Here is a 144,179-nt window from a genome sequence, read left to right on the forward strand (position 1 = left end):
CGAATTTTCAGCAGTCGACTCCAGACATGTGGCATCTTTATCCATATCGAAATTGTCTTGACCACCTTTCAATTCCTGCATTGTAACATCATCAAGGGTTTCGACACCCAGAATAGCAATATTACTAAGGGTCTTAGTGCCTTGCATTTTTACCTTATTAGGGGTTTAAGTACCTTGCTCCTTAGAGGTATTAAGGGCTTCAGTGCGTTGCTCATCTATCTCACCAGGGGTTTTAGTACCCTGTTCTTCAAAACCATTAAGGGTTTCAACACCCTACTCATTCATCATGTCAAGGGTTTCAGTACCCTGCTCTTCAAAACCATCGAAGGTTTCATCACCCTGATCATTCATCTGACCCTCTGTCAAGTCCTTACTTGTACTCAACATCACATTTCTTTTCTTCATTCTGCCAAGGAGAACCGACAATGGTTTGTTGTCTTCCTTCACATAGTCACCATCAAGCACTATGTGAGTTGCTGCCTCAGCAAGAACCAAAAGATTATCTTTACCTAGTGAAGTAGGTGGCGAGTCATCCAACGATATCAGAGAGGTCGATTGAATGTGACCCACCCTTGAGGAAGCAGTTCTTCGTTTGGCCGATCTCCTGGACCTAGTAGGATGCGGGGTCATCATTTCTGATTTCTCATTTTTTTCTTGCACTCCTCTTTTGAGCCGAATTCAGTTTTTCTGCACTCCTCTTCGGGGTTGACTTTCCTGCACTTTTCTTTTGAGTCGACTTCTCTACGCTCCAGCCCTGAAACTCCTCCAAGAATTCCTCCCAAGTCATACTTCTAGCTTCTAGTTCCCTCTTAACTAAGATTGTAATCAGCCCATGGTGATATAGTCTGCATGCAGCCTGATTGGATTTTCCTTTCTGAACCCCCTTCGCCATCTTTTATAAACTTCTAAGAAAATAATATGGGAAGTTGATGAGCTTATCGGACTCAAAGTGTAAGATTAGGCATATGTGGTAGAGGAAAGTTAGTGAATAGCGGCCTTTGCAAGTAAGGAACTTCTGCAACACATACATGAGATCCTTCCACTTCCCTATCATGGTGTCCCATTGGAGGCTGTTCTTCCAATCTGCCTTCTGCTTTGGGTTGACCACGAACCGGTGCCACAGTTTCTTTTCCATCTTTTCCTTCTTGAACCATTTCTCCCCTACTACTGGAAACCTTGTATCCCGAGACATAGATCCTTCTGTTACTGCAAACTCCAGCGAACCAACCTTAGCTTGGCTCCCATCGAAGGTACGGGAAAATGTTATTGCTATAGCTGAGTCAAACCCATCAAACTTTTGTAGGAACGGGAGGAACCTAGATTCCTACAACAGTTCAAGACTAATCCTATACTCAACTTTCTGTTCCATCTCTATGGATCGTAGCTCAATCCTTACAGGTGCCATGTTTTTTCAAATTCACCCACTCTCCGTTTCAAAAAATATCACAGCAAAAAACTCAAATGGTGATTGAGCTACACACCTGCTGTTAAATCAACCATTTCCCAAAGGGTCATGCTTCATCATTAAAATCACATGGATGCGAATGTGAATTGGTGTCAGTACAGGTAGACTATAATGATTGGAAGAGATGGCGGTTTAGACAATAATTTAACATAACGGTCATGCAAGGTCGGACACGGGGTTAGGCTATTATTATCAGGTGATAATTTTTTCAAGGGAAGGTAAGTATCAAATTCCTGGAGAATCATACCGCTCCGCATTTACTCCATGATTTCACATAAAGAGTACTTTAGTACTTATTAAAAAGATAATATTTTATAGCCTAAAATATCCTTACACTTAAATTATTTCTCCCTAATCTAGTAAATGATGAAACAAAGCATTAATCATAATATCAACTGAATGTCATGGTCTTTAGATGGAATAGTTGTTCTGCTTGTACAAAGGTTCATGAAACAAAAGATAAGCTTCACTACACATTTTTTTCTACACCAGGTGTTCCTACACCGAACATGTGTGTTGAGTTGGGCGCACTCAACAGTGAGGATTCCTTCATTGAATCGTGCATATACTTGAATGTACCTGCACCAATCATGCCCGCGTCGAGCATGTTTGCACCTTAGACATGCTTGCACTACCCATGCCTGCATCGAATCTGATTTCACTTTGAACATACATTCCTAAGCTAGGGATATTTGTAGCGTAATAGGAGCCAAAAGAGAATTATGATAGGATACAATTCATAGACTAGATTAAAAAGATTTTCTGAATATACAAAGGAAATTTTATTCGCCATTCCTTGGTGTTAACATATGCCTTTCGATCTGATTTGTAGGTTCACATCAGATCCTGCAATCAATCCATGAGGGAAAAAGGAAGTGGGAAAAGGGTACATTTTTATAATAGGAAGGAAATTATGACATGGAATTCAAGAGTGAAACCACGAATAGGGGTAAATCGAAAAGGGATTTTGGGGAAAATAATTTCAAGGGAAAAGAGGGAAGTACAAAATCAGATAGGGAATTTTTTTTTTTTTTTTAAGACAGGGATGGTGAACTTTTGGGATATTAAAAGAAGAAAATAAGGGGATTTTTTTCAAAAATGGGAATATAAGAAAGGCAGAATTTCACCTGATATTTGCCTGCATAGTGCTGATCCTTAAAATAAATGTAGCGGGAATTGAGTGTTGCTTGAAAATAATAATTTTCGTGCCAGCTATCCCAAACTTGGATAAGGGCTCGATTCCTGTACTTGAACTTGCTTCTTCTTGGTGACAGTTAACACATCTAAAGATAAAACAACATTCCCATTTTATTAGAACTGATCTCCTTGCCAATAAGCTAGTTTTTAGGTTGATCCTTCTGCAATTATGTCAGTAGAACTGATTTTCACAATCACAGGAAAATTTCTTTTTCTTTTTCTTTTTAAACTTTTTTTCTTTTTAATTACTTATATAATTTTTTGGATTTTCCTTAAATTTCATGTCATGAGAGAATAAATCAGATCACAATAGGTTGGCATAGCCACCTACCAACTGAAGTTCAGACTCCTGCTGCACTTGCTGCATGAAGTCTTCCTTTGTGACGGGCTGAAAATATACTTTAAGCCTATGGCCATTCACAAGGAAAATTGAATCTCACCCATCGATGGTTTTGACTTCTACAGCCCCATTATCTAAGACTTAATTACCTCATATGGTACCATCCAACAAGTATGGAACTTCCCTTTTAAATGTTTAAATATAGAATCATAGAGAAGTACCTAATTACGTGGTTGGAACTACTTTTCCTGATAAACTTGTCACGCCATTTCTTGCATTGTTGCTGCACCAAAATATTCTGTTGAACAACATCCCTTCAAAATTCATCCAATTCATTTAGCTACAATAGATGTTGTTGTTGTGCTTCTGAGGATCTAGACCCAACTGAAATGCAGTCCTAAAAGTCTTTACCTGAAATTCAATTGACAAAAGGACTTGTTTTTCATACACCATCTCATATTGTGTATGCCCCGTGTTGTTCCTTCATGTGGTTCAATAAGCCCATAAGGATTCAGGCAACTGACTAGCCCAATCCTTCCTGTTAATGTTTATTGTTTTCGTGAGGATGGATTCGCTCACCTTATTTGTGGATTCCACTTGGCCATCTGCTTGCAGGTGTTACGGTGTAGATTTCATGTGCTGAATCTTATATTGATTCATGACTTCCTGTACCAAGTTAGAAACAAACTACAGTCCATTTTAAGAAACAATTTCTCTAGGAACACCAAATCTAGTAAAAATTTCATAAAAAAAAATCAACAACAACTCTTTCAGTGGCAAAAGAAACAGCTTTAGCCTCTACCCATTTAGTAACAAAATCAATACAAACCAAGATATGCTTTTTATTTAAAGATGTGGGATTTATGGGTCCTACAAAATCAATAACCCATTTTTCAAAGGGCTCAATAATGACTTAAGGACATAAAGGCATTTCATTGTCTTGAACATGATGACCCATTCGTTGACAACTATCACAACGCTTAACATATTGTTTGGCATCCTTAAATAAAGAAGGCCAAAAATATCCAGTGCGTAAAATTTTATATGCACTTCATTTGTCAGCAAAGTGGCCACCACAAGGTTCATCATGGGTAGATTTTAAAATATCAAACATTTCTTCCTCTCTTACACATCTACGAATAACAAAATCTGGTCCGGTGTAAAAGAGGTCTCCCTGTATCCAAGAATATGAAGAACTTTTCTGAATAATATTCCGCTTTTCACTGGCGGATAAGTGAGGTGGTGTCTTCTTGGTGACTAAATAATTGGCTATGTCAGCAAACCATGGAGATTTTTCCGAGATAGCAAAAAGATATTTGTCAGGGAAATCATCATCAACAGGAATTGCTTCACCAGGATTGTTTAATCTGGAAAGATAATTAGCTACAACGTTAGAATTTCATGGCCTATCAAAAATTGTAACATTGAATTCTTGTAATAAAAGTAACCACTTAGTCACTCTACCACTAGTTAAAGGTTTATTCATTAAATATCTTATAGCAGAATGAACAGTATGCACATAAACTTCATATCCTGTAATATAATGTTTGAATTTATTAATAGAAAAAAGAGCGACTAAAAATTCTTTCTCAGTCACTGTATAGTTAAATTAGGCAAGTGAAAACTTTTTATTGATGTAGTAAATAGCATAGGACTGTTTATTCTCTTCTTGTCCTAAGGTTGCGCCAATAGTAGTGTCTGAAGCATCAGAGGAAATATGAAATGGCAAGGACCAGCTTGGTCCTCTAAAAAATGGTGCCTGTACTAATTTTTCCTTCAATGTTTCGAACAACTGTTGGCAAGCTGTGGACCAAGTGAATTCACTATCCTTAGCTAGTAATCGAAAAAGGGGGGTAGCAATCTTGGAAAAAAATTTAATGAATCTCCGGTAATAACCAGCATGTCCTAGGAAACCTCTCACTTCCCTTTGAGTTTTGGGTGCAGGAAGACGAATGATAACTTCAATTTTAGCGGGGTCTACCTAAATACCTTTGTTAGAAATCAAATGACCAAGAACCACTCCTACTTTACACATTAATCTACATTTTCTTATCACTCAAAGAAAGATGGGCCTCTTGGCAACGCAAAAGCACTTTTTATAAATTTTTAAGAGCTTCATCAAATGAGTTACCAAACACAGAAAAGTCATCCATATAAATCTCAACACATTCAAGATCAGCAAAAATAGACATCACATCCCTTTGAAAAGTAGTGGGTGCATTACACAACCTAAAATGAAGCACTTGGTAGGAAAATGTACCCCAAGGGCATGTAAAGGTGGTTTTGTCTTGATCTGAAGGTGTGATCTGGATTTGGTTATAGCCACTGAAGCCATATAAAAATGAAAAGTACTTTTTACCAGCAAGGGTATCTAGCCCCTGATCAATGAAAGGGAGGGGAAAGTAATCCTTGAGAGGATTTGTTTAATTCTCGATAGTGAATGAAAATACGCCATCTCCCATCTTTTTTAGGGACTATCACTAATGGAGAGACCCATTGGCTGTTAGAAATGGGGTAGATGAAATTAGCATCTAGGAGTTTTTGTAATTCTTCCTTAACAATATCTCTTAGTTTGGATTCATTCATCTCTAGGGTTGTCGAAAAAGTTAGGCTCCCTCCTAGATATAGATATGATGAGTACAAGTCTCAAGAGGAATGCCTTTCATGTCTTCATAACTTCAAGTGAATGCATCCAAATGATCTCACAACAAGGTAACAAGCTACTCTTGCTAAGATGAATCCAGGTCTAAACTAATGTGTAAGGATTTTCTTGGACTGATTTCAACAAGAGTAGTCTCGGGCTCAAGAGTACTGGAAGATGATGCCACAGTATGGGATAAGGAAGGTTGGGAATCAAAGTTCTCTTGAAAATCTAGACTAAAGATCTGATGAAGTGTATCAAAACCAGGCATAGTGTCTAGATTGTTCAAGAAATATCGCAATTAACCATCTTGAGCAGAATCAGTATGATGATGAATTGAAGAAATATGTTGGGTCTCCTCATCATGACTATCATAATCCAACCATAAGGTATCCTTAAGTTCCCGAATAGATCTAGCAGGTGGGTATAAGGTGACTTTTTTCCTAGAGTCACCATGTGAAATGTACATGTCACCAGAGCGACATCCATTATAGGCATCATCCATGGCAAGCCATGGTCGCACCAGAATCAAAGGATGTCCTCCCACGGGATTCTTTGGCTGAAGCACAATGAAATCCACGTGGTATTCCCATGAATCTATAGAGACAACCATGTCGTCCAATACTCCATTGGGCTTGATTTTAGATCTGTCTGCAAGTTCAAGCACAGTGGGTGTAGGACGAATGTGGCTCAACCCAAGTTGTTCCATGGTTTGCCTGGTCATCACATTGATGGCCACCCCCAGGTCTATTAATACATTAGAGACAAGGATATCACCTATCTGGATAGAAACAACTGGGTTTCCAGGATCTGTATATTTCTCCATCAATACACATCCTATCATCAACTTAGTTGCTCTACCAACAAACTGAATGGTTTGAGGTTTTACTCTCTTCCTCCCTGGCTTTTTAAGACATAATTCCTGGATGATCTTGGTATAGATGGGAATTTATCAGATAGCCTAAAGTAAAAGAACCTTTATACAAAGATTCCTTAATTTAGAATCTAGGGTAGAATCGAGGTCACTCTTCTCCATGGCCAACCGCTCTAGATAGGGGGGCTAGTTTGAAGAAGATGGTGAATTTGAAGGTACAGGAATGGGATGGAGAGTGATATTATTTTTCGAATGATCAGGAGTTACCTCCTCATTTTTATCCTCAATAATCACTGTGGACTATTTTTGTTTTTATGGTTTAACTACCCTTCCTGATATGAATTGAAGCTCATTAATCCCAACCGACAAGGTTTGATAGGTAGGGAAAGGGGCGATCCAACTGAATGAATCAATTTTACCATTATTAGGATTCAATACTAGTTGAGCAGGTAGTTGAGGTAGTCTGAATGGTGTTGGAAAAGGCAATGGTGGCAATGATTGACTTTGTTGAGGTAGAGAGGGAAAATATGGTTGTGACATATGGTGTGGTGCATAAGAAGGAGGATATGATGGCATCTGAGTAGGATAGGAATGATATGAATGGTTTGGCCCTCTCCATCCTTGTTTCCAAGGTTGAGAGGACTGTCCATGATGGAAATGGTTCCCATGCTGCCAATGTTGAGAGTGATTATTATTATTATAATAGGAATATGGAGATGCATTATAGCCATAAAAATGTGGTTCAGGAGCCATACCTGCACTTACCTGAGGCCAATTCCTTCGCGCTCCCATGGAATGTAAAGACTCAGGTTCGAAATGCTCTCCTTCGAGTACAAATTTTAATCCTAGTATGGAGGGGAAATCCTTGATGGCATGGTTCTCTGCACAAATCACACATTTATTAGCACTTTTCATATCAGTAGGACATTCTCTTAAAGGATGCTTCTTTCTACACTTTGGACAAAAAATAGACAATGACTCTTGTTCTTTTTCTAGTTTTTGCTGAAATTTCAAAGAGTCTATTTGTTTGCTAACAATATTCATTATTTCAATTTTCATATTGTTCATTTTATTCTCCAAGCCAATGATCATAGCATATGTAGATCCCAGTTTGTTAGTTTTGCATTGACCTCCTCTAGTGGATCTAGATTGGTTTCTGGAGAACTTCCTGTACAAGTCACAAATTTGTTCAAAATTTTTCTGAGGAATGTCTCTTTGTCCTAACAAATACAGATTATGTTTAGAGTCCTTAGTAAGTCCTTGTAGGAACAAGGTTCAAATATTACTTAAATCAAATTTATGTTTGGACCTTTGGAGTATATACAAAAATATCTCTAAGTAATCCTCCAAGGTCTCATCATCACCTTGTACAATGGTGAAGATCTCGTCCTGCATTTCTCTAGTTTTGCAATATTCCTAATATTTATTCAAAAATACTCTCTTCATTTGGTCCCAAGAACTTACAGTGTTTCCTCCTAGTCCCATGAATGAGTGCAAGGTTGAATCCTTGAGAGTTGCAGGAAACAACTTTAATTTCTAGGCATCAGAAGAATAATCATAACTCCGACACAATATATCAAATTCAAAAAGAAATGAATCTGGGTCTTCGTGCACCTTACCATGAAAGTGTGGAAGAGTTGAAGGTGAAATATTATTCATTTGTACATTCTCTCTCCGAGTTCACTATTGGAAATCCAAAAGTGGACTGTTCGTCATTTACCTGGTTCTCGCCAGCCCCCTCTGCATGGTCTTCATGATCAACCATTGTTGTGCCTCCAATCAGACTACTTCTAGAAGGTGAAGGTTGAATAATGTTGAATTGAACTTTCCAATCGCCTCTAGCCTCCTCCTTCCCCTTTTCGGGTTGTGTCACACCTGAATCACTATGTCCAGAATCCAGGTGGACTGTTCCGGCGTGATGAGTTTGCGTTAACTTGGACTTCATACTTGTAAAATAAGGTCCAATATGAGAAGAGTTTTCAGATATTTCAGTATTTTGTCAGCCCTTATTGGGATTTGGACCCCTACCTTTCTTAGGCATTCATTTTAAAGAAATCAAATCCAAAAAAAAAATTTAGATGCTTATAAAAGAAAAAGAATCTGTTAATTGCTGCAAATGGAAAAGAAAATCAGCACTCGTAAACTTAGAGATGAAGCATAGGAAATGCCAGAAATGATATGAACTTTTCTAAACTCTATTCCTACTTCCTTAATTGCAATCTTGTAGAATAAAAAAGAAAATAGCACCCAACAATTTACACCAAAGGTATTCTAGTGTTGGAATATGAAAGAAAGTACTTTTAGAGGAAAACAAATGAAAGGAATTCTCAAAATCTCTTGCAAAAATCTTTGAAAATGTAAATCTATGTTTATCTTCAATATAATTGTGTTCCAGATTAACAATTGGACCCTTGAAGATATCTGGATCCTTTTAGATCTTCCTCCCTATACTAAGTTATTATTTCTGTACTTCTTCAATGTGCTTGCACTAGTACCAGAACAAAGTGTAAGTGTTGGGAGTATACTTTACACCTGTATTGAAGATTTATGTCTATATGTAAGAACTCTAAGCCTCAAGGTTAGAGCACTTTGTTCCTGTATTAGGTGATTGATTCCTGTACTGGGACAGAGGTTCTTGCACCAAGATTTCCAATCCTTCTTTCGAGAAAATAAAGAATGTGTTAACTAAGAAAAATAACTTTCAAAGGCGAACATAAATTTTAAAGTAAATTCCTCAAACCGAAAGATGCTTCAACTAATATTTTAATGTTTAAAACAAGAATTAATTCCAAAGTCAAAGCACACTTTTAACTAAGGAAATTTTGCATGTAATCTAAGATATCATTTAGATGTGACAACAGGCTTCAATCCTGTGATAGCTATCCACACTACTGATTTGCATGCATAGCCTTTTAAACACAGAAAGATTTCCTATAAGAATTATTAAGCATGAATCAAGGCTTTCCTAAATAATATAAAGTGTAGACACAGACCAATGTGTGTCGCAACAACGTTTTGTTTCAAAAGTGTATTTAATTCTAAATATCAAAAGAACTTCAAAATGGAAATCACGCTTTTAGAATCACATTAAGACTTAACAAAAATCACACTCTTCAAGATCGCATTAAGATTTATCAAATAAAAACAAAAGACCATTACTATAATGAACTAAAAGAATCAATATGTGAAACTGTAAATGCACTAGTGTAGGAATGCATGCTTGCACAATCTAGGCATAAAACAAGTTTAAACTTCAAAGAAGAAAATCATAGGATTACACTTCAATCTAGCTCGCACACCACGGATCCGTCACACTGTAATGAAATCAAATTTAAACCTTGCAGAAAGATAAAAGAAAAATATTCTTACTTCACACTTTGCATTCGAAATAATTAACACACCTTAACCGAAAACGAGAAGAACATAAGGGAGAACGAGCTGGGTTGGCTGGGCCCTAGCCAACCAGCTCGTTTCCCTATTTAGGAAACGTAAAAACTCGTCTCTTTAATCAACACATCAACATAGAGTTACGGTGCAAGATTGAGAAAACATGGCATAGTTCCTTTCTATTAATGATCAACAAATATACGTCATGAATTCAAATCCATCCCAGAACGAGGGCGATATAAGGAAAATTACAAAAGGATAGAATCACAGTATCCTTTTTATATCTATCGCTCACTACCATTTTCTATCTGAGTCCTACATTTTATACATTCATACAGGCCTGCCGTCGTAACCATATTACAACAAGCTTTCCAATCTGAGCCTTTCAGCTATAACAAAAATAACAACAATAGCTTGTGTTGATCCTTTCAACTATAACAAAAGACTATTCTAGGTATTCGGCCATCAACCTAATCTCCACCATATCCCTGATTTTCCTCCATGCTCTGAGCCCAACTTGAGTTAATCGTTCTAGAACACGGGGTCTGCATGGAGTGGTGAGCTGTTACGGTAGTTGAAGATTTTCCAGCAGTACATGAATCCTACCTGCACTCGACCATGCTAACAAAATAATTAATTCATTTCCCATCAAATAATTTCTAGGAAGATAATTATTAGTTACAAAGATTTGAAGGCATATAATCTACGAATATGATTAATTAAGCAGATTCGTAACTCTTAAATATGAAACATGAATCTAGTGCAAGAAGGGATACAATTCTTGGACTAGTGCAAGAATGAGGGAGTTTGCAAGGTTAAAACAGAGGTATAAGGTCATAGTTTTGAAGGGAAAAAGGGTTGAAAAATGGAACAATTTGGCATACCAATAGAAGGGACTCTCACATATGAAGGAGAAAGGAACCAAACTCACCACGAATCCTCCCACACGTGCGAGAATTTAGGGCTACAGTGCTTCCACTACAGGTCTACAATCCTACACAAAGAAGAAGCTCGATTGGTGAAGAGAAGAAGATCATCATCTTATGTGAATAGGTGCACTTAGGATCAAGAAGAAACGTATCTTCTAGAACTAGTATAATAGAGCCTATCACCAAGGAGTAGGAGAAGGAAGTGCTGGAAGTAGGAGAACGAAGTGTCGGAAGAAGGAGGGCAAAGTGCTGGGAAACGAAGTGCCAGATTGTAAGGTACAAAAAGGAGGGAAGGCTTGACTTGTGCTTGGAGGATCCTCTTGTCAGGGTTCTAGGGTTTGGTGTTGATCAATAGAAGCTTCAATAAGAGAAATTCACTAAAGGGTTTTCCTCTCAAGAGAAGAGAGGTTTTGGCCCTGGCAGAGAGCCAACATTTTGTGTTCTTGTTCTTATGTTTTGGTAGCAGTTTGATCAAGTACACACACATGCATTGATAATAATAAGAAGAAGATTAAGCTAACAAGAAAAGAAAAAAGACTCCACAAATTGTTATCAAGTAATGAAGAATAAAAATATACTACTTTGCCCTAGATTCTTCAACATGGTATCAGACCATAGGTGACACATCAAGGAAAGGGAAACTCAAGAACACTCAACAAGGGGAAGCGTCTACAAAGTTGAAGTATCAAATCTAGAAGTCTTAATCACTTCAAGAACAAGAAGGGTCTACAATCCATCATTCATCAAGGAGGTCTACAAAGCTAGAAGAAGAGCCTTACATAAAGGCACATACAAAGAAGAGTAGATTGGAGCAAGACCTACATCAAGCTACAAGTCTTCAAGAAAATCTCATCATCAAGCAAGTCCACTTGGAGAAGGAAACTTGAAGAACATTAAGATCCATGGAAGACAAGCCACCAAGCCTTCAAGGAGGAAGCAAATCCATTACATCTCAAAATATATCAAGTAAGTACATGTCCCCTTTTGAATATACATCAATGTCTTTTTGCAAGGAAAGAAATAAATTGGTAGGTACTGTTAGCCCCTGAGGTGCAGTGTTGCTATTTTTTTTAGCGGAAATGTCCCTTGTTTCAGCTCTGACAGCCACATCTCCTCTTTCTCCGCTTTTTCCATAAGCTAGACTTCAAAATATTACTCTTGCATCTATAATTGCATTAGGTCCTGATCCAAATGGGTCCAAATATGCTCTTTAAGTCTTCAAAAGCTAGTAAAATCGTGCCAAAAATCAAAACGAGTGTAGGAGAAGAACCCTTTGAGCAGCAAAAAAGAACTATCGGGAGGTAAAAACACATAAAAACAATGAAAAACCAAGTATCGAAGGCATAAACAGTGAAATGCACAGTAGCCATCAGATTTGGCTGATCAACGGTCCAGATCTGATCGGCGGGTCGCAATTGGCGGAGGTAATCGGTGGATTGGGGGCGGACCGTATGGAACTTGCGATGGTGTCGGTGATGCAACGTGTACCGTCGATCAAGTGCACAGATCGACAACCCACATCACATCGCAGGATCGCTATCAGAAAATACAAGGAGCGATTATTAGCCCGGGGCATGAGCAATATGCGATTGCGACTAGTCGCATTGTGATATCGCATCGGAGTTTCACAGAGGCATGATTAACCGGACCCAACGGTTATATACATGATATTGCATAAGATTTAAAATTTGCCGAAAGGAATTTTCCTATGTATTTTGCATATTTTCGTTATTTAACGAAATACAAAGGGGCAACACCGATGCGATAAAACCCGGACCCGAAGGGGTTCAGGAATGAAAATATGTAATATTTCAGGTCTGCCAAAGCCATTTTTTCATGATTTTCAGTGTTTTTAACGTATTTCAAAATACAAAGGCAAGATTGGGAACAGACCATTTGCGACTTGCGATAACAATTAAGGGCAGACCCGATAGAGGAATATGCCATATTTGGGGACTTTTGAAGTCCAAAATAAATAGAGCTTGGTGAGATTTCACAGTGTTGCAGTGTTTTTCTATGTAAAATAGAGAAATTGTCATTATTAGCATCTAAAGGATTACAAAGGCCCGAAGACCCATTCCATCACATAACAAAGGTCGGAAGGGGAAAGGCAATGACACGATGCAGCCAAAACCGATAGAAGTGATCATGGAGCATCGCTGGCACGAGTGAGCTCCCTGACATTGCAGCAAACTACAAGAATGTAGTTACTTTGATGTTAGAAGAAGAAACCTCCGAGCTCATGCGTGCCTAGTCATGGCATCAAATAGTTAAAAGGACAGAGGGGATAGATTAAGACCTCTCGAGCCTCAGAAGGCTCAGGATCATTGCAAAAGGCCTATAAATATTTGAAAGTTCATAGTAACAAAGGTTCAACTTTTGGAGACTGTGGAGACTCTACTCCTATAAGCATCTCATCTTCATTCCAACAATATAAGCTTCTTTTGCTGTTACATGTTCAATTCTCATTTTCTCCTCTGTTCTAAGCTTACACTTGAATAGGTTATTCACATTTTCTTATGTATCTAATGCCAGATAACTATCATCTTATCTCTGCATTGATAAATTAGATTTTGCAAGCTTCTTTTACTTCATGCAGCTAGCCATTCATATGTGTTTATGTATGCATTTGCTGGTACAGTCAGTATTCTCCATCTATCCATTGAATCTATAAACTATTGAGCATTAGTGGTGTAAAGCCTTGTAAAGATGAGGGTGTTCATGCATGTCTTAAGTGAAAACAGAGTTGAAACAGTCATCTGACTTGATCCAAACCATCATCCATTCCAATAGTTCAGAGAACAATATTGAAGATTTATATGTTACCAGGCATCTTCAAGCTACAACCTAGGAGAGTTTCCTGGAGTGATAACATAATTGGCACCGCTGTCGGGGAGAGGAGACTAAAGCTCAGCTTCCCTGGGAGACGACACAGATCTAGCTTTGATGATAGACAAAGTCTGGGCACTTTTTCAGTTGTAATCGGCGACTCTATTGGAGGACGAACCTCTTGGCGACTCCACTTCATAGTTCTAGCTCAGTTTGTGAGGCATACTCAGAGAAATCCTCAGAAGCCACAAGCTAACCCAGTATCTGACCCTGAAAAAATCATCAAAGAAAGAAAGTCATTGCAGAAAGGATCATCAGGTTCAAGTAGTTCTAAACAATATTCTATATCTCTTCAAGAAAATCCGGTAATAGAACAAATACATGTTGAGAGTATAACATCTAATAGTAGTAGTGAAGAGAAAATCTCAGAGATTCATAAAGCTCCTTATTCTTTAGGTTCTCCTTTTGTTGTAAGCCCAAAGGAAACCTCACCTCCTATCCATCATACTCCTTTAGTCCTATCAATCACTCCTAAAACCTCTGTCATTTAGATTTCTAGTACCCTTATAGCCACCACAGCTATGGCTGGACCATAAGCACCTACCAAAATGGAAATAATCATAGCTGCTAGGTATGGGCCTCTAGTACTACCCACTCCTTTAAATGCCATGCCTACTAGATAATATTAGAAGTATAGGCCTAAGTTCACTGGGACTGAAGGTGTTACAGCTGAAGAAAATCTTGAATCATTCTATAGCTATGCTGATAAACTGGACATTAGTGAAGATGATGTGTGGATGAGAGTCTTTGTCCAAAGCCTAGATGGAAAGGCTAGAAAATGGTTCAAAGAAATGACCCCAAGATCTATAGCAGATATTGAGGCTTTAGATCATGCATTCCTAAAGCATTGGGGGGATAACAAGGATCTAATCTACTATCACACCAAGTTTGGGAACTTAAAGAGGGAAAATGGTGAGTTGTTGTCTGATTTCAACAAGAGATTTAACGACATGTACAACAAAATACCAGCTGAAGTAAAACCCACCACTACCTCTGCTAAACTGACCTATGCTAGTGCTTTTGATTCTAACCTCTGTCTACTGTTGAGGGAGAGGCGATGTGCTACTTTGGCTGATATGTAGGATGCAGCCTTGGAAGTAGAATCAAACATCATGACTGCAGAGAAGCTCAAGGGAAATGTTGATAGAAGGAGACTGAGAGGCGAATATTCATCATCTTCAGATACCAAGATAGATAAAATGACCAAGATGATAGAGTCATGAGCCTCTGAAATCTCCAAATTAAAGGTTGAGCATCACCTTGGGAAAGGAAGAGTTCCTAATACCTTTTCTCCTAGAAATCCAAATCCATATAGAAGAGCTAATGAGCAGTTGCAGATTCGACAAAGAACCAAAGATGCCAATGAAGACCAAAGGGTAAAGACCCCTTTCCAAAATGTAGTCATGGAAGAAGAGCAGTTTGAAGAAGATGACGAGATCCATTTTCTGGAAGACAAAGGCAATGCCTCCTTTTTGACCTCAGCTGCCTATGAAAAGTCATTATTCAATGACTAGATCAACCAAGAATGGGATGGTGAAGCTGTTCTGCACGCTGAAGATCAGCAAAGATATAATCTGAGGTCAAAGATGAATAATGCCAAGGAAACTCCTGTTCAAAGAGTTGCTGTCCATTCAGTACAACAAGCAAATAAGCAGAAGTGACTGACAATTGATTCCATCATCCTCAAAGGTCCAGCTCACGAGGTAAGAGGCCTTGACAAGTCTCCTTCTCCTTTCAGTTTTCAATCAGAAATTCAAAAGCTAAGAATACCTATACCTCTGATTGAACTAGTGAAGAATGAGTCCTTCAAAAGATCCATCCTCGAGGCCCTTGAGCCTAAAGCCATCCAAGCCTCCACTGAATATGTAAATCTACAAGATGAAAAACCAGTTGTTATTCTCAGCCCAATGATTGAAAATTTGAAGACAACTCCCCATCATTCTATGTCTCTTTGACTATTCATGAAAAAATCCTCCACAACTGCCTTTTGGACATAGGAGCTAGCCATAATATAATGCCAAAGGCTGTCATGGATGAGTTGGGTCTTGACATTACCAAGCCTTATCATGACCTATTTTATTTTGACTCTAGAAAAGTGAAATGTCTGGGATTAATCAAAGACCTAGCCATTACCTTGTCTCAGCTGCCCATGAAGAGCATGACGATGGATATTGTGGTAGCAGATGTACCCCCCATGTTTTCCGTGTTGCTTTCCCAAGGCTGGATCAAGAGATTAGGTGGAACATTGCAAAATGATCTGTCCCATGCTACTGTCCTAGTTTTTGGAGGTGAAAGTAGGAGACTATACAGAGAGGCTCAATTGGCTTATATCATCAGTGATGAGAAGAATCCTACTAATCATCCCATCTATGCTATCGACACTGATTTTGGAGCTTGTATTCTTTAGATTGAAGAATCCCAGTTGACCTCCACATAGCTTAAGAAACCAATTTGCCAGATCGCAGAGGAAGAAGGCCCACAAATTTGGGACATGTTCTTTGATGGATCTTGCTCTAAGGAAGTTGCAGGGGTAGGTGTAGTCCTTGTGTCCCCCACACAGGAATGCATTCATTTATCTTTCAAATTAACTTTTCAAGTCACAAATAACATAGCAAAGTACAAAGCCTTGATATTGGGCTTAATTTCTGCTAAAGAAATGGGAACCAAAGGTCTGAAAGTGTTTGGAGACGCTGACATTATCATTTAGCAGGTCAACAAAACTTTCCAAGCAAAGCATCCAAGGCTGAAAGCATACAGAGATGAGGTATGGAAGCTTAAGGAATCTTCTAATATTTTCAGCATTTCTTACATCCCAAGAATGAAGAACCAACTCGATGATTCCCTTGCTGTATCTGATAGCACGTTTATTCCTCCTTTTCCTCCTAAATTAACTTATGAAGTTCAGGTGAAATATAGACCATCTCTTCCTGACAATGTCAAATACTAGAAAGTTTTTGAAGATGATGATGAGATTAATAAGTTTTTACAAATCGTTGATGAATTTTCTAAAATGCACATCGACCAAGAAAACGAAACCATGGAAGAATGCAACCAATCCAAGATAAAGGACGAGATTGGCCACAAAAGCATTGTCCAACTGCCTAGTAAGTATATACCCAAAGGATTGGTGCCCTTAGAGAGGCTATTTGATCATAATGATGTACCCTATAAGCTTGCCAAAAAGGAAAATGAGTCTGTTGTTCATAAACATAATGTAGGGAGTCTAGCCCATCCAAAATACATAAATCTGTCCACTCACTTGTCTTCTGCCCAGAGTTCCGAGTATTGCACCCTGATGAAACAATTTGCTGATATTTTTTCTTGGGAATACAATTATCTTAAGACCTATGACACCAACATCATTCAACATAAGATTTCGCTAGAGAAGAACACCATCCCTTTTAAGAAGAAGTTAAGTATCAACCCTCTCCTATTGCCTTTGATTGAAAAGGAAATCAAGAAGTTGTTGGATGCCAAGATCATAGTTCCCCTAAGGTATTCAAAGTGGATAGCTAACCTTGTGGTAGTTAGAAAGAAGAATGGAGAAATCAGGCTTTGTGTGGACTTCAGGAATCTAAACAAATGCTCTAAAAATGACAACTACCCCTGCCTAAGATGGAACACTTGCTGCAAAAAGTTTCAAGGGCTAGAGTCATGTTTTTCTTAGATGGATTTTCAGGTTACAATCATATTGCTGTACATCCAGAAGATCAGGAAAATACTACCTTCACTACTCCTTGTGGCACTTTCATGTACTCCAAGATGTCTTTTGGACTAATGAACGTTGAGGCTACTTTTCAGAGGGGCATGGACATAGCCTTTGTGGGCGAGAAGGACAAATTTGTCCTTATTTACCTTGATGACATAACAGTCTTTTCCAGCACTCACAAGGACCATTTGCAGCATTTGAAGAAGGTGTTTCTAAAGTGCAGACAGTTTGGAATTTCTGTGAACCCAAAGAAGTCACAGTTTGCTCTAGAAGAAGGCAAACTTCTGGGACATATTGTTTTTGCTGAAGATGTGAAGATTGATCCAACGAGAATTCAAGAAATTCAGACATTGTCCATCCCAAGGTCAAAAAGGGACATTCAATCCTTCCTGGGTAAGATTAACTTTGTAAGGAGGTTCATTCCAAACTTTGCAGAGCTAGTGAAACACATCACTTCCATGTTGAAGAAAGGATCAGAAATAAAATGGACAGATGCTGCAAGAAGCTCTTTTGAAGCCATCAAACAAGCTATCATGGAAGCTCCCACTCTAATCAGCCCAGATTACACCAAGGAGTTTTATATCTTCTCTTTTGCCTCTTATGATACACTTGCAGCAATTCTGTTGCAGAAAAATGATGAAGGCGTAGAGCACCCCGTGGCCTTTTTCAGCAAAACTCTGAGGGATGCTGAACTAAGGTATGAACTTATTGAAAAACAAGCTTATGCTCTCATAAAATCTTTAAAGGCATTCAGAAATTATATTCTGCATTCCAAAGTGGTTGCATTTATACCTTCAGCCTTAGTAAAAGATGTCTTAACTCAACTAGATATTGATGGAAAGAGAGATAAATGGATTGCAAAATTCATAGAGTTTAACATAGAGGTGAAGCCCACTAAGCTTGTCAAAGGCCAGGGCTTGACTAAACTTATGGCTGAGGAAAATTGCAGTTTGTTAAACATCAATTGCATGGGTTCAAATTTAGGTGATGAGCAAACAGAGGAAGTAGCAGAAGAGCAAGAGCAGAATCAGCCTTTGGCTAAAAATCTAGCCACCTGTGAATGGTATTCTAGTATAGTTCATTTTTTTGCAGAAGCTAGAAGTCCCCCCAGGGCTTAGCTTGAGTAAAGCCCGGGCCATTAAGCTCAGATCAGCCAAATTCTGCATTAATAAAAACCTGTTGTATTGGAGAGACCCATCAAGAATCCTCTTGAGATGCCTAGATAAAGGACAATCTGTGGAAGTCATGCACCAGTTCCATTCTAGCATATGTGGAGGGCATCATTGTTGGAAAACCACAGCCCACAAGATCCTAAGAGCTGGGTATTATTGGCCTACCCTGTAATGTGTGTTCTTTTGTGAGGTCTTGTGACAAATGTCAGAGGTTTGTAGGAAGACAACAACTGAAATCTCTGCCCTTGAAGCCAGCACACGCCAATGGTCCCTTCCAGCAGTGGGGCTTGGACTTTATAGGTGAGATCAACCCACATTCCAGTGGCCAACACAAATGGATCTTGGTAGCCATTGATTATTTCACCAAGTGGATTGAGGCTATACCCACTAAGAATTTTAATCATCAAGTTGTCATAAAGTTCTTGAATGAGAACATTTTCACTAGATTTGGGTGCCCAACCAAACTAGTCACTAATAATGCAGCAACTTTCAAGGCAAAGGAATTGGTGGACATGATTGAATCCATGGGCATTCAATTGGTACATTCTATCTCATATTATCCTCAAGGCAATGGCCTTGCAGAATCATCTAACAAGAGTCTTGTAAGGATAATAAAAAAAATATTGGAGGACAAAAAAAAGTGTTGGGATTCCAAGTTGAAGTTTGCACTGTGGGCTGACAGAGTTACCAACAAGAAGTCCATAGGAAATTCTCCATTTAAGCTAGTTTATGGCGCTGATGCTGTTTTCCTATCCAGATGACTCTCCCTGTGGCCAAATTCTTTCAAGAAGAACATGATAAAAAAAATGACATGGTAAGGAGAATGAATAACCTGGTTGAATTACAGTAGATCAGAGAGCAGCTAGTTGAGAAGTCAAAGGTTCATCAAAAGAGGATCAAAGAAACCTTTGACAAGAAGGCAAAAGTGGACAATTTCCAAGTTGGTGACTGGGTTCTCAAATGGGATGCATTGAAGGAAAAGAAAGGTAATCATGGTAAGTTTGACTCCTTATGGATGGTCTGTTTGTCATCGCTCCAATTCAACAGAACAATACCTTTATTCTACACAGTTTGGAAGGAGAAGATTTTTTTGGTGGCCCAGTCAATGGGCAGTTCTTGAAACTTTATTTCCTTTAAGGCTTTAAAGCCTTGATATTGTAAATATGTTTTCTAGTTTTTATTTTCTATGAAAAATAAACTCCATTCCCAATGGTACACTAGGAGATAAATTTGATTGTGGTTTTACAGGAAAGGCATCGGTCTGTGGTGCTTTAAACCTCACAGGGAGGCTTTCATCCCCAGAAGGAGCCAGTGTTATCCCCTGAGGTGCAATGCTACTATTCTTTTTAGCGGAAATGTCCCCTATTTCAGCTCTAACAGCCACATCTCCTCTTGCTCCTCTTTGACCATAAGCTAGACTTCAAAATATTACTCTTGCATCTATAATTGCATCGGGTCCTGATCCAAATGGGTCCAAATATGCTCTTTAAGTCTTCAAAAGCCAGTAAAATCATGCCAAAGATCAAAACCAACGCAGGAGAAGAACCCTTAGAGCAACAGAAAAGCACTATCGGGAGGCAAAAACACATAAAAACAGTGAAAAACCAAGTGTCGGAGGCATAAACAATGAAATGCACAACAGCCGTTAGATCTTGCCGATAAATGGTCCAGATCTGATTGGCGGGTCACAATCAGTAGAGGCAATTGGTGGATTGGGGGTGGGCTGTATGGAACTTGCAATGGAAATTGGTGATGCAACGTGGACCGTCGATCAACTGCACAGATTGACGGTCCACATCGCATCGCAGGATCACTATCGAAAAATACAAGGGGTGCTTATTGGCTTGGGGCATGAGTGATATGTGATTGCGACTAGTCGCATCACGATATCGCATTGGAGTTTCACAGAGGCGTGATTAATCAGACCCGACAATTATATACATGATACTGCATAAGATTTGAAATCCGCCAAATGGGCATTTTCCTATGTATTTTGCATATTTTCGTTATTTAACGAAACACAAAGGGGTAGCACTGATGCGATAAAACCCGGACCCGAAGGGGTTCGGGAATGAAAATATATAAGATTTCAGGTCTGCCAAAGCCATTTTTTCATGATTTTCAGTGTTTTTAACGTATTTCAAAATACAAAGGAAAGACTGGGAACAGACCATTTGCGACTTGCGATAGCGATTGAGGGCAGACCCGCTAGAGGAATATGCCATATTTGAGGACTTTTGAAGTCCACAATAAACAGAGCTTGGCGAGATTTCACAGTGTTGCAGCGTTTTTCTGTGTAAAACAGAAAAACAGTCATTATTAGCATTTAAAAGGATTACAAAGGCTTGAAGACCCATTCCATCAAATAACAAAGGCCGGAAGGGGAAAGGCAACGACACAATGTAGCCAAAACCAATAGAAGTGATCATGGAGCATCGCTGGCACGAGCGAGCTCCTTGACAGCACAACAAACTACCAGAATGCAGTTACTTTTCTTTTAGAAGAAGAAACCTCTGAGCTCATGCGTGCCTAGTCATGGCATCAAACAATTAAAAAGACAGAGGGGATAGATTAAGACCTATCGAGCCTCAGAAGGCTTGAGAGCATTGTAAAAGGCCTATAAATATTTTAAAGTTTAGAGTAACAAAGGTTCAACTTTTGGAGGCTGTGGAGACTCTACTCCTCTAAGCATCTCATCTTCATTCCAACAATACAAGCTTCTTTTACTGTTACATGTTCAATTCTCATTTTCTCCTCTGTTCTAAGCTTACACTTGAATAGATTATTCACGTTTTCTTCTGTATCTAATGCCAGATAACTGTCATCTTATCTCTGTGTTGATAAATTATATTTTGCAAGCTTTTTTTACTTCCTGTAGCTAGCCATTCATATGTGTTTATGTATGCATCTGCTGGCACAGTCAGTATTCTCCATCTATCCATTGAATCTATAAACTATTGAGCGTTAGTGGTCTAAAGACTTGTAAAGCTAAGGGTGTTCATGCATGTCTTTAGTGAAAACAGAGTTGAAACAGTCATCTGACTTGATCCAAACCATCATCCTTCCAATAGTTCAAAGAACAATATTGAAGATTTATATGTTACCAGGAATCTCCAAGCTACAACCTCGGAGAGTTTCCTGGGGTGATAACAGGTACCAATAAATTTCTTGCATGGAAGAAGAGGACTGGTCTACTTCTCAAGGAGAATGAACTCCTAGAACATATCAAAGGGAATATCACTATCCTTGCTAAGGAACGGAATCAAGCCTTAGCCAAGTACAATAAGGATGAGACAAGAGCTCAAAGGATTTTGATAGAATCAATCAAAGACTCTCTCCTTCCCTATGTCTCCAAATTCGAGACATTGAATTTTTTTATGACAATCTAGTAGGGCTATTCTCGACATCCACAACCAGAATTGTACAAGATGAAGATAAAAAAGGAAGGAATAGCTCCCTAAGTCATGAAAATATGTGAAATGAGAGATCAAATTCAAGAACTTGGGGAAGTCATGTTTGACAAAGAGATGACAACTATAGTACTCAATTCTCTACCTAAGGAGTAGGGAAACTTCACATCAAGCATATATGCCAAGAAGGAAGCAACCACTCTTAGTGAAATGTGGTCTCTATGCAGAACAGAGGAAACTATACTTATGGCAAAGGAAGATGTGGGATCAAAGGAGAAAGCATTTGCTACCATGGCCAAGAAAAAGGGTAAATTTGGAAAATTTGGTCCACGAAGAACAAACAACAAAGACATGTCCAAAATCCAATGTTTTGGATGCCAAGAATATGGACACTACAAAAGAAATTGTCCTAAGCTTAAGAAGGACAACAAAAACAAAATAAAAATGGAAGAAGCTCACATAACTGAAGAGGTGAAATAAGAAGGAAAGAAGAAAAATAAGGAAGATAATCCAGATCTCTACTATGACTAGGTCAAACTCCTTACTTCTAGACTTCTTTCAAAGTTTTGAGTAGTATACGAGCATGTAGGAATAGAATAAAATTGAATGGATAGAAACATCGTGTAGAATATAGAAGCATGATGTACATAGAAGTTCTAGATACTCATGAAGATGTAGCATTTATGATAAGAACAAAAATACATAGAAATGTCTTCTAGAATATAGGAACATGGAATATATAACTCAAGATATTCATGTAGAAGAATCATACATAGTATAGTACCTCATCCACGATGAAAGAAATTTTTTTTGATCATGATTAAGAATCTTAGAAGACCTACATCATCAAAAGAAGGAAACATTTGCAAGGCAAAGATCTTTAAGATCCTATGATGAAATCTTCAAAATAAGGTTCATGCACCAAAGAAGATGTCTCATTGGGAATCCCATTCATGGGATTCTAGAAAAAGATGATATGTAGGCAAGATAAGATGAAGCAAGAAGGGTCACACCAAAGGATGATCAAAGGAGAATCAAGATGAGGTATGTATACATCACATGTTTAGTATTTCATCAAGGACATGCTCGAAGTCATGTACTACAATGCTATGAAGGTCAAAAAAATAATATTCTCACATAAGGAGCATAAGATTGTTGACTGAGAAGCAAGAAGAAATGTTGAGAAGTCTAGGAAGCAAGCAATGAAGGAATGCTCTCACAAGAATGTTACACAACATTTTGTCACTGTCCCTATACTCCCCATTCCACAATCCCGGAGGACCTCTATAGTGACCATCATGTGTTTTCCCATCATGAAGAAACTCCCATTATGTCCCTCTTCATGAGAAGAACATTTCCCTTTTGCATCATTTCCCAAGAATCTTCCATTTACCATAGTTTACAAGACTGGCACTAATGACCAGTTCGTCCCCTGCACTGATTTGTAGAGTTTAACAATGGGACTAGCATCGATCAATGCTACTGAGCCTTGTCTCAGTCACGCTGATCCTATTTTGGCAATTTTTTAAATATGGATTCGAAGCTTCCAAGTCTAGAAGCTTCGTAATAGAAGTCTGGTAGATGGTTGACCAAGGATGATTGCCAACACATTTGGCTTCAATCTCAACCTTACTATATCATTGGAGATACTTTATACCGCATCGGTGTCGATTCAATTCTTCATCCCTATCTCACTCTCGAGGAGGCTGAAAGAGTCTTGAATGACTGGCATTCTGGTGCATGTGGCAGTCACCTTTCTGGATATGCTACTACTCAAAAAATCCTTCGCGCTAGTTATTTTTGGCCCTCTATATTCAAGGATTGCATCCTTGCTATTCGCAAGTGCCATGAGTACCAAATTTATTAGCATAAAATGCGTGCCCCACCCACTCACCTACACCCTGTTATTACCATTGGTCCTTTTTCCAAATGGGGCATCGACTATATCACTTGTAACCCTTGTTCGACCAGGGGGCATGGGTATATTATCATTGATGTGGATTATTTCACCAAATGGGCTGAAGCGATGCCTACATATTCTACGGATGGTAAAACAACGACTCAATTTCTATTCAATCACATTATTTCCAGGTTTGGAGTGCCTCAGGCCATTGTCACTGACCATGGATCCCATTTTCAAGATTACATGATGGATGAGCTGACTTCTACATTGGGTCTGCACCACGATGGCTCAACCCCGTATTACCCTCAAGCCAATGACTAAGTTGAAGTGGTGAACAAAGTCTTAATTACAATGCTTCAACGCACCATTGGGATGCACAAGTCAAATTGGCATCTCATGCTCATTTTAGCTCTTTGGGCTTACCGAACCTCGACCAAGGACCCAACTAGATTCACACCGTTCCAGCTAGTATATGGTCTGGAAGAAACTTTACCGATTGAGTGCGAAATTCCATCCCTCAAGATGGCTGTCAAACTTCTCCTTGAGACCTCACCTCAGGAAGAGCACCTCTTGTATTTAGAACGAATGGATGAGACTCGCCATCTTGTTGCTTTGGTCATCGAAGCACAAAAAAAGCGGGTCAAGTTCCATTTTGATTAGTCTGTCTCTCCTCAAGCTTTTTTCAAGGGTGATTTGGTTCCTCTATATGATCAGGCTAATGACAAGCTGGGGGTAGGCAAGTTCGAACCCATGTGGCATGGGCCCTACATTGTTAAACATGTGTTACAGAAAGCGGCCTATGTGCTTATTGACTATGAGGGCAATCCCTTAGACAAGCCCCAGAATGGGCTTTATCTCAAAAAGTACTATGCTTAGGTCATCTTGCATGGCTACTTTTGTACAATAGTGTGCTATTCATTTTTGTATAGTATGGTTTGGTGTGTTATTTTGCAAGTATATTTCCTGCTTATTATGTTTCTACCTTCTTTGTAGATGTCGGTGTCTCCGCACATCGGTTTTGCTGATGGTGCTTGTCATAGTATCCAGAATTTATCATTTTTTGCATGGGCCATTTATGACCCCAATGGTGAGTTGATTGGTCTTCAAGGTATTTGTCTAGGTCGAACAACTAATAACATCACTAAGTATAGCGCAGTTATCGAATTGTTGCCAGAAGCTATCGCTCTTGGCATTTGAGAATTGGTTATCAACCTTGATTCATAGCTTGTTGTTCTCCAACTCAACATGAAATATGCCATCAGAAACCTTCACATATTGAGAATGTATCTACATATTCATCTACTGGAGAGAAATTTTGATTTCATTACATATCATCATATTCCTAGACACGTGAATACATTAACAGATGCATTAACTAATTATGTGTTGGATAGACATTTTTGAAACATGTAAAAACTCAAAACACAAAACATTTGTACCATAGTAAGCAAGGAAGTATATCATGCTTATATATATATACATATGTTGATAATGTTTTTCATACATCAAAACCCCCCAAAAAAAAATATGTGTGTTCAAATACATCAGTGGCTCGCAGGCATAAAAAATTTGGAATGTTGGACCTATGCACTAAACAACATGATGCTCATGGTAGCATGTAACTGCTCGCACTACACGAGTCAGCAGTTAGCAGATCCGATCTGATACCCCCACCGTATGCCTCTGATACTGGCATGGGACATCACCCATCTGGGCATACTCTGGGATACCGTGGGTCAATTGCTCAAGGTTATGCGCGATCTCCTCCTCATTGTCTCTTCCTTCCTAATAAGGACTAACATCAAATTACCAAGAAATGCGCCTGGAAATCGGGAACATCCCGACAAGGTGATCTGGTCCAACATCTGCATTCATAAAATAAAAATGTCATGAACACATATATCTCAAAAACAATAAAAAATTAAAAATTAAAATTGTTTGTTTTTTACGTCCATCATCATAATCCTCCCCCTCTGGGAGCGGTAAATCTGGATCACTGCGGAAGTCGGTACCATTGTAAGGCCAATCCTCCACTACAATCAGCTATCATCATAGCCATGAGAAGAAGGCGGGCTTATAGGACATCTGTTGGCCCCCGGTAATCCTCAGCATCAGTGCACTCCAACAGACCATCTGTGGGTCTCGTGGCAATGGCGGTTCCACCTCAGCTAGCTGGTAGTGAAAGATCAGAACCTACTCTAGGAAGAAGGTCACTAGAACAGACCCATAGCAGAACTACTTCAGGTTTCCAACTTAGCTTTTGATAGGTGGCGCTTCATGTTGACCTTCATAGCTTCCACCTAGTTGAAGATAGTGGGTGCCATACAGTCGATCGCATATTGAAACTTTGACTTGTTGGTCTCATGCTACACTTGAGCCCTAACCAATCTGTTTATGGTGAACAGTAACACTCTCAGCACAAGATCCCAAATAGTCATGATCTTGATCTTGCCACCTTTTGATTTGAGTGCTTCTAGGCAGTGTTCTGCAAGTAGCATGGTCACACTTGCCCCAATAGGCCTTGATCCATATAGATTGACTAGTTCCCCTCTTCAGGACAGTCCTGTGATGAAATAAATGTCTGAAGTTTCCAACTCCAGTTCTTGGTCACGGATCATGAAAACTTCCCGATTCATGTCCCAGAGACTGATCAGATACTGTAGCAATTCGGGTTGAGCCCGTAGACCTGGTGTAAGGAAGAATTTGAGGAGCCCATGGTTCCTCAGAGCATTCAAGAAATTTGGGTCTACCATTACTTGAGTATCAATGTCCTCATGCTCATGTTCCTTCCAATCCACCATTTTTCACGATTTTTTTCCCTGCAAAAACCATATAATCAAGTCAATAAACATCTTTGGCCAGAGAATTTTGGATTCAATCGAATAAAATGGGAAAAAAATTTGTTCATGGCACCGCATGATTGTTTTAAAAACAGTAGCGCCAACGATGCACTTGACAATTTCAATAACCCCTAATCGGCGCAATTCCATGCTTGGAAATCACACCAATCGAGGGCGGATTTTTTTGTCAAAATCTCAAAAAATACAAAAAATGGTTAAAATTAGGTAAACTAACCATGAAAATGGAGCTAAGATCTTGGCTCTTACCTACAACTGATGTCTTGACGAATGGCCTCCCAGATCTCCCATAATATGCTCATGAAAAACTAGGGCACAAGTGGGTAAAAAGCTCTTCACACAAAGGTAAAATGGTAAATGGTAAATTTTATTCATTTTTCATGAAATATTAGGGTTTTTAAAGTATTTTTTAACCTATTTTTCCTCATAACTTGGATAATGCATTTCCCTTTTGTGCACTGACAGGTGACAGGTTATCGATGATGGTACTAGAGTCACATTTAAGCTCTTTTCTCGAATCATAAAACTCAAATGAAAATATCGTCGAGTATTTTTCCCTTTTTGACTCGTAAAAGAGAATAAAAATGGGGGGCCCGCTATTAAGCTCTTTTCCGACTCTTAAAACACAAAAAGTTTGTCAAGCTCTTGTCATTTTGAACTTATTAAAGGCTGCGAAACCTCGTTTACCCAAAATACGTTTACCCCTTTTTTAGGCTGGGATAAACTATTTATGAAAAAGGTACTCCTTGAATGAAATGATCAAGTGGTTCTCTCAAGTATCATTTTCTACCTTTTCAGGCTCGAGAGACACAAAAGTATAAAAAGGGACCCTTTAGAGTTTTCTTTTCTATGTCTTTTTCAAACTCTATAAACATGAAAAAGATACTGAGTGATCCCTTTGTCGGACTCGTTAAAACATTCAACGAAATTGGATTCGTCACCATGATGAACATGAGCTTCTTCTTACTAGGGCTCATTAAACTTACTAGGTTGGATTTGTTCGAAGGATGAACTTACAGTGGAAGCACATGCTATCCCCTTCAAGCTTGCGATAAAAAAGAATTGGGGTACCTACATGAAATGGTGGGGGAAAATGGGAAATTCTATCAGTTGTGTCAGTAGCTTGCTCTTAAACATGACACTTCTGCTTCATGTAGGGTTGGGATATCCTCCTTTTCATCATTGAACTTCCTGGGTTGGGCCGCTCATTTTTACCTTCCATTTGATCTCTGCCACGTCATCATGACCACCGATCCTATGGATCTAAAAGCTGGCACACTCCAGAGTCGTGTCACCAATATGTTCAAGAGTTAGTCCTTCTACAGTTACGCTTACTTTTGATTCTCTGTATAATATGAAATCATTTGCATCCCTTTGTCTCGTGTCAATGATGTGGGATACATCATGGCCCTCCTTCAACATGGTCACTTCTTGTCAACTTCCACTCATTATCCAAGAAGCTGGCCGAGAGATTCCCTTCTAGTACCTTAGATATTGCATGCCCTAATGGCAAGTTCTTCGCACTCGATGACAAGCTCACATCATTGGCTTTCGATCGGGTGATTTCACGGGTGTTCGACATTAGTTCCTTTATTCGCATTCCGTGTACTATGCTGCTAGTACCTTGAGAGCATTGTCATTAATGGTGGTTTCTCTCACGCTTGTTAACGGTTCACATCATTGATCGGTAATCAAGAGACTTTCAAGCATGTTTGACTTCAACACATTCATTCACATGTTAGGATTTGTATTTGATTGGGTCGTTTGGAGCGCAAGACCCTGGGCTCATATTACATCGGTCCAGGTTGCGAGGCGATGTGACATGATCATGTTGATACATGCCTCTTTTAGATGTATGGCTGCGACCATAGCATGAGTTGTTATATGTGATCCTTCTCATTATTGGATGGTTACGACCATACCTCAGTTTCGTTATGATCCTTTCTATTGGATGGCTACGTCCATACCACAATTCATGTATCATTTCTCAGAGTTTTCAGTGATGTATATGTGTTTGTGCTTTCTTGCAGGTTTTTCGATGATGGACTTTGGTTCCCCGCATCCACTTGTAAAGCATTTCACCCCTCACTCTAGTTTGGCCTTCATGCTTTAGGGGGCATCTGTTACACAACATTTTATCACTGTCCCTATACTCCCGGTTCCATGATCCCGAAGGACCTCTATAGTGACCCTCATTTGTTTTCCCATCATGAAGAAACTCCCATTATGTCCCTCTTCATGAGTAGAACATTTCCCTTTTGCATCATTTCCTAAGAATCTTCCTTTTACCCCAGTTTACAAGATTGATGCTACTGACCAGTTCATCCCTCGCACTGATCTGTAGAGTTTAACACTAGGACTAGTGTCGATCAACATTAATGAGCCTTGTCTCAGTCGTGCTGATCCTCTTTTGGCAAGTTTTTTAAATATGGAGTCAAAGCTTCCAAGTCTAGAAGCTTCGTAACGGAAGTCTGGTAGATGGTTGGGTTGGATGGGGTCGAAGAAGTCAGTTTGGGCTCTTTTCCCCTATTAGGATGGAACGAACTCAAGAGATAAGACCTTCTCCCATGATGAGAGGAACCATCTCCCATCCATCCAATCTATAAACCTCTCTTTTCCCAAGCTAAACTAGTTTTGGAGTGAGTTTGAATGATCAGCAAGACATCTATAGATTGTAGCTTTCTAGTGTATGTTTGAGGAAGAATAGCGTGTTTTGGTTTAGTTTGAGACTAGAGGGAATAAGACTTAAAAATTCCATTATTGGGGCTATCCATGAGATGCTAGCAGAAGTGTGGGAACTCGGATACATTGGGGGAGACCAACAACGTCAAGGCATTGGTTGTAATCTATTTCTGATTTATATGAATACAACTATTGATTGATTTGCTATATGAAGTATTATTTTACATCTTTATGGCTTAATGTTCCTTGACTTATTCAGTAGGTTGAATACAATATTGTATGCTATCACATTTGTTGTTGTTGTTTGCTTGCTTGCTTCAGGTATTCGAAGGAAGGAAACAAAAGATAGATGGAGTGAGGAAGCAGGATCATCACCAAGCAAAATAACATTCTAAGAGGTAGGCCCTCTTAATTGATTCTAGATTAAGGAGATTTTCCATAGCTTGTTTGTTTGTGGCTATACCCGCTCTCTCAGGCTAGAGGAATTATTTGTGTCCACGTAGAGAATTTACTTGCACCACAAGGAAGCATTAGATGGTTGACTTGTCTATTTAATAAGAAGCAAATGAAGAAAGAGATCAAGCATGTGGAAGAACACCATGATCACCGAATATCATTGTCTGACAAGATACTTTGAAGATATCTCCTGAAAGAAGGCATGACAACTCTGATAAAGGAAGAAAGGACCCTTGACACCTATGAAGGCCTTGGAGATAAAAAAGGTGCAGATAACTGATTCTACTCTACATATATGTCATGACAAAAAATCCATCCAAAAAAATATAAATAAATGTTGAAGTAATATTAGGATGAAGTCATGATGGGCTACTAGGTAAAAGCATGTAAAAATGCTATTACAACGAAGCATCCATGAGAAGAATATTCCGAAGCATGGACAAGATGACAAAAGAGTACCCAAGATGACAAGAAAACCTGATGAATGACAATATAGCCACTTTCCACGAAGGAAGCATGACATGAAAAACCAAGAAGGAAAGTGATCAATGGATGGTACCCTACCTAGAAAAAGTCTGAACAAAGACTTCATGACATCAAGAAAGGAAGAGGATCAAGAAACTAAAGGACACCCGAAGAAGAAGTTGCTGATGAATGAAAGAGTCCCTAGTTAAGAGGGAGCTTTGACAGGTCCATGATCAAGAGGGAATTTTGGATCACCCCTGATTACAAAGGAGTGACAATTGTGTTTTCCATTTCATGGGTCATGCAATAGACTAATACTAACAGTCGTAAGTCTAGATGAAGGCCATGAATGGAAATGTAGACACAAGATAGACACAACATTGTTGTCTTCACTTGGGAAGAAAGAATGGGAGGATTAGGTAATCATCTGGCATCCGATACTCTTTAAGGATGTGTAGGGAATATAATACAAGAGTAGGCAAGAGGACTGATATTCTATGAGGGTTGGGAACCCAAGATAAGAATAGTCCTAGAAAGTCATACTCGGAGAACATCTAGGTGGGTATGTACCTTGAGAGACAATGATGGAGGTGTCTATAAATCATTGGTCTCACTAGCATTGTAGCTCATGGTCTCGTAAAGAGATGGAGTTGTTAGCTAAGGCCTTGCACTATGAAAATGCTCATGGATATGATGATATAATATATGGATTGAAAATCCAATTTCTCTTATTCAAATTCTTCAAGATTGATAATAGCCAAACACTGTATAATGTTGTAATGGATACCTCCCTATTTAAGAGGGAGTGTTGAAGGAAATGTAACTAGGTTCGGTCTTCATAAATATACTTTTGATATTTGTACTTATTCAAGAAAATAAATATTATTTTTGTAATATATGTCGATTTTCTTTCTCATTGAAGTAGGTATAGCACATGTAAAAGTGTTATAGGTGAGTCAAATAGTCAAAAGGAAATGTTGAAGGCCTTAAAGACATGTTACACCATGTATAAATATATATTAAATTCAGAGGGAAAAACCTCCAAACAAAGTCAACTCTACTCCTATGCAATGGAACCATCAAGAATCTCCTTCAAGCATGCTACACCACCATGGAAACTATCTGAAGTCTTCTCAATAAATCAGCCTCCTAGTAGTTCTCAAGTTGGCCTACAAACAATTGACAAGTCGGCTTGCAAATAGTTGATAAGTCGGCCTAAATGGAGGGACAAGCCTCTATATATAGAGGTTGTCCACTCCTTTATACAACACATTCACTCAACTTTGAAATCCGTAAGAAAAATAAGGAGAAGAGGAATGGAGGAAGGTCTACTAGGGCAATGAAGTAAGGAGGAAGAACAACAAAGTTTGAGGGATTTTTTTCTAGGGTAAACGCAGTCACACTTGTGAGAAAAGGAGGGATTTTTGTATACATATTAGAAGAAATATAACAGTAACATACTTCTCATTGTTTTGGCTTTCAACTTAGACCTAGAAGGCTTCTCATTGAAGTGAAGAAGGGACTCTCACATACAAAGGAGAAAGGAACCAAACTCACCACGAATCCTCCCACGCGTGCGAGAATTTAGGGCTGCAGTGCTTCCACTACAGGTCTGCAATCCTACACAAAGAAGAAGATCGATTGGTGAAGAGAGGAAGAGCATAATCCTACGTGAAGAGGTGCACTTAATATCAAGAAGAAACATCTCTGCTAGAACTAGTATAAGAGAGCCTATCACCAAGGAGTAGGAGAACGAAGTGCAAAAGAAGTGCTGAAGTATAAGGTGCAAAAAGGAGGGAAGACTTGAATTGTGCTTAGAGTATCCTCTTGTCAAGGGTATAGGGTTTGGAATTGATTAATAGAAGCTTCAATAAGAGAAATTCACTAAAGGGTTTTCCTCTCAAGAGAAGATAGGTTTTGGCCCTAGTAGAGAGCCAACATCTTGTGTTCTCGTTCTTATGTTTTGGTAGCAGTTTGATGAAGTACAAACACATGAATTAATAATAATAAGAAGGATATTAAGATGACAAGAAAAGAAAAAATACTCCACAAATTGTTATCAAGTAACGAAGAATCAAAATAAACTACTTTGCCCTAGATTATTCAACAAGAAGAAGTCATATTTGAGGCAGAGTGTTAGGAAACCAGCTCACAAAAAGATAGAAAAGATAGATCAATGCCTTAGAATTCAGCCTCTTCGAGGGGGAAACCTCCTTTACATTACACAAATGAAGAATTCTTGGATGATACAAATGACTAAACGTCCCTTCTATATATAGGAGTCTAAGGGGTCACAATAGAATCAAGCCTACATAACAATAATAACATAAGGGCACAAAAATAACAATAGTGGTTTTCTATGGGGCATACTAATAACAATATGGGGACAATAGGGGCACAATAATAATAGTAAGGGATACAATGACAATAGTAATGGGGGAATCACTAGTATCATAGGGGCCTACCATGCCCCTCTCCTTTTGAAAAGCGTTCTCCTCAATGCTTGAGTAGTTCTTGATGTTTCTGTATAAAATTCTCATCCTCCCATGTGGAATCTTCAACGGATAAGTTCTTCCACTTGATGAGATACTCCAAAATTGATCGATTCCATAGCTGCCAAGTTCTTGCTTCTGTGAATGCTTCCGGTTCCAATATGATTTTTCGTTCCTCGTCAAGTTTTGGCAATATTGTTTGAACTGGGAGCTTGTAACCTATAACCTTCTTTAAACATGAAACATGGAAAACTGGGTGCACTTGAGAAGCTGCAGGAAGCTCCAATTTGTATGCCATAGTACCAATCTTTTGCAACACCTTGTACAGACCATAATACTTTGGTGATAATTTATTATCCTTCTTAGCTTGCTTGAGGGACATTTGTTTATATGGTTGTAGCCGTAGGAATACCCAATCACCTACATCAAAACTTCTTTCACTGCGATGTTGATCTGCTTGTTGTTTCATTCTATTCTGTGCCTGTTATCTCAAAATCAGACCCTAGAAGGTTGCTGACCAGGAAGACCTTAAGTAACTATTTCAAACCTACTTTAGGCTGAGGCTTAGCCTCCCCAACCTAAGAGGGCTCTCTCAAAGGATTAATGATTTATGATTATGATTAAGATGGCTAAATCTTATGAAACATAGATAAAAATGTAAGTGGTGGAAACACAGTTAGAAATTATCCATTGGGCTTATGGAGTCAGATATGCTTCAGTATTAACAGTAAGGTTAGCTCTACATAGAAGTCAGGGCATTTAGAACTCAATGCATGTAGAAAACACCAGAAATACAAAGGACCAACACAATTTACGAATGCATGAAGGAAATTAGAGCACTGTTAGTGATTTCTATGTAATCACACATTCATACCATTGAATATAATAAGAAGAGAACAACACAAGCGATTCCAAGCATCAAATTCCTTCTGATTCTTGAGAAGCAAAGCCAAAGTACTGTATTACTAAAATAGAGTCTTTACATCAAGCCAAATATCAGAGTTTTTCTCAATAAATTTCCAACCCTAAGTACATTGCTTTTTCTCCTATATATAGAATTCTTTACAAAGCTAAGATTCCTCCTCCAGCATGAGGGGAACTCGAATTCTGCTTGCTATGACACCTATTCAAACTTTAACTAACTATTAAATACAACAACTGCTAACTGGAAGTTTTAGAAACCTAAGACAATTAGGAGTCTGAATCCACATCATGCTGATAATAGCATTTATTACAATAAAAACTCATTCTCTGACAAGTGGTTCCCTTTAGTTTAACTTTGATGGATGTTTAAACTCCTTTCTGGCCCTTAATGTCTTATCTCCTTTACTGCTCCTGAAAAGTAGGGAACTGCCCCTGTTTTCCTGCTTTTGGTTTCCTCAAGGATGTTTGAGACTAAATTAACCATGAAGTTCTTCTTTGATTACACAAAAGTGTATTGGAGTGCCACGTTCTTGATGTGTTGTAATCCTGGCTCATGTACACGTGTTAATACAAAACTTGTCTAATGCTGCTTGAAACATCATGAACCAAACTGGCTATGAATAATGACCATTTTATAACACATAGCTTTAGAACTCGTATATGTCCTTCCTCTGCTTGTTCTGCCTTTGCTGGATGCTCATACTTTGTTAATGGACCTCTTTATAAACCTCTTTTCAAAAATATTTGTCCTTTGTCACTCACAATTGACCAACCGAATTATAACATGCAGCTACAGCAGTTTCGTAGCGTGCTACGAAATTGATGTGTAATTTCAAAAACACAGCTTAGGATGAAAATTTTACTTTCTTGAGTCTTTATTTTTTCTGCAATGGCTTTTTCAACTGTTATGAAGCTGTCCAAACTGAATATATGGACACCATTCTTCAAAGATAAACTTCAAGAGGTAATTCATCAAAACTTTGGACTCAACCTTACTTGCTTATGTGATATATTTTAGCTACAGATGTTCTTCATGCTAGCTTGGTTACTCTTCTTTGGACTGCTTCTCCTGTGGATTGTTCCTGTATTCCTTCTTTGACCTGAACTTTCCCTTTCTTCTGGTATACCCCTCCATGGAATTCCTGCAACGTGAATATTAAAGAAGTCTGCACCATCTCAATCTCTGTCACTGCCTCGCTTGCAATGGATGAGTAAACTATATGGCTAAGAGTCAACAAATGAAGTATCTGAGAATCCAATTTTGCTGGAAGAATTGTTGGCAGATATGGTGGTGTTTGTTATAACAGGAGGCCAATTGGATTTCAGGCCAGAAACACCACAAAATCCACCAGCAAAACCACCAAGAGATCTGCGGGGAATATTATTTAGAACAACCTTCTGATAGATAGGTTCATCAAGTTCCTTTTTCTTAGTGACTTTCAAATTCATGATACCTGATAAGATATTTCTGAGATTTAGCACTTATTTAAGTAAAGGCAGTCTAAATAACTGCTCACGTGGACCACTTTGAGTTACGTCATTCAGGAGTAGTTGGGACAACGACTTGAACAAGCTATATCCACATTCTCGGTCTAAACAAAAGCAATAAGCATCCCAACTGTGTGACCAATGAAAAGTAACAGAAGAAGAAACAGAGCTTCACTATTGCTACATTTTGCGAAAATGGCAAAAATTTGAATTCCCATACCAAGCGCTCTTGAGAATATGTGAATGCAGAATGGAACACGATACAGGATACTCGTGAAAATGTATTGGATCAAGACCACTAGAAAACTAAGATGAAATCCATTCAGATAGAAAAATTCCTGTCAAACATGTTTTGCAATATACACTAGTTTAGGGTCCATTCCAGAGTCTTTGTCAACATCGGCGATTTTCAGTGCCATTGGCTTTATGAACCACAGGACCTGCAGCAGGAACCTACCGGGGAATAGGCATGGCAAGCACACCCTTGTTCAACATCCTGATTAAGAAATTGTCTTTGCGCATGATACACATTACAACATCATGAGCTGAAAGATCTTTGACAACACAAAGTCGCTGAATGCTTTGAAATTGAACGGTATTTTCCAAAACAGATGACCAGGAGATAGTTTGCATTTCCCAATCTGTAATCTTGAGGCTGTTCTTATAAAAATCACGGATCTCAAGTGTGTCTTTTAGCTGGGTGAAAAATATCAGAAAACATAATATCTAGTATAATGAAAATATCCCTAAAAACTGAGCTTAAGATTGTTTACAAGGAATAGTTTCAGACTGCCCCAAATCCAAAGAATAGATGCAACACCTAGAAGGACATTTCCCCGATTGCTCTAATACCATTTCGAAAAGCCTAGTTGAATGACCAAAACCGCAGAGCAAAGTACAACTGCAAACATGTGCCAGTACCAAGACACCTAACGACCTCTTAATGAGGATAAGCGGTTGGATATGATAGACGAAGTGTATAAGCTGACAACTGTTGATGTAAACACGACGGATTTTGATAAATATGACAACTGGGTGAGATTTTCTATGGATCCGAATGAATCCCCGATTTCGTAGCGCAGCTAGTGTAAATTTTGGGTTTTGCGGTACGAAAACACCTAGACAGTTTCATAACATATAAGAACCTTAAAACAAACTTGATACAAGGAATCTATGCGGGTTGTGGGACCAATGATGAATGAGAACGGATTATTGACCTTTATGTAACCATACCACAAAGATTCTAAAGACCTAGACACTACATTGAACATGGAAAAAATGAACTTGGACTAACACCTAACCTTCACAATCAAACTGATGTGAACAATTTGGAAATTGTTTCTTAAGTGATAACAGTGGCTCCACTTGGGATAGTGTGCTCTTGTAGGACACTAAGAACTCGCAGGTCCAGTGCTTCATCCTTTATGATAACAGACATTTGCTTGACAAGCATCCCCTTCAAGCTTCTTGGCCTTCACCTCGGGCTTGAGCTTGATGATCACTGTAAGAGAAAGAAATCTATATCTATTGAAAAATGCTCAGTCAACCTTGAGATTATTTGCATTTTCCTACCTACCTACCCTATCAATTTCAAACTTCTTTCAGCTCAATCAATGTGAAATTTCCAATGTAGCCAATCATTTGTCTTATCTGATATTTGAATTTTTTGACTGCATCGGAGTTCAGAGCAACTATGATATTGTGATGACCACTACCACTGAAATTGCCTCTGATTTTCAAAGAAAAACTGAAACACTAGAGAGTAAAACTCTTCCATGTATTTAGCTATAGGATCCCAGAATACATGATTAGCTTGATGATTCTCGTAACTTTCTGGTTGTGCAAACTGATCTTCAATAATAGTGTACTCTTCCTCAATCACGAAAGAGAAAGGAAGCATCACCCTCTCCTTGTGTTCTGACATAGAAACCTTTTGAAAAGAATGATCATGACCATGAAGACTATATGATTGAATTTGACCTTGTAAACCTTCAATGTCTTTCTCAATATCCTTAGCAACTTCATCCAAAAATTTCATCTTATCTTCTGTCTTGCACTCAAATGATTTTAGATAAGAAGACAAGGACAAATAAAAATTTTCATATATTTCTTCATTAATATGATCATTATTCCATTGTTTGAAACCTTGAATTGAAGGAGAGTTTGCCACCAAATCTGATATATCTATCCATTCCTCCAAAAACATAAACCAAAAATCTTCAAATGACTTAATAGATTTGGCAGGAAGGCTTTCAATCCACTGTTTACATTTCCCTTGAAATGAATCATAGAACAACATAATGCAAACATCCTCATGTTTGACTCTAAGAAGCTCGGTAAAATCACAAAAATCTGATATATGCTTTAAAGTTAAACTCAAATCTTCTCCATTGAATTTTGGACCATTCCTTAGAAAATATGTATCTTTGGGAAAATGATTTGGGAAACCATGAATTCTTGAAAAAATTATGCATGCATACCTTGAAATAAGAATGGTCGAATTTGAGTTCTTCATAACTCTAGTGGAATCACCATGAATCTATGAATTTCGAATTCTTCAACAATGGAGTTGCCAAGGTAGTTTTGCAACCTCGAAAGATTTCTGAGCTCCTGCTACCTTCAGAAGTTCAGCTTCTTGATTTCGGGAATGATTAATATTCAGACTCCTGGCAGACGCACCAAAATGTTATCTCAAAATCAGACCCTGGAAGGCTGCTGACCAGGAAGACCTTAAGTAACTATTTCAAACCTACTTTAGGCTGAGGCTTAGCCTCCCCAACCTGAGAGGGCTCTCTCAAAGGATTAATGATTTTTGATTATGATTAAGATGGCTAACTCTTATGAAACACAGATAAAAATGTAAGTTGTGGAAACACAATTAGAAAGTATCCATTGGGCTTATGGAGTCGGATATGCTTCAGTATTAACAGTAAGGTTAGCTCTACATAGAAGTCAGGGCATTTAGAACTCAATGCATGTAGAAACACCTAAAATACAAAGGACCAACACAATTTACGAATGCATGAAGGAAATTAGAGCACTGTTAGTGATTTCTAAGTAATCACACATTCATACCACTTGATATAATAAGAAGAGAACAAAACAAGCCATTCCAAGCATCAAATTCCTTATGATTCTTGAGAAGCAAAGCCAAAGTACTGTATTACTAAAACGAAGACTTTACATCAAGCCAAATATCAGAGATTTTCTCAATAAATTTCCAGCCCAAAGTACATTGCTTTTTCTCCTATATATAGAATTCTTTGCAAAGCTGAGATTCCTCCTCCAGCATGACGGGAAATCGAATTCTGCTTGCTATGACACCTATTCAAACTTTAACTAACTATTAAATACAAAAACTGCTAACTGGAAGTTTTAGAAACCTAAGACAATTAGGAGTCTGACTCCACATCATGCTGATAATAGCATTTATTACAATAAAAACTCGTTCTCTGACAAGTGGTTCCATTCAGTTTAACTTTGATGGATGTTTAAACTCCTTGTTGGCCCTTAATGTCTTATCTCCTTTACTGCTCCTGAAAAGTAGGAAACTGCCCCTGTTTTCCTGCTTTTGGTTTCCTCAAGGATGTTTGAGACCAAATTAACCATGATGTTCTTCTTTGATTACACAAAAGTGTATTGGAGTGCCATGTTCTTGATGTGCTGTAATCCTGGCTCATGTACACGTGTTAATACAAAACTTGTCTAATGTTGCTTGAAACATCATGAACCAAACTGGCTATGAATAATTACCATTTTATAACACATAGCTTCAGAACTCGTATATATCCTTCCTCTACTTGTTCTGCCTTTGCTGGATGCTCATACTTTGTTAATGAACCTCTTTATAAACCTCTTTTCAAAAATATTTGTCCTTTTTCACTCACAATTGACCAATCGAATTATAACGTGCAGCTACATTAGTTTCGTAGCGCGCTACAAAACTGCTGTGTAATTTCAAAAACACAGCTTAGGATCAAAATTTTACTTTCTTGAGTCTTTCTTTTTTTTGTAATGGCTTTTTCAACTATTATGAAGCTGTCCAAACTGAATATATGGACACCATTCTTCAAAGGTAAACTTCAAGAGGTAATTCATCAAAACTTTGGACTCAACCTTACTTGCTTATGTGATATCTTTTAGCTACAAATGTTCTTCATGCTAGCTTGGTTACTCTTCTTTGGACTGCTTCTCCTGTGGATTGTTCCTGTATTCCTTCTTTGACCTGACCATTCCCTTTCTTTCGATATACCCCTCCATGGAATTCCTGCAACGTGAATATTAAAGAAGTCTGCACCATCTCAATCTCTGTCACTGCCTCGCTTGCAATGGATGAGTAAACTATATGGCTAAGAGTCAACAAATGAAGTATCTGAGAATCCAATTTTGCTGGACGAATTGTTGGCAGATATGGTGGTGTTTGTTATAACAGGAGGCCGATTGGATTTCAGGCCAGAAACACCATAAAATCCACCAACGAAACCACCAAGAGCTCTACGGGGAACATTATTTAGAACAACCTTGTGATAGATAGGTTCATCAAGTTCTTTTTTCTTAGTGACTTTCAAATTCATGATACCTGATAAGATATTTATGAGATTTAGCACTTATTTAAGTAAAGGCAGTCTAAATAACTGCTCACGTGGACCACTTTGAGTTACGTCATTCAGGAGCAGTTGGGACAGCGAGTTGAACAAGCTATATCCACATTCTCGGTCTAAACAAAAGTAATAAGCATCCCAACTGTGTGACCAACGAAAAGTAACAGAAGAAGAAACAGAGCTTCACTATTGTTACCTTTTGCCAAAATGGCAAAAATTTGCATTCCCATACCAAGCGCTCTTGAGAATATGTAGAATGGAACACGATACAGGATACTCGTGAAAATGCACTGGATCAAGACCACTGGAAAACTAAGATGAAATCCACTCGGATAGAAAAATTCCTGTCAAACATGTTTTGCAATATGCACCAGTTTAGGGTCCATTCCAGAGTCTTTGTCAACATCAGGTGATTCTCAGTGCCATTGGCTTTATGAACCACAGGACCTGCAGTAGGAACCTACCGGGGAATAGGCATGGAAAGCACACCCTTGTTCAACATCTCGATTAAGAAATTGTCTTTACGCATGATACACATTACAACATCATGAGCTGAAAGATCTTTGACAACACAAAGTCGCTAAATGCTTTGAAATTGAACAGTCTTTTCCAAAACAGATGACCAGGAGATAGTTTGCATTTCCCAATCTGTAATTTTTAGGCTGTTCTTATAAAAATCACGGATCTCAAGTGTGTCTTTCAGCTGGGTGAAAAATCTCAGAAAACAGAATATCTAGTATAATGAAAATATCCCTAAAAACTGAGCTTAAGATTGTTTACAAGGAATAGTTTCAGACTGCCCCAAATCCAAAGAATATATGCAACACCCAGAAGGACATTTCCCTGATTGCTCTGATACCATTTCGAAAAGCCTAGTTGAACGACCAAAATCGCAGAGCAAAGTACAATTGCAAACATGTGCCAGTTCCAAGACACCTAATGACCTCCTAATGAGGATAAGCAGTTGGATATGATAGACGAAGTGTATAAGCTGACAACTGTTGATGTAAACACAACGGATTTTGATAAATATGACAACTGGGTGAGATTTTCTATGGATCCAAATGAATCCCCGATTTCGTAGCGCAACTAGTGTAAATTCTGGGTTTTGTGCTACGAAAGCACCTAGACAGTTTCATAACACATAAGAACCTTAAAACAAACTTGATACAAGGAATCTATGCGGGTTGTGGGACCAATGATGAATGAGAACAGATTATTTACCTTTATGTAACCATACCACAAAGATTCTAAAGACCTAGACACTACATTGAACATGGAAAAACTGAACTTGGACTAACACCTAACCTTCACAATCAAACTGATGCGAACAATTTGGAAATTGTTTCTTATGTGATAACAGTGCCAACTTGAGGTTGTCCTTTAAGAGTTGGAGAACTTGTTGTTGATGCTCGATGTGATGTTCCATTGCTTGAACCTTAGAATTTTCTCTTAAATATGATGTGATGGATGGTGGATGATATCCATAAAGTGCCATAAATGGGGTCATTTTTGCTGCAGTATGGAAGGAAGTGTTATACCACCATCCAGCCAGAGGCAACCATTTGACCCATTGTGTCTGTTTATCAAATACAAAGCAACGAAGATATTCTTACAAACATTTGTTTACTATCTCATTTTTCCCATCAGATTGAGGATGATAAGATGAACTATGAGCTAACTGAGCACCGAGACACGAAAATAATTTTGTCCAAACATTTCCAGTGAAAATGGGATCTCTATCGCTTACAATAATCTTTGAGTTTCCATGTAGCTTTTGAATTGTTTCCATAAATGCAGTAGAAACTGTACTGGCTTTAAATGGATGTGATAATGCACAAAAGTGTGCATACTTGGTAAGTTTTTCAACTACCACTATGATGAAAATCTTTCCTTCGGACTTGGGTAAACCTGTGATAAAATCCATTGAAACCTCCTCCCAACGTTGGCTTGGAATGGATAAAGGTTGGAATAGACCTGGAGTCTTAATCGTTTCAACTTTATTTTGTTGGAAAACCAAAAATTCCACCACAAACTTTTGAATATCCGAATTAAGGCCATCCCAAAAAAATTCCTTCTTAACCCTGTGGTAAGTTTTTAAAAATCCTGAGTGCCCTCCTAAGGGAGAATTGTGCAATTCCATAAGAATATTTTGTTTGAGTTGGGAATTATTACATAAGTATAAGCGATCTTTGTACCATAACGAATAATTTTTCAGCTAAATGTATCAGATGTACTGGGATCTTGTTGTAACTTTCGAATGAGTGCCCACACTTCTTCATCATTCTTCCATTCCTCCCTTGCTTTGTTTATCCAATCTGGTTGGATAATAGAAATGGTGCACAACAATGCTTCCACATCTTCATCCTTTATTGAGAGTGAATCTGCCACAACATTTTGCTTCCCTTTTTAGTAGATGATTTCAAAATCATAACCCAACATCTTTGTGACCCATTTTTGTTGCTCTTCAGAGTATAATCTTTGTTCTAAAAAGTATTTAAGACTATCATGATCTATGTTTACCTTGAAGTGTCTTCCCATTAGGTAGGGTCGCCATTTATTCATTGCATGTAGTATTGCCAACATTTCCTTCTCATAAATAGCTTTGTGTAAATACTTTCCCTTTATTGGACGACTTTTGAAAGCAATGGGTCTTTCATCTTGCATTAAAACAACACGAATTCCATTTTCTAAAGCATCACATTCCACAATAAAAGTTTTTGTGAAGTCCGGCATAGCTAAGACCGGTGCTTGGCACATTGCCTCTTTAAGATGTTAGAAGGCCTTTGTTACTTCCGGAGTCCATGAAAATGCATCTTTCTTCAATAATTTTGTTAGAGGTGCTGCTACTCTCCCATAATTCTTAACAAACTTGCGATAATACCCTGTCAACCCGAGAAATCTTAGCATATGCTTTATGGATGTGGGGATTTTCCATTCCTTAATGGCTTTAATTTTGCTAGGGTCTGCAGAAATTTCACCGGTAGAACAAACCGATACATGCAATGTCCTAAAGCATAATACTTGTTCTACTTCTACAAAACATTAAGCGGAAGCATAATCGAATTCATGAGCAACATCAAGTAGAAACATGCATAATTGATCAAGAGAAATAATCACACATAACACAAGATATATCCAGGGGAAAGCACCAGCGTAAAACCCCAACCATGTATTATCAATCAAGTGGAAATCCTCTTCACAATACAAAAAGAATTAGCTCTCAAGCTATTCAGTTCTCAATGAACTATGAAGATATGAAGATATGTCTCATGAACCAACCAAGCCCTGTATATAAAGGCTTTACCTATGGTCCAATCCCTATTTCCTTGCGCAGTTTGCTTAGGAAATAATAGAAAAAGCATATGCAATTAATTCCAAACATACCAAGTCAACCTATGGTCCAACTACGCAATATTTGAGGACACTAGTTCCTCAACCATGCAAAAACTACTTACTAGAAATAGTCAAGCATCTGATAGTACACTGTCCCACATCTGATCTCAATTGGGTCTCTGACAGAACTGACATGCAACAGTTGTCCATGAGTGAATTCTCAGTTATCTAAAATAATAATTGTCACATGCATGCAAGCATTAACAAACTATATTTTATTATTTTAAAAACTTGTTAAAATAATCTAACTGGACTTGACTAGTTAGAACTAAGTCAACTGATTCTCTCATTATAGAACTCATACTTATTCGCTCAATTAGTGGAGGAAATTAAGGATAAATTCCTCAATCAACGGGAAAACTCATGTGCATGCTCACAAAGACTTCAAATTCGAATTTCCTTAACTAATTAACTCAACTAAATTAATTAATTAATATTTCCAACTGCTGTTAAGACCAAAATTAATTTTACTTCCTATAGATAGACTAGGGACTGCTATAAATAGGAAGGGACCCAAAAATGTTACTTTTAGATCTTTCTATTTTTAGCAGTTTCACCTCTCACCCAATGTGGCCAATGACCTCACTAGACAAAATGCTATTTTTAGACATGCTATTTTTAGCACATTCTAAATTTAACATTTCTTGTTGCACATTTTTCAACAGGGTCTACCTTAACACCTTCATGAGATACAATATGACCCAGATATTCCATCTCTTGTACTCCAAAGAAACATTTGGAGCTTTTTGCATATAATTGTTTCTCCTCCAATAGTTTGAGCACCCTATCAACATGTTCAATATGATCCTTCCAAGACTTGCTGTAGATTAGTATATCATCAAAAAATACCAACACAAATTTTCTAAGGAAGGTTTTGAAAATGGAATTCATCAAACCTTGAAATGTAGAAGGTGCATTGGTAAGGCCAAAAGGCATGACCAAAAATTCATAATGACCCTCCTGAGTTCTAAATGCTATTTTTGGAATGTCTTCAGTATTTATTCTGATTTGATGATATCCTGAACGAAGATCCAACTTGGTGAAGTAAATTGATCCATGCAATTCATCCAATAATTCATCAATGACAGGAATGGGAAATTTATCTTTAACAGTGAGCTTGTTTAGCTCCCTATAATTTAGGCACATGCACCATGATCCATCCTTCTTGTACACCAGTGCTACTATAGCAAAGAAATAACTTTGACTAGGTTGAATTATACCAGCCTCTAGCATTTCTGCAACCATACATTCAATTTCACTCTTTTGGGCATAGGGATATCTGTATGTCTTGATGTTTGGAGGAACACTTCCTGGAATCAAATGAATAGCATGATCATGATCACGAATAGGTGGGAGACCTTTGGGAGTCTCAAATACCTTGGAATGATTGTCCAAGACTTTTTGGATATTTGGAGAAATAGATGATTTCAATGTGGGAACATCTAGCGAACATAATTGTGCAATTACACCTCGTTGTTCCTTCTTTAGAAGCTTTGTCATATCGTTAGAGCTGATTATCTTTCCCGGTTTCCCTGCAATACCCCTTAATTTAACTTCCTTTCCTACTGCACAAAATTTCATGAAAAGTTATTGAAAATTAAAAGCTATTGTACCCAAGGATTGTGGCCATTGGACTCCTAGTACAACATCAACACCACCCATGGGAATGGAAAGCATTGGGCTATTCAATACATATTCTCCCATGGATAGCTTGATATTAAGGCACTTTCCAGAGCAATTTATGATTCCTCCACTTGCAACCATCACTTGACACTCTGGTGTTGGATATAGGAAGCAATTCAATTCCTTTGCTATCTTACAATGAATAAAATTATTGGTACTTCCCAAATTAATCAGTACTATTACCTTTCTCTTCTTGATATGTCCTTCTATCTTGATAGTTTGAAGAGTGGTAATTCTAGCCAATGCATTACAAGATATGGTCAGATTCATTTCTTCTTTATCTAGGGTTTGATCCTGGAGTATATCCTCTTCTTTTGAAATTTCTTGTTCCTTTTCTTCCTCCTCTTCACAATCTATGTAGAATAATTTCTTCTCAACACACTTATGACCTTTAGTGTATTTTCTATCACAACTGTAACAAAGCCCTTTTACACTTTTTTCTTCCAATTGTTGTGGTGTAAACCTTGTAGGTTGTGGAAGGCTATGGGAAACAACACTTCCATCTTTACAGTTGTGAGTGGTAGGCTTCCCAGTTGCCATAGGGATATCTGTATGTCTTGATGTTTGGAGGAACACTTCCTGGAATCAAATGAATAGCATGATCATGATCACGAATAGGTGGGAGACCTTTGGGAGTCTCAAATACCTTGGAATGATTGTCCAAGACTTTTTGGATATTTGGGGAAATAGATGATTTCAATGTGGGAACATCTAGCGAACATAATTGTGCAATTACACCTCGTTGTTCCTTCTTTAGAAGCTTTGTCATATCGTTAGAGCTGATTATCTTTCCCGGTTTCCCTGCAATACCCCTTAATTTAACTTCCTTTCCTACTGCACAAAATTTCATGAAAAGTTATTGAAAATTAAAAGCTATTGTACCCAAGGATTGTGGCCATTGGACTCCTAGTACAACATCAACACCACCCATGGGAATGGAAAGCATTGGGCTATTCAATACATATTATCCCATGGATAGCTTGATATTAAGGCACTTTCCAGAGCAATTTATGGTTCCTCCACTTGCAACCATCACTTTCAACCATCACTTCTGTAGGGTTTGATCCTGGAGTATATCCTCTTCTTTTGAAATTTCTTGTTCCTTTTCTTCCTCCTCTTCACAATCTATGTAGAATAATTTCTTCTCAACACACTTATGACCTTTAGTGTATTTTCTATCACAATTGTAACAAAGCCCTTTTGCTCTTTTTTCTTCCAATTGTTAGGGTCCCACCCTAACCCCCTTATTTATGTAATGGGATCACGTCATAGTCAAGAGTCAATAAAGCCCATATTAATAATTGTAAGTGGTTAATCCACAATTAATGACGGAACCACAGTTAGTTGCAAATGGGCCATAGTATTAGATAGATGGTATTAATAAAACCCATGGTATTGGCCCATGGTATTGCATGTATGAGTCATATATAAAGGATAGAGACTCCCTGCGAGGAGCATCGTGTCTTATTTTGTAGTCGAGCTCTGCTCTATTGGAGGTTGCCCCCTCGAAGAGGCAAGTGAACATTACTCTATGAATAATAAAATCATTGCTATTCTGTGTTCTGTGTATCTTTTCTTCACATATTCTGTATTTGGGTATCATTTTGCAGGTTAAGAGCATAACAAGTAGTATCAGAGCACTTTCCAGGGCCGATGGGATCTCCATTTCTTAGCAATTTTTTTTGGGCTAGAGATGTGTTCCGGCGTCTTTAAACCACAGGGTCTGTCGTTGAGCGCATAAACTTGCAGATTTGGGGAGGCATGCACGCAGGAAATACAAGAGGTGGTCACGTCTGTTGGACTCCCTTGTAACCCCTGTGGGTACCCCTTTGAGTAGTAGCGCATTAGACAGAACCGCACACGGACTGTCTTCCACGTACCCTCTGGGTATATCGGAAGCCCCGTAGGCTCCCTTGAAACCTCGCCATAGATAAACCGTCGGCCGTCTTGCAGCTACAATACACCGAGAACAGCACTCGAGGAGATTACTCGCCCGTACGATAGGGTAGTCGAGTTGTACGGCTAAGGGTACGGTCGATCCTCCTTAGTTAGAGCCTTGAAACATTGGGCCGAGTACTACTGCCAGACCCTTATGTATATTGCGATCTGTAGCACCTGACACTCCTCAAGACCATAGTTTCCTTTTCTATCGGGGGATCACACAGCATCTCTTCCAGATCCGCCTGTGCAAAGGGGTGCAGCAGCAGCAGACATCAGTCCCGCAGTCTCGAGTTCGCATATCAACCATTCCGATCTATTAGATCCATCAGATTCGCGGAAGCAGTCTGTTCTGCCATCAGATCCGCAGAAGCAGTCTGTTCCGCCATCAGATCCGCCATTCAGATCTCTCAGATCCACCAGATCGGAGTCGTTGTGAAGGGTTCCTATACCGGGGTATAATTTTTGCAGGACTTTTGGCCGCATTGACATTTTGAGGATTTGGCCACTGCAGCATTGATAAGGAAGGAGTAAACTCCGTTAGGAGTTTTCAAAAAAAAAAGAGTCTGAGATCTTTCGGGGTGCTTATTGGTGATCTAGCCCATCAGAATCAGGACGACAAGCTGAGCACGGTCGTACCATTCACTTCTTAGTGAAAAATTTTTAGGTGGTCCCAATTTTAAAAAAATCCGGTTGGTGTATGGTAGAAACTAGAGCTCAAGCGATGGCCAATGAAAGGATGGACAAACTTGAAGAATCAATGCACAACCTCCACCTTCAGCTTACCGGACTATGTAGCATGGTTGAGAAAATAGTCCCGAAGGGCAAGGAGCAAGCCCACGAGGAGGAGTATAATGGCACTGAACACAATGAGGGTGAGTCTAGCCACTCTCCTCACGTCTGGCACACCCACCCACCACCCAGTCAGCGACCTCCCAAGTTGGATATGCATAAATTTGACGGTTCTCACCCGTCGGCATGGATAGCACAAATGGAGCAGTATTTCAAACTGAATCACATCTTCGATGATGCGACTCAGCTTATGTTGGGGAGCATGTACTTGGACAATGAAAGGTGGCAATGGTAGGAATGGCATCAGCGTTGCACTGGACCTTTTAGGACTTGGACCAAATTCACCAAAGCTCTTCAAGACCGCTTTGACCAGGAATCATCTTTTTTGGGTCGTCTTACTAAGCTCCGATAGACTGGTACAGTGGATGAATATATTACAGCTTTTGAAGCCTTAGCCTTCCGCACTTGGGGTCTCTTAGATGTGTTCTACACGAAATGTCTTATCAGCAGTCTTAAAGAAGCTATCAAAGCCCAAGTCCTATTGCACCACCCTCCCACATGGACGGAGGCTTGCAAGGTAGCTCGTAACGTGGAACGTGCATTAGCAGCCCAATACAGTCGCCCAAATTTCTCCGCTAAAGGTCACCCCCCACAGGCTCACAACACGACTCAAACACTTAAGGTCCAAAAGGTGTCACCTGCGGAAATGGCCGAAAGAAGAAAGCAAGGCCTATGTTACTACTGTGATGAAAAATACTCCCCAGGTCATAAATGCAAGGAGCCCAAATTTGTTCAAATTGATGCCACTGACTACAGCTCAACAGAGGAAGATCCACCACTGGATGAACAGGAGCCGCTAGAAGAAGACAACCAAAAGGACAATGTCTCTGACGAACCAGTTATTTCGTTGCATGCTTTGGCAGGGATTTCTTCCCCTCAAACTCTCAAAATCAGAGGTTTTATTAAACATCGCCCAGTAGTAGTCTTGATTGATAGTGGAAGTACACATAATTTCATCCATCAAAAAGTCGCAGAAGCAGTGCATTGTTTTGTATGAGCAATTTCTAACTTCCAAGTTCAAATTGTGGATGGAGGAACAATGAAATGTGAAGGCTGCTGTGAAAATGTCAAACTTCAAATGGGGGATTATCAGTTGAAAACCCACATGTTTGCCATACACATGGGGGGTTGCGACATTGTCCTCGGCGCTGAATGGCTCCGCACTCTTGGGCCAATCACAATGGATTTCCAGGAGTTATATATGAGTTTTAAGCAGAACAACTACACGCATACCCTCCGTGGACTCCAGGCGGGAGCCCCCTCTATCATCAGCTCGCATAGGATGGAAAAATTGTTAAAAAAGGGCAATCATGGAGTTGTAGCTCAATTTAATGCCATCCAGGCAGTCAAAACAAAGCCTCTACCAATTCATCCTGAGATGCAACAGATTTTAAATAACCATCTGCCGGTCTTTGACAAGCCTCATGAGCTTCCACCCTCGCGAGGGGAACATGACCATAGCATCACCTTGGTTCCAGGGTCCCAACCCCCAAATGTGCACCCATACACATATCCGTTCACCCAAAAGAATGAAATAGAAAAAATCATCAAGGAACTTTTGGAAGCAGGTGTCATTCGTCCCAGCATTAGTCCTTATTCATCCCCAGTGGTCATGGTGCTCAAGAAAGATGGGGAGTGGCGGATGTGTCCCGAATTTAGGGCCCTCAATAAGTTGACAGTCAAAGATAAATTTCCCATCCCGGTGGTTGATGATTTGCTGGATGAACTCAATGGGGCTCAATTCTTCACTAAGCTGGATCTTCGCTCAGGCTACCACCAAATTCACATGAAGGAAGTCGACATCCCCAAGACTGCTTTCAGAACTCATGAAGGCCATTATGAATTCTTGGTCATGCCATTTGGTCTTTGTAATGCCCCCTCTACTTTTCAGAGCCTTATGAACCACATTCTCAAACCATATCTTAGGAAATTTGTCCTTGTTTTCTTCGATGACATCCTCATCTATAGTTGCACTTGGGCTGCACATCTTCAGCATGTAGATCTACTCTTACAACTGCTCCGCAAGCATAAATTATTTGTCAAGATGTCTAAGTGTTCGTTTGGCATGGCAGAAGTAGAGTATTTGGGCCACATTGTGGGGTGTGAAGGTGTCAAGGTGGACCCCAAAAAGATCCAGGCAATGCAGGAATGGCCTCAACCTAAGACCTTGAAGAGCTTGAGAGGATTTTTGGGTCTCATAGGCTATTATCATAAATTTATCCGCAACTATGGCCGCATAGCGAAGCCCCTCACCCAACTCCTAAATAAAAATTCATTCTTCTGGAATGACGAAGCACAACAGGCCTTTACAGCTCTAAAAAATGCCATGTGTTCCACTCCAGTCTTAGCACTACCTGACTTCACCAAATCTTTTGTCATTGAATGTGATGCTTCGGGTACAGGTATTGGGGCAGTCTTGATGCAGGAAGGGCGACCGTTGGCCTTCACAAGCCAACAACTGAGTGGGAGGAATCTGGGCCAATCTACCTACGAGAAGGAAATGATGGCCATCTTACATGCAGTCGAGACCTGGCGACCTTACTTATTGGGGCGACGTTTCCAAATCTGCACAGATCATCACAGTCTTAAATATTTTTTGGAGCAACGCCTATCCTCCCCACAACAAAATAAATGGCTAGCCAAAATGCTGGGATATGATTATGAGATCATTTACAAGAAAGGGAAAGACAATAGTGTAGCAGATGCATTATCTCACCAATTTGAGGAGGAAAGTACTCTGCTAGCAATTTCCCTCCCCATTCCAGAATGGATTGAAGAGGCTCGCAGGGAATGGTTTTCACACCCCGGGCTCTCCCAACTCATTTCTCAATTGCAGTAGATCCAAATTCCACCAAGGGCTACTCGTGGCAGGATGATATTCTTCACTACAAGGACAGAGTCATAATATCACCAACATCCACCCTCAAAAGTCGCATTTTGGCAGAATTGCACTCATCTCCCATTGCAGGACATTCGGGCTTTCAGAAGACGTATGCTCGCACCAGAAGATCATTTTTTTGGATAGGCATGAAAAAGGACATCCTTACTTTCGTAGCAGAATGTGATGTCTGTCAATGCCACAAAGGGGAAACCGTCAACACACCAGGCACGTTACAACCATTGCCCATTCCGGCATCAATTTGGATGGAGGTTTCTATGGATTTCATTACAGGTCTTCCAAAGTCAGGGAACAAGTCAGTCATCATGGTGGTTGTGGACCGACTGCCGAAGTATGCTCATTTCTACGCCCTACCCCACCCATTTACACTAACTTTGGCTGCTCAATCTTTCATGGATCAGATCTTCAAATTGCATGGCATGCCCACTTCTATTGTGTCCGACCGCGACTCGATCTTCACCAGTAATTTTTGGCAGGAACTCTTCAGAATACAAGGCACTCAACTCAAACTCAGTACTTCCTATCATCCGCAAACAGATGGTCAAACCAAAGCCGTCAACAAATGTCTAGAAACCTACCTTAGGTGTTTCACTTCAGAAAAGCAACACCTTTGGGTACAGTGGTTACCTCTGGCTGAATGGTGGTATAACACCAACTATCATGCCACCACCAAAATGACTCCCTATGAAGTAGTATATGGTCAACTCCTGCCTTCACCTACTTCGTATCTCAAGGGATGCTCAAAAGTAAAAGCAGTGGATCAACTTCTACAACACCGCGCAACCATGCTCGCCCATCTTCGAGCGAATCTTCATCAAGCTCAGAACCGCATGAAGCAACAGGTAGACCAGCATCGCTCAGAGCGCCAATTTCAAGAAGGGGATCAGGTATTTTTACGGCTACAACCATATAAGCAAACATCACTCAAGGACAAGGGGTGTCAGAAACTCTCTCCCAAATTCTACGGACCATATCAAGTACTTCAGCGCATTGGATAAGTGGCCTACAAGTTGGCCTTGCCACCTACTGCAAAAATCCATCCAGTTTTCCATGTCTCATGCCTCAAGAAAGTGATTGGGAACAATTGTAGAATTCAGACCAGTCTACCTGAATTGGATGAAGAAGGGTCCATCTGGCTTCATCCCGAACAGGTCTTAGACACACGAGACAAGCAACTGCGTGGCCGCATGATTAAGGAAGTCCTCGTCAAATGGAAAGACACCTCTCCGGAAGATGCAACTTGGGAACCAACCACTATTCTTCAGCAGTTTCCGCAGCTTCAGCCTTGAGGACAAGGCTCGTCTTAAGGGGGAGGGCATGTTAGGGTCCCACCCTAACCCCCTTATTTATGTAATGGGATCACGTCATAGTCAAGAGTCAATAAAGCCCATATTAATAATTGTAAGTGGTTAATCCGCAATTAATGACGGAACCACAGTTAGTTGCAAATGGGCCGTAGTATTAGATAGATGGTATTAATAAAACCCACGGTATTGGCTCGTGGTATTGCATGTATGAGTCATATATAAAGGATAGAGACTCCCTGCGAGGAGAATCATGTCTTATTTTGTAGTCGAGCTCTGCTCTATTAGAGGTTGCCCCCTCGAAGAGGCAAGTGAACATTACTCTCTGAATAATAAAATCATTGCTATTCTGTGTTATGGGTATCTTTTCTTCGCATATTCTGTATTTGGGTATCATTTTGCAGGTTAAGAGCATAACACTCCACTTGCAACCATCACTTGACACTCTGGTGTTGGATATAGGAAGCAATTCAATTCCTTTGCTATCTTACAATGAATAAAATTATGGGTACTTCCCAAATTAATCAGTACTATTACCTTTCTCTTCTTGATATGTCCTTCTATCTTGATAGTTTGAAGAGTGGTAATTCTAGCCAATGCATTACAAGATATGGTCAGATTCATTTCTTCTTTATCTAGGGTTTGATCTTGGAGTATATCCTCTTCTTTTGAAATTTCTTGTTCCTTTTCTTCCTCCTCTTCACACTCTATGCAGAATAATTTCTTCTCAACACACTTATGACCTTTAGTGTATTTTCTATCACAACTGTAACAAAGCCCTTTTGCTCTTTTTTCTTCCAATTGTTGTGGTGTCAACCTTGTGGGTTGTGGAAGGCTGCGGGAAACAACACTTCCATCTTTATAGTTGTGAGTGGTAGGCTTCCCAGTTGCCATAATTTTTCTTTCCATTTTTCTTGCTAACCTGAATGCCTTCTCCAATGAATCAGGTTCCCAAAGGTGAAACTCATGTTGGATATTATGCTTTAAAGTCCTTATGAATACATCAATCCTATGCTCCTTTGGAATATCTTTTACCCTTATGTTCAATTTTTGAAAGTCCCCAATGTGCTCCATCATTGAACCCTTTTGTTTGCGATTTATCAATTGGCTAAAAAAGGTGTTGCTTTTTGTATCCTCATAATGTGCTATCATTTCTTCCATAAAAATTTCCCAAGTGACAATTTGTTTACGAGAGAAAAGCCATCGATACCATACAAACTAATTTTGTTCCAAATATAAAGTTGCAATACATACCTTTTGTGTGTTTTTCACATTATGGAGATCGAAATATTGCTCCATCTGTAGTATCCATGTTCCGAGATCCTTGCCATCAAACTTCCTCATATCGATTTTTGGAACATGGTGGGTCTTCAATCCAACATTAGAGTCTATAAAATCATGATTGACATTTCTTTTGTTATCATAATGAGTTTCCTTTACTACCCTTTCACCATTAGTGACCATTTCTTGTAGCAACTTATTCAAATTTATCTTCAATTCTTCCATCTTATCATCCATGCCATTCATCTTAGCGTCCATGCCATTCATCTTAACTTCCATGCCATCCATCTTAACTTTCATGCCATTCATATTAGCTTGCACACCATCCATCTTAACTTGTATGCCATTCATATTAGCTTCCATGCCATTCATCTTGGCTTCATCTCCCTTTAGTGAGAGTGAAATTTGTTGTACTTGGTCTTGTAATTTTGATATATCATGTTGCATTTCTTCCTCTTCTTCACGAGTCATGCTAGAGATTTCAGGTTGCTTACTAGGTGTTTCCATTTTCTTTCTTCGGGGAATTCATTAATGCTAATAATTCTTCACTATTCCCTTTGAATTCCTTCAAACTAATTTTTTAAACCTATCTTATGCAAAATTTTAAAAAAACTACACACCGTTTTTTTCACTTTGTAAGAGCTCGATATTGAATCTATTGTATCTCTGTAACTACAGATCTCGAATATCTGAAATTTCGTTTTGTGGTAGTCTTTTGAGTCCTCTTTCTAACCTTGCAAATCTGATCATGATTGGATTCTCCAAGGAAGAGTTATGCCAAATCTCCCACAGTGACCTGATTATAGACTAGTTCAGTAGAGCGAACTTGTACGACATGCCACATGTCCCTATTTCAGCCTTAGTAACTGAAACTGATAGACAGAAAAATACTGACCGTCCTCTTTCTGAAAATTCTTACGAAATTTCAATCTTATGCTCAAAACAAAAGTTATGACGATTTTCCCCAGGTCACCTATTTGGAATGTAATTCGAGAGTCTGCAAAAGCCCTAACTTCCTCAAATCTTATCTCCACAAATATAGCGAGACAAGCTCTAAAATTTGGACCCGAAGTTTAGAAGGATTTCAGCTCAAATTTGTTTTTTTGTAGCTTCTAAAATGTCATAGAAAAAAAGTTATAGTGAAAATTCCATGAAGACCTGTTTGGAGCAGCGAAACCCTAGAATCCAAAGCTCTGATACTAAATGTTAGGAAACCAGCTCACAAAAAGATAGAAAAGATAGATCAACGCCTTAGAATTAAACCTCTTCAAGGGGGAAACCTCCTTTACATTACAGAAATGAACAATTCTTGGATGATACAAATGACTAAACCTCCCTTCTATATATAGGAGTGTAAGGGGTCACAATAGAATCAAGCCGACATAACAGTAATAACATAAGGGCACAAAAATAATAATAGTGGTTTTGTATGGGGCATACTAATAACAATATGGGGACAATAGGGGCACAATAATAACAATAAGGGATACAATGAAAATAGTAATGGGGAAATCACTAGTATTATAGGGCCCTAACACAGAGAAGAAGTCAAACTTGAGACAAGCAAATAAGACGTATATGAGATAGAAAAATGATGAATTTGTGGAAGAGTTTCTAGGTTTATTTTAGGAAAAGAATCAAGCTTTTCTTGAGATAAGAAGAAGGTCAAAGTTTTTTCCTACTAAAGCAGACTAGGCCAATTTTTTTGAGCAATAGATTGACCTATCTTGTGGGAAGTTTGACTAGGTTTGACCAGGGCTATCAATTTGACTTTATGTTTGACTTAGATGTATCTCCGTTGACTTAGATAATTTCTCTAAGGAAAATATTGTTGGGTTTTTCCCCAAGTGGGTTTTCCGACGTAAAAGTATTATATTCTTGTTTGGCTGTCTCTTTATGATCCTACTGGCATTTTGTTTTACTGTTGACATCCTCTGTGTAATTACTTTATGATGAATATGAATGTAATAAAATATTAATCTAAGAGAAACCATAAGAAGTAATTATCATTTTATAGGATGCTTGAAAAATCAACACAAGTCACAAATAGTCCTCTTCCTTCCTTTTTCTTCCACCCCACCCACCTTCCCCCCTCGAAAAAAAATATCCACTCCTCTTAAAGCTAGGACATTTATAGCTTTCAAAGGTAATTTGCTCTTGAGACTTATTCATTTCCCTATGGAAATTACAACTCTTTAGTTTCTCACATTAAACTAATTTAATACAATACAAAAATTGTTTACAAATTTTAGAACATGGAAATGATAGTTATTACAAGATGACAAATTTCTCCACTTGGACCCCCAAGATTTGGTGAAGATACACTACCCAATTTTGATAGTGTGACAAGGTCATATTGATCCTATTGAGAAGTAGGCCCTCCATTGTGACATGATATTCTTCATTTATTTGTGATAATGTTTGAACATCCTTTTCTAATGAGACCAAGAAGGAATTCATGATGATTTGTTCCTTTGAAGGTTCTACAATATGTTGCTTTAGGGAATCCATTGTTGTTTTTCTATTAAATACACTGAATGATAATTCCATAACATTGACAACCTTGTCCAATTCCCTATGGACTTATTGATATGGCCTTACTTCTCCTTGGTCTCTGATGGGTGGCCTTTATTCATTTTGATCAATATTTTTACCAAGGAGTAGTTTATTTGATATAAAGCCATGAATTTTTCTAAAGCTCCTTCTAACTTCTCTAGAGTCTTCAAGGCCCTATTCAAAACAATGTAGTGATAGCTTATCTCTTCTTCACTAATTTTTGGTATTTCTTGGGGAGCGTCTGGTAAGTCCTTTGTTCAGTGCTTCGTCTTATTCACATCGCTCAACTTTCCTCTTAGTTGTGCACCTTTTTCTTTATCTTTCTCTCAAAGTGGAAAACTTTTTGTGGAAATCTTTTATATCGATTGAAGGTAAGGATATACTTATTTAACTATTACTTTGTAAGACCCATGTACTTGAGCAACACAAGCCTAGTATTCTTCCATCCTAATTCTCTTATTTAGGTTACTTGTTCTCATCTCTTAGAATTCTATTTTATTTCTCGAACTCCGTTATATGCTCATCCCTTTTGCTAATGGGTTTGCATTAGTTTCAGGGATTGTGGCTCTTTCATGTTGGAAATGTAACTAGGTTTGGTCCTCATAATTATTGTAATTGTATCATTATGTATTTCACGTAAAAAAAAATATTATTATGTTCATTTTTATTTATAGTCAAATCATGTTCTTCATGCTTATAGAGTTTATTGAGTCAAAATAAATTTTATAATGAGTCAAAGAAATACAATTTAGTAAAAGTCCCATTTGAACATCCAGTAAGAAAAAGTTAAATTATTTTGTTTGAGTAAAAAGTAAAATTGTCATCCACAAGATCAAGTCGGCCCTACCTGGACAAGTCAGCCTAGAAGAGGTATCTATTTAACCCTCCTGGATGTGTATATATAGAGGATAACTCAACCACTTTGGATACTAATCACTCACTCATCAATAATATCTATTTTTGTGCAAGAGAAACAACAAAAACAAGAAAAACAATGAAAGTCAAAGGAGAAAGAGAGAGAAGTTAAAGGAGAGAGAAACAAGCTAATTTGTACCCTAATTTTGTCCACACGTGAGATATTTTTTGGGGTTTCTGAGGTTGTTACAAGGCCAAAATACATCCTTCGTTGCAGGTCCAGAATTTTCAGAAGTTTGACCAATGTTGACTTTGTTGACTTTGACTTGTTGAAAGGAGGCCTGAAGGAGGGCTAACTTGGGGTCTTTGTGGAAGTGTTGGTCTCAGTATTGGGTTTTGGATATCTCATTTTGATCTAATTCTATAAGAAGAGGATTTTCTTGGGTTTTCCCCCTTGTGGGGTTTTCCCCTGGCTTGGAGCCTACATTTTTGTGTTCTTTGTCTCTTGTGATCTTCATATTTTGTATAATTTGGGTAATTTATTGTTGAATAGAACATAATAAAACAATAAAAGGTCAAAAAAATTCACAATTAATTATCAAGTCAGAGAAATCAACCTTATTATACAATTATCTTGATTTACCAACATGGTATCAAAGATAAAGTGAAGGAAGGACAACTTGAAGATTACTCTTGTTGGCACTTTTGAAGACACTTCTACATCAATCATCAACTACATTTGAGGACACCATTTGCAACAAACATATTTAAAGATATTATTTTATCAAGGGCATAAGGAAGAAGATTCAAAGACCATTGTCTTTGTAGAAGTCATCACTCACTTTTAAAAGGAGGCCATTGTAACAGTTATCTCTCTCTTTAAATATCATTGAAGAATTTTGGAAACATTGTCAAGTTCTTGTTCATTCATAATCCATCAATTGAAGAAGTCATCATAGAAACTCAAATATATTATTGTATAAACCATCCATGAATACATCACTATAGCAAACCACCACACAAAAACATCTTTGGAGACTCTTGGAAGCATTGTCAACATTCTTGAATCACTCCTATAACAACCTGGAAATCCCCTTTGAAAAATAAGTACTTTACTACATCCTATGTCTCATTCCTTTAGACAAATGGGATCTATATATAAGGAAGGTAACAAGCTCGATAGAGCCTGTAATTTCAAGGCTTGGAAGAAAAGAATTAATTCAGTTCTCATAGAAAATGAAGTCATGTATTTTTTATTGGCAAAATTCCAGAACCAGACAAGAGAAATTCTCAAGCAATGGCCAAATACAATAAAGGAGAAGTTAGGGCTCAAAAAATCATCTTTTATTCTATTAAGGATCACCTCATCTCTTTTGTTTCAGATTTGTCCACATCCAAAGAAGTCTATGACAAATTAGCCAAACTATATTATCTCAATACTATAGGTCAGAAAATCTCTCTAAGGAATTAAATTTATAGAACAAGGATATCAAAATATGAGGATGTGTCATCATACCCTATGAAAATCTCAAAATTGAAGGATCAACTTCAAGGGATTGGAGAAGTCATATCCGATCTTGAATTAATCACTTTCGTACTCAATGCCTTACCTTCATATTGGAGTGGTTTTATAAGCAGCATTTATGCAAGAAATGAAACTCCAACATTTGAAGAAATTTGGGCACAATGTGTTCTAGAAGAAGTAAGAATAAAAGCCAAGGGCGACATTGAACCCAATACTAAAAATGTTTAAGATTTTGTTGCTAGATCAAAGAAGAATATTGGAATATTTGGAATATTTTAACCTCATCATATATACAACAACTACAATCAACCATGTGGAAATTGCTACATCTCTAGAGTACAATGATTTGGTTGCAATGAATTTGTACATTATATAAGAGATTTTACCAAATGTCCTAAGAACAAGAATAATGATAAGAGGAAAGAGAGAACTGAAGCACATATTGTAGAATATGAAGAAGTTGAAAAGAAACCCAAGATTGAAGACAACAAGGGCCTTTACTATTGAGGAAATCAACATGTTTGCAAGAAAGTTTGTTTTTCATTTTTGAAGTTAGCGGTTAGAGTAGTAGTTATAGTTAAAGTATAAAAAATCCATGGGATTCACAAGTTATAGAGTTGTTGAAGAAACATATATAACACTGGAACTAATAGAGTCTACATAAAGTAGAAGGGACACTCAAAATTGAAAGCAGACATCACATCATTCAGTTAGACAAAATAGAAGATTTAGGTCATCAAAAGTTGTCTACACATCATTCCACAATCACAAGCATTTTACAATCGATGAAGCAATTAGTTTCATCATGAAGATTTTGAAGAAGTCATTGTAGAGCCTCTACTTTACACCTACTTGTCTACCATTTCCCTCAGTTTTTCCTCAGCTTTTCTTCACTTTTGCCTCATTTTCACTGTAAAACCACCCAGATCATTACATTAGGTGTCATTAGGCATGATTAAGTAAGTTTTGCTAATGGGTGACTGTTTTGTTTAGATTTTGACTTACTTGCAGGAATTCCGCAGCTGTCTGGCAATCCCGTAGCCATTCAGCGATCCCGCAGCCATCTGATGATCCCGCAGCCTTTTTGTTAAACTCAAGGTTCCACGTGTCAGTTTGCCAAATGAGCCACATGGGCACTTAGGTATCAACGTGCTCGAGGTTCCTGTGCCATTTGTTCAACCATCCACGTCATCTGTACCTCCGGTCAAAACTGGTCAAGTTACGGTCAAATAAAGGCAGCTTAACGATGATTGTAAGCTGTTAGGTCACGTCAGCTCAAACGGTGACTTGTCCGCATTTTGCAGGTGGTAGGGGACATGATCCAACACTGGATTCATTGCCCATGACGACAGAACCTCCAGCTCATCCACGCAGCCTTATGATGTGTCAATGAACCTTAAATACGCATTACAGTTAGTTGTTTTTCAGTTATTAGCTGTACGTGTTAGGCCATCCTTCAGATGCCTATATATACTTGCGTCTGCGTACGCTTATTTTACTTTTTAGCTGCTGTACTCTCTGAACTTGTGATAATTTTAAGAGCATTTGTAAACTCTGTTTTTATAGTGCTGTTCTAGCACTCTGTTTTGTACATTTCTGCAAATGGAGCAATAGAAACAGTGCTGTTTTGAAGCTTTCAGTTCCTTAAGTCTTCTTGTGGCTGAATGAATGGAGGGCCCCTGTTCATGTTAGCCTCTGTAAAGTATTTTATGTTCAACATTTCTTTATTTTCTCATTCAGCATTTCTTTAAACATGTATAGTTTGATTTATTTGATTTCTTTTCTTTCAAGCTGATCAGTATTATTTCCTTGCAGGTTTTTAGCCCGGGATTTGTTTTTATGTTTGTGTATTTTCTTTACAAACTAATGGTATTTGAAGTTGACAGGTTCAAGTTGCTGTCTTTGTTTTTATAGCTGATTTTTAGTCTTATTTCTCAAAGTTCTGCTAACGCATGAATGATCTTTTATCATAAATTGTTATCTTTTAAGGATCAGAATACCACTAACTTGCAGTTGGCTTTGAGTGCTTTTTAGACTAACCTTTCACTACTTTCTAATCATACTTTGCATAGTACATATGGCAGAAGTAGAGAGTTAGAAAGAGCAAAACGTTATCACTAGTCTTTAAAGTAGATTTTTCTTATTTTTAATCACTTTTCTAATTCAACTTGAGCTACTTCCTAATCGTGCTTTACACAGCACTATGTGTTTGAAGCAGGGAGTTAGGGATAGATAATCATTATCTTTGGTTTTAAAAGTGACTTTCTTTTCTTTTGTTTGCAGCAGCATGAATGGTGTCTAGTGCCATTGGAAGTGGTTATTTGCTTTCAAGTTATTTCAAGTTACTTATTTCTTTCAAGCATTTCCTTTCAAGCAAGTAGTTAGAGATCACTAATCACACACTCTCGCTCATTTAGGATTCACTCCACACACACTATCACTCATCTGTTTATAAATCACCACTCCATTTTAGGAAGATAAATTAACCACAAACAACACCCCCAACGATAAAAAAAAACTCTAAGAGGTTGCTTAAGTACATATAGTACACCTTCACTTCATCAGCTTACGAGCCCCGGGTTGACAATTAATACTAGCAATTTAGATAACACTAAATTGACTAAACATTTTGGCGCCGTTGCCGGGGAAGTGAAATTAAGTAGCCATATTCTTAGGAAAAAAAAAACATAAAATTTCAAGAAAAGAAGTTAATAGCCTATCTAAGTATGCTCTCTTCTTGCACTTCAAAGTGATCTGGAAGATCAGAAAGGAGAAAGTTATTGATTTAATAGTTTCTTGAGTATGCTCTCTTCTTGCACCTAGAGTGACCTGGAAGATCAGAAAAAGAACTATTAACTTGACTTGAAGATAAAATAAAAAAATGCCATTTATTACACAAGTAAGAATTTGACTCCCACAGAGTTAAATTACACTGTTACTGAAAAGGAATTTCTAGCCGTTGTTCATGCGATAAACAAGTTTAGACATTATATAACCGGTTATGAAACCTTTGTCCACACTAATCACTCTGCCATTAGATACCTCATGAACAAACCAGTCACTAATGGTAGAGTTACAAGATGGCTTTTGCTTTTACAAGAATTCAACATAACTGTGCTAGATCGACCAGGTAAACAGAACACAGTGGCTGATTTCTTGTCTAGAATTCAAAACACTAACGAGGATTCTCCTGTAGAGGATAAATTTCCAGATGAGTATTTGTTTGCAATAACTACCAAAACTCCTTGGTATGCTGATATTGCTAATTATTTAGTTACTGGAAAGCTACCTTTACATTTATTTCCTAATGAGAAAAGAAAAATCATTCAGGAGAGTTCACATTATTCTTGGATTTCTAATGAATTGTTCAAAACAGGGCCAGATTTTATGATCAGAAGATGTGTACGGGAGGATGAAATGCCTGACATCCTTAAGGCATGTCATGACGAACCTTGTGGCGGACACTTTGCTGATAAGAGGACAGCCTATAAAATCCTTTCTTTAGGATATTATTGGCCTTCTCTCTTTAAGGATGCAAAGCAATATGTTAGAAGGTGTGACAGTTGTCAGAGAGTTGGGAGACCAACTCTTTCAAATGAAATGCCACTACAGCCACAGGTATGCATCGAACCCTTCGAGAAATGGGCTCTAGATTTTGTTGGACCAATTAATCCGCCATCCAAGCAAAAGAGATATATATTGGTTTTTACTGATTATGTTACTAAGTGGGTAGAAGCTAAAGCATTGACTTCTGCTACTGAAAATTCAGTTGTTCAATTTCTTTTTGAGGATATTTTCACTCGTTTTGGTGTCCCAAGAGAAATTGTAACAGATCAGGGGAGCCAATTTACATCAAGGATGATGGAGAAGCTGATGGAGGAGTATAAGATCAAGCATAGAACATCTACTCCATACCATCCGCAAGCGAATGGTCAAGTAGAATCTACAAATAAAGTTCTTGAAAGCATCATCACAAAGACTGTTCATCTTCATAGAAGAGATTGGGCGGAAAGGCTTCCTGAAGCCTTATGGGCCTATAGAACTACATGGAGGAACACCACAGGACATTCTCCCTATGAACTTGTTTATGGGAAGGAAGTCCTGTTCCCCATTGAGTTCCAAATCAAGACCTTCAAGACAGCAGTTCAATTGGGGATGAGCTTATCAGAAGCCCAGAAGCACAGAATGGACCAGTTAAATGAACTAGATGAAATGAGACAAGATGCAATTCTAAGGACCGATCTAGTTCAGCACTAAAGAATCAAATGGCATGATCGACATATCAAAGAAAAGAAGTTTCAAAAGGGTGATTGGGCACTCTTGTTTGATTCCAAATTTAAGGACTTCAAAGGAAAATTTCAAACTCATTGGCTTGGGCCATATGAGATTGATGAAGTCTTTAATAATGGAGCAGTTAGAGTGAAGACTATTGATGAACTTCAAACTCCCTTTATTGTGAATGGCCACCGGTTGAAAGTTTACCACAAGCCACTCTCAAAAGAGGAGTTTGTTAAGTTGTTCCAAGGCGATTCTGAAATGAGGCTGGTGGAGAAGAATTCTTCTCCTCCATCAGCCTAATCTCTGTTTCTTTCAATTTCAATAAAAAAGAATAAATGTATGAGCTTGAAAACCAATCTCTGATTGGCAGTCTCATGCAGAAAACCTGAGGTGAAAATCAGGGTCACCTGACACCTCATGTTTTCCAAAAAAAAAAAAAAAAAAAAAAAATCTCTCTCTCCCTTTCATCTCATTTCGCCATTTCATCCATTCCATTTCACCATCTCATTCCATCTAACCATTCTCACTTCACCTCACTGCTTTCCACCCATTCATCCATTCATTCCATTTCATTTCATTAATAAAGGTTTTTTCAGGCAACTAAAGTTATTTTGTGCAGCTGGAGGACACCATTGCAGTTCCCGCAGCTATTTGGCAATTCTGCAGCCGTTTAGCCTTTCCGCAGCCCTCTGCACCTGCACAAAGAAACACAGTCTGTTTGAGAAATTTCTACAGTTCAAAAATCATCAATAACAAGGAGGAAAGAGTCATGTAACAACAATAAGTTGACAAAGGGTTAGTGGAAAATCATCAAAAGGGCAAACCAAATGCGGATCTGAGGTATGTTTTAAATCTTAAACTTACAGTTATTTCATTATGCAAAGTTTTCTGGGTTATGTCTTTTTGCCACTAATTGTAATGATTACCCATTTTCCCTACCATGCGACCATATATCCACGTATCTCTCAAGTCTATCAGTCCTTAATTACCACGATTTTGAAAATCACTTACGGCTGCTTCTATCATTAAGGCTTTCGTACCCTAGTGACGTAGCCTAATGTACTACGACTCTCTAAGTCCTCATCCCGAAGCCATGTGTAAACCTACAGCCGAAATCTAAGGATCTAGTCGTTTCCATTCATTATTTCGAAACCCTCCTACGCTCATAACACTCCATTTCACGCTGTTCCATTCTCTCATTTCCTTCATTCCGTTCCACTCACTACGTTGCCTCCATAAACCATACTCTGTTTTTTCCTCTCTGCTAATTCTGAGAAACAGTGAATACATATAACCAGTGAACGTATGTTACGGTTGTATTACGACTGCTAAGCCACCGTTCCACTGTGTTAAAGCTGTTAATCCACCATTTCACGATGTTCAAGCCGTGAATACACTGTGTCTAAGGCTATTGCTGAAACCATACAACCTCTTTTCCACAACATTCTGAACAGAGCCGAGAATTTACTGTGTAAAGCCACCATTGAAGTCGTGTTTTAGAACAAAGCCGTAGAGTCAATGGGGAAACTTTTAAGGGCTGAACCAGAAGGTTCAAAATTCCTGGAAGCATATCCTCAAGTTAAGGAGGCGTTGCAGAAAGCCAACTGGCTACAGTGCATCAAGAAATTTAAAGGCTACCACAAGGAGGTTACAAAGGCATTTGCAAGGTCATTCAGAGATAAAGACAGTCAAGTGGAAGTGGGTGATTTAACGTTTGTAGTCAGTGAGGGCAGCATAGCACAAGCTACATCTCTCCCACAAACCGGAGAAAGGTGGTTTAAAAACCGTTTAGTTCAAGATCAACAATGGAAGCAGATTTTAAAAAACCCAGGTATGGATACCAGTGTCTTCACAAAAGGAATTCCTGTCACTTATGTTAAGGAAGAATGGAAAATTTTACTGTTGTTAGTGCAAAAATTTTTCACTTGTGAAGGGAGATTTGGGGTCTTATATGTTTATCATGGTAAAGTTATGCTGCAATTTCAAGGAGAACATGATATAAATCTTCCCTACTTTCTATTCCAAAGCCTTAGAAAAATGTGTTCCATGGCCCAAAGGAATCCACGAAACATTGAAGCACATCTCTGTCATCATAGCCTTGTTAAAATGTTAGTGGAGGAACAATTAAAAGCAAAACGAGACACCTGGGAGAAATTCCTTGTGAGAAATCATTTTGAAGAAGCTGGAGAAACCTCTGTGCCTAGAAAAAGTAGAAGAAAAAGAAAAGAGGATACCCCTGAAACTGATATCTTAGAGGGAACTGTCCAAGGACAGATTGAAGAGGAAACTGAACATGAGATTGAGCCTGAACCTACTGTGGACAGTGATCCAATAGCTCAAGGGGTTATCACACAAACCCTCGCAGAACTTGCCCAAGAAGCTGCCCAGAAGATAAAAGAAAATAGGAAGAAACGAAAGCAAGACAAGGGAAAATCCATAATTCAAGAAACTTATCAGACTCCAGAGAATTCTAGTGAGGAAGATAGTCAGCCCTTAGCACAAAGGTTGGCCAAACTCCATGGGAAAACTGCCCTTTCCAAGAAAGTAAAAGTGCAGAAACCAAGGAAAAAGGCACAAAAAGAAACACAGAATGTTGCCAATGTAAGAAGGAGCAACAGATTGCAGAATAAAGGGAGAGCCACAAGGACACTTTTCATTGATCTAAGCACACCTGAGAAGGGTGCTATAAAACCAGACCTTGAGGATAGTCCACAACGTGATGCAGCTACTCCTCCAAGAGAGGACAGTCCATTTCAGCCGGAGTTTGAAACTGAAATTGAGCATGAACACAGTCCAAGGAAGTCACCAATTGTTGACCCAGCTCAACAAGAGGTGTACAACTATTTTGAAACATTGGAGCAGAACACTGCTGGCCCAAGTAATATCATACCTCATGAGCAGCAAATAGACACACTCAAACAAGAGATCTATGAACTTGAGGTGCTAAATCGCCACATTAAGCAGGAAAATGAAAAAATGAAGCAGCAAGCTGATATTGACAAAGCAATCCAAGATAACACCATGCTTCACATGGGTATGTGGCAGAAGAAAAACAGGAGACTCAAGAAGAAATGTAGAAGGCTAAACAGAGCCTTAATCAATTTGAAATTCAGATGCATGTTCAAGAGACCAAAAGTCAATGTCTCCACACAGAGGAAGAAGAGGAGATTGGATGTCTTAGCAGAGGCATCCCAGCAGGTGGATTGAGTTGTGTTTTCATTGCATGAGGACATGCAATACCCTCGTAGTGGGGGTATGTAGAGCCTCTACTTTACACCTACTTGTCTACCATTTCCCTCAGTTTTTCCTCAGCTTTTCTTCACTTTTGCCTCATTTTCACTGTAAAACCACCCAGATCATTACATTAGGTGTCATTAGGCATGATTAAGTAAGTTTTGCTAATGGGTGATTTTTTGTTTAGATTTTGACTTACTTGCAGGAATTCCGCAGCTGTCTGGAAATCCCGCAGCCATTCAGCGATCCCGCAACCATCTGATGATCCCGCAGCCTTTTTGTTAAACTCAAGGTTCCACGTGTCAGTTTGCCAAATGAGCCACATGGGCACTTAGGTATCAACGTGCTCGAGGTTCCTGTGCCATTTTTTCAACCATCCACGTCATCTGTACCTCCGGTCAAAACTGGTCAAGTTACGGTCAAATAAAGGCAGCTTAACGGTGATTGTAAGCTGTTAGGTCACGTCAGCTCAAACGGTGACTTGTCCGCGTTTTGCAGGTGGTAGGGGACATGATCCAACACTGGATTCATTGCCCATGACGACAAAACCTCCAGCTCATCCACGCAGCCTTATGATGTGTCAATGAACCTTAAATACGCATTACAGTTAGTTGTTTTTCAGTTATTAGCTGTACGTGTTAGGCCATCCTTCAGATGCCTATATATACTTGCGTCTGCGTACGCTTATTTTACTTTTTAGCTGCTGTACTCTCTGAACTTGTGATAATTTTAAGAGCATTTGTAAACTCTGTTTTTATAGTGCTGTTCTAGCACTCTGTTTTGTACATTTCTGCAAATGGAGCAATAGAAACAGTGTTGTTTTGAAGCTTTCAGTTCCTTAAGTCTTCTTGTGGCTGAATGAATGGAGGGCCCCTGTTCATGTTAGCCTCTGTAAAGTATTTTATGTTCAGCATTTCTTTATTTTCTCATTCAGCATTTCTTTAAACATGTATAGTTTGATTTATTTGATTTCTTTTCTTTCAAGCTGATCAGTATTATTTCCTTGCAGGTTTTTAGCCCGGGATTTGTTTTTATGTTTGTGTATTTGCTTTACAAACTAATGGTATTTGAAGTTGACAGGTTCAAGTTGCTGTCTTTGTTTTTATAGCTGATTTTTAGTCTTATTTCTCAAAGTTCTGCTAACGCATGAATGATCTTTTATCATAAATTGTTATCTTTTAAGGATCAGAATACCACTAACTTGCAGTTGGCTTTGAGTGCTTTTTAGACTAACCTTTCACTACTTTCTAATCATACTTTGCATAGTACATATGGCAGAAGTAGAGAGTTAGAAAGAGAAAAACGTTATCACTAGTCTTTAAAGTAGATTTTTCTTATTTTTAATCACTTTTCTAATTCAACTTGAGCTACTTCCTAATCGTGCTTTACACAGCACTATGTGTTTGAAGCAGGGAGTTAGGGATAGATAATCATTATCTTTGGTTTTAAAAGTGACTTTCTTTTCTTTTGTTTGCAGCAGCATGAATGGTGTCTAGTGCCATTGGAAGTGGTTATTTGCTTTCAAGTTATTTCAAGTTACTTATTTCTTTCAAGCATTTCCTTTCAAGCAAGTAGTTAGAGATCACTAATCACACACTCTCGCTCATTTAGGATTCACTCCACACACACTATCACTCATCTGTTTATAAATCACCACTCCATTTTAGGAAGATAAATTAACCACAAACAACACCCCCAACGATAAAAAAAAACTCTAAGAGGTTGCTTAAGTACATATAGTACACCTTCACTTCATCAGCTTACGAGCCCCGGGTTGACAATTAATACTAGCAATTTAGATAACACTAAATTGACTAAACAGTCATCTAGCAAGCAAGGATTAAAAGAAGCAGAAATATAGCATAACCAAGGTAATTATACAACATTATAGAAGTATTTCCAACACGATATTTTGTTTCTAACAATAATACCAATGTTTAGCATTTGAATGGAAGAATCAAAGGAATATGGTAGAAGTTTATTTTACAATAAGAGAAGTCAATTTATCTTTATGCATTAAAGCAACATGGAAGCATACATGAGGTTACTCTTAACACATAGGATGAATCTCATCATTCTACTCTTTATGAACATCATCTTCAAGGAAGTATAAAAGAAGCAACTTAATTAAAAAAGTTAATTAATTAGCATCTTGGAAGGAAGATGTACACTTATCATGGAGGAATTTTCTTGCAATTAGCTATCTCAAAAGAGGATTCATATCTTTAGAGGGAGTTGAAAGAAAAACATGATGCTGGAATATAATTGTGCAGAGAGTTATTAGCAAAAGCATGACATGTCTTGGTCAAATAGTTGAAAAAGAAATTCAAGACTCTTCTAGATGGATATTTGAGATATGAAAGCAAAACACATCATCGGAAAAAAAAATGTTGACACTATTGTTGGTCATTATTGAATATGATTTCTTGAAGAATGTAAATTTAAATAATGAGAAAGAAGTAATGTTGAGTTCAAAGGGAGTTAGAAGTGGAAATTGACTTGAAGAATATTACAACTTGAAATTTGGAGCAACATCAATTGTTTTGGAAACTTTGATAATGAGGAATAACATAAATAATGTTTATGATATGGTATGGAAGTATTATAGCATAAATATGTACTCTATAGAGGAAGAAAAGGGAGTGAAATAATACAAGAAGCCATGAAAGAGTTTATTGATCACTTGATGATATGTTGGATTCAATATTGATCAAGAAGAAGTTCGCCCACCTTAGCCGAAAATACAGAGATATAATTAGTTCTACATTAATTGGTTTGACATGTATTGTTTCTGATAAATATGTTATTAATGATTGAGAGTTAATATGAATTCTTGCAAAATCATAAAGAATAATTCTATACAAAGAAAGAAGACGTGTAGGTTTGTATAATCAGGTGTAAAGAAGTTTGGATCCATAAAATGTTTGATGAACTACTTGATGACATGTTGAAGCTACATGAGAGTTTACAAACATCCAATAAGGTTGAAGCTTGTTATGATGCAATGTAGATAGGAGCCAAGGAGTCACAAAAAATATCCATAGAAGAACATGTAACTAATCCATTGATGAGTACTTTTGATACAAGCTCAGGCTAGTGGTTATTCCTCCTTGTTTGAGAGGGAGTTAGGATATATCCTCCTTGGTTGAGAGGGATTAAGGGTGGAAATTGTATTCTCCAAGTGTCATACACTATGGCCGAGATTAACATCCATAAGCCTAAGAAGGAACTGGTGGGGAGAATGGTGGTCTGTATAAGAATATGGGACAAATATTCTTTGAGGATTTGTATCCAAGATAAGAATAGTCTCGAGGACCGATATTCTTTGAGGATGGGTATCAAAGATAAGAATAGTCCCGTGGGGACATAACTTGGTGAAAATTCGAATGGGGTATGTGCCTAGAGATGCAGTGGGTGTCCAAATTTATGCCTTGCAACATTATTCTCTAATATAGTGGAGAGATAGAGCTTGTCAGTCAAGGCTTTGCTACATTTGACAATGTTGGTTATGATGAAACTTATCAATCTGAATCCCTTCCTATGAAAATATTTTAATTTGACAGTATCTTATTGTGTCATTATGAATACCTAACTAATTAAGAGGAGGTGTTACAAATGTAACTAGGTTCGGTCTTCATAACTATTGTATTTGTATCAATATGTATTTCATGTAAAAAAAAAAATTATGATTATGTTCATTTTTATTTCTAGTCAAAGCATGTTGTTCATGCTTATAGGGCTTAATGAGTCAAAATAAAGATTACAATGAGTCAAATAAATGTAATTGAGTCAAAGTCCCATTTTGACTTCCTGTAAGAAAAAGATAAATTATCTTATTTGAGTCAAAAGTTAAGTTGTCATCCATAAGGCCAAGTCAACCCTCTCAGGACAAGTCATCCTCGAAGAGGTAGTTATTTGACTTCTCCTATGTGTGTATAGAGGAAAACTTGACCAATTTTGACACCAATAACTCACTCATAAATAATATTGATTTTTGTGCAAGAGAAAGAAGAAAGACAATGAATGTGTTGAAAATGCAACACAAAAAATCCCAATTTAATTTTCCCTTCAATTAAATTAGGAGAAAATTGTAATTCCACATCACAAGACAATGGGAATGAGTTAACTAAGTTAATTTCACTTAGTTATCTCATTTAATATGAGTTTAGGGTCTTTCTTGAGTCATGTAGAGTGGCTCCTACTTAATAGGAAACCTAGTTGAGTTTATATTGAGTTGTAATTAATTAATTCAGTTTAACTGAGTTAAAGTCAGTTAAACTAGTTCCAATTGTTGGAGGAACTAGTAAGAGGTCTAGTAGTGGGGTGCAGCTTTAGTGTTCAACTAGTTAACTAATAATTCAGCCATAAATAACTCATGGATGTGTGATCTACGAGTTACCCAGTTGATATTGGAGTTCAAGGACAATGTACTATCAGTTGTATAATCATCCAAATTATACAGTGGTGCATGTAGTCACGGGAAGGCCTATGATGTATTGCATATTTGTGGATGAGGAATTTCCCTAATTAATAGGGGCTAATTCCCAAGGAAACGACACAAGGAAATAGGGACTTAAGAAAACATAAAATTGGTTAAGTATTGGCCAAGGCTTGTCTAGGAAGTAGTGAGATAGATAGAGATAGTGCAGAGGTTGCTCAGGTTTGAGCAAAGCATTGTAATATTCTCATATTTTTCTGACTACTGCAATATAGATAGCAAGAGTTTTTTAGTTGTGGATTTCCCCAAGAAATCATTGTGTAATTTTTTTATTGAATTCTTTCTCTTGTATGATTTGTGATTTCATGATCGTTAATTTTTTCCACAGTTGGTAGAGTAGATTCAAGTCTATTGTTTTAGTAAATTGCACTTAGCAGTTTGAATCTACAAGGAATTTCTACATGGTATCAGAACTGAAATCACAATAGAAGATAATAATATGAGTTTGTCCTTGCAGGAGGAATGATTTTTGCATATCTATTCTCCAGAGCTAGTAGTAGGATCAAAATGGCATTCTATGGCCCGAGGTTCGAGCATGCCCTTGAGGGTAGCTCAAATTACATTGCTTGGAAGGACCAGATGGAAGCATTCATATAAGATAATGGATTGAAGGAATACATTGATTGAAATTTTCTGAAACATCTTACAAGAGTTCAATATCATGTTGTCTCAAACCTCCACAGGAATGAGACTCCATATGCAATGTGGAAGGCCTTGACAGACTTGTTTCAAAACAATGGTGACCAAAAGAAGCTGGAATTGAAGGACACGCTTTAGAAAATAAAGATGGAGAAGGGCAACACAATACCACAATACTTGAGAAAGTCCACCCAATGTTGAGATGAGAATGGGAGTGTTGGTGTTATAGTTTCTGAAGATGATTTGGTCATCCTAGCACTTATATGCCTTCCTAAGAGCTGGCACAACTATTAGGCTTTGGTAAATGGGATGGAAAAACTATCCGAATTGGTGCAAGAAGAGATAAGGTGGAACACCAAAGATGGAACCTCATCCAAGCATGATGATGAGGAGAATTTTGCCTTGGTTGGATAGGAAAAGAAAGGGAAAGGGAAGAAATCCAATTCCAAAGGAGATTCTAGTCAGATAGGCAAGAAGAAGGACTTGTCAAAGATTAAATGTTTTCATTGTCATGAGCAGGATATTGTGCCACGAAGTGTCCACACAAGAAGGCTGACAAGAAGCCCTCCGGAGGAGCGGTAGATGAATCTCTAGCTTCACGATTCAAGTTGAATTTCACACTCATTGCATGTGTTGTCACTTCCAGAGACAACCTTGGATTTCTTATAAGACCAGTGCCTAGAACATCTAGATTTTTGTATGTCTCATACGATTCTCAGGAGACTGGAGACATCACATATATTTTGAACCTATATTTATATATATATACAATAAAAATCATATGTTGGTTCATTCATCCAAGTACATAAGCCATGTATTTATAGTACTCTTTCACATATACAACTCACAGAAATATATGTATAAATTAGTGGATACCAAGTAGTTTGAGGAACTACAGTTTAATCAGCTTTGGCAGAGCAATGAAAGAAGAGAAGGAGATAGAATAAATCATCATATAGAGCTTGAAACATCAAGAATTCTACACTTATCTGAGTTAAAGATAGACATAGCGGATGAAATAGGATTGGTGCAATGATTCATGGAGCACAATTTTAAAGATATAATATCAAAGATCCATACAAGCATGTGCATTAATGAGTCAACACAAACGAATTTGTAAGAAAATATGAAACATTTCTATCAGCTACAATTACATGAAATCAAAGAGGAAATATGAACATAATGGAATTGAACAGAGAGGTAACATACGATAGTACTTGAAGGTAGGAATCACCACCCTTTCATTAATATTCTAAAAGATGCAATTCTTGAAGTCATATAGTATAAAAAATAACATGTAGTTAATCTTTAGGATTCATAACATTTTCTAAGTATTTATTCCTCCATTTTATAAGGAGAGGGAGAACATGGAAATTAGTTACAAAAAAACTCAAGCTATACCTTCCAGCGATCGGCATGACTGGTTGTCTTGACATGTAGTCTCTGTCGCCTCCAATTATTACACAGAAGGGTACTTTTCTTGGAAATAAAATAGAATAACAATAGCAATCAAAATCAACAAAACACAATTAACAGGTGAACTAAAATGATGGTCTTGTAAAAATATCTCCATGCCACTCTCTTTGCTATCCTCTGGTCCAATCACACTTCTGTTACATTATGCCTCATGCTCTCTCAGCTAGTTCCCTGTTGCTTTCAGTCTTAACAATTTCACTTCTGCACTTACAGGAACTCAAAAGTGGTTCTGTGTAGTGGCCATGACATAACCTGAACATTGCTGCCAACTCATATGTACCTGTAGACTTCCTGCAGAACACATTTAGAGCCATACATGCCCTGTGAAATAGTTATACAGTTTTATAAGAGCTTAGGCTGTTCGGGAACTTTAAACTAGACAGTCTTTGTAAAACTGAGAATGTCAATCTCTTTAAGCCCCTTTTGATTTGATCCCTTTCGGTATTTGTTCATCATATGACCGAAGGCTATGACCAGGTGGTTGGAAAAATATCAAAGGTTAGAAAATTGGTGATTTCCTATCAACTTCCTTGGTGCATCCTCCTGAAACTTGCGATCGCCGATCATCCTTTCTGCTTAGCCCTTGGTTCCTCGTCTCTTTATGTGACTGTAGACCAACCCCTGTATCGGATATCCTTTATTGGCGGATCACAATCGGGGTTTCAAATTTGATGTAAAAACATGCCTCATCCTGCGAATTCCAATCTCTGATTAGTGACATCATCACTCCGCAATGTGTCTCTTTTTGAGTGGTGACATGTCACTCAGATATGCCCCCTTTGGACCCTTGAAAATTCCAGATCTGCATGCCACATGTCCTCCATACTGCCACATCATGATGATTTCAAATGCGATGTGGATTTATCAAGACCAATAGTATTTCGCCACGTGGCCTTATAGAGGAGAGAGAAAAGGCCTACCCGCTCTTGGTTTTTTGTTGAAATCCTTTGTAAATTGTTTTTGGCCTTTCCCGACATTTAACACTAACAACATTATTGTATATCACACATCGAAATTCCATTAGGATTGAAATTTTGAAAATGTTTATCATCAATATGCGATACGGCCTCGTCATTGACTGCCGATTGCACTGTGTATAGGACCCCACTGATTGTAGATTTATGACATGCCCAATGTTGTTGTGATCGCCAAACGCCGATTTCACTATACCTTGGACCTATGATATGTGATCACTGATATCGATGATTGTTGATTGCAAGTTTACTCTGACCTCGCTGATATGTGAGCTCGCTGATACAGGACCTACGATATATTGGGCATCTGACATGCGATGGGCCAATATTCCATGCTGCTCTGAGTGTGATCACCAATATGTTGATATACTATGCGCCATGGACCCCCAATTGCCGATATGCCAATATCGCTCTAGACCTCCGATGTGTGGGACCTTCAATATGTCAGGACTTCCAATTTGCGGGATCGTCGATATGCCAAGACCCAGGGTTTTACACTTAGGCATTTTCTCCTTGTTTTCTAATTTTCAAAGGTAACCTTCAATCTTCTCTAACTTTTGATTCTGGAGTCCATATGGGGAGTTCTATATATCATTGGAAAGTTGCTTCAGAGCACTTTCCATTGGAGAGGATCTGATTTAGTTTTGATTGCTTTTGTGAAATTGGAGGCTATCTCCAAACGTATCTATTATTTTTCCCTCTTTGTACAACTGGAACTCTTTTTGAAGAAGGTGAAAACATTGGCTCCACCTGTGGTTGGGGCATTGGATTGTAATGCGTTAATAACCTACATTATGAGAACTTCTCTTTTTTGGGCATGAAGTCCTTTTAAACAAGTGAAAATTTTGTGAAAGTGAAATTTTAAATAGAAAACTGGAAATTTCATATGATAATTACAATGTACACACCGGTATTTACAATGATTGCAAGATAGGTAATTTTAACTCTAGAAATAGAGTTTGAGGAACTTACCATTTACTGGCAGATCTAACGATTCACCTCCAAAATTTTCGAGTAGGTACGTATTATTTCCTTTTTCCTCTAAAATTTTGAAAGGGTCGAACCAAAGTGAATCAAATTTTCCGTGTTTACCCTTTTCTTCCCATCGGACGTCCCATCGGAGAACTAAATCTCCTGGTTGAAGAGGTCGATCCTTGGCCTTTTTGTCAAACATGGATTTCATCTTCTGTTGGTAATTTTCCAATTTATCCCCCACCCGTTCCCTATTTTCATGAAGCTCAACCAGTTGATTTATCCTTTGTGTCAAAGCACTTGGATCCTTCTCAACTTCTTATAGTAACTTTGCCACTAGCATTTCTAATTGGATTGGGAAGACTGCAGCCTTACCATACACTAGCTCGAAAGGAAATTTTCCAGTGGAACGTTTAGGAGTCACTCGGTTAGCCCAGATTGCAAATTTCAATTGGGTGTCGCAATTCCTCTAATTTTTTGTGATGGTCTTCTTCGACAGTCTCACCACAGTTTTGTTTGAGGGCTCAGATAAATCATTTCCTTGAGGATAGTAGGTATTGGAGTGCCCGATGATGATATTTAATTTATGATAGAAGTTTATGAATTTTGTAGACTTGAAGACTTGAGCATTCTCAGTGATGATTTTGGTAGGGAAACCAAAACGTGATAATTTGTTTTCCTCTATAAACTTAATTACCACTGAGTCTGTAGTGTTTCTGGCTCGGATGGCCTCTACCCACTTGGTGAAATAATCTTTGGCCATTAATATCCACTTATGTTGGCCACTGGAAGGTGGGTTTGTCTCTCCTATGAAGTCTAGTCCCCACAATAGGAAGGGTTCTTACACATGCACTTGGATCAGGGGAAGAGGAGAAATTTTTTGTCTCTCAGCAAAGACTTGGCACTTCTGACATGACCTAACTTGTAAATGAACATTTCTAAATAGTTGTTGTAGTGGCTACAACCACCCTCCAAAATTTTTTCCTGCACCCAATTTCAGAGCCTCCCTTGAGAGTTTCACTTGATGAATGCACACACTCAGGTTCACTTTATGAGATCGTGTGAGTCTTCACACCCAGGCTGCACTGCCTACAAGAAAATCAATCAGCCTTCATGTTGGTCAACTGGAGAGTTTGACTTGGTAGCCACCCCGGGACTGATCCCCTCAAAAATTACACAGAGGTTGCATACCTTTCCCGCTGACAAGGAAAATTATGCAGACAGGTTGGATAGACATCCAGTGCCTGTCCCTGTCTCCCTCAGAAAATCGCGCAGTTTTTCCAGCCAGACCTCCCGATAGTCGACCGACTGCTCACCAAGAAAATTACGCAATTTTCATGAGAAAGTCCTCTACTGCCTAGTAGTCCGCTCAACTCAGAAACTAGGCAGAGGTGATCAGTAGGCAAACCTCCTAGCATCAACGTAGTTTTTCCCATTAACAGCTCCCGGAATCCGACTTACAGTTCCCCTCAAGAATTGCACAGTTTTGGCTGCGAAGCTCCAGCAACTGACTGCCAGTTCCCCTCAGGAATTGCGTAGTTTTTGCTGCCAGTGACCTAGCAGAAGACTGCCAATTCACTCCAGGAGTTGCGTCATTTGTGCTGCGAGTGTCTTGGTAGAAAATTGGTAGTTCCCTCTAGGAATTACGCAGTTTTGGCTACCAAACTCCCACTACTCGCTCATTTCAGAAACTGCGCAGATTTTGCCTACCCAACCTTCTTACAGCCCAGACTGTTCCTCCCAAAAACTATGTACTTTTGTCCTCCAGCTGTGCCAAACCCCGCAGAAAGTCATTGTCGATCTAGATTTCCCATCTTCATCACCCAGTGACTCTTGCGCAGTTTTCATCAGTGGTTCTTGGAGCCCCCATCTCACCTCGCAACCTTGTTACCTCTCCAGGTCACCTGCATCCAAAACGATCATGTATCATGGTAGACTAGGAGGTTTTTGGATTTTATGTCGCCTCGTCAAGAGTGACTACAGGTACAGGTATACAAAAAACATGACACAACAACGAATGGGATGAATGAAGGGAGCACTTGCAGAAGGACAGGTTCACCAATGGACAAATAAAATATGCATGCGAAGAGATGTGCTCGCAAATGGATGATCATGCAGATATGTATTCACAGATGGACAAACAAGAAAACATGCAAGATATGTTCACAGATGGACGGATGGACGAACATGCACTTTTTGCGAACGGACAAACCTGTCAAGCCTTCCAACATACAAGCAAGGAGAAACGTGCAAAAGCAACATCAAGCGAACCAACGACCATCGAAGGCGCCGCACATTTTTCCATGCATAGGTGAAGTTGTGACACAACATGAGGACATCCATCACCCAACAGTACTACAACTCGAAATGCACACCAACAACATCACGAATGTATCAACACTGTCATGATGAGTTATGTCGTCCACAACCCTATTTTGGGCCATATTTTCAATCAATGTAATGTAACGTTGAAGTCCAAGAGACCCACTTGTTGTACAAAGAGTCATGTAAAGTCAAAAATTCATGGAAGTCATACAGTCATGAGGGTAATTGAATAGCCATAAGGGTCAGTTTCACCCTTGGCTATAAATACCCCCTCATTTGTACATGCAAAGGACTTTTCACCTCTGCTCCTCCTACATAGCCTTAAGAGTTTGTAATATTTTCTTTGAGGAGTAAGTAGTGGCTCCAACACCCCACCCATGGGGTTAGTGATGTATGGTGAAACTATGTGTCTTGGAACTTTCGCTTAATTCAGAAGCCTGCTAACAGGCTAGCACATTTTCACACATGTATTGTAACTGTTGTAAGACTAATCTTGAACACTTGTAATGCATGTTTATTTAACCTGTGTTGAACACTTTGTTAGATTCAGTATTTGCATCCTACCATCAGTGATCAAAAATCCTCTTTTCATATCATATTAGGATCCCATTCTGAAATTTTTGTCATTCTACCTAGGTCCTCATTCAAAAATTTACTCACTGATGGTAACCCAAGTTAAAAAAAACCTCACTATCCCTCAAAATTCAATGCTTTTTGGCCCGTCTTCATGTCTTATTGAGCATACATCAATTATAAAAGCTCATTTCATCATCTCTTTATGTCAATCAAGTCACCATGAAGTATGCTCATTCAATATTTTCATTAGGTCTCTAGGTTTCATTTTTCCAAGGTCCAATAAAACACCATTTCACTACATAAGGCCAGCAAAAGGTATGAGAGTGAACACCAATATCCATTTTTCATTTAAATAGGATTTCCAAACATGTAATCATGGTTGCTAAAGTTCTAATTTTGGTTTCAAAATATGATTTTCATACCAAAAAAGAGATGTAATTTATTTTTGTTTTTTATGTAATTTTATGTTCACTATATGTAATAAGTATTGTTCCTAAGGTTCCAACTCAAATTCTATATGCCAACTTCATCAAAGCAAAGTCAAATGTAAAGAGTGCCAAACTCCACCATCATCAATCTGCAAAGAACAAAATCGAAGTGTAAAGGGTAATCAACAAAGTTTTCAAAGGTGAATTGAACCATTAGAAAGTGGGTTTTAATCAAAACATCAAATTCACTCAGGTATAATAGCCTTCATAACATCAAATTCAACTTCATTTGTCTTCTGCCATTGATTGAGAAAACCCCAAGAGAGCATTTCTCAATATCGTGGGTGAAATTGCAAAAATAGAGTAGGCGTTGTGCATTTTCCAAAGGGAGGGCACACTTCCTTCAGGCGCTACGCACTTCCTTCTAGTGCTACGCACTTGCTTCTAGCGTTGCGCACTTGCTTCTGGCACTGTGCACTTGCTTCTGGTGCTATGCACTTGCCAAAGAGAGGGTGCACTTCCTTGTGGCGTTTCTCACTCTCTCAGAAAACCCAGAAACGCTTCCAGACTTCACCAAGTTTCCTCCAAAGCTTTAGTAACGTTGTCTTCAACCTCCAACAAGCAAGTGACAGATAAATATAGCATTATTTTTCCTCCTACAGTCATTTCTTATGGTGTTTTGAAAGTTTGATTAAAGATTTGGTGTTTTACTCATTTCAAACCCTAGTATCTCCCTCAAAACACCGTTGCACTCTCAATTCCCAAATTGCATTCCCCTACACTTTCATACCCTTCCCTCATTACAATTCCCTTTCCATAAACCCTTTATCCCAATACCCTAAGCCCTAGGTGTTATAACTACCTAGGCTCCCAACCTCCAATCTGTAAATAATTTCCCCATCCTAAATCCCATCATATTATTACTCCCTGTCCCCTCCCCCATTTCATAAATTCCTAAACCCATCTCCCTCAATTTCCCTTTCCCATTCCTTATTCCTAAAAACCACATTCCACCAACATCATACCTCCCTAGGGTTTTTACATTAAAACACCATGGAAGAAGAGAAAAATAGACCATACAATGAGGGAGAAGAAATAGAGGTAAAGAGACCAAAAGAAGGGGGGAGAGTACTCATATTTGAGCCAATAGATATCAGGGAACTCTTGGCATATCCTATGGCTGTGACATGTTTCAAAAATCTTGGTTGTTATGAATTCTATGAGCAAATTCAAAAAGTCCAACAACATGCCATGTTAACCAGACTTTTCATATCTAACCTCCATGACAACCAAGTTACTCTAGCTAGTGTCACTTTTACCATATCCTCTTCCATTATATCAGTTGCCATCAGGATCCCAAATTTTGGGGAGAAATGGTTCAAGCAAAGTGAATTGGAGAAAAATTACTATGATCCTTTCATAAAACCAAGGTACAAGAATGAGAAAAAGAGGTTTTTTCATTTTTCTTACCTCTTGGATAGATATGCCCCAATGATGAAGATTATCATGAAATACTTTCCATGTGAAGATAGATTTTCTAGAATTTATTCCTATCACATTTGACTCTTAATGCATTTCAATAGGGTAAATATGCTCAACATACCTTACTACCTTTTCCGGAGCATTGATAAGATGGAATTTATTGTCCATAAAAGAGACTATGAACATCAAATGAAAAGTCTTTTCCATCATTCCCTCGTCAAAATCATAGTCCTCTGTCATCTCAAAGAATTCAACATTGCATGGAGTACCTTCATAGCCAATCCCATATTCACTAATCCTTCTATTTAGAATGTTCAAAATGTGCCTTCATCATCTTATCCTTCCACATCCATTCCTCCATCTCAGCCCACAGATCATGCATCATCATCATATCAGTCTCCTTCACCATCACCTCCACCATCACCATTTCATGAGCACATTGAGTCACCTAGCAGAGATGAGATCGGTGAGCCAGAGCAGACTAAATAGGTTGAGGTCATCAAACCTAAAAGGAAATATTTGGGCACATTGGCACATACTTATCAAAGAGGTCATAGATAGGTGTTTTCCCCACAGATTGTGGGAGGGACCCTACCTTCTTCACCAACAAAGCAGGTACAAAAAGGCAAAGTAAAGATGACAGACATAGAAATTCAGCATGAGGAGGAGGACCTCCATGAGACGGAGCAGGATTTTGACCTGGTTGACCTAGATGAGCATGATGAAAATGAAGACACTAGCATTGTCATCAAGGAAAAAGATGCACTCATCAGGGAGTTCCATACGAACTTAGAGAGGTCCAAATATATTATTTCATATTATGAGTGAGAAAACCGGAAGCTTCAAGCCAAACATGATGTCATGGAGATTCAACTCATCAAGGCAAAAAGAGAAGAAATGAAAGCCAAGGAATTGCTTGATGAGGCCTATATAATATATGGTGAACTTGAACAAGAGTAAGAACCAAAAATTAGACCTAAGACTAGAGGGCTTAAAAGAGCTCTATAACTAGAGAGACAAAAGGAGGCTGAGCTTGCAAATCAACTCACATGGAATGAGCATTTTTCCATCATGATTAACGAGAACTGAGAGCATTGGCTTGACAAGGTAAACCAACATTTAGAGAAGCTCCTAGACAAGGCCAATCAACAAAATGACATTCAGAGAAAGATGGCAAAACACTATGCCAAAAGAGAAAGAAATGCAAGGGAAAAGCTCAAGGCAACAAATGCAAAGATTGAAGCCCTAACTCAGCGAGAAGAGAAAAAGAAACTTGATATACTTGTAGAGGCTTCACTCCAAGCCTAGCCACACCATCATCAGCCACTTCACCAATTTTGAAGCATTTTGGCTCATTTTTGCAATTTCTGTCTTTTTCTTTGTGTTCTTAGATAGTGTTATATCAGTAGCATGGTCAAACGCGCAGTGCCCTAGGTGCTGTGCACTTTTTTAGGGCAGTTTTTGAGCAAATGGAGACCACCACTAGATTCCAAAAGATAAATACATCTAATGAAACCACTTTTACAGCCTTAGTTTGCAAAAATAACAGGTAAAAAGGGCAAAAAACAAGCAAAAAATCATGTTTCTACCTCAATTTTGGCCTAGGCGCTGCACACATAGCAATCTTGGGAAAATGAAGTTTTGAGGGGTCAAATCACCTTCATTTTACAAACTAGAGGCATATTTAGAAAGTAGACTTGAAGGGATTTCCAACAAGCCATCTTGAGCCTAATTTGGACACAAACAACTCAGTCAAAATCAGCCTGTAATAGGGAGGGCGCTGTGAGGGCGCACTTGACAAAAATATGACACACTTGACCATTTGCTGATATTTTTGAATTTTCACTGTAATTTTGACTTTTATTTCAAAAAATGATGTTTTCACCTATGTAATGAAGGATGATAAATGTAATAATGATGTGGATAAGTTACCTAGGGGTAGATTCATTAGGTAAAAGTTATCATCAAGTCAAATGAATAAGTTTCAATGTAATTAGGGAGGAGTCACTTGGACCACCCTACACTCTAGGTATCAGTTCAGATTTTTGTTGATCTCCTCCTCAACTTAGGGACTCAACACCTGAGGATGAGATAAGGTTTTTTTGATGTCTATATCTTCCCTTTCTTCACTCTTTTTAGAAGTTGGACTCAGTTTGATGTTGTAATATTGATCAGAGACACTGTTGTATCAGAATTTTTCCAATTTTAATAGATGAGTTGTAGTTATTTCTTTGGGATACATGTGGCATGAATGTTTAGCATTGTTTCTTCTTGTTGGGTGGAGCCTGATTATCTTCTATATTCAAAGGTATCATCGCATTGGACCCCAGTTCGTAATGGGGTAGCATCACCGCCCATTTATGTACGCTGCTAGGGGGGTATAGGGGGTGTGATGTCGATTATTTGGAGTCCCCCCCGAAGCTAAAAATAGGTGTAAAAATGCCTTGTAAAATTTTGTAATTTCATATTCAATCTGGGCCGTTCATTAGGCAAAGATCTGACGGTAGAATTTATGTTTAATTTAGGGTTTTTTTTTTTCCCTAGAAGGAAACCTCTTGCTATATATGAGGGAATTGTATTGCGTCTATGAAGATCTATATTATGAGTGAGAAAGAGAGAGGAGATTGTGTGAGAGTGAAGAGGGAATTATAGCAGATCTATTGTAGGTTGTATCTCTTTAGTTTATTGGATAATATAAAAGGAAGGACTGATTGTTTCTTTGTGGATGTAGCCCAAATTGGGTGAACCACGTATGTTTGTGTCTCTCTTATTATATGTGTTTTCTTTGCTTATATTTATGCAATATATTTTATGTGTTCCATTTCTCTGTAATATATAATTTTCTAACAACTGGTATTAGAGCCGAAGGTCTATTTGGCTGATAAACTCGCAAGAGAGAAGGGTTCCTGGTTCAAGTGGGAGCAATGGCGGAAGATGGTAGGTTTAGGGTCAAAAAATTTAACTGCCAAAACTACTAGCTATGGAAGATGCAGATGGATGATTATCTGTATTAGAAAGATTTGTACCTACCATTGAGAGGAAAGATAAAGAAGCCGACATGTATGACAGACACAGAATGGGACATTCTTGACAAAAAGGCACTTGGAACAATACGGCTATGCCTAGCAGCATCGGTAGCCTTTAATATTTCAAATGAAACAACAATAGAGGGTTTAATGTCGTCATTAGCCAAACTATATGAAAAACCCTCGGCCTCAAATAAGGTATTTATTATGAAGCATTTATTTAATATGAAGATGTCAGAAGGTGGATCTGTTGTTGATCATTTAAATGAATTTAGTACAGTCACCAATTAGTTAAGTTCTATAGGGGTAACTTTTGATGATCAAGTTAGGGCTCTGTTATTTCTGTGCTCATTGCCAGAAAGTTGAAATGGTTTAGTTGTGGCCATTAGTAACTCTGTCTCTGGAACTAGTACTTTAAAGTTTGATGATGTTGTCAGTGCAATCCTTAGCAAGGAAATGCGATGGAAAATCGCTGGTGAGACATCAGGTAATGCTTTGACTGCAGAGACCAGGGGAAGAAAAATGGAAAGAGGAAAGAGCCCAGGATATCGGAGTAAGTAAAGGAAACTCAAATCCAAGTCCAGATCAGGGATAGTGTGCTGGAAATGTGGGAAGAAAGGACACCTAAAGAAAGACTGCAAGTCTCGGAAGGGAAAAGAAGGAGACGTGCATCAATAAAACAATCATGAAGTGAATGTGACAGGTTTGCAAGATGCTTTGATTCTTTCATTAGAAAATATTATTGATGCCTGGGTGGTTGATTCAGAGGCCTCATTCCATGCCACACCTGATAGGAAATGTTTTCATGAATATGTTCAAGGATATTTTGGACAAGTTCAATTGGGTGATGATAAACCTTGTAAAATCATTGGAATGGGTACAGTTTTCATAAAACAACAAAATGGAAATCAATGGCCATTGAAGGAGGTAAGGCATGTTCCAGATCTGAAGAAAAATCTGATTTCAATAGGGCAGTTGGGAGGTGAAGGTTGTGTAACTATTTTTACAGATAAAACTTGGAAGGTCACTAAAGGAGCCCTAGTAATAGCAAAAGGAGAAAAGGTTGGTACATTGTATTTATGCAATGGTATTTCTAACTATGTTAACGATTTAACCTCTACAGGAGAATATACGACATTGTGGCATCATAGGCTTAGGCACATGAGTGATAATGGGATGCAAATTCTTCACTCAAGAAATTTGATGTCATGTTTGAAGCATGTTGATTTAAAATTCTGTGAGAATTGTGCTTATGGAAAACAGAAGAGAGTCATATTCCTTAGAGTTGGGAAAGAAAAGAAGAGCGAAAAATTAGAGCTTGTGCATACGGATGTATGGGGACCTGCTCAGGTATCATATCTCGGTGGCTCTCATTATTATGTTAATTTTATTGATGATGCAACCTGAAAAACCTAGATTTATTGTATTTGAAATAAATCTAATGTATTTGATACTTTCAAGAAATGGAAAGCTTTGGTCGAAAATGAGACAGGAAAAAGGTTGAAGTGTCTCAGATCAGATAATGGAGATGAATATTGCAGCAAAGAGTTTGATAGGTACTGTTCAGAGAATGGAATTCACAAAGAGAAGATAGTTCCAGGAACACCATAAGAAAATGGTGTGTCAGAAAGGATGAACAGGACAATCACGGAGCGTGCAAGGTGCATGAGATTGCATGCAGGATTTCCTTTACAATTTTGGGCAGATGTTGCAGATACTATTGTTTATCTAATAAATAGAGGGCCTTCAAGTTCCTTGGATGGTGGTATTCCAGAGGAGGCATGGACATGTAAAAAGGTAAACTACTCATTTTAAAAAACTTTTGGTTGTGAAGCCTTTGTCCACATTAATAAAGAAACTAGAAAAAATCTTGAGGCAAAATCAAAGATATGTACCTTTATTGGATATGGTGTTAATGATTTTGGTTATCACTTTTATTATTATGAAAAACACAAAATCATTAGGAGTAGAGATGTCATATTCAACGAAAAGGTTTTGTATAAGGATCAGATGAAGGAAAAGAAACATGAAAAAGAAAACAGAGAATAAATAGTGCTTGATGAGATCACAGAAAAAGTGAAGGTGCCTGAAAATCATAATGATCAACAACTAGAACAACAACAACAAGCACCTCAAATGCCTAAAAGTGGTGTTAGAAGATCTATCAGGGTAAGTAGACCCCCTGAACGATACTATCCTTCATTATATTATGTATTGTTGACTAATTCTGGTGAACCAGCATGTTATGAAGAAGCAGTGCAGGCATAAATCAAGAAGAAGTGGGAGCAAGTCATGAAAGAAGAGATGGACTCCTTAGCACATAACCAGACTTGGGAGTTAGTCAGTTTTCCTGCAGGTAAAACAACATTACAGAATAAATGGGTTTATAGGTTGAAAGAATAATATGGAGGTAGAAAAAGGTATAAAGGTAGACTTGTGGTGAAGGGGTTTGCATAGAAAAAGGGTATAGAATTTGATGAAATATTTTCTCCTGTTGTTAAAATGACTTCAATCAGAACTATTTTAAGTCTAGTAGCAGCTGAACTTTTGCATCTTGAGCAGTTAGATGTAAAGACAACCTTTCTCCATGGGGATTTGGAGGAAGATATATATATGAAACAACCACAAGGATATGAGGTAAAAGGGAAGGAGAAAATAGTGTGCAGGTTGAATAAGAGCTTGTATGGCTTAAAACAGGCTCCAAGGCAGTGGTATCTAAAATTTGACAGGTTTATGTCTGAACAAGGTTATACTAGATGTCATTCTGATCATTGTGTTTATCTCAAAAGGAAAAACTATGGCAGCTATATTATATTGTTATTGTATGTAGATGACATGCTTGTTGCAGGTTCTAACATGCAGGAATAAATATGCTCGAAAGAAAATCAACAAACTCATTTGCAATGAAGGATTTGCATGCTGCAAAATAAATCCTTGGTATGAGGATAACTAGAGACATGAAGAATTGAAAATTAACATTGTCTCAGAGTGAGTACATAGAAAAGGTGTTGAAAATATTTAATATGCAGAATGCAAAACAAGTTAGTATACCTTTGGCTAGCCATTTCAAACTAAGTAAGGAGGTGTGTCCCAAGCCTCAGGAAGAAATGGCTTATATGTCTAAAGTTCCATATGCAACAGTCGTTCGAAGCTTAATGTATGCAATGGGCTGCACAAGGCATGATATTGCACATGTAATGGGAGTTGTAAGCAAGTACATGAACAATCCAAGAAAAGAACATTGGATGGTGGTGAAGTGGATTCTCAGGTATTTGAGAGGTACCACAAATCAAGCATTATGCTTTGGTGGTTCAAACATTTCTCTACAGGGATATGTTGATGCAAATATGGCGGATGATAGAGATAACAGGAGGAGCACAACAGGGTATTTTTTTACTATAGGTGGAACAACTGTCAGTTGGGTTTAAAAACTACAAAGTGTTTTTTCACTCTCAACAATAGAAGCAAAGTATGTTGCTGCTACAGAGGCTAGTAAAGAAATGATTTGGCTACAAAGGTTTCTGGATTAATTGGGTAAGAAGCAGGAGTTGGGCAGGTTATACAGTGACAGCCAAAGTGCCATACATCTTACAAAGAACTCTGAATTTCATTCCAAGACTAAACATATACAACTCAAGTACCATTTCATATGGTCAGCATTGGAAGATGGATAGTTGAAGCTGGAAAAGATACACACTAGCCAGAATCCTGCAGATATGTTTACAAAAGTTGTAACTAGGGAGAAACTGAGATTTTGCTCAGTTTCAATTGATCTTCAAGTATAATGAAGAAGATGAGAAATAGCCAAGTTGTTATGAAACCAGCTCAAGAAAGGATAGAAAAGAAAGATCAACGCCTTAGAATTCAGCCTCTTCGAGGGGGCAACCTCCTTTACATTACATAAATGAACAATTCTTGGATGATACAAATGACAAAACCTCCTTTCTATATATAGGAGTCTAAGGAGTCACAATATAATCCAGCCGACCTAACAATAATAATATAAAGCCACAAAAATAATAATAGAGGGATTCTATGGGGCACAGAAATAACAATATGTGGGTAATAGGGGCACAACAATATAAATAAGGGGTATAACTACAATAGTAATGGGGTAATCACTAGTATTATAGGGACCCAACATGCCCCTCTCCTTCAAAAAAGTGTTGTCCTCAACGCTTGAGCAGTTCTGGATACTTCTGCATAAAATTCTCATCCTCCCATGTGGAATCTTCAGCGGATAAGTTCTTCCACTTGATAAGATACTCTGAAATTGATCGATTTCGTAGCTGTCGAGTTCTTGTTTCTGTGACTGCTTCCGGTTCCAATATAATTTTTCCTTCCTCGTCAAGTTCTGGCAATATTGTTTGAACTGGGAGCTTGTCGCCTATAACCTTCTTTAAACATGAAACATGGAAAACTGGGTGCAATCGAGAAGCTGCAGGAAGCTCCAATTTGTATGCCATAGTACCAATCTTTTCCAACACCTTGTACGAACCATAATACTTTGGTGATAATTTATTATCCTTCTTAGCTTGCTTTAGGGACATTTGCTTATATGGTTGTAGCCGTAGGAATACCCAATCACCTACATCAAAACTTCTTTCACTGCGATGTTGATCTGCCTGTTGTTTCATTCTATTTTGTGCCAACACGAGGTTATCCTTTAAGAGTTGGAGGACTTGTTGTTGATGTTCGATGTGATGTTCCACTGCCTGAACCTTAGAATTTTCTCTTAAATATGATGTGATTGATGGTGGTTGGTACCCATAAAGTGCCATAAATGGGGTCATTTTTGTTGCTGTATGGAAGGAAGTGTTATACCACCATTCAGCCAGAGGCAACCATTTGACCCATTGTGTCTGTTTATCAGATACAAAGCAACGAAGATATCCTTCCAAACATTTGTTTACTATCTCAGTTTGCCCATCAGATTGAGGATGATAAGATGAGCTATGAGCTAACTGAGTACCAAGGCAAGTAAATAATTTTGTCCAAAAATTTCCAGTGAAAATGGGATCTCTGTCACTTACAATAATCTTTGGGTTTCCATGTAGCTTTTGAACTGTTTCCATAAATGCAGTAGAAACTGTACTGGCTTTAAATGGATGTGATAATGCACAAAAGTGTGCATACTTGGTAAGTCTGTCAACTACCACCATGATGACACTCTTTCCCTCAGACTTGGGTAAACCTGTGATAAAATCCATTGAAACCTCCCAACGTTGGCTTGGAATGGATAAAGGTTGTAATAGACCCGGTGTCTTAATTGTTTCAACTTTATTTTGTTGGCAAACCAAACATTCCGCTACAAACTTTTGAATATCTGATTTAAGGCCATCCCAAAAAAATTCCTTCTTAACCCTGTGGTAAGTTTTTAAAAATCCTGAGTGCCCTCCTAAGGGAGAAGTGTGCAATTCCATAAGAATCTTTTGTTTTAGCTGGGAATTCTTACAGAGTTATAAGCGATCTTTGTACCATAACGAATCATTTTGCCAGCTAAATGTATCAGAAGTACTTGAATCTTGTTGTAGCTTTCGAATAAGTGCCCACACTTCTTCGTCATTCTTCCATTCCTCCTTTGCTTCATTTATCCAATCTGGTTGGATAATAGAAATGGCACACAACAATGCTTCCATATCCTCATCCTTTCTTGAGAGTGCATCTGCCACCACATTTTGCTTCCCTTTTTTGTAGATGATTTCAAAGTCGTAACCCAACATCTTTGTGACCCACTTTTGTTGCTCTTCAGAGGATAATCTTTGTTCTAAAAAGTATTTAAGACTATCATGATCCGTTTTTACCTTGAAGTGTCTTCCCATTAGGTAGGGTCGCCATTTCTTAAGTGCATGGAGTATTGCCAACATTTCCTTGTCATAAATAGCTTTGCTTAAAAACTTTCCCTTGATTGGACGACTTTCAAAAGCAATGGGTCTTTCATCTTGCATTAGAACAGCACCAATTCCATTTCCTGAAGCATCACATTCCACAATAAAGGTTTTTGTGAAGTCCGGTGTAGCTAAGACTGGTGCTTGGCACATTGCCTCCTTAAGATGTTTAAAGGCCTTTGTTGCTTCCGGAGTCCATGAAAATGAATCTTTCTTCAATAATGTTGTTAGAGGTGCTGCTATTCTCCCATAATTCTTAACAAACTTGCGATAATACCCTGTCAACCCAAGAAATCCTCGCAGATGCTTTATGGATGTGGGGATTTTCCATTCCTTAATGGCTTTAATTTTGCTAGGGTCTACCTTAACTCCTTCATGAGATACAATATGACCCAAATATTCCACCTCCTGGACTCCAAAGAAACATTTGGATCTTTTTGCATATAATTGTTTCTCCTCCAATAGTTGTAGCACCTTGTCAACATGTTCAACATGATCCTTCCAAGACTTGCTGTAGATTAGTATATCATCAAAAAATACTAACACAAATTTTCTAAGGAATGGTTTGAAAATTGAATTCATCAAACCTTGAAATGTTGAAGGTGCATTGGTAAGGCCAAAAGGCATGACCAAAAATTCATAATGACCCTCATGAGTTCTAAATGCCGTTTTCGGAATGTCTTCAATCTTCATTCTCATTTGATGATATCCCGAACGAAGATCCAACTTGGTGAAGTAAATTGATCCATGCAATTCATCCAGTAATTCATCAATGACAGGAATGGGGAACTTATCTTTAATAGTGAGCTTGTTGAGCTCCCTATAATCTGGACACATGCGCCATGATCCATCCTTCTTGTGCACCAATACTACTGGAGCTGAGAAAGAACTTTGACTCAGTTGAATTATACCAGCCTCTAGCATTTCTGCAACCATACGTTCAATTTCACTTTTTTGGACATATGGATATCTGTACGGCCTGATGTTTGGAGGAACACTTCCTGGAATCAGATGAATAGCATGATCATGATCACGCATAGGTGGGAGACCTTTGGGAGTCTCAAATACCTTGGAATGATTGTCCAGGACTTTTTGGAGATCTGGAGAAATAGATGATTCTAATGTGGAAACATCTAGCGAACATAATTGTGCAATTACACCTCTTTGCTCCTTTTTTAGAAGCTTTGTCATGCCATTAGAGCTGATTATCTTTCCTGGTTTCCCTGCAATACCCCTTAATTCAACTTTTTTTCCTTCCACAGAAAATTTCATGAAAAGTTCTTGAAAATTAAAAGCTATTGTACCCAAGGATTGTAGCCATTGTACTCCTAGTACAACATCAACACCTCCCATTGGAATGGAAAGCATTGGGCTAGTCAATACATATTCTCCCATGGATAGCTTGATATTATGGCACTTTCCAGAACAATTTATTGTTCCTCCATTTGCAATCATCACTTGACACTCTGGTGCTGGATATAGGAAGCAATTCAATTCTTTTGCTACCCTACAATGAATAAAATTGTGGGTGCTTCCTGAATCAATCAACACTATTACCTTTTTCTTCTTGATTTGTCCTTCTATCTTGATGGTTTGAGGAGTGGTAATTCCCGCCAATGCATTACAAGATATGGTTGGGTTTATTTGTTCTTCATCTAGGCTTTGTTCCTGGAATATATCCTCTTCTTTTGACCTTTCTTGCTCCTTTTCTTCTTCCTCTTCACAATCTATGTAGAATAATTTCTTCTCAGCACACTTATGACCTTTTGTGTATTTGCTATCACAATTGTAACAAAGCCCTTTTGCTCTTTTTTCTTCCAATTGTTGTGGTGTCAACCTTGTAGGTTGTGGAAGACTATGGGCAACAACACTTCCGTCTTTATAGTTGTGAATGGTATGCTTCCTAGTTGCCATAATTTTGCTTTCCATTTTTCTTGCTAACCTGAATGCCTTTTCTAATGAATCAGGTTCCCAAAGGCGCACATCATGTTGGATATTATCCTTTAAAGACCCTATGAACAAATCAATCCTATGCTCCTCTGGAATATCTTTTACCCTTCAATTTTTGGAACTCCTCAATGTGCTCCATTATTGAACCCTTTTGTTTGAGACTTATCAATTGGCTAAAAAAAGTGTTGCTTTTTGTGTCCTCATAATGTGCTATCAATTCTTCCGTAAAAATTGCCCAAGTGACAAACTGTTTACGAGAACAAAGCCATTGATACATTGATACCATACAAACTGATTTGGTTCCAAATATAAAGTTGCCATACGTACCTTTTGTGTGTTTTGCACATTATTGAGATCGAAGAATTGCTCCATCTGTAATATCCATGTGGCGGGATCCTTGCCATCAAACTTCCTCATATCGATTTTTGGAACATGGTGAGTCTTCGATCCAACATTAGAGTCTATGGAATCATGATTAACATTTCTTTTGTTCTCATCATGAGTTTCCTTTAGTACTCTTTCACCCTTAGTGACTATTTCTTGTAGCAACTTATCCATCTTATCATCCATGCCATCAATTTTAGCGTCCATGCCATTCACCTTAGCTTCCATGCCATCCATCTTAGCTTCTACACCTTTCTTTAAACCATCCATCTTAGCTTCTACATCTTTCCTTAAACCATCCATTTTAGATTCTGTTGCTTTTTGTGCAAGTGACACTCGTTGCACTTGTTCTTGTAATTTTGATATATCATATAGCATTTCTTCTTCTTCTTCATGAGTCATGCTAGAGCTTTCAGGCTCCTTACTAGGTGTTTGCATTTTCTTTCCTCGGGGCATCAGTTACCGATAATAATTCTCTAATATGCCCTTTGAATTCCTTCAAAATAAATTTTCAAACCAAGCTTAAGCAAAAATTAAAGAAAATCTACACACCTTTTTTCACTTTGTAGGAGCTCGATATTGCCTCTGATGTATCTCTGTGCTTTCTGATTATCTAGTTCTGAATTTGTGACCTGTAGTATCCATCTGTGTCCTCTTTCCAATGCCACAAGTCTGACCCAAATTGGATTCTCCAAGGAAGAGTTATGCGAAATCTCCCACAGTGACTTGATTATACACTAGTTCAGTAGAGTGAACTTGTACGACGTGCCACGTGTCACTGTTTCAACCTTTGACTCTGAAAAATATATAAAAGAAAACTACAGTCCGTCCTCTTTCTGTACCTTCTTACGAAATTTCAATCCAATGCTCAGAAAGAAAGTTATGACGATTTTCCCCAGGTCACCTGTTTTGAGTGTAATTCAGGAGTCTTCAAAAAGACCAACTTCCTCAGATCATATCTCCGAAAATGTCAGGCGAAAAACTCTGAAATTCAGACCCAAGGTTCAGAATGATTTCTTCTCAAATGGGTTTTTTTTGCGACTTCTGAAACGTCACAGAAAAAAAGTTATAGCGAAAATGCCACGATGACCTGTTTGGAGCAGCGAAACCCTAGAATCCAAAGCTCTGATACCAAATGTTATGAAACCAGCTCAAGAAAAGATAGAAAAGAAAGATCAACGCCTTAGAATTCAGCCTCTTCGAGGGGGAAACCTCCTTTACATTACATAAATGAACAATTCTTGGATGATACAAATGACCAAACCTCCTTTCTATATATAGGAGTCTAAGGAGTCACAATATAATCCAGCCGACCTAACAATAATAATATAAAGCCACAAAAATAATAATAGAGGGATTCTATGGGGCACAGAAATAAAAATATGTGGGTAATAGGGGCACAACAATATAAATAAGGGGTATAACTACAATAGTAATGGGGTAATCACGAGTATTATAGGGACCCAACACAGGTCCAAAGTGGAGTCATTGTCCAACAAATGAAGCGATGGTGGAGTTGCTATAATCAATCTCCAAGTGGGAGATTGTTGGGTGTGGACCTTGATTATCTTATGTATTCAAAGGTATTGCCACATTGGATCCCAGTTCATAATGGGGCGGCATCAATGCCCGTCTATGTACACCACCAGGGGGGCAACGTCAATTATTTGGAGCCCCCCCTGGCAAGGGATTGGGGGCAGCATCCCTGAAGCTAAACATAGATGTAAAATTGCCTTGTAAAACGTTGTAATTTCGTAGTCAATCTAAGTCGTTCATTAGGCAGAGATTTGACGGCAGAAGTTATGTTTAATTTAGGGTTTTTTTCCCTAGAAGAAAACCCCTTGTTATATATGATGGAATTGTATTGTGTCTATAATGATCTATATTTTGAGTGAGAAAGAGAGAAGAAATTGTGTGAGAGTGAAGAGGGAATTTCATCAGATCTATTGTAGGTTGTATCTCTTCAGTCTGCTGGATAATATAAAAGGAAGGAATGGCTATTTCTCTGTGGATGTAGCCAAAATTGGGTGAACCACATATATTTGTCTCTCTCTTGTTTTATGTGTTTATATTTCTACAATATATTTTATGTGTTCCATTTCTCTGTAATATATAATTTTCTTACACTTCTTTGTTATCATTTGTATGAAAGTTTTGTAAGTTCATAAACCATTTCATGTCTGTTATATGATCATTTTGAAGTTGATAAGAAGAATACATGTTTTTTCATGCTCTATTTTGGGAAAGTTATCATAATTTGTCCATTCTTTCTTCAGTGTAGGAAGAATACATCTCCTATGATCTCCCTAACTCCTCATCAGTCTTAAACCATCTCACCTAATCACCCTTTAAGTGTTAAGCCTTCTGCCTACCTTTTCCCTTTGAATGTCTGCAATCATATCTTATTTGCCCTGACCTAACCTCTTTGACCTAATATCCTCATCCAGAAATAACCCCATCAAATCAAATCAAAACGACCTCTGCACTTTATACCAAGCCTAAAACCCTAATCCATCATGTCCTCTTGGCTATGATTTCTTTGGAGAGAGCCCTCTCTGGCTTGGTAGGGCTATCTCCCAAGTCAAAAGTTTGGTTTGTGGTTACCTCAGTTGGACTCTTCCTCAACCTTGGAGATCCGGAGGAGTGATAACACACTTGAACTCATTCACTTGTTGTAATACATATCTATTAACAAAAATGTGTTGTATATATTGTTAACGTTTTCCTACTCATGGTGGCTACCTCCCCAGACATCAGACAAACCTTTCACATAAAACTTTCTATAACAACTATTGCACTCACGCGGACTCATCCGCTGAGTGTTGTACATGTTATCTTCCCTTGTCTGTTGTGACTATCGCATTTGTGTGGACTATTCCTCTAGAAGCTATGCACGTCCTATTGTGTTGTGTGTTCCTAATAGATGTGGTTTTCCTCCCAACCAACTTGGGACTTACTCTCACCCTCTCCCTCTACAGTGAAAGAACCATTGACACAAGTGACACTAGAAATCACTAGGCACGTGAACCTCACTACTCGAAGAAAAAGCAGGCCACTCTCCTGTGCTAACAAGTAAGAGTTGAGGAAAATCTTTAAGACAATGATAATCGGGCCATCATACCGAATGGGAATCCCACACGAATCGATGTGAGGTCTAGTTGGGACTTCATACCGGGGTGATCCCCTGAATGTTGGCAGGTCTAGCACCATCAACAACAGTGTAGGCCAATAGAATCCTGCCTTGAGGATTTTGTGAGTTGTGGTCTTCCAGTTGTAATGACCTCCACAAACTCCTCCATGAAATTCCTCAATCAATTTATGAGTTTCACCTTCTACCAAACATAACAAAAAAACTCCCACATGGTCTTTCCAGTATAGTTGACCATTGGATATGATATACTTTTGAGCTCGCAGTCTCAATGTCCTATATTTGGATTTATCCAACCCTAGTGGGTACCTCTGAATAAGAGATAATGGATGATATTATTATACCAGGGTGATCCCTCATATTTAGCACAAGTATTTTTATCTGTTGTTTTAATCCCATTCTGTTGAACTTTTGTCTATCTTCCTCTGTTATCAGGTTTATTCCCAAAGATTGGAAATTAGATTATGATAAAATATTGGCCAACCCCTAGCCTTTTATGAGCTTAGTAGGCTTTATGTCTAACTCATATTCTTATATGTTTGATATCCACCTACCCATTTTTCCTTCACTATATCCTTACACAAGGATGTCCTTGACCACTGTCATTGGGACAAATGCTGTGATTTATGACTGTAGCACACACACTCAAAATGCCTTCAAATCATTAACTAGAGCATAGGCTTGTTTCTCCAAGATGTTATATTTCAGCTCAGCATCCATCAGGACTTGGCTGAAGAAGGCGATGGGTTGTTCATAACCGTCTTTATTCTTCTATAGTAGGATTGTGGCAATAATATGTAGAGAATCAAAATAAAAGATATAGAAAGGTGTTGAGTTGTCAGGGTTGACTAGTACCGATGCTTAAGCAAAAGCTTCTTTAATTCTAGTAAAAGAATCTCGAGACGTAGGGCTCCATTTGACTTCATTTTCCTTTTTTAGCATATATGTAATACCCTTCACTATTTCTACATAGTTGGGTATGAACCTTCTCAAGAAATTGATTCTTCCCAAAAAGACTTGGACCTATTTCTTATTTATGGGTAGAGGAATGTGACTAATAGCTTAGACTCACTTAGGATCAATTTTCACTCATTTTTGTGCTACTGTGTGTCCTAGTAGCTTCCCCTCACTCATAGAAAATTGAGACTTCTTGGGATTTAAATATATCCCATGCCTCCTACATTTCTCAAAAGTGAGCTTTAAGTGGAGGATGTGTTCTTCATCAGTCTTAGAGAATATTGTGATATCGTCCAAATATACCACTACGAACTTTTTTCTATCCTACAAAACTTATATCCATAGCTCTCTAAAAGGCGGCCCCTACATTAATAAGGCTGAAAGGCATGCGAGCATACATGAAATTTCCCCGAGGGGTGGTGAAAGAAGTCTTCTTCTGATCATCAGGGTGGACTGCCACTTAGTTGTAACTAGAGAACCCATTCATCATGGACATTCTAACCCATCCAACCACCTTATGTAATATGTAATCCATCTTGGGAAATTGGTAATTTCTTTCAAATATGCCGTGTTAAGGTTACGAAAATCTACACATAACCTTATTTATCCATTTTTTTTTCTGGATAGGGATTAGGTTGGCCACACACTCTGAGTACCTTAAAGGCACTATGATTTTAGCCTGTAGAAGTTTCCTCACTTATTTTTCAATAGAGGGGAGTAAGAGTGGATTAATCTGCCTGAGCTTCTGCTTGCATGGTTTTATTCCACTCTTTAAAGGAATCTTATGATGCATGATGTTAGTATCAAATGCTTTTAAATCCTCATAAGACCAAGAAAAAACATCCTTATAGATTTTGAAGAGATTTAAATACCTTTGTTTATATTGTGAGGGGATTCCTTTTGATAGTTTGACCATCTGGGGTTCATCTTCTGAGATGATATTTCAATCTTCTACTTGTTCATCCATATCCAAATCCATTGATTTGGAGGCTACGTCATTATTATTAAATAATATTTCTAGTGGGACTAGCCCATGAGGAATAGTATTCCCTTCCTGTTGTAGAATTTTCTGTCCAGCCACTGTGTCTTCCCACATAGTTGGTTCTTGATCTGCCTATTTTTCCTCTCCTTGATCAATATTTGAGTTATTGAACCCCCCAAATCCTTCTATAAATCATTTTATATGTTCATTGTCATTGAATACCTGCCAATTCCTGACATTATCAAGTATAGAGGGTCTATGTCTGACCTCCACCTCGTACTTGAGAAGCAGATTTTGAGGAGATTTGAAATTGCTTGCTGCTATAGAAAGGGAAACAACCATTATGTTTCCTTCTCTGGGAAGAAATTGGATATTAAAGGCTAGGATGAAGTTATCAATTAAATCCCATACTTCATTTTGATAAGTCCTCAATATGGGGTGTTTAGCCTGGCACTGATTTTGGATCTACTTTGCAATCAGCTCGAAGTCTCCATGCACAGTTAAGAATTCAATATTCATATTCCTTTTTGCTTGTAGCCCTAGGAGAAATGCTTCATACCCTACCACATTGTTGGTTTTCTCAAACTCCAGCTTGAATGAGAGGGGTATCAAGTTTCCCTCAGGAGATACCAACAATACTCCTGCTCCATTTCCCTCTTTGGAATTCACTCCATTAATGTATAATTTCCATACTTTGTTTTTATTTGTGTATTGGTCATCTAACTGCATCGCTGGATGTACTTGTGTTTCTTCTAATATGGTCTCATATTCTTCTAGCAACAGGTAGGAGAGGTTACTTTCTTTTCCATACACAGGAGAATTCTTAGAACCTTCAGTTGGGGTCACATTTTTTACAAATCTAGACTCTTTGTATAGTCTCCTTTCTTTGCCTCCAAAAGTGGGAATAGTGGCATAAGTTATATCTAATTTGATAGATCCCCCCAACTTGGAACCCCAAGACCTATATAGGAGCATTTCGAATCGAGGGGGAATATCTTCCACTGCTATGTCCATTATTACGCTCTTCATAGGGATCTGAGCCAAGTTTACCACCGGATCTTTTATCATTCCCAAGCATTTGACCCTCTTAGAGTCAAAGGAATATATGTCCTTGTAGTTTCTGGTGATCTTCAAGCCAGGTTGTTCCATCACAGCTAAGGGCATGAGGTTATGCAAGGCTCCAGAGTCATGAATTACCAAGGTCACATACACTTATGCAATAAGAGGTCATGAATTACCAAGGTCACATAGAAGGGTGTAGTGGAAGAATCAAGTTCTTCAACATGATGCCCAAAAACAACCATTGGTATTTCTTCTTAAAGGTTTAAACAATCATGGGCCTGTAATGAGGTGGATGGAAGCATGAATTGGGAGACCTGAGATTTATAACTGGGTTTTTTTAGAAGTTCAGTTAGGGGAATAAGGATCTTTACCTTCTTGAGTTCCTTCTAAAGATTGAATGCAAACTGGCTCTTTTCTACGCCTCCCATCTCTACTTCTCTTTCTTTATCATTGATAGTTTTTATCAGAAGGGGTGCCTTCTCTTCTGTGTGTTCCTCAGAGCTATTTCATTCCTTATTTATGGATACTTTTACTTTGGATGAGTCAGGGTTCAAATTCCATTTCCCTTTATTTAAAATCGGGGGAATATATTGGGGAGCAGTTTCCTCTTATTTTTTAGGTTCCCTCGACCTCTTTTTTGAAGATCTGAGATCATACCTTTGATGTAGCTGTGCTTGCATGAAATCCAAAAATTTCTTGCAATAAGCCCCTATGTCTTCCTCATTTACTACTTCTTCTCTATCATGGCACATCTCATGGTGATCCATGTTTTCCTGATCCTCTTCAGAGAAGGAGGAATACAATTTTCCCTGCATCTTATGCGCATCTGGTAGTTTCTCATCTGGATCATATTATATATATAGAGGAGGAGGGATCTGATTGTGTTGATATTTTATTTCCCTTTGAAGTATCTGCAATGGTGGTCTTCTATATTGTGGTTTATAACCTCGGTTGTTACCTTGAGCATTATGTTTCAGGAGATTCTTGTTCTCAAGCTCAAGTTTCACCACCTTATGAGATAAACTCTTAATCATTTTATCCATGTCCTCTCACTTCAGATCTAGAAATTCTTTAGCTTGACTAGAGGAGGAATTTTCTTCTTTCCCCTTTTCCTTCTCAGTAGGTTCATTCTTTCCTCTTGACTTCCTTGCCGAGGTGAAATTTGCTTCCACCTTAAGAGCATCAACTTGGAGTTGATCCAAAGTATGAGAATTCCTCTCCCTTAGAGTAAATCCAAATTTGGACTCAAAGGCTCCCACAAATACTATAGAAGCAACAACTTGAGGAGGCTTTATCTCAACAGGCAGGTTATTATACTGCTTATTGAACCTTTTTATGAATTCTAAAATATCCTCTTCTACCTTCTTCCTTATAGCATTGAACTATGTGAGGACATACTCATGATCTCTCTTTTCACCCCACTTTTGTGTAAAAGAGTTTTCGAGTTCTTCCTAGGTGGTGATGGATGCATTGGGTAGGGCTTTAAACCATTTTCTGGCTTCTCCATCAAGGGATTTCACAAAGAGTCTCAAGACCACATTGATTTGTTCTACATTTAGGTTCTCAGAAAGAGCACAAAAGGTTTCAATGTGTCTCTGTGCAGTGTTTTCATCTTCCCCATTGAACCTAGGAAAAATATCTAGGTAGTCCTCAGGCATATCACTTAGGGGTTGAGGTAAATAAAGAGGAGCATATTTATTCAGTAAGAAACCTGGAAAAACCATGTAGATTAATGGAGGGACATTGAGATTTTCCAGAGGAACTTGGGCCAAAACCACAGTAGTTGGAGTAACTAGACTAAGAGCAGTGTGATTGAGTGTATAGTGGATATTTCTATTATTGAGAATAACTTTACCTTTTTCAATCTCAGGGGAGGATGAAATGAAACAAAAGGAGTCGTAACTAAAATGTCTTCCTCTTTGATCTCTGATTTGGGGGCACGATGCTCTAGATCATATTTTGTAGGGTATGTAAGGACTTTAGGAGTAAGATCTGAGCAATGAATGACACCGTGTTTGGAACTAGATGAGGAAACTTCAAATAATGATGAGATAGTAGAATGGGTAGTAGGAGTTTTCTCCTTCCAAAATATCCTGAAAATTAATTTCTCTGGGTTAGATACAGATGGGGTTATCTATTGAGAGGTATCTGAGCAAGTGTGAGGCTTTCTAAAAGGCAGGATGATAAATGATAATGAGATTTGTGGAGTCACCAAGGTGATGAGGATGCAATCAGAACGTATTTTCTCACCTACAAAAAGAGTGTTTAACTTGTCATATCCCAAGAGAAAAATCCTTCGATACATTTCGTGGCAACATTTCCAAAATTTATTGTCACTTCTAGAGACAACCTCAGATTTCTTACATGACCAGTGCCTGGAACATCTATATTTTCGTGTGTCTCATACGATTCTCAGGAGACTGGAGACATCACATATATTTTGAACCTATATATATATATGCACACACACACAATAAACAACATGGGTTGGTTCATTCATCCAAGGACATAAGCCATGTATTTCTGGTACTCTTTCACATTTACAACTCACATAAATATACGTATAAACTAGTGGAGGCCGAGTAGTTCGAGGACCTACAGTTTAATCAGCTTTGGCAAAGCAATGAAAGAAGAGAAGAATATTAGATAACTCATCATATAGAGCTTGAAAAATCAAGAATTCTACACTTATCTGAGCTAAAGATAAACATAGCGAATGAAAGAGGATTGGGTGCAATGATTCATGGAGCGCAATTTTAAAGATATAATCTCAAAGATCCATACAGGAATGTGCATTAACAATTCAACACAAATGAATCTATAAGAACATATGAAACATTTATAGCAGCTATAATTACATGAAATTAGAGAGGAAATACGAACATAATGGAATTTGAATAGAGAGGTAACATACAGTAGTACTCGAAGGTAGGAATCACCGCCATTTCATTAATATTCTAAAAGATCCAAATCTTGAAGTCATACAATCTCAAAAATAACATGTAGTTAATCTTTAGGATTCAGAACCTTTTCTAAGTGTTTCTTCCTCCCTTTTATAAGGAGAGGGAGAACATGGAAATTAGTTACAAAACATATCAGGCCAGAGCTTCCAGCAGTCAACATGACTAGCTGTCTTGGCTTGTAGTCTCTGTCACCTCCAATTATTACAACAGAAAGGTACTTTTCTTGGAAATAAAATAGAGTAACAATAGAAATCAAAATCAGAAAAACATAATTAACAAGTGAACTGAAATGATGGTCCTATAAAAATATCTCCACGCCACTCTTTGTGCTGGCCTCTGGTCCAACCATGCTCCCGCTACATTATGCCTCATGCTCTCGTGGCTAGTTCCCTATCGCTTTTGGTCTCAATAGTTTCACTTCTGCACTTACAGGAACCCGAAAGTGGTTATGCGTAGTGGCCATGACATATCTTGAACACTGCTGCCAACTCATCTGTCCCTCTCGAATTCTTGCAGAACACTATCGGAGCCATACATACCCTATGAAATAGTTATACAATTGTATCAAAGCTCAAGCTATTCAAGAACTTTAAATTGGATACGCTTTGTAAAACTGTGAACACCAATCTCTTTAAGCCTCTTTTTCTTTGATCCCTTTTAGTATTTCTTCATCATATGATTGGAGGCTATGACCAGGTGCTTGGCCAAATATCAGAGGTCAGCAAATCGATGATTTCCTATCAACGTCCTTGGTGCATCCTCTTGAAACTTGTGATCATCAATCATCCTTTGTGCTTAGCCCTTGGTTCGTTAGCTCTTTATGTGACCATGGGCAAGCCCCTATATTGGAGGCCCTTTATCGACGGATCGAAATCGGGGTTTCAACTTTGATGTAACAACATGCCTCATCCTACGAATGCCGATATCCAATTAGTGATGTCATCACTCTGCCACGTGTCACTTTTTTAGTGGTGACACGTGTCACCCGGATATGCCCCCTTTGGAACCTTGAAAATACCAGATTTGTATACTACGTGTCCTATGTACTTCCACATCATGATGACATCAGATGCTACATGTATTTATTGGGACCAATAGTATTCTGCCACGTGGCCTTCTAGAGGAGAGAGAAAAGTCCCGTCTGCCCTTGGTTTTTCGTTGAAATCCTTTGTAAATCGTTTTTGGCCTTTCCTGACATTTTAACACTAACAACGTTATTGTATATCACACATCACAATTCCCTTAGGATTGACACTTTTGAAAACGTCGATGGTCAATATGCAATACAACCTCATCACCGACTGTCGATTTCTTTGTGTATAGGACCCCACCGATTGTAGATTTGAGACATGCCCAGTGCTGTTGTGATCATTGATTGTTGATTTCACTGTACCTTGGACCTCTAATATGTGATCGTTGATATTGTTGATCCCTAATTGAAAGTTTACTTTGACCTCGCCGATATGTGAGCTGCTGATACAGGACCTCTAATATGTCGGGCATCTGACATGCGATGGGCAGATATGCCAATATACTATGTGCCATGGACCCTCGATTGCCAATATGTCGATATCGCTCTAGACCTTCGATGTGTGGGACCTCCGATATGTCGAGACTTCCAATTTGTGGGATCGTCGATATGCCGAGACCCAGGGTTTTACACTTAGGCATTTTCTCCTTGTTTTCTGATTTTCAAAGGTAACCTTCAATCTGCTATAACTTTTGATTCTGGAGTCCATATGGGGAGTTATATATACTGTTGAAAATCTTCTTCAGAGAAATTTCAAATTGAGAGGGTTTGATTTAGTTTTGAGTGCTTATGTGGCATTAGAGGCTAGCTCCAAATGTGTCTATTCTTTTTCCCTCTTTGTACAACTAGAACTCTTTTGGTAGAAGGTGACAACATCATGCATGGTGACATCAATAATGGGTAATGTGTGGTATCTGGATAGTGGAGCCTCATTCCATATGACATGTAACGATGAATTTTTCAGTGTCTTGGAGGAGAAGGACCTTTAGATGCACATTGAGATGGGAGATGATGGAAGGTATAGCAAAACATATATTGGTATAATTACTTTGTATAGGGATTTTGGTTCTCCTATCACATTAAAATATGTCATGTATGGTCCAGGTCTGATCAAGACTTTAGTTTCAGTTGTTATGTTCGAAGACCATGGCTACGATGTGATATTTAGCAAAGGAAAGGCTTTCCTTTGTCACATAACCAAGGGACAAGTGAAGCTGATGTATAAGACTGTGTTTCTTTGAGCATGAATGTAGAGAAGGTGCAAAGCTGAGACATCAATGAATTATGGAATAAGAGACTTGTCCATTTGCACCATGAAGCCTTGAAGATCATGCAATAGATTTCTACAGGACTTCCCAACGGTGCACTAGAGAAACAAGATACATGCAAAGGGTGTACATTGGGGAGTACAACAAATCCACCTTTCATGATAAGGACAGTATAGTACAAGCAATCCTTGAAACAATTTACTCATATGTGTGTGGACCGTTCTCGATAGCCTCCATGACCAAGCACACGTATTATGTGATATCTGTAGATGATTTCTCACGTAAGTGTTGGATATTTTTCATGTAAAAGAAAGACCATACATTCTCAAAATTTTTTATTTTAAATAACTTTTTGAGAAAGACATTGGCATGAAAGTGAAGGCTCTCAAGAGCGATAACGGTGGAGAATATGTGTTGAATCAGTTCAAGAACTTTTGTGCATCAGAAGGAATTTAATGGGAGTTAATAACACACCTTAACCCACAACAAAATGGGGTTTCTAGAAGGAAGAACATAATTATTGTGGGAGATGCATGAGTGATGTTTCATGATCAGGGACTATTGTTGCACTTGTGGGATGAAGCATGCAATAGAGTGGTATATGTGCAAAACATGAGTCCTCATTAGATTATCGAGGTGAGTACACTAGAAGAATCGTTTTTAGGTAAGAAACCAAATGTGGCACACTTTAGGATCTTTGGTTCATTAGTTTACTCTCATGTTTCCAAGGATGCAAGGAAAAATCTAGAACTGACACCAAAATTGGGCATATTTATGGGGTACATAGATACACCTCACAACTATCAGGTGTAACTTCCATCTCACAGAATTACAATTGTTTGTAGAGATGTAAAGTTTGATGAAGAGAAGGCCATGAGATGTTCCCTTGAGAGGGAGCTTCAGTTGCATGCAGTTAAGGAACTTTTAGCTCCAAAGAAGGAACCCCAAGATTTTGTGGAGAAGCAACAAGAAGAGGAGAAGAGAGTGGAAGCACCCACTCATGCAAAGACATCCAGATATGGAAGGAAGAGGGTGATAGATTGGTGCATGATGCTAGAGATAATGTGGGAGCACCCACATCACAACACAGGTAGAGGAGGTCACCATATTGGTACAATGGCTAGATGGCTCTGATGAGCAAGAGTGTAGATACTGAGCCATCCTCATTCGAGGAAGAAATGTAACAACCAATATGGTTTGATTCCATTGTAGAGGAATATGATTCCATTATTAGGAACAGTTCTTAGAAATTTTGCCAAGGCTAGAGGACAAGTCAATAGTAGGTTCCAGGTGGATCTACAAGGTGAAGCAAGTAGCAGATGGGAATTTCAAGAAACACAAGGCCAGATTTGTGGCCAAGGGTTCTCTCAGGTGGAGGGGATTGATTACAAGGAGAAATTTTCTATAGTAGCAAGGCACTCTTCAATCATATCTATTCTAGCACTTTCAGCGCATATGGGATGGAAGATACATCAAATGGATGTGAATACATCCTTCCTCAATGGAGTGATTGAGGAAGAGGTGTTCATAGAGAAACCAAAAGGATTTGAGACCTTCGATAGAGAGTCACGTATGTGTAGACTCAAGCGGGCATTGTATGGATTGAAATGAGCACCTCGTGCTTGGTACACCAGGATCGACAGCTAGTTCACAAAGTTTGGATTCACCGAAAGTGAAGTAGATGCAAACCTTTACCATATTGTGGTTGAAGGTAAATTATTTATTATAGTATATATGTCGATGATTTAATTCTAAAAAGTTATGATAAGTTGGTCAAATATTATAAATAGGATCTTGCAAGAGAATTCGAGATGAAGGACTTGGGGCTAATGAATTATTTCCTTGGTATGGAAGTATGGCAAGTAGATGAGGAAATGTTTGTCTCTCAGGGAAAGTATGCCAAAAATATACTGAAGAAGTTCCACATGGAGAGTAGTAAACCCATGGAGACTCCTCTAGCAAGGAATTGGAGGAAGGAAGATGCTACTTTAGGTGAAGTAGTAGAGGCTACCATTTACAGGCAGCTTGTGGGTCCACTTATGTACTTGGTGGAAACACAACCATACATGTGTTTTGTAAATAAACAACTTATTCAAGCAATGGTTAAGCCAACCAAATTCTATTGGAAGGCAGTTATACATGTGTTGAGATACCTCTGAGGCATCGCTCAGTTTGGTCTTTGGTACATACAGACAAACGAAGTGAAGCTGCAAGGCTTCATAGATGCAGATTGGGTAGAGATTCCATCATATGGGAAGAGCACATCAGAGGGAATCTTCAACATTGGGTCAACAATAGTTTCCTCGTACATCAGAAAATAGAGATCAATTGCACTCAATTCAACAGAAGCAAAGTACATGGCTGCTGGTAAAGCGGCTTGTGAGGCTATCTCGATGAGGAATATCCTTGTTGGTTTATTTGGTTAGCAGATGGATCCTACAGTGATTTACTGTGACAATCAAAGATGTATCAAACTCTTTGAGAATCCAATTTTTCATGATCAATTCAAGCATATCGACATCCAGTATAACCATCTATGAGATTGTGTGCAGAGGAGAATCATGTTGTTGGAGTACATTCCTACAGAGGAATAGAATGCAGAGATCTCAAAAAAGACATTGTCAAGAGGAAAATTTGAGTTTCATGGAGATAGGATTGGGGCATCTGATAATCCCTTTCTTGTTGAGAGGGAGTGTTGAAAATGCAACAAGAAAAATCCTGATTTAATTTCCCCTTGAATTAAGTTAGGATAAAATTGTAATTCCACATCACAACACAATGAGAATGAGTTAACTAAGTTAGTTTCACTTACTTGGATTAGTTAATTCGATTTGAGGGTATAAATTGAGTCATGTAGAGTGGCTCCTACTTCATAGGAGCCCTCGTTGAGTTTATTTTGAGTTGTAATTAATTAATTCAGTTTAACTGAGTTAAAGCCAATTAAACTACTTCCAACTATTGGAGGAACTAGTAGGAGGTCTAGCAATGGGGTGAAACTTCCCTTTCAACCAGTTAATTGATAATTCATACATAAATAACTCATGCGTGTGTGATCTACGAGTTACCCAGTTGAGGCTAGAGTTCAAGGGAAGTGTACTATCAGTTGTGTAATCATCCAAATTGTATAGGTGGTGCATGCAGTCACAAGAAGACATATGATGTATTGCGTATTTGTGGATAAGGAATTTCCCTAATTAATATGGGTTAATTCCCAAGGAAACAACACAAGGAAATAGGGACTTGGGAAAGCATAAAACTGGTCAAGTATTAGCCAAGGCTTGTTTAGGAAGTAGTGAGATAGATAGAGATAGGGCAGAGGTTTCTCGGGCTTGAGCAAAGCATTGTAATCTTCTAATATTTTTTCTAACTAATGAAATATATAGATAGCAGGGGTTTTTTAGTTGTGGCTTTCCCCAGGAAATCATTGTGTAATTTGTTTATTGAATTATTTCTCTTGTATGATTCATGATTTCATGATCGTTAATTATTTTCGCAATTGGTAGAGTAGATTCAAGCTATTGTTTTAGTAAATTACAATTAGCAGTTTGATTCTATAAGGAATTTATACAAAAAGTCAAAGGAGAAAGCGAGAAAAGTCGAAGGAGAGAGAAATGAGATGATTTTTCCCTAAATATGTCCACACATGAGAGATTGCATGTGGTTTCTGAGGTTGTTACATGGCCAAAATTCAGCCACCATTGCAGGTTTGAAATTTTCAGAAGTTTGACTAGAATTTCAAAAGTTTGACCAACATTGAATTTGTTGACTTTGACTTGTTGAAAGAAGCCTTGAAGGAGGGCTGACTTGGGGTCTTTGTGGAAGTATTGGCCTTGGTGTTGGGTCTTGGATATCTCACTTTAATCTGATTCTATAAGAAGATGATTTTCTTGGGTTTTCCCCCTTGTGAGGTTTTTCCTTGGCTTGGAGCCTACTTTTTTGTGTTCTATGTCTCTTTTGATATTCATATTTTGTATAAATTTGGTAATTGGTTGATGAAGAGAACATAATAAAATAATAAATTTTTAATAAAATTCATAAGCAATTATCAACCCTAATCTACAAGTATCTTGATTTCTCAACATTTTAGTGGTGACCAACATTGGAGGAAGGTGAGGGTGGACAATGTCTTGTCCTTTTGTTCTACTATCATGTTTAGTGTTGGGCCATATTTGATTGAACCTATCTAGATTTGCCACTTTCTTTCTTTTGGTCAAAGTAATACCCATTTACTTCAATGGTAGATAACCATTGATGATAGTTGGTGGGTTTATTTGGGTTTTACCAATCTCCATTGAATCCTCACTACTTTGTGCGGTTTGGTCTTGAATATATCGAGTTTCTTGTTGTGCTTTAAGGACATCTTCCTTCTTTCTGACTTCTGCTTCTTAATGCAGGCTCATTTCCTCTTCCTTTCTTCCTCTCTTTTTTTCTTCCTTTTATATCCTTTCATATACCCATGGATTAGAATGGTAATCCCATCTATACTTGCATGATTTGTAATTATTTCTCACTACTAGTTTTGGATCATACCTATAGAATGGTAGGTCCCAAAAATGGAAAAGGGTTAATGTATCAAACTTAGCTATGGCTTCCTTCATATCTTTGAGTTGATAGGATCTTAAATAAAATGGTATGTGTTTCCATGGGGAATTTTTATCCCATGAAAGTTCCATACCTACCCCAATAAATATATGATAAAATCTTTCTTACACAATCACCTAATCTGTAACAAAAAAGGGGTAATAAGTGGGGACTTTTGGTTGCCTAAAATATTCTCTGGAATGTGCCATCCTTTTATACAAACCAATATCCAATATTCTATGTTATTTTCCTAACCTCCTTGGACATACATGGAGATGGAACATTGAATAGGGTTTCATATAGTGGAATAAAAAATCCCTTGTAGATCTTGGTGTATGATGGGATGTATTTTAATTCCCACAATAATTTGTAGTAAAATTAAATTAGACCTGCTTGAACCATCCATTACTAGCCCATGGAAAGGAATTCATGCTTGAAAGAAATCATTTCTAGGACGTAAGAGGCCATGAAGTGGCCATAAAGAATTATGGCTACTTGCCTTCTTTTAGGTTTTGGGTTTCCTTAATGTTATCATGTAAACAAGTGGAGATGATGCCAACCCAATTGAAGACAATGGAATACAATAAGGGCACCCAACCCTCATTAAAGGATTCTACGTTTGGCTTTCGAAATCACCTACATATCATGGAAGCTACCATATGAAAAGTGTTAGCCTCACACTCTCATAAAACAATCAATAAGTCCAAAATAATAAATTATTAAACTTGGAAGATTCCTACTTGTCTATTCTAGAATGAGATTGTTCCTCAAAACTTGGGAGTTTGTTTAGGTATTGGTTGAGAGATTCTCTCCAACTAGTTAGGCTCCTAGATTGGTGTATGGATGAGATATTCATTCAACCAAAGTGATTGTATTTCCAAGATAGACGAACAATCTTGAGACATGATCTTGATGTATTTATATTGTATCATTCTCATTATTTGCATTGAAACAATAAATTAAGGCTACAAGCATTTTCTGCCATGTTTCTTTCTCATAATTTCAATTTTTATTAGTTTTTATTCCCTTTAATTGGTATCAGAACCAAGTTGTGAAATCTGTGTTTGTTGTGATGGTTTGAGCATTGTAGCTAAGTGGAGGTCTACGCTAGAAATTAAAGAGAGAGAATGCAACAGATGATGCATCCTCTGCTTCCTACGCTCTCATCTAAACCTCCACATTTGTTGTGCATGGCAACTGTATAGTGTATTTTCTTGAGCGCCTAATTAAATCTTTATGCTTGATTAGAGTTTTCCAAATAAGCCAGAATTCGCAGAGCAGGAATATTAACTCAACCCAGCATTGGCTTTGCATTGCTCGTGGAATCCTATGTGGGTTTTGTAAATAGTGGGAGAAATACATTCCAAAAGGAGGAATGGATCGATCTATTGATTGTGAAAACCATTGAGGAAAACATGCAGCTACAATTGAGATGCCCAACAACCTGTTGGGTGCTGAAATTACAATTTAATTTAATTCCTTCAACACTTAATTTGTCAAACCAAGGCTACATAAGCTTTGATTCATAGCACAATAAATGCCAAAGATTCTAGATTGAACCCTACAAATCTTACTTCTATTCCAATAATTGAATTATGTAGAATCAGAAAGAATAAGTTACAAGGAAAACCTTCCAACCCTTATTTGTTCTTGCCAACAAAATGACACCACTCCACTTTGGGTATTGGATTCACTCAAAATCATTAACCAAAGACTTTATTGAAAAAATAAAGCATGGCATTCAATGAAAACTCAAAAAGAATTCAAAAAGGAAAGATATGTTCCTGCAGCTAAATTCCAATCCTAAGAAAACAGAGGGAAATTATGTTCTACCGTATTCTTAATTCTTCTTCCTGATGAGACTCATATTTGGGTAATTATATGGGCCTTAATTCACCTCCTATCTTAGTCAAACCAAATATTCTCACAACTTATTGCAAACTTTTGATTATATTTTGTTTATGAGATGAGTTAGAGTTGGATATTTTGCTTTGTGGTCTAATGTACATTTAATGCATGATTAAAGGATAAAAGCAAGGAATATTGGCAAAGACATTGGTAAAAACTCGAATGGGACAAGAGAGAGGAATTATATGAGGTAAATCTCCTCATTTACTACCCCCCATTTGAATATTCCTCCATCAACTCGAAGTGCAATCAGCCAAATCATGAGGACTAAAAGGCAGCTGAGCAAGTGAAAGTCAAAGCACCATTTTATCTCGAGTTTGGAAGTTGAACCTCCCTAATTTTAAGGAAGTCGTTGGAGACTTTAGACGTTTAAGTAGAGAGGCCAAGGATCTCAGTAGGATTTAGGTTTTTCATTGAAAAACTTTACTCTATTTTCGAGCTGAAAGACTTGCGACAGTTTTTGATGTAATCCATTGTTTTGATAATAAGAATGAGTTTTGTTTTGAGCCAGCAATGAGTTAACTCAGAGGGATGAAGCTCTTGGGTTAGGGCCCAAACCTCTTTATTTTACATGTATGCTAGTGCAGATTCATGTTTTAATCGTTCATTTGCTTAAGTAGCTACATTTCCATTACAACGGTGTAGGGTAGATTGGTTGTGTTTTAGTTTGCTTCCATTTGTGCCTTCTTTCAAGTAGCAGGTTATCAAGGAGAAAAATATCACCATAAGGTTGTCAGTAAGTGTCTCAGCCTCATCTCCTTCCTTTGGGACCATGAATTAAGGAAGAGACCCTTCAGAAACCCAAAAAACACAGATTTCTAGTTCTTGCATGAGCTATGAAGTTTGTGGTCTTGATTCAGTACTTGGTTCATTTCATCGTCATCTTTATCCATCACTCTCTTTCTATAATCAGACCTCACACATATTCTCATTTCCTTCAACATGAAATTCTTAAGCAGAAGCTAGTAAATCACGTCTTTATCAGATTATACTCGTAGATCTCTTTATCGTACGATCCACAGTAAACCTGATCAATCACCGTTAAACCACGTGTCACATAGCTGACGTATTCATTTCAATGTTCGACTTTATGCACTCCAAATCTCCACCATCGATCTGCATTACTTCATCCAATGGTTATCGCATCACTTGATCACCAACTAGCTTGGCCGATCTCCATCGTTGATCAATCTCGCATGATCCAACGGTTGTCATGCAATCTTGCGCGAATTCTTGCATGGTCGATATCCGATCGAGAGTACACGAGAAAAGTGGTTTTCTCGTGCTACGTGTCACTCACTTAGACTAATCTCGTAAAATTTAGGAATTTTACTTATAGCTTTGAGGGCATGCAAGAAATTGCTTACCACATATGAAGACCACTCCATCATTCCACACATTGTCCACCCTTCTGCTAACACGTGACTTGATGTGATCCATCCATCCATTCACTTAATCTCTGTGATAATATCTCTGCCGCTCATCTTTCGTTAATCATGTTCGTTGATCGATCCATCCATCTATTCACTTAGTCTCCGTGATAAGATCCCCGCCACTCATCTTTCATTAATCTTGTTCATTGATCAATCCATCCATTTATTCACTTAGTCTCTGCGATAAGATCCTCGCCGCTCATCTTTAGTTAATCCTATTCATCCATCTATTCACTTAATCCCCTGTGATAAGATCTCCTCTAGTTATCTCCCGTTAATCATGTTCGTCCATCTATTCACTTAATCCCCTACAATAAGATCTCTACCGCTCACCTTCCATTAATCCTATTTGTCCATCTATTCATGTAATCTCCTACAATAAGATCTCCACTGCTTATCTCTCGTTAATACTGTTCCCAACTGATCCAACGGTTCCTGTGCAATGTTGCTTCATTACGCCTTCCTTTCGCTGATTTCGATCTTCGATTGCTCTTCCACTTGACTCCTTCTTGAACTTTTTTCCACGTATCATTTAAACGCCACTCCTGAGCTTTGATTTGGTTATTCAATCAGACTCCAACATTGTTTGATCATTGCAAACACCCAAAAAACCAAAAAAAAGTGAAAACAGATTTAGTTTAGTTTCCTTGCTTACACATTAGTATGGTTTGATGCTCTTTACTTCTATAACTTAGATAGCAACATTAGGTTAGCGTTGATTTAGCAATTCTGCTTAGCATAGTTATTTAAATGGTTAATTAGGATATGGTGTGATTTAGCATTACATGTTGTTTTCTTTATTATTGAATTAGAGTATCTCTCTTAGAATATATTTTCTCTTTAGAATTTTGGCTTGGAACCCCTCGGGTCTCTCGCCAGATGAACAGTGACAATAGGTGGGACCTTCACTTTTACTTGTGCATATAGCATTGTCGCCTCCAAGTTTGTACGAACCCCGGGTTGATACGTAAAGCTGGTAGCCCAGGAGTTGCAGCATCCTTGCTGCAATACTGGCGCTCATCACTTTTTGGCGTCGTTTTGGGGGAGGTGTCTGAGTAGAATGTGATTACTTATTTATTTTCTTCTATTTCTAGTTTGCTTTCTTTTCTTCTATTTCTAGTCTCCAATTTTCTACCATTAGTTTATTTCTGCAAAATTAATCTAGTCTCTTCCTTTCTCTCAGTTGTTATTATCTGCTTTCATTTCCATTCTGCAAGTAGAATTTCAATTCAGCAAGTAGTTTTTTTTTTTTTTTTTGTATGTAGTTTTCATTCAACCAACAATTTCATTTCTGCAAAGTACTTTCCAGCTTTAAAAAAAAAAATCTCTTATAAAATCCAACCCAAAAACATTTCCTTTCATGCCTCGTAGGAATAGGGAAAATTTAGGGAAATTCTTGCCAAATATCCCACTGCATCCAAAATCCAACCTTCTCTCTGCTTCGGTGGCTATGAATTGGAGGAACCTTTAGGTGAGCAACCTGACATATTTGAAGAACTTATAGGGGAAGAATAAGAAGAGGAACCCATTCCTACTGAACCAATGACTGAAAAATGAAATGACAAAGGGAATAGAGAGAGATGAGGGTGCCTTCCCCATCAGGGAAACCAATGGGGACACCAAGATGAAGAATATAAGCCCCTCTGCCCTACCTCATTTCCATGGCCTGACCACAAAGGACCCTAACACTTTCCTATTTGAGTTTGTAGGTATATGTTGAACCTTTGACTATACAGATGATGAGAAAAAGTTAAAGTTGTTTCCATCTACCCTCAAGGATGTAGCATTGCACTGATTCATGGGTTTACTTGGAGATAGAGCAGTAGGATTTTAACAACAAATATAGGGACTATTGGGCTCAGATGCAGTAGGATTTTAACAACAAATATAGGGACTATTGTAGGTCAAAGGATACTAAAGAAAATATTTTCATGATGAACATGGGACAGGATGAATCCTTAGAAGACTACGAAGAAAGATTCCAACTCAGTTACAAAAGGGCCAATTGCACACTTGACCCCGAGTCACTAAAGCTGGTCCTGCTCAGAAGAGTAAGGGAAGATCTTCTGGATACCTTACATTTGTTAGTAGGAGGGGATATCTACCAATTACCCTATGAGGATATCAAGACTGTCTTTAGTAACCATTCTAGGGTAGCCAGGAAAAAGGGTAAGGTAGTCAACCTATGGCCAATACATCATCTTCTAACTCATCCATCAAGGGTGAAATTGGAAATATGATGGAATATTTCAAAAGTGAGATGTTGCAAACCCTTGCCTTGTAATTGGACACCATGAACATCAAAAAGAAGCAAGAGGAAGTAGAGAGAGCCTTGGCCATATTTTGTCCTAGATGCACTAGGAGGCATCCTAAGAATGAGTGTCCATTGAACTACATTAAGATTTGCTCGGTCTATGAAGAAAACCACTCCAAAAACAAGTGCCCTTATTTACCCAGACTCAAAGCTTTATATCAAGGAGCTAAAGGGGTCACTGATCAGCTTTGTTACATGAACCAAAGGGGACTTCCTGGGCCTAGACCATACCAGCCGGGTATGCAAGGGTCATCCCATGCATATTACAACCCCAACCAAACCACAACTATACCTTCTTGGGGACCCCAAGATCATCCTTCCTGGTATACACCCCCTCCTTGGTCCTATCCATCTCAGTATCATTCCCAACAAGCCAACCAGTCATTTCCACCTTATGTTTTGCCACAACCTCAGTGTAGTACGCCACTCCAGTGGTGGAGGCCCCAATACAGCAATGCTCCAGCTCTATTACCTCCGCCACCTACCCAAACACAACTCCCACACTCTGATCCACCTAAGCAACCCCAGATTCCTGCCCAGCTAAATCTGAACCTGAACAATAGGCAGGCTCAACAAGTATACAGTGGAGAGACATCATACCCAACTTATGTTGTAGAAATCTAGGAGATCAACCTAAGATCTGGGACAATTCTCCTAGACAACCAACCTCCCTCTCCACATAGGGAGGTTGAGGAAGAAAGAGAGGAAAGCAAACTTAAAGTAAATCCACACTTTCCTGAGAGATTAGCCCAACCACTCCAGCCTACCCTAGAAGAACTTGAACTTTTAGGAGAATTGAAAAATCTATGTGTAAATATCCCCCTTCTCCAAGAAATAAAAGATGTTCACGTTTACAATAAGTTGATTAAGGAGAAATGCTTCAAGCATCCAGGAAGAAGAAAAAGGGATGCCCCTACCATTAATTTCATTGGGCAGCTATCCAACTTAATGCTAGGGCAGGTAGTATGTTTGAAATATTTGGACCTTGGAAGCTCTGTAGTAGATGTGCACAACAATGGCACCATTTTCCCACACACTCTGATTGATCTAGGGGCCACCATTAATGTGATGACCAAGGACACCATGCTCAAGCTCAACTTCCAAGGGTCATTGAGGAAGACCACAATAGTTCTGCAACTTGTAGACTGTTCCGTGGTCACCCCTGAGGGAATTGTGGAGGATGTGATGTCTCCATTAACTCCTGGGAGTACCCTACAGATTTTATAGTTCTCCAGCCTAACATTAAGCTTACTGATTACCCTCTCATCCTTGAGAGGCCATGGTTGGCCACAACCAAGGCTTACATTAGCTGCAGAGCTGGGAATATGACCATCAATAATGGGCATATGACCAAACAGTTAGTCCTATACCCTCCTGCTCAACCTTCTTTAGAGCATGATTTACCTTTATGGTTGGAGGAGGAGGAAGAAGATGAGGTTTATTCAGCCCAACTTTATTCTTTGGAAGAAACCATAGGAGGAGGACAACAAGATTAGGATGACTTAATTGAACACCTACTCCAAAGTCCAACTCCTAGTTTGTTACCATTAGAAGAAGAAGTAATGGAAATCCAAAACAATCATCCAGTTGAATTATGCTTGCCTGATTCCAACCCACTTCGTGTCAAAACTATAGAATTCGACCGAGAGAAAACTTTGAAAAGTAATCCATCTCTTTCTGCTCTTGAAGAGGAAAATCTATGCAACATGTTGAGAGAAAACCTAGAAGCCTTTTCTTGGAGTTACAAGGAAATGAAGGGAGTACACCCCTCAGTGTGTACTCACCACATATACATCAAAGAAGGTTGCAAGCTGGTCCGACAACCACAAAGGAGGATTAATCTAGCTCTTAAAGATATAGTCAAAGAAGAACTGCAAAAACTGCTAGATGCAGGATTCATTTACCCTATCTTCGACAGTGAGTGGATCTCTCCTTTAGTGTTAGTTCCCAAGACAAATGGTAAGTGGAGGATTTGTTTCGATTACAGGGAGTTGAACAAAGCCACAAAGAAGGATCATTTTCACCTACCCTTCATTTACCAAGTGCTAGATGGCTTGGTAGGGAATAAGTTTTCTTCTTTCCTGGATGGATTCAGTGGGTACAACAAAATCAAAATCTACCAAGAAGACTAGGATAAGACCACATTCACCTGTCCTTGGGGTACTTTTTCCTATAGGGTCCTTCCTTTTTGCCTATGCAATGCTCCTGCCACTTTCAAGAGAGCAGTGTTGAATATTTTTGCTGAATTAGTACATGATGCGGTGGAAATTTATATGGATGATTTTACACCTTATGGTTGTGATTTTTAGGAAGCCCTGACTAACCTAGGAAAAGTATTGCACAAATGCATTGAAATGAACCTATCTCTAAGTCTGTAAAAATGTGAATTCTTGATGACTGAAGGGATCGTGCTAGGTCATTCAATATCTCAACAAGGACTGCAAGTGGACCCGAACAAAATGGCAATCATCCGAAGGGTCCCAACTCCACAAAAGTAGAGGGATGTCAAGAGTTTCTTGGGGTTAGCTGGATACTACCGAAGGTTCATAAAGGACTTCAGCAAGTTGGCCTCTCCTTTATTTGGGTTGTTGGCCAAAGATTTTGAGTTTATGTGGTCAAAAAGTTGTCAAGAGGCCATAGACATTTTAAAGGGTAAGTTAACCATTGCACAAATTCTTCGAGGCCCAAACTGGGCCCTCCCTTTTCATATTCATGTTGATGCCTCACACAAAGCCATAGGAGTAGCCTTAGGTCAGGTAGAGGAGAAATTACCCTATGCCATATATTTTATAAGTAAGAAGTTGTCAAAGGCTAAGCTAAATTATACTGTGACCAAAAAGGAACTCTTGGCTGTTGTGCATTCATTAAACAAATTTAGGCATTACATTACAGGCTACCAAACATTTGTGCAACATGACCATGATGCAATCAAATATTTAATGAACAAACCAGATGTGCATGCTACAATTATAAGATGGTTGCTTTTATTACAACAGTTTGATCTGACTATCTTTTATAAGCTTGGTAAGGAAAACGTTGTTGCAGACTTTCTATCTAGGATGAATCTGCCTACAGGTCAAGAAGGAATGGTGGATGACCAGTTACCAGATGAGCATTTGTTTGCTATTTCAGTTCTCTCCCCATGGTTTGCTGATATAAAAAACTATTTGGTATCAACGTAGTTCCCATCAAACTTGCCCTCCAAAGAAAAGAGAAAGATAGTCAGGAAAAGCACCCCCTTCACCTGGATTGAGGGCAATATTTTCAAACTTGGCCCAGATCAAATCTTGAGAAGGTGTGCAAGGGAAGAGGAATTTTTTGACATCCTTCTTACTTGTCACGATGGGCCTTGTGGGGGTCATTTTTCACCAAAGAGGACAACATTCAAAGTGTTACAAGTGGGCTATTATTGGCCCACTCTTCATCAGGATGTGAAAAAGTACATTAGTCAGTGTGATCGGTGCTAGAGGATGGGAAAGCCTACTCCAAGAGATGAAATTCCCCTACAACCTCAAGTGACTTTCGAGCCATTTGACAAGTGGGGCATGGACTTCATTGGGCCTATCAACCTTCCTTCAAAGCAAAAATAGTACATTATTATGTGCACTGATTATTTTACTAAGTGGGTTGAAACCAAGGCAATTAAGGCAACAACAAAAGAGAAGGTGGCTAAGTTCCTAAGGGAGAATATATTCAACAAATTTGGGTACCCTAGATATCTAGTCACAGACCAAGGCAGCCAATTTACCTCCAACATGATTGAAGAACTGCTTAGCCATCACAAAATCAAGCATAGGACCTCCACTCCTTATCATCCACAAGCTAATGGGCAAGTGGAGGTGGCCAACAGGGCACTGGAGAGCATCTTAACTAAGATAGTGAGCAACAACAGGAAGGATTGGGTAGAGAGACTAGTTGAGGGCACCTGGGCCTATAATAAAACATGGAAGACCACCACTGGATTTACACCCTATGAGTTGTTCTATGGGAAAAAGGCTTTGCTATCCATTGAGTTTGAATATAACACATTGAGGATGGCAGCCCAACTAGATTTGGATCTCAGTCATGCACAGAAAGAAATATTGTTCCATTTGAATGGCTTGGATGAATTCAAAATGTAGGCCCTCCTACATATAGAGATAGTTCAGCTTCAGAGGAAGATCTGGCATGATAAACATATTAAGGAGAAGCAATTTAAAGAGGGCGATTGGGCATTGTTATATGATTCTAGGTATAAAGACTTCAAGGGCAATCTAAGGACAAGATGGCTTGGACCTTATGTGGTGGAAAGATGTCGTGATAATGGTTCAGTGCAAATCAGAACTATTGATGAAGAAGCTATTCCATTGCTTGTTAATGGACACTGATTGAAAATGTACAAGAGGCCTTTATCAAAGCAAGAGTTCATTGAAAATATCAATAAAATAGTGATGATGGTGGAGAAAGTTCCAGCTCCTCCCTCATCAAGTCACTGAAAAAATAAAATAAATAAAACTAAATAAATAAATAAAAATAAAAAATAAGGACTCAGGTGAAAACCTCCATGAGGTGCCTGAGTCCCATCTTTGGGTTGAAACCCTCATGAGGCGGCCCAAGGATGAGAAAAAATAGAAAGAATAATAAGAAGATCCCTGAGTGAAAACCTTCCTTGAGGCGGCCAAGGCAAACATCTAGGGGGAAAACCTCTCTGAGGCAGCCTAGGTGTTTTTCAAAAAAAGAAGAAGAGAAAAAAGACATAATTGTTATTTGCAAGTGGGTGAGAAAGAAAATCAAGGAGAAAATATAAGATCCAAAGGGAACCTTGCCTCACATATATTCATCTCTTCCACTCCTTACCATGCATCCCTCCACCAATTCCATTGTTTTTTTCACTTCATTTCTTCAATTTAGGTGAAGACTGTGTTTTCTATAGGATGATCCTGTAGGAATTACAGTGGCCCAGAAAACCTACAAGAAGCAATCTGAGGGTGAATGGTAGGTTTGTTAAGTCCCAAAAATTCATTCTAGACATGATCTAACCCCTCACCTCATCCATTACCATCATCACTGCAATGACCATTCAAAACAAAAAGAGATCAGTTTCTGCCAGTTATGAAAAAAACCATCAGCAGATAGTAGAGGAGGAAGAAGAATGACCATGCAACAAATAAACAATGCAACACCTCTGATATTTGACAACTATAGCATGGCATCGAGACCCTAGGTAAGTATCCCGCTCACTCACTCATATGCATCATTTGATCAAAATTTGTAAGGGTTATGAGGTAGTTAGTTTATAAGTGAAAAGGTGGTAAGTTAACTTGGCCACCTTCGTTTAGTCATCACATACAAAACCGGGTGTCCTCTCACACGTCGCTACAATCGACTCAAAGATAGAGGAGGAGTAGGAAAAGAAGTGGTTAACTATGGATCTACGAGGTGGGAGTTGATTACGAGGAGTGGGAGCTAATTACAAGGAACCTCACCCAGAAAATCCATAAAGGGAAACAAAACATCATTTGCATGCATTCGTGCATTCCACCTCCTCGAAACTCCCTCACTCAAGTCCCTCTCATAACTCTGGCCACCCACCAAAAGCAAGGATCCATTGTTCTGCAAGAGAATTTATACAGGATCATGCACACGAATTCCTACAGGAAAAGTCTACAGGAGCAGTATACAGGATACACAGAAGCAATCTATAAGATAGGCAGAGAGGGTTTCAAGAGGGAATATCACGATAATTTTCCACTGCCACCATTCTAAAGAGGTAGGATCTGAAAATCCATCCCCATTTACAAGAAAATGAACTAGAAATTCTCTAAATGCTAGTGGATATAACAACTGTGGGAGGTGAATTACATACATAGGAAACTCTGTTTTCTCCTGAATTTAAAATTCTTGTGTCAAACCTCTCATTTCCTCCTCAAGCCTCATAAGCAAGATGACAGGAGGGTTTAATAGGAGAGAACCCACAAACACTGTGAGGATACAACAACACCCCCAAGTGCTTAAAATATTTATAAGACACTAATGGATGGGGTTTTTCGAAAATTCATAGGGTACGATGATGAGGTGGCTCAAGAATTTACTCATTCCCTCACTCCACACAATAGAACCCATGCCACTGTTACAGTTATAGGGCTCAATATAGATCTCACCCCAAAGATCATCAGTAGGGTCACCACACTTCCCCTAGGAATTCCATGGAGAAAAGAAGAAAAAGCAGACAATCACATGGCAAAAACAAAATTCTTTTTAGAAGGTGAAGAACCCATAGAGGATAAAAATCAAGGAGGGACAGTCTGCCATACCCATGGAGTGAGGTAGGTTACCAACTCATCAAATATATCTCATGTGAGGGTAGATACAATTTTTTTTATGGCTACCATTTTAGGATGCTTGAAGAATTAAGATTTGGGGTAGAAACACCAGTTCACCAAAGACTCAGCATACCTTATTTCTTGATGCAATCACTCATAGACTCCAACAACAAAGTAAAGGAAGGAAATTCCAAACAATTGGCTCACCATGGGTTGATCAGGATCCTCATTGAAGATGCCCTCCAACATCTTAGGATCCCTATAACATGGTCAGTCTTCAAAGACTTACCAATAGACAATGAAATCAAAACCCTCACCTATGATGTTAGTCCTTCTATGAGGGTTTTGATGTCATAGGTGAGGAAACAAAGGGAGAAACCGATGGAGATGAGAAAGAACAACAAGAGGAAGAAGATAAAAAAAAAATAGAGAGGAAGAAGGCATTGAAAGAGAAGGGGAAGAACACAAAGAGGAGTCACCTAGGGTGTCTCCATAGGCCCATGAGCGGGGGGCAATGGCCACCTTCACTACTCTCAGCACCTGAGTCAAGAAAAAAGGGAAAAGAAGAAGGCAAACCCCTCTATATTTCAGAACAAGAAAGAGCACAAGAATCAAACAAGGGAAGCCACAAATATCAACAAAAATCCCTATTGAGATTGAAGATTCCCCTACACTAAGAGATAAAATACCTTCCCCTAAGTCACCAATCACCTCTGTAAGAAGGCCTAGTACCATATTAACTTCCTTAAATGGTAAGGCCATCCTACAAGATCCACAACAAAAACTAGAGGAAGAACAGAAATTGGAAAGCAAGGCAGGGGAGCAACAAGAAACAAAAGAGGAAGACATTGGGCACATGGAAGAGAAGCTCAAGGAAATGGGCAAAGAGCTAAGTGGCCTAAGGGATAGAGAAGCAATAATGAGAGATCAACTTGAGAAGGAAAATGCATGGCTGAGAGGATAATTGCAGGGAAGGGAAAACCAACTAGCATGTATGGCCAACCTCTCCTTGGAGGCCATCCAGTGTAGGATGCTAGCTAAATCCTATGCACTTTACCTCAAAGAAAAATGGCTAAAATTTTAGATTTAAAAACTAGTACAAAGGGGCACCATGCCATTTCAGGACTATAGGAAGTTTATTGATCTTTGTGATCAAAGTACACTAGAGGATAGGGCCAAAATGGTTGAGTTTTACTTGTACAACATGGCCCTCACGGACATGAATGTTTGGGATCCTAATGCCAAGCTAGGAGATCTACAATTAATGGCTTTGGCATCATGGATGAACCATGAGGAGTCAAGGGCTGCAGACATGAAAAGAACATTGGCCAGAGATCAAAATGAACCTCTTTTCATCAGAGTTAAACAATAAAATCCCATGGCCTTAATCAACACCCATAATCTAATTGTAAATGATCCTCAACTAGCATCTAGATATCTTGCTACCCAAGAGCAAGCAATTCTACATTTTGAGGATATGTTTATGCTTCTAGGAGATGATAGTATACATGCCTGCTTAAGGAGATGGAACAAATTACCACACAACTTCAAGACCAGAGAATACCACTCCCCTCAAAGGTTGAGAGAGGCACTCAACAGGACATCTATGTATAAGCAATCAATGCAAAGGTTGAAGGTCAATTGGATAGGCCTAAAACTCAGTCCACCACTACTCCTAGGGATGCTAGAAGGGAGAAAATAAGAAGAGGAAAATAAGTAGTGGGAAGAAGTAGAAAGGAAAGTAGGCTTCTATGAATAAGAAGAAGAGACCACAACAGAGGCATGGGATGTCAGAGAGGCTACCAGAGCCATGAAGGACATGGACATTAACTAAGTTGCTCAGAGGATGAGCAACACTTTTAGTAGGGAGGTGATGATGAGCTTCATCATTGGTTAATTATATGGGCCTTAATTCACCTCCTATCTTAGTCAAACCAACTATTATCACAACTTATTGCATACTTTTGATTATATTTCGTTTATGAGATGAGTTAGAGTTGGATATTTTTCTTTGTGGTCTAATGTGCATTTAATGCAAGATTAAAGGATAAAAGAAAGGAATTTTGGCAAAGACCTTGGGTAAAACTCGAATTGGACAAGGGAGAGGAATTATAGGAGGTACTCCTCATTTACTACCCCCCATTCAAATATTCCTCCATCAGCTCGGAGTGCAACTAGCCAAATCATGAGGACTAGAAGGCAACTGAGCAAGTGAAAGTCAAAGCACCATTTTATCTCGAGTTTGGGAGCCGAGCCTCCATAATTTTAAGGAAGTCATTGGAGACTTTAGACGTATAAGTAGAGAGGCCTAGGACCTCAGTAGGATTCAAGTTTTTGATTGAAAAACTTTACTCTATTTTCAAACTGCAAGACTTGTGACAGTTTTTGATGTAATCCATTGTTTTGATAATAAGAATGAGTTTTGTTTTGAGCCAGCACTGAGTTAACACAGAGAGCTGAAGCTCTTGGGCTAGGGCCCAACCCTACTAGCCAAGGCTCCTCTTTATTGTACATGTATGCTAGCATAGATTCATGGTTTAATCGTTCATTTGATTAAGTAGCTGCATTTCCATTACAACAGTGTAGCGTAGATTGGTTGTGTTTTAGTTTGCTTCCATTTGTGCCTTATTTCAATTAACAGGTTAGCAAGGAGAAAAATATCACCATAAGGTTGTCAGCGGGTGTCTTGGCCTTACCTCCTTCCCCTAGGATCATGACTTGAGGAAGAGACCCTTCAGCAACCCCAAAAACACAAATTTCTAGTTCTTGCATGAGCTTTAAAGTTTGTTGTCTTGATTCAGTACTTGGTTCATTTCATCGTCATATTTATCCATCACTCTCTTTCTGTAATTAGACCTCACGCATATTCTCATTTCCTTCAGCACGAAATGCTTAAGAGGAAGCTAATAAATCATGTCTTAATCGGATTATACTCATAGATCTCTTTACCATCCGATCCACAACAAACTTGACCAATCACGTTAAACCACATGTCGCATAGCCGATGTATTCATTTCAATATCTGACTTTATGCGCTCCAAATCTCCACCGTCGATCTGCCTCACTTGATCCAATGTCTATCGTGTCACTTGATCACCAACTAGCTTGGTCGATCTCCACCATTGATCAATCTCACATGATCCAATGGCTATCATGCAATCTCATGCGAATTCTTGCATAGCTGATATCTGATCGAGAGCACACGAGAAAAGTGGTTTTCTTGTGCTACGTGTCACTCAGTTAGGCTAATCGCGTAAAATTTAGGAATTTTGCTGAAAGCTTTGAGGGTGCGCGACAAACTTCTTACCACCTACAAAGACTGCTCCATCATTCCACATGTTTTCCACCCTTCTATTGACACGTGACTTGATGTGATCCATCCATCTATTCACTTAATATATGCGATAAGATCTCTGTCACTCATCTGTCATTAATCATGTTCATTGATCGATCCATCCATCTATTCACTTAGTCTCCGTGATAAGATCCCTGCGACTCATCTTTCGTTAATCATGTTCGTTGATCGATCCATCCATCTATTCACTTAGTCTTCACGATAAGATCCTCGCCTCTCATCTTTCATTAATCGTGTTCGTCCATCTTTTCACTTAATCCCCTGCGAGAAGATCTCCGTCATTTATCTCCCATTAATCCTGTTTGTCCATCTATTCACTTAATCCCCTGCGATAAGATCTTCGTCACTCACCTTCCATTAATCTTGTTCATCCATCTATTCACATAATCTCTTGCGATAAGATCTCCACCGCTCATCTCTCGTTAATAGTTAATACTATTCTCAACTGATCCGACGGTTCCTGTACACTGCTGCTTCATTATGTCTTCCTTTCACTGATTTCAATCTTTGATTGCTCTTCCGCTTAACTCCTTCCCGAACTTTGTTCCGCGTATCATTTAAATGTTGGCACTCCTAAGCTTTGATTTGGTTATTCAATCAGACTCCAACATTGTCCGATTATCACAAACACAAAAAAAAACCAAAAAAATGTGAAAATAGATTTAGTTTAGTTTCCTTGCTTACACATTAGTATGGTTTGATGCTCTTTACTTCTATAACTTAGATAGAAGCATTAGGTTAGCGTTGATTTAGCAATTTTCTTAGCATAGCTGTTTAAATGGTTAATTAGGATATGGTGTGATTTAGCATTACATGTTGTTTTCTTTATTACTATAGTAGAGTAGCTCTCTTAGAATAGATTTTCTCTTCTTCCATCAAAGAATTAAGCTTCTTCTGACTCTATAGAAGTCTGGCTTGGAACCCCTGGGGTCTCTCGCCAGATGAATAGTGACAACAGGCAAGACCTTCACTTTTACTTCTGCATATAGCATTGTCACCTCCAAGTTTGTACGAACCTCGGCTTGATAAGTAAAGTTGGTAGCCTAGGAGTTTCAACATCCTTTCTGCAATATTGGCGTTCATCACTTCCTCTACCGGAGAGATCTTATTCTTGTACCAAAAAAAAATGTTCTTGTACTAGAACAAGTTCGTTCCTATACCAGAACACTATCTTCCTATACTAGAACAAACATGTTCCTGTACCAAAATAAATCTACACTTGACAACCCTTCATTCCTTAATTCATAAATTAATACGCTATGTTTATCAAGCATGAAATTTACAAATGCAGAAGGAAAACTTAACTTGAGCAACGAAAGAAATCCAAAATCAAATGCAAACTTTCAGTTCAAAAAGATAAATTGCGAAGATTCATGGAAATTATATCAATTTAATTAACGATAAATTATTGTGTTAAAATAGAGAATCACTACTTAAAAAATCCCAAACTCAACGCCTCTCTAAGTGTTTATCACAGTGTGGCATATAATATTCATATGAACGAATTTAGTCGAATCATATAAAAACCTTTATCTCTCAGTCCTAAATTCAGAAAGCAACATCAATGATTCTTGTACTCAAAGTGCTGACTCACAATCATTCATTAAGGAAAAGGATATCATTTGATCATAAGATTATACAAAGAGATAAAAGAAAAAAATCTTTGAAAAAAGGTAAATCATCAAAACTTGCAACCTTGACTATCATTCAGAAATGATTCAAGAAAACTTTCTTAGAATAAAAGGACATGTTGTCATGCTTTAGAAAATAAATGAAAATGCTTAAACTGAAATGAAACACACTTAACACACACAAAATTCCCTCAGATTTGAGATCACGCAGTGAAATAAATATAACCACAAATTTTTTATCAAACCTACATGCTCAACACAAAGAAAACAACCTTCTACCAGTCATTCTTGTACATAATGCACACAATGATAAATCGAGGAGAACTAGCTAGGTTGGTTGGGCCCTAGCCAACCAACTTGTCCCTCTTAAGAAAACTCTGAGCTTATATGAGAAAGGTTATCATTACAAGAAATAAAAAGAACAATAGATAAAAACTAGCATTAACTCCTTTTATTAAGAAAATAAAAAGTCTCTGCAAGTATCCATGACAAAATAATGGATCTAGCCCCAAAGGGTTATGGCGATACAGATCTCAAAATAAAATAAAAAAGTCCAAAGTCCTTCACAATATCGCTAACCTATCCTATTACAAAACCCTAATTTATACATTTTCTATCGACTCTCTGTCGTAGTGAATTAACTCAATAGGAAACACAACAACTAATGAATGACCTCCATCTTTAGCATACTCATAACGCTCCAAGCTCTATAAAGGAAATGAAAAAAATATTCAATGATAGGTGTGCGCCATTCCATATTGACATTTGCGATACATTTGGAGGCAATCTACATCAAACCAACCGGTTGTCCAAGTTTGGTGCAAGAACCACGGTGAGTACAAAAATATCGAGATCCTGCACCAACCACTTTGACTTCAATTAATGACAAGTACTTATCAAGCCTTAAAGAAATTTAAATTAATGAGTTACATGGAAATATAAACCTATTTAACCTCTTTAACAATTGATAAGATTATGTAATCCATATCCAAGAAAATAATTAAAAGGAACCATGAATCATATGTAAAAGGCTTAATTCAAGTTGTGAACCAAAGGTTAAGGTAGAATAATTTAGGGCAAGGGTAGGGTAAAATAAGGAAATTTCAATAACCAACATCCCCCCAACCTCATTTTGTTTTGTTTCCTCACACAACCACTAACCTCTGCAAAAAATAAATAGAAAACCCTTTCTTCACTTCTGAATTTGGATGTTCATACCTGATCCTTTTGCTTTCACTTTCTTGACTCGAGCTTTCTTCATGCACTTGATGGATTTCCTCATATGAATTTTCAAGTGGGCCGCATGGAACTTCCTGTTACACAAAATATTGTCACCATGACTATTTGCAGTCAGTATGGGTCTATCATCACTTATATTGTCCTCCTAAGCAAGTCTTAGACCTCAGCTCTTCATGTCAAGCTTTGAAAATGAGAGAAAGACCTTAAAAATCATTAAAGTTCTGGTTCCGCACTTTCTCTCACTGTTTCCTATGGTCCCGCACCCCCTGTTCACATTCCCTGCAAACCTGCTCGCTCTGTCTCTAAAGGAGTGGGTGCGGACCCCTGTGAAAGTAAAAAAGGTGCAAGTTTATTCTAAAAAACTCACTTTGGGTTAATTCTAGATGATTCTAGAAGGAATTTTGACGTGGATGGTTCGCTCTTAGGTGGTTCATGCATCCCAAAAGAGAAGGAGCTAATCCCTTGATGAGAGGAGCTATCCCTTTGAAGGAGGGCTTTATCCCTTTGAAGGTGGACCTAGTAACTTCCCTCCATTGCACTATAAATTAAGGCATTGGGCAGGTTACTAGGGAGGTTAGAAGCTGAACATTTTTTAGGGTAAATGCTGGTGGAATTGAGACTTCCTAGTTGAGCTTGAGAGGAGAGATCACATACCTTTTGGCTTCATTGGGAAGAGAGTGAAACTTGTCAAAGTAGAGGAGACTTCTTGTTGGACCCTAGGAGGAGCTTGTACAACATCAAGGCACAAGTTGTAAAGTTCTTCTTTGATTTGAATTAATACAATCAGATTCATTTTTCTCAACAAATTGTCTTATGTCATTTGTTTCATGAATTCCTTGATCATCATGATAAGTATGCTTTATGATATTGGCTTTTCAGGTGCTATTTAATTTGTGTGCTTGTTTGTGTTTTCAGATTCGCTACGAGGGAGCTCATTTGGATCAAATGAGCGAGGCTTCCACAAACTTGCATTGGACCCAAGGTAGGCCTAAAACACTTGTTTGCCTTTGTTTATAAATTGCATATTTAGAGAAAGATAGTTTTTGATTGGCTTGCTTGTCACTAGATATCATTAGATACTAGGGAGGTCGATCTTGTCCGCAAGAACGACTCATTCCGTGTGACAAAATGGCGACCATACTGGGGACTTGATTTCTTGATTTGCTTTACTTTGACTTGAGAAACTGTGTTTTTGTTTCTGTTTTTGGCTTGTTGTGTGTGGAATTGGGTAGATTTAGTAGATCTTGGATTATTTTTTGTTTTTCATAACTTTGGGAGAGGACCGCACCCTTGACTTGCAACACAGTGCGGACCTATCCGCACTTTTTCTTTTCACACAGAGCGGTACCGCACCTGTGTGAACTGTGGGCCTGCGGACCCTATCAAAATTTTGGAAAACTTAAGATTTTCTCTTTTAGTCAGCTTAGTTTTTGTTTAGATGTTGTTATCCCCTACCCAGACCTGCATGTGACTTGTTAGGAACTTTTCTTAGGTTAATTCCATTGGTGTTAGGGTTTTAGGTGAAATTCCTAGAAGTTTTGGTTGCCGGGCTTGATTTTCATTTTGGTCTTGTAGTAGCTCAGAGCTTAGAAGCTGTAGAAGCCTCAGATCACCTTGGTTTTTACTGGCCTTCTTATGAGTCTGACCATTTGAAAAATCTACCTTTGTTGAGGAATCCATTTTGTGTTTTCTCTTTGCGAAACTTCGAAAAGACTTGTGTTAAAAGTTTGGATTTCATTTTTAGAAAAGAAAACAAAAAGTGGTTGTTTTTTGACTGATTTGTGATTCTTGACAAATTAGTCCTTAGTTTGCTTATAACTAAGTAAAACATCCTTGAAAAGAAATCTTGTAAGCTTTTACTTCAATTAGTTAAAATTTATAGATCTCAAGATTAGTTATTTCCATAGTTTTGAGTGTTTTATAAAAAATAAAAAAATCTCTTTTGGAAAAAGTTTGTTTTTGTAGTATTCGATTGTTTGAAAGAAAAGGGAAATTTTTGTGAACATAACTAGTTGTCTCGTTTTGAGTGCATTGGAAAAGACAAAAATCTCTTCTTTTGATTTGTTTGTTAAGGAAAATATTTGTGTTTACAAGCATTTGCATTCTCAACTCTTTCCTAGCTAGAAATTCATTGAAGGGAAAAGATTGCTTATCATCTTAAGTGCATTTTTTTAGTGATTTCGGGTAGAGTCTTCACACCATAAGTTTCATCTCCGCACCTCCTGTCTTAAAGGAAAAATCAATAAAAATAACACTTAAAGTAAAATCCATCTAGTAATCTTTTTATTTCTAGGGCTCTATTACACCAACATACATCTATGCTCTGGGAAAGCTCCTGTTAAAGGAGAAGCACGAGATCGTGTCCGAACCAGTGTGGGAATCAATCCTTCCTCATTGGGAACGATGCCAGATATTCACGTATTAAAAATGGTAAACCTCGGATTAACCATTGTTGAGGAGCCTGGGGTCACCTGTTGGTAAACCTTGGATTATGTCAAGGAGCCTTCAAGGGGATTGAGCTTGTTACTCTGCCCTTGCGTGCATATCGGATCGTAGACTGTTCCCCCAGGTATATTTGTTTCCGTTGGTAACCATAGTGACCATATTCTATAGGATTCTTCTTAAGGTGACGATGGAGGGAAGATCCCACTGTACCTGGAGCAGACGTAGGCTAGACTCACTTGGATTTTCTGGGGTGTTCTCTTCACTCGAGACGGTTTAGTGGAGAAACTTGTGCCAGTCTATTCATTAAGCAGGTTGCCGAGGTAACTGTTCCAACTGCTATTTCTGTATTGAACTCTGCGACGTTGGATTTCATCACCAACTAGTGTTTTCAGTACGGAAAGTTACTGTTTGTGTGTGGTTTGATCTCCTAGATTCTTTAGGCGTGCGATTCAAAATTTGTTTGGTTCTTTAGAGGCTTTAGGTGGTTTTCATTGAGATTTTACTTTGTTTGCGTGTGAAGCAGTTAAAATATTTAATCGTGGCTGAATTACTGAGGAAGTCCCGTAGACTTTGGGGCCAACCTCCTGAGTTTTCACCGAGCTAGCTTGAAGGGTTACGAGCCCTTGTAACTCCTAGAGACAGTAGAGTTGGGTCACCTGAAGAAGGAGAGTCTTCTTTAGTGGTACATCCTGATTATCAAGCTTTAGTAGCAGATTATAATCCACAATCTGTGTCTGTTTCCAAAGTTACTGGTAGTTTTTCATCTACTAGTGATTTAGGTGAGGAACCTAAAATATCTGAACCTGAAACTGAATTTGCTGCTACTCCAACATTGGGATTTACCTCTCCAACTTCTAGTGGTCCTGGTTCACTCAGGGTAGAAAGAATAATTACCCAAAATCTTCCTTCTAGACTTATAGCTATTGAAGAACTTGCTACTCCGGAAGAAGAAGGTATCCCTATCCCTGAAAATCAACCTGTTATAGAACTTAGGGAGCGCGAATAAATCTTTTACAGTCCACCTAGGAGCAGTGCTTGGTATCTTTCATTGACCAAGTTTTTGGAAAACCCGAGACTAAGTTTTTCACCACCTCGTATTCCTTTTCACCCAACACCTAGGGGTTACTATCCTCCGTTAAATATGTCAAGACAGTGGTCCATGTTTTATCAATCTCCAGAAACCTTTTTGTACGGTGGTACTTCTGTTCCTTCTAGGTATCAGTCACTTACTGGTACTTTTTCGGGAGCATCTCCTCAACCTATTGAACAAGGGTTATTAACTGGAAATAATGGAACTAAGCCGTTGAGTGTAGAAGATATTCTCATGATGTCAGGTACTATTCCTAATCCTCAACCTCAAGGTGGCCAGTTACCGCCTGGGGGGTAGCCTCAAAGTCCTTAATTATCGCCTGGGGGGCAACCTCAAGGTACCCAATTTGCGCTTGGGGGGCAACCTCAAGGACAGTACATACCCACGGGACAGTACGTTCCTCAAGGTCAACCCCAGACTCAATATGTACCTCAAGGTCAACCCCAGTACCAATATGTACCTCAAAGTCAACCCCAGTATCAGTACGTGCCTCAAGGTTATCAACCTCAAGGTCAGTACCCGAACCAAGGCTTCCAACCACCTTCCGGTCAATCATATGTTCAAGGAACTGGAAATGTACCTTTGAATTATCAACCCTACCCTCAACCCGGTTATGGTCCTCAATATTCTCAACCTGTTATGGGTTCGTACCCCGGAATGAACTTAGTGTGGGATCCATCTCAAAATCAACAGGTCTTGCAACCGAATGTACAGTTGTCATCACAAACTGGACAACCCTTGGTTTCTGGTTCACCCCAGCAACCTGTCCAGTCTACTATTCAAACTTCTGCACCTTCTGTAGTTTCTCAGCCTGGGCCTAGTACGCCTTGTACTCCACCTCAAACAGCTACTGCATCTGTTGCAACATCTGTTCAATCTACCCCACCTACTTCTGGAGTATCGACAGCTCCGGTTTCTACTGTTCCTGTATCAACTCCTCAGACATCTTTACCTCAGTCTGGATCCACAATTCAGAATTCGGTTCAAATTCCTGTAGGACAACTTGGTTCAAGTACGGTTGTCACAAGTCAACCTCAATTTACTTATCAACCGTACCAGGGACAGTACCAATTCGGTCCTGTTGTGCAGCAGCCAGTCTATCAGTATCAACCGTACCCTGGGTATACATATCAACAACCTCAACAACCCCAGTATGGTCCGGTTAATCCTGGTTTTCTGGGAGGATATAATATCCCAAACGAAATTCCAATTCCTAGTTATCCTGGATATCCTCCTCCTGGGGCTGGTCTCATGACCTAGAGTTTTAGGGACCCTAATCATTAGTTATTGTTTATTGCAACTTTGGACTTGCCTGAATTGTCACGCCTTACGAACGATCCCATTAACTATCTTCCGTTTTGGCTGCCAATGCCAAATAAGTTACCTAGTGATATTCCTAAGTTTGAAGGAAAATCAGGAGAGGACCTGTCGAACCATGTGATGACTTATCACCTCTGGTGTGCGTCTAATTCCATTTCAGATGATTCAATCCATTTAAGGCTTTTCCAGCGCACTCTAATTGGTCTTGCAGCCAAGTGGTACATTGAGTTACCGCGAGCCACTTTTTATAATTTTAGTCAGCTAGCTACTTTGTTTTTAACTCATTTTCATTTGCCAGTTAGATATGACAATGGCACGGAATTATTAACTTCATTAAAGCAGTCAATGTCCACTTACATTTCAGATCACATTCATGAATGGAGACATCGACGGCGTTTAGTGAAAGTTTTTATTCCGGATCAGATCTTAGCTGAATGGTTTGTAAAATCTTTGTTACCGAAGATCACTGAGGATGTAGCTAAGGCCAGAATCGTTACTGAGGAGCAAGTAATTGCTCAAGCTCAGTACCTTGACTTAGTTTATACGCAGTCAGGTACATTACATGAGAAAATCCCTGATCTTCCTAAACAAAATCAAACTGCTGCAGATCCTTTAGGGTTTCATGCCGTTGATGGTATGATTGGTACGGTTAATACCAAAAGCAAGAAGAAATATTCCAAGAATTCTTCTCCTATCATAACTTTACTAGATTCCCCGACCAGAGATTCTTCCACGGAAATTTCTGCCGATATTCATGTTGTAGAGTCATCTACAGCCAAATCAAAATTCGGCGGTAAGAAGAAAGGGAAGAAGAAAAATAAAGCAGATAAAAATTCGAAAGAGAAACCAGAAAAAGCGGAATCAAATGATGAGAAACGCAAACCTCGTTATCCTTGTCTCATTTGTGACGAAGAGCATTTTACAAGAGACTACCCTCATCGTGCAGAGGTTGCGAAAATTGTTAAAGGTTCCCAAACACCTGCTGTTTTGAAGGATCCTTTTCTAAGTCAAGACAGTAAGATGATAGGTTCTTCCTCAAATGCCTCCGAAGAACCCATAATGATGATGTCCCATGTTAGGATTGCGAATCAATCACATGATTATGGAAGTAAAAGTCCTGTTGATGGTAAAGAAGCAGAATCTTCTCATTCTAACCCATCAACCTCATCTCCCAGTTCCGATCCACTACAGATCGAGAAACCTAACCCAGACTTAGTAATCAAACCACCCGCCAAGGTTATACTTCGAAAGTCAGCTTTCAATCCACATGCGAGAGTGACTCAGAACTATAACATTGTTGAAGATTTGGCTGTTTCACCTTTAGCAATGTCGGCTTTGGAAGTGCTGCAATCATGTCCAGCATAGCGTAAATTACTATTGTCGGCTATAGGAGAAGTTGACGTTCAGGACTCGAAACTTATAATTTTCGATCTAGAAAATAGTACACCGTGCTTACCTCATAAAATGGCTTTCCAGATCCCAGTGTTAGTCAAAAAAATACCTTGTTATAGGACTGTGATTGATGAGGGAGCCTCAACGTGTATTATGTCGATACAGTGTTGGAGATCGCTTGGTTCTCCTTTGCTAAATCAATCCCCGACGATTCTAAAGGCCTTTGATGGCCGTTGGTTTCATCCTTTTGGCATTCTACAGGATTTACCTATAGGGGTGGAAGGCAAAACTGTTAATCTAGATGTGGAGGTGGTTAATGCCCCTCTAGATTACAACCTTCTCTTGGTTCATAGTTGGTCTTACGCTATGACAGTTGTCGTTTCATTGGTCTTTCGGCTTATAAATTTCCCTCATAATGGAAAGATCATAACTATAGACCAGCTGACTTACTTTTCATCCGACCCAGCCTCTTCTGAAAGTATTCAGCATGTCGGCAAAACAACTATCCCATATAAGGATGTTGGAGTAGGACTAGTTAAAGATTCTACTTTACTGGGAACTTTTCCTTTTCCTCCTATCAACGCATCATCTTTTGCTACAACCATTCATATGATTTCGTCAAACACTATTGTTTATGATGATCCTTGGATCGTACCTTCCGAATCTAAGATAGACTCATTTGGTGATGTTATGCCTTTGAGTCCATATGAAATTGCGTATCAGGCCGTGCAATCGTTTACCGACCCATCTTCAACCAAAATTTACTTAATGAATGTGGTCCATGAGGAATCACTTTCAACATCAAACTCGGATTCAACAACGTTTTCCGAACTTGTTCACATTGATGAGAAAATTCGTGAAATCCTATGTGTTGATGATTTACCATGGGAAGATCTTCATCATAGATCTTCGTTTTTTCCCGAGAGTGATCGTTTTGAAAATGATTTTTCATCTATTTTTACGACTGAATATGTCAAGGAACCTTAGAATCCAATGAAAAATCTTGATTCAGAGTTAAATTTGGGAAACATTTCTCAAACTATTCCTATTGATATTTCGGTTAAGCCTGGAATTGTTGAAAACATTCATATAGGTGCCTCGTGTACGGAAGATGAAATTCAAACATATAAGGTCCTATTTCAATAATTCCACGACGTGTTTGCCTGGTCATATGAGGAAATGCCAGGGATTGACCCCGCAATTGTTGTTCATGAAATCAAAACTTACCCAGATGCTAAACCTATCCGACAACGTTTGCGTCAGATCCACCCGAGAAAAGCTGCTGCTATTAAAGCAGAAGTTGAAAAATTACTCAAAGAAGGTTTTATTTATCCGATTTCGTTAACGGATTGGGTATCGAATATTGTTCTTGTTAACAAAAAGCAAGGGACAATAAGAATATGTATCGGTTATAGGGATATTAATCGAGCCTGTCTAAAAGACAATTACCCAACTCCCTATATCGATCAAATCATTGATGATTGTGCCGGCAGTGAAATATTCTCCTTCATGGATGGTTTTTCCGGATACAATCAAATCAATATTCTACCTGCTGATCAAACAAAAACGGCTTTCATTTGTCCATGGGGTACATTTTCTTATTGCAAATTAACTTTTGGGCTCAAGAACGCCAGGGCAACTTTTCAAAGGGCCATGTCTTACGCGTTTCATGACATCAAGCACATTGTGCAACCCTATCTCGATGATTTGCCTGCTCATTCATTACATCGAGCTGATCATCTCATCCATTTACGAGCAATCTTTATGAGGTGTAGGCATTATCGGATTAGGTTGAATCCACACAAGTGTGTTTTCTGTATAGAAATGGGTCGGTTACTGGGGTTTGTTGTTTCGAAAGCCGGCATTCGCATCGATCCCTCGAAGGTTGAAGCTATTGTCAAATTGCCTCCTCCTTCGAGTCTTCGCCAACTCCAAAGTTTGCAAGGGAAAGCAAACTTTTTACGCCAATTCATTCCTAACTACACCGACATCACAAAGGGTTTTACCCGGTTGTTGAAACAAAATACTCCATTCTTTTGGGATGAGATAGCTGATAAATCTTTTGATGCACTAAAACACACGTTGACCCATGCATCGTTATTGCATCCTCCCAACTACAACCAGGACTACTTCTTGTATCTCGCCACCTCCCATTCCACCATTGGAATGGTGTTAGTTCAGGAAGATGAATTCGGTACTGAACATGTGATATATTACCTTAGTCAAACTTTAAATCCAACTGAGCTAAAATACTCACATGTGGAGAAATTGGCATTGGCAGCTGTTCAAGCTGTCCAACGTTTTTGTCATTACATTTTACTACGTAAAACTACAGTAATTTCTGATTGCAACCCTATGATCTATATTTTAACCAAGCAATTGCTAGGGGGCAAGTACTCCAAATGGATTGTGATCCTGCAGGAGTTCGACCTGGAATTTGAAAAGTCTAAGTCAAAAGACCTTTAGTTTTTGCTGAGTTAATGTGTGACTTCCCGCGTGCTGACATGGAAACTGTGGTGGAGGAGCCCATTGCGGACGAATCCTTGTTTCTAATCAGCACTTTAGATCCACGGTATGGGGATATCGTCGTTTATCTCCAGACCCAATCCTTTTGGCCAGAAATTTCAAGGTCAGAACATCGAAAAATACGATTCCAGTCCCAACAATTCAGAATTATTGGAGACACTCTTTATCGCCGTGGGGCGGACTCTGTTTTTCAATGTTGTTTAACTCATGAGGAAGCTGAAAGGGTTCTAAATGACTGTCACTCTGGAGCATGTGGCAGTCATATGTCTGGGTATGCCACAGCCCAAAAGATATCGCGCGCTGGCTATTTCTGGCCGTCTTTGTTTAAATATTGTACTAACGCGGTCCGAAAATGCCACAACTGCCAAATTTTTGATCGAAAGATGCGCGAGTTGGCATTATGATGCATGTGTTGTACTTGATGGCAACCCTCTCATAGAAGATCATCTCACTTGTATACATTCAGATGAATCTACAGAAGAGATATCAAATATGACAGAATACATGGATGTAGGACAGTTCAAAGGGATCAGATGACAATTCACAAGTAAGCTTTGCCATCAAGTCCAAAGGGGGAGATTGTTGGCATTATGGCTAAAGTGTTGTCCTTGATGGCAACTCATACAGGTGATGGATCACTGTACAACAGGTCAGTAGCAGAGATTGATGATTAGCTCACAAATAATGAAGAAAAAAAGAGGTACGCAGGTACACCGTACAAAAGCTGCGGACCCGCAGGCACGTCATAGATAAAGTGCGTACATACCCGCAGGTACACCATGTAAAAGGTGCGGACCCCAGTTCACTCACTTCAAGGCAGAGAAGCGCGCTCACGTGGGGTTTCTTATGTTTGGCCCGTGGTATTTAGCCCGCCGTTCTTGATTCTATGGTTTTGGCCCGTGGTATAGGATCTAATTTAGCCTCGGTTTGGATCCCTTGTATTGGTTATCTATGGTATTGATCCATGATTTTAGGAAGAGCCTGCCTATATAAAGCAAAGGAGATCATTTGGCTAGATAAGGGTGAAATTAGAAGATCTTAAGAGAAGCTAGATCTGAAAATCTTGTAATCAGTTTGTGAGAGAGAGTTGAATCAATATCAAGGAGAAACATGAGAACTACAAGTCGGATCTACTAATGGGTTGATATCTCCTCGCCGCATGTTCAGATCTATAGATCTGACAGTCTAGGCTATTCTTGAAGTCTTGAAACTATCTATACCCGCAGAAACGCAAGTGCAGTAAAGGAAAAGTGCGTAGGTACGCAGGCCCAGAAGCGTTGCAGGTGCGCAGGTTCGCAGGTCCAGAATTGCAGAAGGTGCGGAGGGGCGCAGGCATCCCACTGGACACAGAGCGGAGGTGCGCAGGAAGTCCGTAAGACACAGTGCGTGGGTGCGCAGGAAGGCAGTTGGAAACAGTGCGGATGTACGCAGGTGTTCTATGGGTGAAGCTGCAGACTTTTCATGAAATCTATTTAGCTGCCCCTGTTTATTATTGTTGTGTTCTGGGTTTTGAAGTGATGTCTGGTATTATGTTCTGATAACAACAGTGATTGATTGAATGATTATGATTAGCTTCAGTATTGATAGATGAATGGATCAGGTTCATAATGACTTATCCTTATATGATCTGGTGGACTAGATCTAGTTGATAACTCTCATTGTATATGTATTGATTTGGTGATTGGGTGATACAGAAGGTTGTTTGATTATGAGCTTCAATATTGTTGTTGGGTCCAGTATGAAAATTGGATGAAATGTGGCCTTTCAGATTGTGTGTTGTGTTTCAGTGTATCCAGTCTGAAAATTGATGAAACGTGGTACCTGGAGGAGAAAAGATTGTAGGCCAGCACCTACGTACTAGTATCTAAGCTAGTACAAGAGCTAAAGGAAATCTTTGGAGCATTGTAGCAGGTAGCAGCCTGCATACTAGTAAATGGATCGGCTAGTACAAGAGCAAAGGGGGTTGTAGCTCCCGTACTGGTATAAGACTGCACCAGTACAAAATATTGTAAAAGGATTTTCTTATTAAGAAGAAGATTGAGATGACTTGTAGCAGGTGTTTTTCTCCCGCATTGGGTTTCCACCTTATATCATGGTGTTCATGTGTGTGCCTTATGTGTGATGATCTATTCTATGTTACTGCATCTGTTAACTGTTGATAATGTTCTAATGCACTCATTGAAGATCAATTAACTTAATCATAAGAAGTTGTGGAAGTAGAATATATGAATCTGATTATGGAAATGAAAAAGTTTTATTGACTTGATAATACTGATTCACCCCCCGTCTCAGTATTATTTCCAACAATTGGTATCAGAGCAGGTCCTTTGGTATAATCTTGATTGCTTGAAGGAGATCCGTGGAACAATGGGAAAGAAGCTTAAGAAGAAAGCTCATAAGAAGAAGAAGACATCTCAGAGGAACTATTACAGTGGGAGAATCGATTGGGGATTAGGCATAAGAAGCTCTTCAGATTCAGAATCAGTTCAGAATGAAGATGACCATTCAGGTATGAATTTGCTATCCTCTGATGTTCCAGCTATCTTTCCTTTTGGAAAAGATGAAAGTGATAGTGAGAGTATTGAATTTGCTCTTATGGGTGAGCAAGAAAGATATCAAATAGAGGTAGAATTTAACAGGCTGGCAAATAAAATTAATGAACAAGAAAGACTTCTGAACATAAAGAGTGGTGCCCTCAAAGAAGATGTTACTAGACAAAAAGCTCATCAAAAGTTATGCAAGGAAAAGTATCAAAAGTTACAGGTTGAAGCAACATCTCTAAGAAATGAAGTCATTGAAAAGAACACAACAATCAAGGAGCTCAGAGATCGATCCAGTTATTATGAAAGTCTTGAAGCCACGATCCTCTCACTAAAGGAAGATCTTGAAGAATCAAAGAAGCAGAATGAAGATCTACACCAAGCAATTGAAAAACAAGACAACAAAGTCATCAGCTTAAAATCCCAGCTGGAATGTGCCTTCAGAGTTCGTCAAATGCAGCAGGATCTGAATGAAGAACAAGAAAAGGAGATTCTCAAACTAAGGGAACAAATGGAAGAAGGAAGGAAAGCTGAAGAAGATTTGAAAAATCAATCTCTTGAAAAGGAAGAATAGCTTCAGGTTGAGGTAAATATCTTGAAAGGTAAATTAGAAGAAAAGGATAAGCTTTTACGATTTCAAGATAGTTCTAAAGTCTTGGATGATATTCTTAGTAGTCAAAGATCTCCTGCTATAAAGACTGGTCTTGGTTTCCATGAATCTGTTGAAGGTGAATCTAGTTCACAAGGTGAGGCAAGGAACTCTAAAGAGAAATCTAAAGTGATCAACGAAGAAATGAAAGATCAATCTCATCATCAACCAAGGAAAGAGATTCCTCAAAGAAAATCCTTTACTCCTTCTATGAGTAATGTTGAATGTTATGTATGTCATAATCTTGGACATGTTGCAGCTAGATGTAGAAGAAGAAGGGTTCAAGACCATTATGCAGAAAGATCATCACGTTCAAGGTACTTTAATGGATATTGCTTTGCTTGCAATATGTATGGTCATAAGGCTACTGACTGTTACAGGAGGAATATGAAACATGTAAGATGTTATGCATGTAACAAGCTTGGACATATAGCTAAGGAATGCAGGAACAAAGTGTGGGCACCATATCAAAAGGAGAAAATGTCATCATCACGCTTGAAGATATGGAGGAAAAAGGAAGTACAGTCAAAAAAAGCCGGCACAGCACAACGTACAGACATACCAGAATCAGAGGGAGCTGAAAGTAAAAAACTTCAGTGTCCTGAATCTCATATGCAAATTCCATAAAGGGAAGTCGCGTATATACGCGAGCTGGATACTGCACAATCGCGTATATGATTGTTTGAAGAAAGGCAGTAGGGAAAGTGAAGTTGGAAGTGAATCTATGAAGTGTGATCTCTTGAGCACAAGATCAGATCTGGGAATCTGATTGTCAGTAGCACAGAGGAGGACTGTTAATTAGGTTCTAATCAGAGGTACACAGACCATTCACTGTGAAAGTGCGAGGGTACGCAGCGCAGCAATGGTCCTGGTGTGTAGGTACGCGAAGACATAGGAGGTCGAGCTGCGAAGGTACAGTATAGGTGCGCGGCGTAACAAAAGGGCACATGCGGACGGACGCGACAAGACAAAAGAAGCGGTGCGGAGCAAGATCGGAGGTACGCGGCGCGATAGAAGGAAAACCTGCGGAGGTACGCGGCGCGATAGAAGCAAACAATGCGTGGCCACAGTAGAGGTACGCGGCGCAATTGATGGCACAGGTGCATGGGTACACACTGTAGTAGAAGGCTGTCTATGTGAATATGCAGAAACACAGAAAGTCAAGTGCGGGGATACGCAGAGGAGCGGAAGGTGAAGTGCGGAGCCACGCAGGCCATATAATGAGAAACTGCAGATCTGTCTTGAGGCATTTATTGGCTGATTTTTCTTACTAATAAGATCTGACAGATGGCACAAGTTTAGGGGGAGCATATGCTCTTAATGCATTGTTGGCATTATGGTTAATAGTCCTTGGTGATGATGCTTATATAGATAAATGATTCATGAGTTGTTCACATGGTTCTTGGATCAGATTTGTGGTTGATTCTCTAATAGTGCTTACTTGGTAACTTTCATGAGGATAAGGAGAAGCACTTAGAATAAAGATCATATATTACAATTATGATGCATGATTCCTTTCATTCTTGACACAAATGGATGAGGATTTTTGGCTGGATACAGGGATGATTATTCAAAGTTGCATTGTTGGAGACATGATGATGATGAGCTCTTACCTATATGATGATAGGTTGTTTCGTACATATGTTGATTGATGCAGATATTCCCAAATGATGATCATGATGGCTATGGTGTTTCTCACATAGAATGTGAAATTCTGTTGATGCGGTCATACCTTGATGATTCATGCTCTAATTGTTGTTGACAGATACTATGGAGCAAATCATACATTGTTGTTGATTGGTCTCTGTTATAAATGTCATATCACGACTCATGATGTAATAGTATGTCTCTATCTATTGTAGTCATCTCTTCAGGTCATGTAACGACCTATGTTGGTTTCCCCACTATGCCTGGGATGAAGATGTAATGTATTTAGTTCCTGATGTATCCCCACTTGGTTGGGTGATGGATGTATGTATTGAGTCTTTTGGTGATAGGAAGGTCATTTATGATATATAGAGTCATGTTCTTCTTGTAGAACATCTTTTTGCAGACCTTGCTTACAGTCAGGGGGAGTTTGAGCATGAACAGCACTATATAGCAGAGCAGATATTTCAGCTTGTTCTCAGAAAGAGCATTATCAGATTGGTGCACCATGGCATATACAAAGGGGGAGCTCATTCAGAGACTTCAACAGATCTGGTTTATAGTCAAGGGGAGCATGTTCTTAGGGGGAGCAAAACCCTTTGCCCTTGATGTCAAAGGGGGAGAGTGATTTGGTGTTGTTGCCATCAAGTCCAAAGGGGGAGATTGTTGGCATTATGATGCATGTGTTGTACTTGATGGCAACCCTCTCATAGAAGATCATCTCACTTGTATACATTCAGATGAATCCACAGAAGAGATATCAGATATGACAGAATACATGGATGTAGGATAGTTCAAAGGGATCAGATGACAATTCACAAGTAAGCTTTGCCATCAAGTCCAAAGGGGGAGATTGTTGGCATTATGGCTAAAGTGTTGTCCTTGATGGCAACTCATACAGGTGATGGATCACTGTACAACAGGTCAGTAGCAGAGATTGATGATTAGCTCACAAATAATGAAGAAAACAAGAGGTACGCAGGTACACCGTACAAAAGCTGCGGACCCGCAGGCACGTCATAGATAAAGTGTGTACATACCTGCAGGTACACCATGTAAAAGGTGCGGACCCCAGTTCACTCACTTCAAGGCAGAGAAGCGCGCTCACGTGGGGTTTCTTATGTTTGGCCCATGGTATTTAGCCCGCCGTTCTTGATTCTATGGTTTTGGCCTGTGGTATAGGATCTAATTTAGCCTCGGTTTGGATCCCTTGTATTGGTTATCTATGGTATTGATCCATGATTTTAGGAAGAGCCTGCCTATATAAAGCAAAGGAGATCATTTGGCTAGATAAGGGTGAAATTAGAAGATCTTAAGAGAAGCTAGATCTGAAAATCTTGTAATCGGTTTGTGAGAGAGAGTTGAATCAATATCAAGGAGAAACATGAGAACTACAAGTCGGATCTACTAATGGGTTGATATCTCCTCGGCGCATGTTCAGATCTGTAGATCTGACAGTCTGGGTTATTCTTGAAGTCTTGAAATTATCTATACCCGTAGAAACGCAAGTGCAGTAAAGGAAAAGTGCGTAGGTACGCAGGCCCAGAAGCGTTGCAGGTGCGCAGGTTCACAGGCCCAGAATTGCAGAAGGTGCAGAGGGGCGCAGGCATCCCACTAGACACAGAGCGGAGGTGCACAAGAAGTCCGTAAGACACAGTGCATGGGTGCACAGGAAGGCAATTGGAAACAGTGCAGATGTACGCAGGTGTTCTATGGGTGAAGCTGCGGACTTTTCATGAAATCTATTTAGCTGCCCCTGTTTATTATTGTTGTGTTCTGGGTTTTGAAGTGATGTCTGGTATTATGTTCTGATAACAGCAGTGATTGATTGAATGATTATGATTAGCTTTAGTATTGATAGATGAATGGATCAGGTTCATAATGACTTATCCTTATATGATTTGGTGGACTAGATCTGGTTGATAACTCTCATTGTATATGTATTGATCTGGTGATTGGGTGATACAAAAGGTTGTTTGATTATGAGCTTCAATATTGTTGTTGGGTCCAGTATGAAAATTGGATGAAATGTGGCCTTTCAGATTGTGTGTTGTGTTTCAGTGTATCCAGTCTGAAAATTGATGAAACGTGGTACCTGGAGGAGAAAAGATTGTAGGCCAGCACCTACGTACTAGTATCTAAGCTAGTACAAGAGCTAAAGGAAATCTTTGGAGCATTGTAGCAGGTAGCAGCCTGCGTACTAGTAAATGGATCGGCTAGTACAAGAGCAAAGGGGGTTGTAGCTCCCGTACTGGTATAAGACTGCACCAGTACAAAATATTGTAAAAGGATTTTCTTATTAAGAAGAAGATTGAGATGACTTGCAGCAGGTGGTTTTCTCCTGCATTGGGTTTCCACCTTATATCATGGTGTTCATGTGTGTGCCTTATGTGTGATGATCTATTCTATGTTACTGCATCTGTTAACTGTTGATAATGTTCTAATGCACTCATTGAAGATCAATTAACTTAATCATAAGAAGCTGTGGAAGTAGAATATATGAATCTGATTATGGAAATGAAAAAGTTTTATTGACTTGATAATACTGTTTCACCCCCCCCTCTCAGTATTATTTCCAACAGCGCGCTCCACCTGCTCCTCTTTACCCTATAATTACTTCGGTCCTTTTGCAAAATGGGGTATCGATTTTATTACATGTAACCCTCACTCGGCCGGGGGGCATGCATATATCATCCTTGCAGTAGATTATTTTACCAAGTGGACTGAGGCGATGCCTACATTTGAGGCAGACGGAAAAACAGTTGCGATTTTCATGTTCAATCATATAATTGCTAGGTTTCGTGTTCCACAAGCGATTATCACTGATCATGGGCGTCATTTTCGAAACATTATGATGACTGAACTTATAGGCCATCTTGGCTTGGGTCACGATAGTTCAACTCCATATTATCCACAAGCTAATGGTCTGGTTGAAGCCATCAACAAAGTTCTAGTCATCATGATCTGACGAATCATTGGGATTCATAGGTCGAATTGGCATAACATGCTATTTTCAGTGCTTTGGGCGTATCAAACCTCAGTAAAAACGTCAACAGGGTTCACTCCTTTCCAACTAGTTTATGGTCTAGAAGCTGTGTTACCCATTGAATGAAAAATCCTGTCATTGCAAATGGCCATTGAGTTACTTCCAGCCACTTCCGAAGAGGAAAATTGTTTGTTATGCTTGGCTCAGCGAGATGATAATCGACGTGATGTTGCATTGGCGATCAAAACTCATGCCAAACGTATTAAAGCTCAGTATGATCGAAATGTTACCCCTCGAATTTTTTGGAAGGAGACCTAGTCTTATTGTACGATCAAGCAAATGATAAATTAGGCGCTGGAAAATTCATACCTACGTGGCATGGTCCCTATGTTGTTAAGCGAAAGCTAGCAAAAGGGGCCTATGAATTGGTAGACTTTGACAGTGTCTCTTTAGGTAAACCCAGAAATGGTCTTTACCTGAAGAGGTATTATGCTTAAAAATGGGTGTGGAGATTTTTAGTTAGGTTAGTTTTCTTTCTAGCTGGTGTGTTTTAGTTTAAAAAGTGTGCTTAGCTTAGAGAGTGTTTTTCGTCATTATTCCTGCTTATCTTGGTTTTACTCTTGATATTGAAGATGTCGACGCCTCTCCAAACATACATTGGTTTTGCTGATGGTGCTTGTCGTAATACATGAAACATGTCTTCCGCAGCTTGGGTTATCTATTCGCCCTCTAACGAGTTGGTGTCTATGCATGGGGTGAGCCTCAGTCAAACAACGAATGACATTGCAGAGTATAGTGCAGTGATTGAGTTATTATCTGAATCTATTTCATTTGGGATTCGGAGTTTGATAGTGAGGTTAGATTTTGAACTCGTTGTATTACATCTTAATAGAGTATATGCCATTAGAAATCTAGTGTTATTGAGATTATTTTTGAGAGTGCGTCTCTTGGAACGTGATTTTGATTATATTGAATATCAACATATTCCAAGATATTTAAATACATTGGCAGATGCAATTGTTTCTTGAATGTTAAGTAGACATTTGCAATAATCATACAAATAAATTTAAAAACATTCCATAACATGTTTTACAAGATAAGCCGGTAATAGTGGTATAGTATAATATAGGATTGTGTCAAAATATACATCGTCCTCGATCATAGGTTCAAAAACACCTTATGATCGGCAAAAATAATAGTGCAAAAATAAAAAAATTTCATATGTGTCTACAATAGGCGATCATCCTATCACTGGTGATGATCTCGATAAGAAACCACTGTACAGGCCACCTTACAAAGGAACCTCCTGTCACGCGGAAAGAGTCATTAGTGCGGACACAACCGACCTTCCTAGAAGCCTAAGACTTTCTAATGACAAACAAGACAAATAAGAGCAATCCTTCCCTAAATATGCTTTTACAATATGAGAAATCAAGTGCTTAGATCCTACCTGTAATCCAACGCTGTTGTAGTAGTCCGGCTTCGTTGATCCGGATGAGCTCCTCCTTCCCTTCGAAACCTGCATTCACTAACAATCAAATGATTAAATAGCACCTGAATATCACATAAAATAAAACATATTTAACATATAGACCAAGGAGTATATGAAACAACTCATAAATAACAAATTGTTGAGAAGAATGGACTAATTTGTATTAAAAGGTAACAAAAGGAACCATTACAACCTGAGCCTTGGTGTTGTGCAAGCTCCTCCCAGGGTCCACAAGAGTTCTCCCTTACTCTGATCAGCTCACCCACCTCCCAATGGAAACAAGCAAAGATGGTAATCTCTCCTCACAAGCTTCTACAAGGAAGTCCTAATTCCAGCAGCATCTACCCTTAAGAATGTTCAGCTTTCAACCTCCCCTCCCTTTGGCCCAATGCCTATATTTATAGTGCTCTAGAGGAAGTTATTCAGGTCCACCATCAATGGGATAAGCCCCTCTTTGGATGGGATAGCTCCCCTCTTGATGGGATAAGTTCCTCTTAGGTAGGGATACATGAACCATCTGGAGGCGCTTCATACACGTCAAACAAGCTTCTAGAAGACTCTAGAAATGACCATAAGTAACTTTTTTGGAGTGAAACTTGTGCCTTTTGACCTTTACAGGAGTACGCACCCACCCCTTTACATACAGAGTGTACAAGTCCGCAGGTATTGTGAACTTGGAGTGCGTACACGCAGGTAAGGCTAAGAGAAACTGCGTACCAGAGATAATTGACTTTTAATGACTTTTCTCTCTTTCTTGAAGTTTGACATGAAAAGCAGAGGCATGAGACTTGCCAAGGAGGATAGTATGACAGTGGATGGAGCCATACTAACTGCAAATAGTCATGGTGACATTTTTTAGTGTAACAGATTGCCCCCTAAAGTGCGAAGCCTGTAGTAGATTAGGGTTTTTATGATCTAGGAAGGGTGAAGTACTTTATCATTTCAAGGAGTATCTTGCGGAGGACCCGGTCAGAACCGGCAAATATTCAACACAAAATACATATATAAGATGATATCATCGCTGAGGTAGGCATTCCCATACTCAGATTGAAAACTTTAACTAACAATCTAACTACTACTCTGATACAAGAATGATTTTGCAGTACATCACAATCATAGACTTTTGTAGACACAGTATGGATGCAGCCATCTGATTATGATTAGTCTACTATATAATGAATACAAAACTCCTCGCAGCCTGGATGGTGGAAACCAGATCCAGGGTCTTCATTTCTACTTCCTGAATTGGTACGATTCTATCCATACGAATAAATGAGTTGATGTCGAGCATGGTAGAAACCACTTGATTACCGGTCAATGATGTAAACCGTTAACAAGTGTGAGAGAGATCACCAGTAGTGTCAATGGTTCTCAAAGTACCCAGTACAATCCATGAAATGTGACTAAATGGGTTGATGTCGAACACGTCACGGAATCCTTTGATCGAAAGTCAATGATGTAAACTGTCGTCAAAGGCGAGAAACCTGCCATTGATGCATGCAGACTTCAAGGTAATGACGATTTCTAAGTCATATTTCTAGATAATGTGCTGATGTCGATAGAAAGCGACCCGTTGCAGGCAAGCCCACAACACGAAATCATTGTTCAAGTTGAAGAA

General features: G+C 38.7%; 2 pseudogenes; both read right to left on the reverse strand.

Moving 5' to 3' along the window:
• Positions 1-273: 273 nt before the first annotated feature.
• Positions 274-37,205, reverse strand: LOC149170477 (uncharacterized; annotated as a pseudogene).
• Positions 37,206-39,582: 2,377 nt separating this feature from the next.
• On the reverse strand, positions 39,583-95,730 carry LOC149170478 (uncharacterized; annotated as a pseudogene).
• Between the last annotated feature and the right edge of the window lie 48,449 nt (positions 95,731-144,179).

This window comes from Pinus tabuliformis, chromosome 4_2 (genome assembly GCF_031772625.1).
Source record: "Pinus tabuliformis cultivar Carrire ecotype Pingquan chromosome 4_2, CPIR1, whole genome shotgun sequence".
Taxonomy (NCBI): domain Eukaryota; kingdom Viridiplantae; phylum Streptophyta; class Pinopsida; order Pinales; family Pinaceae; genus Pinus; species Pinus tabuliformis.